Source organism: Triticum aestivum, chromosome 2D (genome assembly GCF_018294505.1).
Source record: "Triticum aestivum cultivar Chinese Spring chromosome 2D, IWGSC CS RefSeq v2.1, whole genome shotgun sequence".
Classification (NCBI taxonomy): Eukaryota; Viridiplantae; Streptophyta; class Magnoliopsida; order Poales; family Poaceae; genus Triticum; species Triticum aestivum.
Window position 1 is genome coordinate 490823974 of NC_057799.1, and position 144179 is coordinate 490968152.

The window sequence follows — 144179 nt, forward strand, 5'->3', positions numbered from 1 at the left end:
CTCGCCAGTAGCCGCGGTGGCGCCTTGCTCCCTGTTCCTTCCTTCTTATCCCTGCGCCTCACGATCGCCTGGACAGTTGCGGGCGTCGGCGACGAGTTGGCAGAGGTGCGCCTCCCCGTGAGTGGCAGCAGCAGCGCCCATTGCGGCTGCCAGAGAGGCGCAGCGTTGGACGGCGCCGTCCAGCACCGGCCAAGCCACCAGAGGCCACCGCGTGGCCGTCCACTCACCTGTGCACGCTACAGGTCCGTCGTCGTGAACTGGAAGGCACGGAGCGCGCTCCCTGCCGCCGTCGTGCCCGTACGGCCGTTCCGTCGAGGGCCAGCGGATTACGCAAGCCCGACCGAGGTTTGAGCAGAGAAATGGTGCCAGTGATCCACCACGATGATGCCTAGCCACCTAAAACCCCTGCCCAACCTCTGCCTCGCCGTAATTTCTTGCCGGCGTTATCCCGTTCACGGCCACCTCCTCGGATCGCCTATAAAAGGAGGTCCCGAGCTCAAACTCGAACCCGCACCATCTCTACACACCACTAGTACCACGCCAAGCCACTGGGCAGCCCCGAGGGAGTCTTCTTCCCCAACTCCGGCAGCCTCGACCCGCTTCGGGATACAGCACGATTCACTCCCGTGCGTGCACCCCTACCTCTCAGCTCATGCCAGTAGTCTTCTAGTGCATCCACCTCTCTGACCCGCGCATCACTTTGGAGTTTGCAGCACCCACCGGAGTATTCCACCATTGCCCGAACCACCGTCCGCCGGAGATAGGGCCGCCGTCGACGTGGTGCTCTCCGACGGTCAAGTCCACCACCCACTGACGCGGAAGAACACCCTGAACCCGTAGGTACCCTCCGATCACACTACCTCGCCGTGGATCGACGCCGGCGACCACCGCAGCCTTCGGGCGCCGGCGAGCTCTGTTGGAAGTTTGAACCTGACGGGTGGGACCCCCCCGTCAGCCTCTCTTCTTTTCCCCTTCGAACCGTTTTCTGAAAGTGCCTTCGGGCAGAATGTGGTTTCTCTCTGGGCTAACGTATTTCTTACCGAAGGGTTTTCTGCTTTTTCAAACCAGTCCCTGGATCCTTTCTGTTTCATCACAGATCAGTCCTTGGACTAAAACCCTTATATCTTTTAAATAAAAGATGCTTTTTGATTGATTCTTTTTCTGTCAGTCTTGTATTTTTGTTTAGTTTTTATAGTATTTATTTGGAAATTTTTTGGAACAATCTTTATACGCGCAACGGTATTCACGTTAGTATACGGTCTCGTTATACCGTAGGTTCCGGAGGAGGTGACGGAGCCGCGAACTTCGCCGAGCTAGACTCCGACTTCTCCGAACCAGGCAAGCATGTTTGAACCTTTGATATGATGAGTGTTTTGCATGTTTGCTTGAATGGTTTGCGCATGGCATATGAGCATCGGTGAGTGTTACTTTGCATGCAAGGCAACTAACCGTGTGCTTCGAAGTTTACTGTGATCTTTGATGAGAGATGACCTATCATGTGGTGACATGAGAGGTAGTAAGATGGTATTGTTGTAGCATGCCAGTCTTATGTCATCCAATAAACTCCGACGCTAACGTGGACTGAGCCACGTTACCGTTCTTCCCCTTTCGTGCTGCCACATGTTTTCTGCAAAGAATACGGTTTAGTAAGTTGCTAACCTCTTTCCTTGTACACACCAAATAGAGGGGCCATGATGAGGGTTCCATGGCCCTGGATTAAAGCCAGTCATGCGGTCAGGGGGCGTGGGTGTTTCCGGTTGGGACCGAGAGGGGGGCACCCCTTAGAGCGCGCGGTATAAATTTGATCCCATGCTACGCGAGGTTGTAGCCTCCCCGTCTCAAAGTTTTTCTTGAACGTTGCCTAGGGTGATTCCTGGCATCGGAATGTGGAATGGGTGTGTAGTGGATAGGTGTGTTTCTCCCAAAATACCGTAAACGGAACTAGTCCCCTGTGACTACTGAAATCCGTTGGCTGTGGTTAAGAGTACAAACTCCGCAGAGTCAAATCCTTCCGAGTCATCGCGTTCATGGTCAAGGACCATGGCCAGCATATCCCTATTCATGTCAGTCCCCGTGTCAGTCTCCATGGGAAACCCCCGGTGAACAAGCTTGAGTGGTAAACCCGGTTGAACGTTATTCCTGTGGATGGACTACCCTTTTATTATTTCGTACCTGAATATTCCCTCGAAATGATTTAACTTCATGAGCTACTGGAATATTAAGTTATGAAATATAAGCCCTTTATGTGATGTCGCTCAGACGTCCGACTGTGGCACTCTTGTGGTTTACTTTCGATATAAGCCCTTTATGTGATGTCGCTCAGACGTCCGACTGTGGCACTCTTGTATTTACTTTCGATATAAGCCCTTTATGTGATGTCGCGCAGACGTCTGACTGTGGCACTCTTGCTGTTTACTTTCGATATAAGCCCTTTATGTGATGTCGCTCAGACGTCCGACTGTGGCACTCTTGCTTTTTTACTTCTGATATAAGCCCTTTACGTGATGTCGCTCAGACGTCCGACTGTGGCATGCACTGTTATTTATATTCCATTATAAGCCCTTTATGTGGTGTCGCCTTGACGCCCGACTGCGGCATAGTTAATTTATTTGTATCCTTTCGAGGAGTCATTCAGACACTCGATTGGCCTTCAGTATTACTTTGGGATTTCGGGAGGACTACCGCCCGACTTCCTTTTTATTTCCCATGCATAGCTATTTTATTATCTGAGTGTGCATTATTAATCTGTTTATATGCATCATGTTTGCATTTGTTATATCTTATGTCCAAACTGTCTTGCGAGTACTTTCATAGTACTCACCTGGCTTGTTGATTTGGCCAGATGTTGACGAAGGCGATCTCATGGATGAAGAGTTTGATAGTGAGTCCGACGCCTAGAGGAGTCCCAGTCAGTCCCGTGCGATCCTGGATTTTGGTCACTTGTATTATATACGCTTCCGCCACCCACAATAAGAATCCTCGAGCCTCACTCCGACGCTCGATGAGCTGTTAGATTCAGGAGTTATGTCACCCACTTCACTGTGACATATCCACCACCGCTTTTTTTGCGAGTCAGTAGTTATGCCACCGTATCCGCCTTTATGTTTAATATCGGCGAGCTTGTAATAAATTGTTCAGCAGCCTCCGTTCAACCTTGTATTATATTTAGTACTCCTGGATTTTTCTGAAATCAAGAAATTGTCTACCAGTGAGAAGGATTCTTCTCTACTGGTCCGTTATAGGGATCGGTTTCTCAATAAATGTTTTATTGGAAAACCGGTCATGACAAGCTTGGTATCAGCGCCAGGCTGACTATAGGAAGCCACTAGGTGCGATCGCTAATCGGTTGTTAGCGTTTTTAGTGCTTTTTCAGCATTTTGCAAATGTAGCTATTTTCTGTTAGTCATCATAAATTTATGATTTGACTACTCAGAATTTTTGCCTACTTTTGTAGATGGATGGCAGCGACTGCGAGACTTGGGTGTTCACTAATGTGCCCGAGGGGTTTGTCAAACTCCTCGTCTCCCTCACCAAGCTCACGATCGGGCCAGCGACTCGTCCGGAGTTCACGCTTTACCAGCACTAGCTCAGCGACGACGTGTCTATGCACCAGGCCGTGGTGCAATTCAAGGGAGGACGTTCTGCGTCTCGCCACTTTCGTTTTGTGGCAAGGGCCATGCCTACGGAGAGGCATGCCATGCAGATGGCCGCCCGTGAGGCGATAGCTCGTCTTCGGGATGTTCTTCCTACGATGAAGACTCGTCGCTACCGCTACCTCCCATGCCATGTGCCATATTCTTGTCACTATGCATTCGCCTGCCATAGGGGAGAGAGGGATGAAGCTATCGAGATGCTTGTTGAGTATCTCAAAGCTCTGGAGGCATCTTTCGACAACCTCGTGGACGATCTTGTGGCTGCCCGCATGGACTTAGTTCGGGGCTGTTCTGCCAACAGGAGGGAGCTTCTCCACATGGCACCGCCACTGACTTTCGTCTCGTCCTCAGCATCCTATTCACCTGCCATTTTGGCCACCGCTTGCCGTCTGCCTACCACTGAGGAGTTCGACCAGGTCATTGCTCCTACTCCAGTCAGAGCTGCACCGCCTGTCGCACCCGCGCCATCTCCTCAGCGTAGTGCTACGCGCCTGGAGCCTATTAGGGAGGAGGTGGAGGTTGAGTCTCCTGCACCGCTGGGTCTTACCCTCGGCAGGCAGAAGGACATCTTCACCATCTCCGACTGAGTACGCCTAGTAGCCGCGCGATGTGCCTGCTTGTATGATATGTTTCTTATGTACATAGGTTTGTAGTAGTTTGCGTGCGCATCATGTAGGACCCGGAGAAGTGCACTAGCCTAAATAACATGTCAGGAATGTGTACGCACATCCTGAGTGTTGTATTGTATATTTACGTATCGCGTGTAAGATTTGTACTGAGCAGTCCTTCTCCGTGCGCAATCAAATATTTTTCTTGAAAAATCTTGAGGTCTTTTAAATTTTTGTCTTTGCAAAATTTTCCTTGTGCCACACAGTTCTTCTCATGAGTTTTGCAAAATAATACCCCAGAGTGGAAAATGTCTCGTCCGTGGACTCGTTCCATGCCAAATCCACTGGAAGAAGTTTATGGAACACAGACAAGCAACAACTTCACACAGGGGCAGTCTAGTCAACAGGACAGCGAGGCAGCCTTATCTCAAGTATGCCGCCTTTTCGAACAAAGCCAACAGCAACACCAAGAAATGATGAATCACGTCATCAGTATGGGAAATCACCGTGAGCCATACCAACCGCACTCCAAGTTGTCTGAACTACAGAAGACACGACCTCCAACGTTCGCTCACACTGATAGGCCGCTTGAAGCCGATGATTGGCTTCGAGACATCGAAAGAAAGTTGATTATTGCTCAATGTTCAGATCATGAGAAGGTGCTTTATGCACCTCACTACCTCACTGGAGCAGCTGCCGCATGGTGGGAAAATTTCCTACACATGCACCCCAGTGAACATAACATCACCTGGGAAGAGTTTAAGGAAGGCTTTCGTGGGGCACACATCCCCAGGAGCATCATAAAAATCAAGAAAAGGGAGTTTGATGACCTCAAGCAGAGAGGCATGATAGTGACTGAGTACAATAGTCAGTTTACTCAACTATCTCGTTATGCCTACGATGAGCATATGACTGAGAACAAAAGGATGGAAAAAAATTTGGACGGCCTGGTGCCAGCACTAAAATGCCAACTGGTCGTACACACTTTTCCCGATTTCAAAACTCTGGTTGACAAGGCCATTACATTGGAGAATGAGCCCCGCAGCCTGGAGGATATTCGCAAGCGAAAAAGGGACAAGACGGCTCATGCCCGCAGCAACTGGAGCAAGACTGATATTCAGAGGAATGAAGCGAGAAAGTCCAAGACCACTGCTCTAAGGCCAACCAAACATTTCCATTCAAGGGACAAGGACTTTACATACCGTCCAGGTGTCACTTGCTATGCTTGTGGAGAGGAAGGGCACTATGCCAAACAGTGCCCAAAACCAAGGAACTCGGCCCCCAAGCCGAACAATAGTGGAAATAATCCAGCCCCCAGGCGTAACAATTTCAATCCCAACAACAATCACAAGAAGGGTCACCTAAACCATGTGACCAAGGAAGAAGCACAGAATGCCCCAGATATCGTGCTTGGTACATTCCCTGTCAACACAATACCTGCCACGGTTTTGTTTGATTCTGGAGCTTCTCACTCGTTCATTTCGAAGAGTTTTGTTTTACAACATGGTTTTCTGATACTTTCTTTGGAAAAGTCTATGATCATCAAGTCCCCCGGGAATAAGCAGATCACTCAGAGTTACTGTCAAGGAGTGATTATTGAGTTTGAAGGACTAAAGTTTCAGGCAAATCTCATCGTGTTGGAAAATAAAGGACTGGATGTTATCCTAGGAATGGACTGGTTAACCACCAACAAGGGATTTATTGACTGCTTCAATCGGACTGTAATCCTCACTCACCATCATGGCAAGACAATAAAAGTTACAGCTCAAGAGAGACCACGGTCACGGCAACCAAAGTTGAACAAGGTGGACATTTCAGAATTGAGAAAAGTTCCAGTGGTTTGTGAGTTCCCCGACGTATTTCCCGAAGAACTACCAGGCATGCCACCGGACCGAGAGATAGAATTCAGCATTGAACTAGCACCTGGCACCACCCCCATTTACAAGAAACCTTATAGAATTGCACCCTCCGAGTTGGTAGAATTGAAGAAGCAAATAAAAGAATTACTGGACAAAGGATTTATACGAGCCAGCTCCTCACCTTGGGGTTCACCAGTATTATTCGCCAAGAAAAAGGATGGGACACTAAGATTGTGTATAGACTATCGAGCTCTCAATATGGTCACCATCAAAAACAAATATCCGATGCCACGGATAAATGATTTGTTTGACCAGCTCGCACAAGCCAAGGTGTTCTCAAAAATTGATTGAAGATCGGGATATCATCAATTAAAAGTACAGACAGAAGATATCCCTAAGACAGCATTCACCTCCAGATACGGATTATATGAGTTCACAGTAATGCCGTTTGGACTGACGAACGCCCCCGCATATTTCGTCCACCTCATGAACAAAGTGTTTATGAGATTTATGGACAAATTTGTTGTGGTGTTCATTGATGATATTCTGGTATACTCAAGGACACCAGAAGAACATGCTGAACATCTCATAATTGTATTGGGAGAATTAAGGAAACATCAATTGTACGCCAAATTTAGCAAATGTGAATTTTGGCTAAGACAAGTTGGTTTTCTAGGCCATATATTGACCCAAGAAGGCGTGGCCGTAGACCCAGAAAAGGTCAAAGCCATACTTGACTGGAAACCACCAGCCAACGTAACAGATGTACGGAGTTTCCTAGGAATGGCTGGATACTACCGAAGGTTTATTAAGGATTCTCCACTGTGGCAAAGCCAATGCCACAGTTACTCAAGAAAGACAAGAAATTTGTATGGACTGAAGCGTGCGAGAAAAGCTTCCAAGAACTCAAAAAGAAACTAACAACAACACCGCTTTTGGTTGTGCCGGACATACACAAGAGTTTTGAAGTGTATTGTGATGCAACCCGGAAGGGCCTCGGGTGCGTATTGATGCAGGACGGCAAAGTTGTCGCGTATGCTTCCACGCAACTACGGAAGCATGAGGAAAATTATCCTACTCATGACTTGGAGCTAGCAGCAGTCATCCATGCACTCAAAGAGTGGAGGCACTTTCTGTTGGGAAATCGTTGTGAAATATATACGGACCATAAGAGCCTTAAATATATTTTCACGCAACCAGAGCTAAATTTACGACAACGACGCTGGTTGGAATTGGTCAAGGACCATGATGTCGGCATTCACTACCATCCAGGGAAAGCAAATGTAGTGGCAGATGCTCTTAGTCAGAACCCCAGCTCGGGCAACGACAGTCCACCGGACTTGAGGCCTGAGTTTCAGCAGGAGTTCGCTAAACTCAACATGGTGATAGTCTCTGAGGGCAACGTATCAAATCTGGAGATACAGCCCACCCTAATGGAACAAATTAAGAAGGCTCAGCATGGACATCCCAGCATCGAAGGTATAAAGAGAAAAATGAGACTTGGCAAGGCTTCAGAGTTTGTCACAGACAATGAGGGAATATTATGGTACGGGGACAGACTTTGCGTACCAAACATTGAGGAACTCAAGCAACAAATCCTAACCGAAAGCCACACCGCCCCATATTCGATCCACCCTGGAGGAACCAAAATGTACAAAGACATTCAGGAAAGATTTTGGTGGCACGGTATGAAAAGGGATATAGCCACATTCATTGCTTGTTGTGATTCGTGTCAGCGCATTAAAGCTGAGCACCAAAAACCAGCAGGGCTGCTACAGCCAAACAGGATACCTGAGTGGAAATGGGATGAAATTGGAATGGATTTTATCATCGGACTACCTCGATCACAACGCGGAAATGATGCCATATGGGTCATCAGAGATAAGCTAACCAAGGTGGCACATTTCATTCCCGTGAAGACGACCTACTCCACTCAAAGGCTTGCTAAGCTTTATCTCTCCCGTATAGTTTGTCTGCATGGAGTCCCAAAGACTATAATATCCGACCGAGGCACTCAATTTGTCTCAAAATTTTGGGATCACTTACAACAAGCTCTGGGCACGCAACTAGCATTCAGTACAACGTACCATCCCCAGACTGATGGACAAACGGAACGCGTGACCCAAATCCTAGAAGACATGCTGAGAGCCTGTGTTCTCACCTATGGATCCAGTTGGGAAGAAAGTTTGCCGTATGCCGAGTTCGCATACAACAACAGTTACCAAGCCAGCTTACAAATGGCACCTTTTGAAGCATTGTACGGATGGAGATGTCGTACCCCATTAAACTGGTCAGAAACAGGTGACAGTCGTATCTTCGGCCCAGGCATGCTCAAGGAAGCCGAGGAGAAAGTTAAACAAATCAGGGACCGACTCAAGACAGCTCAAAGCCGACAAAAGAGCTATTACGATCGAAAACATCGTGAGGTCAGCTTTGAACCCGGTGAATATGTGTACCTACGAGTGTCTCCTATGAGGGGCCTATAATGGTTCAAAATCAAAGGGAAGCTAGCCCCAAGATTTATTGGACCCTTCTGTGTAATTGCACGAAGAGGCACAGTAGCCTACCAGCTGGACCTACCCAAAGAGCTGTCAGACGTCCACGACGTGTTCCACGTCTCACAGTTGAGGAAATGCGTGAGCAACCCGGAAAAGCATGTATCTCATGAGAGCATTGATGTGCAACCAGACCTCACGTACAGAGAGCGACCAGTAAAAATATTGGAAGAGTCTGAAAGGAGAACCCATCAGAAAACAACAAAAATTTTCAAGGTTCAGTGGAGCAATCACACCGAGGATGAGGCAACATGGGAGAGAGAGGATTTTCTTCAGGCAGAGTACCCACATCTATTTGAGGATCAGCTGAAATCTCGGGGACGAGATTTTTCCTAAGGGGGTAGGTGTTGTGACACCCAAAAATTTTATTTTAGTTTTATCAAAATCTTTATTTGTTTTGAAGGAGGGTATTTAAAATTTTCTTCTAAAGAACTCTCCCTCTCAAAAAATTTCTTTTATGACAAGTATTTTGTTTGGTTTCACCCAAGACTTGATCTTTGGCCTTGGAGGTTTTTCATCTTATGTTGGCTCAACACAAGTGTTTTTCCTTGGGAAAGTTAAAAAAAATCTTTTCTTTTTAAAATAGCCCTATGGCATTTGGAGTGATCCTTTCCCCTTTCAAATCTCCTCTTGCCATGACCTAAGTGGAAATCCCCTCCCAAAGGCCATCTCCCCTCTGGGTGTCAAGATAAACTTCAAATCCAGCAAGTTGAACTCCCCCGATGACTTTGTTTCCATTTATTTCTAATCAAAAACTTCTTCTGTCCTCTACTTTGGCTCTTGGAGATTTACAAAGGAACTACCATTTCTCCTTTGAGTTTTGCCTCCAAACAAATTTCCCTGGCTAGTCCTTGGAAACCTCAACCAGGTTCCATGAAGATCCACTGGTCTCCAGTTCAAGAATTTCAAATTGTGCTTGCTGCGAGTTTGGACCATATTTGTCAAATTTGATGAAATTCATTTGTTTTCTCCTCCTACAAATCTGAGAAAATTCAGGCAGCCTCTGGATGCATCGAGAGGTCACCTCACCAAGTCCCAGCTCCAGAATTTTTTTCCACATGCCAAGTCATATCATCAAACACCTGGCGTGCACTGTTACTGTCAAGTTCAGAAAGTTCAGAGATACAGTTTCAGTGGCTAATGTCGTTTTCTTCAGAAACCTACCTCGATCTCGCAGGTAGCCGCGGTGGCGCCTTGCTCCCTGTTCCTTCCTTCTTATCCCTGCGACGCACGATCGCCTGGACACTTGCGGGCGTCGGCGACGAGCTGGCAGAGGTGCGCCTCCCCGTGAGTGGCAGCAGCAGCGCCCATTGCGGCTGCCAGAGAGGCGCCGCGTTGGACGGTGCCGTCCAGCACCGCCCAAGCCACCAGAGGCCACCGCGTGGCCGTCCACTCACCTGTGCACGCTGCAGGTCCGACGTCGTGAACTGGAAGGCGCGGAGCTCGCTCCCTACCGCCGTCGTGCCCGTACGGCCGTTCCGTCGAGGGCCAGCGGATTACGCAAGCCCGACCGAGGTTTGAGCAGAGAAACGGTGCCAGTGATCCACCACGATGATGCCTAGCCACCTAAAACCCCTTCACAACCTCTGCCTCGCCGTAATTTCTCGCCGGCGTTATCCCGTTCACGGCCACCTCCTCGGATCGCCTATAAAAGGAGGTCCCGAGCTCGAACTCGAACCCGCACCATCTCTACACACCACTAGTACCACGCCAAGCCAGTGGGCAGCCCCCGAGGGAGTCTTCTTCCCCAACTCCGGCCGCCTCGACCCGCTTCGGGATCCAGCACGTTTCACTCCCGTGCATGCACCCCTACCTCTCAGCTCATGCCAGTAGTCTTCTAGTGCATCCACCTCTCTGACCCGCGCATCAATTTGGAGTTTGCAGCACCCACTGGAGTATTCCACCATCGCCCGAACCACCGTCCGCCGGAGATAGGGTCGCCGTCGACGTGGTGCTCTCCGACGGTCAAGTCCACCACCCACTGACGCGGAAGAACACCCTGAACCCGTAGGTACCCTCCGATCACACTACCTCGCCGTCGATCGACACCGGCGACCACCGCAGCCTTCGGGCGCCGGCGAGCTCTGTTGGAGGTTTGAACCTGACGGGTGGGACCCCCCCGTCAGCCTCTCTTCTTTTCCCCTTCGAACCGTTTTCTGAAAGCGCCTTCGGGCAAAATGTGTTTTCTCTCTGGGCTAACGTATTTCTTACCGAAGGGTTTTCTGCTTTTTCAAACAGGTCCCTGGATCTTTTCTGTTTCATCACAGATCAGTCCTTGGACTAAAACCCTTATATCTTTTAAATAAAAGATGCTTTTTAATTGATTCTTTTTTTGTCAGTCTTGTATTTTTGTCTAGTTTTTTATAGTATTTATTTGGAAATTTTTTGGAACAATCTTTATACGTGCAACGGTATTCACGTTAGTATACGGTCTCGCTATACCGTAGGTTCCGGAGGAGGTGACGGAGCCGCGAACATCGCCGAGCTAGACTCCGACTTCTCCGAACCAGGCAAGCATGTTTGAACCTTTGATATGATGAGTGTTTTGCATGTTTTCTTGAATGGTTTGTGCATGGCATATGAGCATCGGTGAGTGTTACGTTGCATGCAAGGCAACTAACCGTGTGCTTCGAAGTTTACTGTGATCTTTGATGAGAGATGACCTATCTTGTGGTGACATGAGAGGTAGTAAGATGGTATTGTTGTAGCATGCCAGTCTTGTGTCATCCAATAAACTCCGATGCTAACGTGGACTGAGCCACGTTACCGTTCTTCCCCTTTCGTGCTGCCACACGTTTTCTGCAAAGAATACGGTTTAGTAAGTTGCTAACCTCTTTCCTTGTACACACCAAATAGAGGGGCCGGGATGAGGGTTCCATGGCCCTGGATTAAAGCCAGTCATCCGGTCAGGGGGCATGGGTGTTTCCGGTTGGGACCGAGAGGGGGGCACCCCTTAGAGCGCGTGGTATAAATTTGATCCCATGCTACGCGAGGTTGTAGCCTCCCCGTCTCAAAGTTTTTCTTGAACGTTGCCTAGGGTGATTCCTGGCATTGTAATGTGGAATGGGTGTGTACTGGATAGATGTGTTTCTCCCAAAATACCGTAAACGGAACTAGTCCCCTGTGACTACTGAAATCCGTTGGCTGTGGTTAAGAGTACAAACTCTGCAGAGTCAAATCCTTCCGAGTCATCGCGTTCATGGTCAAGGACCGTGGCCAGCATATCCCTATTCATGTCAGTCCCCGTGTCAGTCTCCATGGGAAACCCCCGGTGAACAAGCTTGAGTGGTAAACCCGGTCGAACGTTATTCCTGTGGATGGACTAACCCTTTTATTATTTCGTACCTGAATATTCCCTCGAAATGATTTAACTCCATGAGCTACTGGAATATTAAGTTATGAAATATAAGCCCTTTATGTGATGTCGCTCAGACGTCCGACTGTGGCACTCTTGTTGTTTACTTTCGATATAAGCCCTTTATGTGATGTCGCTCAGACGTCCGACTGTGGCACTCTTGTATTTACTTTCGATATAAGCCCTTTATGTGATGTCGCGCAGACGTCCGACTGTGGCACTCTTGCTGTTTACTTTCGATATAAGCCCTTTATGTGATGTCGCTCAAACGTCCGACTGTGGCACTCTTGCTTTTTACTTTTGATATAAGCCCTTTACGTGATGTCGCTCAGACGTCCGACTGTGGCACGCACTGTTATTTATATTCCATTATAAGCCCTTTATGTGGTGTCGCCTTGACGCCCGACTGCGGCATGGTTAATTTATTTGTATCCTTTCGAGGAGTCATTCAGACACTCGATTGGCCTTCAGTATTACTTTGGGATTTCGGGAGGACTACCGCCCGACTTCCTTTTTATTTCCCATGCATAGCTATTTTATTATCTGAGTGCGCATTATTAATCTGTTTATATGCATCATCTGTTTATATGCATCATGTTTGCATTTGTTATATCTTATGTCCAAACTGTCTTGCGAGTACTTTCATAGTACTCACCTGGCTTGTTGATTTGGCCAGATGTTGACGAAGGCGATCTCATGGATGAAGAGTTTGATAGTGAGTCCGACGCCTAGAGGAGTCCCAGTCAATCCCGTGCGATCCTGGATTTTGGTCACTTGTATTATATACGCTTCCGCCACCCACAATAAGAATCCTCGAGCCTCACTCCGACGCTCGATGAGCTGTTAGATTCAGGAGTTATGTCACCCACTTCACTGTGACATATCCACCACCGCTTTTTTGTGAGTCAGTAGTTATGCCACCGTATCCGCCTTTATGTTTAATATCGGCGAGCTTGTAATAAATTGTTGAGCAGCCTCCGTTCAACCTTGTATTATATTTAGTACTCCTGGATTTTTCTGAAATCAAGAAATTGTCTACCAGTGAGAAGGATTCTTCTCTACTGGTCCGTTAAAGGAATCGGTTTCTCAATAAATGTTTTATTGGAAAACCGGTCGTGACAGTTCATGGGCGGAACCCGCAAGTTGATCACCAAAACATACATCAAGTGGATCACGTGAATATCCCATTGTCACCACAGATAAGCACGGCAAGACATACATAAAGTGTTCTCAAATCCGATAAGATAACTTCAAAGGGAAAACTCAATCCATTACAAGAGAGTAGAGGAGGAGAAACATCATAAGATCCAACTATAATAGCAAAGCTCGCGATACATCAAGATCGTATCACCTCAAGAACACGAGAGAGAGAGAGATCAAACACATAGCTACTGGTACATACCCTCAGCCCCGAGGGTGAACTACTCCCTCCTCGTCATGGAGAGCGCCGGGATGATGAAGATGGCCACCGGTGAGGGTTCCCCCCCTCCGGCAGGGTGCCGAAACAGGGTCCCAATTGGTTTTTGGTGGCTACAGAGGCTTGCGGCGGTGGAACTCCCGATCTATTCTGTTCCCCGATGGTTTTAGGGTATATTGGTATATATAGGAGGATGAAATACGTCAGGGGAGCCACGAGGGGCCCACGAGGGTGGAGGGCGCACCCAGGGGAGGTGGGCGCGCCCCCCTGCCTCATGCCTTCCTCGTTGCTTCCCTTACGTACACCCCAAGTCTTCTGGATTGCTTCCGTTCCAAAAATAACTCTCCCGAAGGTTTCATTCCGTTTGGACTCCGTTTGATATTCCTTTTCTGCGAAACACTGAAACGAGGGAAAAACAGAAACTGGCACTGGGCTCTGGGTTAATAGGTTAGTCCCAAAAATAATATAAAAGTGTATAATAAAGCCCAATAATGTCCAAAACAGAATATAATATAGCATGGAGCAATCAAAAATTATAGATACGTTGGAGACGTATCAAGCATCCCCAAGCTTAATTCCTGCTCGTCTTCGAGTAGGTAAATGATAAAAACAGAATTTTTGATGTGGAATGCTACTTTGCATAATTTCAATGTAACTCTCTTAACTGTGGTATGAATATTCAGATCCGAAAGATTCAAGATAAAGGTTTAATATTGACATAAAAGTATTAATACTTCAAGCATACTAACTAAGCAATTATGTCCTCTTAAAATAACATGGTCAAAGAAGCTTCATCCCTAAAAAATCATATAGTTTAGTCATGCTCCATTTTTGTCACACAAGAATGCTCTCATCATGCACAACCCCTATGACAAGCCAAGCAATTGTTTCATACTTTAGTAATCTCAAACTTTTTCAACCTTCACGCAATACATGAGCATGAGCCATGGATATAGCACTATGGGTGGAATAGAATATAATGATGGGGGTTATGTGGAGAAGACAAAAAAAGAGAAATTCTCGCATCAACGTGGCTAATCAATGAGCTATGGAGATGCCCACCGATTGATGTTAATGCAACGAGTAGGGATTGCCATGCAACGGATGCACTAGAGCTATAAATGCATGAAAGCTCAACAAAAGAAACTAAGTGGGTGTGCATCCAACTAGCTTGCTCATGAAGACCTAGGGCATTTGAGGAAGCCCATTGTTGGAATATACAAGCCAAGTTCTATAATGAAAAATTCCCACTAGTATATAAAAGTGACAAAACAACAGACTCTCTATCATGAAGATCATGGTGCTACTTTGAAGCACAAGTGTGGAAAAAGGATAGTAGCATTGCCCTTTTTTGGGCCTTCTCTTTTTTTTGCCTTTCTCTTTTTTTATTAGGGCAATGCTCTATGAAAGATGATCATCACACTTCTATGATTACAACTCGATACTAGAACAGAGTATGACTCTATATGAATGCCTCCGGCGGTATACCGGGATAGCGATGAATCAAGAGTGACATGTATGAAGAATTATGAACGGTGGCTTTGCCAAAAATACAATGCCAACTACATGATCATGCAAAGCAATATGACAATGATGAACGTGTCATGATGAATGAAACGGTGGAAAGTTGCATGGCAATATATCTCAGAATGGCTATGGAAATGCCATAATAGGTAGGTATGGTGGCTGTTTTGAGGAGGATATAAGGAGGTTTATGTGTGAAAGAGCGTATCATATCACGGGGTTTGGATGCACCGGCGAAGTTTGCACCAACTCTCAATGTGAGAAAAGGCAACGCACGGTACCGAAGAGGCTAGCAATGATGGAAAGATAAGAGTGCGTATAATCCATGGACTCAACATTAGTCATAAAGAACTCACATACTTATTGCAAAAATCTACAAGTCATCAAAAAGCAAGCACTATGCGCATGCTCCTAGGGGGATAGATTGGTAGGAAAAGACCATCGCTCGTCCCCGACCGCCACTCATAAGGAGGACAATCAAAGAACACCTCATGCTTTAAATTTGTTACATAACGTTTACCATACGTGCATGCTACGGGACTTGCAAACTTCAACACAAGTATTTCTCAAATTCACAACTACTCAACTAGCACAACTTTAATATCACTACCTGCATATCTCAAAACAATCATCAAGCATCAAACTTCTCTTAGTATTCAGCACACTCATAAGAAAGTTTTTTACTAGTCTTGAATACTTAGCATATTAGGATTAATTTCCCAATTTAAGCAAATTACCATGCTGTTTAAGACTCTCAAAATAATATAAGTGAAGCATGAAAGAATAATAGTTTCTATAAAACAAAACCACCGCCGTGCTCTAAAAGATATAAGTAAAGCACTAGAGCAAAAACTATATAGCTCAAAAGATATAAGTGAAGCGCATAGAGTATTCTAATAAATTCCGAATCATGTGTGTCTCTCATCAAAAGGTGTGTACAGCAAAGATAATTGTGGTAAACTAAAAAGCAAAGAATCAAATCATACAAGACGCTCCAAGCAAAACCCATATCATGTGGTGAATAAAAATATAGCTCCAAGTATAGTTACCGATGGAAGTAGACGAAAGAGGGGATGCCTTCCGGGGCATCCCCAAGCTTTGGCTTTTAGGTGTCCTTAGATTATCTTGGGGTGCCATGGGAATTCCCAAGCTTAGGTTCTTGCCACTCCTTGTTCCATAATCCATCAAATCTTTTACCCAAAACTTGAAAACTTCACAACACAAAACTTAACAGAAAATCTCGTGAGCTCCGTTAGCGAAAGAAAACAAAACACCACTTCAAGGTACTGTAATGAACTCATTCTTTATTTATATTGGTGTTAAACCTAATATATTACAACTTATCTATGGTTTATAAACTATTTTATTAGCCATAGGTTCATCAAAATAAGCAAACAACACACCAAAAACAGAATCTGTAAAAAACAGAACAGTCTGTAGTAATCTGTAACTAACGCAGACTTTTGGAACTCTAAAACTTCAGCAAAAATAGGAAGACCTAAATAATTTATTTATTGATCTTCTGAAATTGGAATCAATATTATATCACGTTCTGGTAATTTTTAACAATTGTTTTCGTGAACAGAAAGTTTCTGGAATTTTCAGCAAGATCAATTAACTATCATCCAAGAAGATCCTATAGGTTTAACTTGGCACAAACACTAATTAAAACACAAAACCACATCTAAACAGAAGCTAGATGGATTATTTATTACTAAACAGAACCAAAAAGCAAGAAACTAAAATAAAATTGGGTTGCCTCCCAACAAGCGCTATCGTTTAACGCCCCTAGCCAGGCATGATGATTTCAATGATGCTCACAAAAAGATAAGAATTGAAACATAAAGAGAGCATCATGAAGAATATGACTAGCACATTTAAGTCTAACCCACTTCCTATGCATAGGGATTTTGTGAGAAAACAACTTATGGGAACAATAATCAAAACTTTAAGCACAACTTATAGGAAGGCAAAACAACTTATAGGAAGGCAAAACAAGCATAACTTCAAAACTTTAAGCACATACAGAGGAAACTTGATATTATTGCAATTCCTACAAGCATATGTTCCTCCCTCATAATAATTTTCAGTAGCATCATAAATGAGTTCAACAATATAACCAGCACCTAAAGCATTCTTTTCATGATCTACTTGCATAGAAAATTTACTACTCTCCACATAAGCAAAATTCTTCTCATTCTGAATAGTGAGGGTATCATAAGAGACTCGAATACTATAAATTGTTTCCACATTAAATGAGTAATGTTCAGAAAAAGGGTAATCATAATCATGACAAGTTTTATAAATATAATCATCACTACTCTTTATAGCATAAGTTTCATCACAATAATCATCATAAGTAGCAACTTTGTTCTCATCATAATCAATTGAAACCTCTTCCGAAATAGTGGATTCATCACTAAATAAAGTCATGACCTCTCCAAATCCACTTTCATAATTATCACAATAAGATTCAACATCCTCCAAAATAGTGGGATCACTACTTCCTAAAGTTGACACTGTTCCAAACCCACTTTCATCAATATAATCATCATAAGTAGGAGGCATGCTATCATCATTATAAATTTGCATATCAAAACTTGGGAGACTAAAAATATCATCTTCATTAAACGTAGCATCCCCAAGCTTGGGACAAACATTAATTGCAGCAAATATATTCTCAAAAACATCATCTTCATCAAACATAGCATCCCCAAGCTTGGGCCTTTTCATATCATAAGCATAATCACTCTCATCATTAATAGTATGGATAGCACCAATAGTATAGCAATTATCATCATCACGATGAGTAATAGGAGCAACATCATTTGGGGGAGATACCTTTCTACCTTTGCTTCTCCATCTTTTATTTTTCTTCTTCACATCATGTGTGGGTTCAATCCTCTTTTTGGAGCTCCTTATTAATGAGATTGGTTGAATAGAAAGCTCCTCCTCGTTACCTGATTCATCATTAGAAATAATAGGAGGATATTGGGAAGTCTCTTCCCTTTCATTAGTATTCTCTTCATCTTCTATTTCTTTTCTTTTCTTTATGTAATTGGCAGTATAAGGATTTTCAATGCAATTCACCGCACAATACATATAAATTTCTTGTAGATCAATATCGAGGAATTTCTCGAGGTTATATTCTGGAATAAACTTAGTTTGACGTTTCAATTCTTCATAACCCAAAAGCAGAATAAGTTCATTATGATGTGCAAGGGAAATCAAGTCATCACAATTTTTGGACACGATTCGATCATGAAACAATTTTCATTTGATATTTAAATGACCATGTTCATTGCAAAGTTCACAAGTATGGCTAAGATATTTTAAATTGCAGCACTAACATTTAGCCTCTCTTGCAACCATTTAGTTTCTAAGTACTTGTGGCTCTTACAAAATCTATCTTCCCTTTTTGGTATGTATTTGCAAACTCTATGCACCCCACAAAAATCGACATGCTTACAAGAGATATTTTCATCATGACTAGTGCAATCATCATTAGTACCATGGATATTCTAAGAGTTCATACTAACAACATTGCAAGCATGCTCATCATTCAAAGATTTATTGCCAAACATTTTAATGCATTCTTCTTCTAACACTTTGGCACAATTTTCCTTCCCATCATTTTCACGAAAGACATTAAAAAGATGAAGCGTATGAGACAAACTTAATTCCATTTTTTTAGTTCTTTTATAGACTAAACTAGTGATAAAACAAGAAACAAAAAGATTCAATTGCAAGATCTAAAGATATACCTTCAAGCACTCACCTCCCCGGCAACGGCGCCATTAAAGAGCTTAGTTGACGGGGTGTGAGTGTCGCTTACCTAGCCTCCCCGGCAACGGCGCCAGAAAAGAACTTGATGTCTACTACACAACCTTCTTCTTGTATACGTTGTTGGGCCTCCAAGCGCAGATGTTTGTAGGACAGTAGCAAATTTCCCTCAAGTGGATGACCTAAGGTTTATCAATCCGTGGGAGGCGTAGGATGAAGATGGTTTCTCTCAAGCAACCCTGCAACCAAATAACAAAGAGTCTCTTGTGTCCCCAACACACCCAATACAATGGTAAATTGTATAGGTGCACTAGTTCGGCGAAGAGATGGTGATACAAGTGCGATATGGATGGTAGATATAGGTTTTTGTAATCTGAAAATATAAAAACAGCAAGGTAACTAATGATAAAAGTGAGCGTAAACGGTATTGCAATGCTAGGAAACAAGGCCTAGGGTTCATACTTTCACTAGTGCAAGTTCTCTCAACAATAATAACATAATTGGATCATATAACTATCCCTCAACATGCAACAAAGAGTCACTCCAAAGTCACTAATAGCAGAGAACAAACGAAGAGATTATGGTAGGGTACGAAACCACCTCAAAGTTATTCTTTCGGATCGATCTATTCAAGAGTTCATACTAGAATAAAACCATAAGACACATATCAACCAAAACCCTAATGTCACCTAGATACTCCAATGTCACCTCAAGTATCCGTGGGTATGATTATACGATATGCATCACACAATCTCGGATTTATCTATTCAAACCAACACAAAGTACTTCAAAGAGTGCCCCAAAGTTTCTACCGGAGAGTCAAGACGAAAACGTGTGCCAACCCCTATGCATAGGTTCATGGGCGGAACCCGCAAGTTGATCACCAAAACATACATCAAGTGGATCACGTGAATGTCCCATTGTCACCATAGATAAGCACGACAAGACATACATCAAGTGTTCTCAAATCCTTAAAGATTCAATCCAATAAGATAACTTCAAAGGGAAAACTCACTCCATTACGAGAGAGTAGAGGGGGAGAAACATCATAAGATCCAACTAGAATAGCAAAGCTCGCGATACATCAAGATCGTATCACCTCAAGAACACGAGAGAGAGATCAAACACATAGCTACTGGTACATACCCTCAGCCCCGAGGGTGAACTACTCCCTCCTCGTCATGGAGAGCACCGGGATGATGAAGATGGCCACCGGTGAGGGTTCCCCCCGCCGACAGGGCGCCGGAACAGGGTCCCGATTGGTTTTTGGTGGCTACCGAGGCTTGCGGCGGTGGAACTCCCGAGCTATTATGTTCCCAAATGGTTTTAGGGTATATTGGTATATATAGGAGGAAGAAATACGTCAGGGGAGCCACGAGGGGCCCACGAGGGTGGAGGGCGCGCCCCCCTGCCTCGTGCCTTCCTCGTTGCTTCCCTTACGTACACCCCAAGTCTTCTGGATTGCTTCCATTCCAAAAATAACTCTCCCGAAGGTTTCATTCCGTTTGGACTCCGTTTGATATTCCTTTTCTGCGAAACACTGAAACAAGGGAAAAACAGAAACTGGCACTGGGCTCTTGGTTAATAGGTTAGTTCCAAAAATAATATAAAAGTGTATAATAAAGCCCAATAATGTCCAAAACAGAATATAATATGGCATGGAGCAATAAAAAATTATAGATACGTTGGAGACGTATCAGCTGCCATCGAGGCCCTCCCGCAGGCGGAACCGGACGTCCTAGACTTGAATCGGGCGGTGCTCTCGTCCGTGCAGAGCGCCCGCACGCTCCGCATGAACGAGTAGCTGGAGGTCGAGGACAACCACGGTACGGAGACACACGTCGGCAGCTATGGCTGGTTCACGCCGGCAACCAAAGATGATGAGGCCATCTCGTTCCGCGAGCAGTGATAGTTTTTCTTTATGTTTTTGTTTTTAGGGATCTTTTGCTGTCTAAAAACATATATTGTTATGCAAGTCGCCTGACTTTCATCATTTGGGTCAGTCTACCATTTCAAGCGGTTGGATGAATATCCTACGTCTCGTAACCCTTCTTCCTCACCTCTTCTTCTTCCCCAACAGACCACCGCACAGGCCGTACGGATCCTCCCCAACATGCGGTTGGATAAACATACTGTATGAAAATTATGTGTCAACGGTAGGATGGCTGAGTTTGGTTTGATCACATGCGGTAGCACGTGTCAGTGAGGGTGCGTTCCCCTAATTGGGTTTGCAGCATGCAGGAGCGACTGTGTGAGGGTGCGGTGCGACCGCGACAGCAGTGCGCAAGTGTACCTCCTTTTCATTTTAAAAACTTTAGGCAAGCTTGGTAAAAATGTGTGGCGAAGTATGGCAATGCAAGGCCTAGACCCAAATAGGATACAAGTACATACGTACTAGGAGTATTCGTGTTAAAAAAGAAAGCCAGGGTTTTCCTTCGCGGGATTAATCGATACAAATCCTTGTTTGACATGTCAATTAATGCGTATTTTTTTCTCCATAGCCCAAAGAGCTAACCATCTCACTCCTCATCGCTTGATTAATGCAGCGCCATGCAAACCAACCTTCTCACTTCCGCATGCATGCAAGGGTATATTAATGTCCTTGGTTGCTAGTACGAGACAAACCCCATCAATTTTGCCTCGATTAGTGTTAGTGGCCTTTTGCAAATTATAATTTTGATATACTGGCCTTGTGTACAAAAATGGAGGTAGTAACTATTTGACTTCCTTCCCCATTGCAGTGACGTCGACGATATCTCAAACGTTGTGGTTTGGCGAAGTGCGTTCGACGAAGAACACCATTGAGGGAGACCACGGTAAGTCGTTCGCAAGTGCCGCCTGCAAGCCGAGACAACCGCCTTATTTTCATATAGGAAGTCCGTTGAACCAAAGGACGCGTAAATGTACTAGTACTACTAGTACACAATAGCGTCGTCCGTCCAGCTTAGTGTGGTGAGGTGGTTTCTCGAAGAAGACGATGGAGAAGCGGAGTCAGCGAAGAGTGACATGATGGTTTCTTCGTCTGTGCTTTGTGATTGGACGCCTCACTGCTTTGTGATTTGTGATAGATGGGACAGGGGAGTAGACTCTGTGCTCTATACTGTACATGCTTCCAACCACGGGAGAAAGAGGGTGAGAAAGAGGAGAGACGTTGCATTTTTCTATTCCTTCAATCAATCAATCAATCAATCAGGGAGCTTCAGTTCCATCTTTTTGGCTTTGGCAGCACCATCCACAATGGTTCCCATCGATGCCAAAAGCTATTTTCACATTTGGCTACACATTGTGGATGCCCTTAACCGTACCACTTGGTTTTGCTCCCGTGTGCTATCTATACAAATCTCAATTATATTGATCTAAAAAATTATAGAATCAAGATTAGTAAAAAGGAGGTGATTTTGCCGCGCGGATGGCGGGGGAGGTTTCTTATTTTTAGAGGACGTTGGCCTGGCGGTTTTCTAACATGCGGTCCCACGTGTCAGTGCTTTACCAAGCCGATCCACGTCCCACATGAGGCAAAACAACGGCAGAAGCAACACATGGTTAACTTGAAGAAGATGAGGGAGAAGCGGATTCAGCAACGAGTGAAATGATGGTTGCTTCGTCCCTCCAACTTCTTTTTTTTGCATTATTACTTCGTCCCTCCAACTTAACTGCGGGAAAGGTGCAGCTTTGTGATTTGACGCCTCATTGCTCATTACTATGCCGGCGCCATGACTAGGGGTGCTTCACCCTTGCTGCTCTGCACTGTATTTCAGTATGGCACGTGGACTCGGTAGCTTGATGTCCCACATGTCGGCGAAAGGGACTAGAACATTTATGAAAGCGAGCGCTCCACTCTTACGACGGAGGAGTACACGACATGGTGGCCCAGTCAACTTTTACTTGTATTGTATAGTACTATAGTACTACAGTTTTGTTGTTTCGCACGATCCATCGATACAAACCTGATTAAACAGGAAAGGGCGGGATTTTTCCCGAGCGGTAGATGATACTGGCCAAACAATTCAAAGGCAATTTTAATGTATGCAAACTGAATAATTAAGTAACAATATGATATCTAGTAAAACTAAAAACACATATGATTTATTGTGTTAGAGTGTAGTAGTAGTGCTGTATTGCATAGTTGTTAGATGTAACATGTGAGAACGTGTAGAGATGTAGTTTTGGAGGGCCTACAGAGAGAAAAGCGTAATACGGTCACATGACTTCAGAATACGCTCATTACGGTCACTATATATGTTTTGCGGTGATTATACGGTCACTTGTTCACCGTTCAGCATCGGATTGCATTCTGTTAACCGACCAAATATTCTGAGTGGCACCATGTTGACTAGTTAAATTGACCTTGTTCCTTGTGGGTCCCACCTGTTAGTTCGCATAGGAAAAAGATCAGATAAACACAAATTTACGCAGGCGCGACAAGACTCCAACCCGTGCGCGGGAACCACCTGGTTGTGTATGTGTCTGTCAGGGCCTGATGTGTGCGCATGCACGTGTAGGTTGAGCACTTGAGTGTGAGAGTGTGTGTTGGTCGTGTGGTGTGTGCATGCATGCGTGCGTGTGTGCGTGTGAGTGTTGCATGCGTGCGTGGCTGCTTGTGTACATGTGAGTGTTGCATGCGTGCATGGCTGCATGTGTTCGTGTGAGTGTTGCGTGCATGCATTTCGTGTGCATGCGTGCGTGTGTGTATAATCACCACACCAGCTCCTATGTGTTAAAACAGACAGCAACATACCAATACAAGTCCACCTTGTCCGCTGTGCCCACGGTCATGACTTCGAACCACCGTCCAATATTGTTTTGTCGTTTGTTTTCATTCTTACTAGCAAGATGCCCGTGCGTTGCATGTAACATCAAGATGCATTTGTATGACTAGTTTATCTTGTGAGAGAAAAGGATGAACGAGGGAAGGCCTTATTTGCAAATGTGGAGAGGTGTGTGGGTACCATTTTGCAAAATTGTCATAGTTTCCTTCCTATCCGTCAGATATAAATCGGATGGCTTATATTGCAGGATGGCAGGCACACCATCATCACCAACTCTATTTTTTATAAGAGTGTAGAGTAGATACAAGCCGACAGGTGGGCCCAATGGTAGTGAGATAATGTGATGCAACACTAGAGGTGCCACGTGGAGCGTTTAACTGGTCAACTAGTCGTGTCTTGAGCAAATACAGAGCTGTACAGTGAGCCCGTGACTGTATAATAACCACAAAACGTAAATGGTAACCGTAATGAGTGGGTTCTGAAGTCCAATATACGTATCGTGCTTTCGCTTCAAATACAATGATCGTCACTGTATATATCGTGAGAGAAAGATGAAACATGCGTGAATGTGTTGGGGGCGTACTTTTAGAGGACCTAGAGATAGTTTGTGTGCATACATGAAAGGGGCGTAGAGGGGGTGTATGCGATGGAGAGAGAGATGCTCTTCGTTTCTCTTTATTATGACTAACTTTATATATAGTATAAAAATATAAAAATTCAAAGTGCGGAATAAATATCATTGTGGGCACCATGCAATGCAAATTAACGTTCATACTCCTCCATATAACTTTGTAATGTTGTATATATGTAGAAATTCTAAAATAATTTTTTGGCCACGCTTTATTCAAAAGGAAGGTTGTATGCGAAATAAACGTGAAGAGAGGGCTTTTTAGATCAATGGGGTACGTGATGTAACATGTGTGAATGTGTAGTTGATGTATTTGGCAGGGCCTAGAGAGGTATGTGTGTGTATTACGTATTTGAGAGAGGCATGGATAGAGGGGCCGGCAGGGGGAGGGGCGCGTGGGAGAGATAGCACGAGAAATGAGAGAGGTCTAGAGAGAGAGACGAAAATGATGTCACGGCGAGAGATCCCCTTGAGTGTGTATATGCGAGAATTTTTTTGTGTGGTGTCTGTGTTGGTATGTGTGGGTGTGAGAAGATAACGAGACCTAGGGGAAGAGGGTGTGTCACTGCGTGAGGTCCGGTGGGCCGAGGTGAGGCCCTTGGTTCGGTTCCATCCTGCGCCACATTGGTCGGCCCGTGACGCATTTAGGGAGACCCATGGATGACTAGTCGTACAAGACAAAGATAGCAGAATTGTGAAGGACTCTGTGTCCACTGACAAAGCCGGCTAGGATTTGTAACCCTAGGTCCTCGGACTAAGGTAACCCCTTATCTCTGATATTACTATTCATCCAACCTAACTTTAAGGGGCATCCTACAGATTGCTCTGCTAGAATCATACTCTTCGATTAGGAAGAGAGGTGTGAGACAATGCGTGAGAGACAGGCCTAAAGATAATGTGCGTATAGGAGACACGTAGGCAGGTCTATGTATATAGAAAGGGTTGATGGGGATTGTGCGTGTGTATGCTTGTGAGAGGAAGAGTGCTTGTGATAAAGGTTAGTGAAAACAGTCATAAATGGTTACGAGAGGGAGGGAGGGTTATATCGAGAGCATGTCTACGAGAAAGACACCTCGGGAGAGAGTGTGTGAGCATGTGTGAGAGACCACCGATGGAGAGTGAAACTACACGTAAAAGACTGATGTACACATTGATTAAAGATATAAATTGTATCCAAATATTAGGATGGGATCATGATATTTGCAATTCGCATAAGGAACGATCATTAATCCATCAGACATCTAGATTCTATCGAATTTGAGCATGTCTATGTTATTATTCGACATAATTGGTCCACATAGTTAGTATTTTGAACTGCAGACAATGCATCGCTTTAGCAATCGAATATAAACGTCAGTATAGTTCATGCTGTGTGTGTAAAGCACATTATACATACGAAAGTTACACAATGAACATTATAAATAGCTAGCTATGAACTAGCATACATTTGAATTCAACTTAAGGTGGTTTAAAAAATTCGAATTCAACATGAACTCCATTCAATTATTTGAATTTGATATCATGGCATTTGTAAATCATACCTAAATTATAGGGGCACCAATCTTTGCTTTGCTTTTGTACATAATAGCATATATAGTCGTGTACAAAATATATTCTAATTTAGCTCCTCCCATTCCAAAATAATCGTAGTTATAGGATTTTCAAGTGTCAAAATTTTGAGAAGAAGTGGATAATTTAATGAGGTTTTCAAACATACAAGGTCAAATTTAACGTTGTCTATTTAGGTCAATCCTGAAAGTTCAATAGTACTCTAAACGTGAATGCTTCTGTTTCAAAATTTCGAATGAAGCGCCAAAGAGCCTCTACTCACCCGAAACCGCGTGAGACCAATGTTTGGTAGTAGAAGGAAATTACTTTTCTAACTCCAACCCTTGAAACCTACCGGCCCTATGTCCAAAGGTCTAAACCGGGGTAGGTTCGTAGCTTCATCGAGACGCCACGCAACCGCCTCCAAAAACATTCATACACAATGGCCGCCTAAGCACACATGCGCACGGCCGAAATCGCTCCCGCCCACTATTTGGGACACCTGGGATTACCATCCTACCCCCGACCCACACTAGGTCCAAAATTTAAGAGGGGGGCAAAGTTTGTACTTTCCCAAAATTTCAAACAAGCGCGTCCCATATGTTCAAAAAAGCCAAAAACAAGCGCGTCCCAGACCGAAACATGGTTCTCCCTTAGCTCCCCCCGCCCCCCGTCCGATTCCCCATTCGTACTCCGTGGGCGCCAAAACTACCTCTCCACCAGCCGCGAAACACCGGCGTCCTTCGTCCGCCACCCCATCCCACCCATGAACCGCCGCCCTCCTCCATCACGCCGGAGCCGATACCCCGACGTCGTCATCCACCGCAACCTCAACCACAACGCCCTCCACGGCTAGTAGTTGAAGCCGAGGCCGAGGCATCCGTACCCGACCCAGTTCAACCACGCTGTATTGCGCCTCACCGCTGCCGCTCCAACTTCGCCACCGTCCACCGCACCAGAGCTGTTCCTGCTACGCCATCCTTCGCCGCCTCGGATCTGCTTCCCCTCCGCCGACATACAGCCACGGCAACACAATCAAGAATTTGGTCATGGGTTCGTCCAAGGCTGCACCCTCCTCCAAAACATCGGTTCCCCCGGCAAAAAGAAGAAAATCGCCGCGACATATGGGGGACACAACACTGGCAACTGGAAATGGTACTCCTCTTCCCTTATTCGTGCAAATCTTACGTGTCTGCTTGCATGGTATTCATCCCACAGAAGACACTAGTTGACCGCTTCTTATTGATACTAGATGTTCCTAGTAACTCGTGATGCACAAGGTTTCTCCTCATATACTATTTCACCTTAGCTAGAGGTCCGTTGCCCCCTGTATTTCAATTCCTAGTCAGTTGATTCCCAATTAATGGAAGCATTCCCTGGCGTAACAGGCACTAGTCCGCCTATTACACCGGGGAAGCAGTGCCTTGGTGTTTATCTTAGGGGCGTGTGGGGCCTAGAGCTGCTGGCGCCCGATCTGGAGGTCGTCCGGGATTAAAGGGATGGCCTGGGGGCGCTGCCAAGCACGGCGGTGGTGTGAGGTCGAGGGGAGGGCGGGGTGGCGGAGGCAGGGGTCTGGGCCGGTGGTCGCTGGCGGTTCGAGAAAGATCGTTAACAGTGACTGGCAGGAGGTAGAGGAAGGCCATCTGCCCGTTCCTTATAGATCAGACGGTTCATAAAAAAATCAACTGACCTATTTATTTTCAGTCGACAGTTATTTTGATAGGACCACATGTGGTGGTTGAAAGGATCGATATAGTTGACTAGAGGGGGGTGTATAGGCAACTAACAATTTTTAGCTTTTCTTTACCAAATTAAAGTTTGCATCAAAGTAGGTTGTCTAGATATGCAACTAGGTGGGCAACCTATATGATGCAACAACAACAACCACACAAGCAAGCAAGGGATATAACACAAATAAGCTTGCACAAATAAAGGCACGAGATAACCAAGAGTGCAGCCGGTGAAGACAAGGATGTCTTACCGAAGTTCCTTCCTTTTGAGGGGAAGTACGTCTCCGTTGGAGTGGTGTGGAGGCACAATGCTCCCCAAGAAGCCACTAGGGCCACCGTATTCTCCTCACGCCCTCACACAATGCGAGATACCGTGATTCTACTATTGGTGCCCTTGGAGGCGGCGACCGGACCTTTACAAACAAGGTTGGGGCAATCTCCACAACTTAATTGGAGGCTCCCAATGACACCACGAAGCTTCACCATGATGGACTATGGCTCCGCGGTGACCTCAACCGTCTAGGGTGCTCAAACACCCAAGAGTAACAAGATCTGCAAGGGATTAGTGGGGGAATCAAATTTCTCTTGGTGGAAGTGTAGATCGGAGCCTTCTCAACCAATCCCTAGAAAATCAACAAGTTTGATTGGCTAGGGAGAGAGATAGGGCGAAAATGGAGCTTGGAGCAACAATGGAGCTTAGGGTTGGAAGAGGTGGTCGACTAGAGGAAGAAGACACCCTTATATAGTGCAGAGACAAATCCAACCGTTATCCACTTAAGCACCCCGCGACCTGCGGCACTACCGCACCAAACAAGCGGTACTACCGCAAGGGCACACGGTACTACTGCGGTGGACGGCGGTACTACCGCTACCACGGCAGGAGCTATCCCAGAACTATAGCACAAAGGCTGAGAGCGATACTGCCGCCGGCGCGGTACTACCGCTCCCCCTTGCGGTACTACCGCAAGGCAAGATTGGACTAGCCCGGGAAGGGCGCGGATAAATAAGAATACATCCGTGCCAACTTCCGCTGAATATCAAGCAATGCAAAAATCTGACACGGTACTACCGCACATGGCATGCGGTACTACCGTGCAGGGAGCGGATGTAAAAAATTACATCCGCCCCTACTTCCGCTCATATTGCTGTGCCGGGCCAGGACTCACGGTACTACCGCACGCATGGGGCGGTACTACCGCGCAGGGCGTGGATGTAAAGAAATTACATCCGCCCCTACAGCTGCACGAGCAGCTGAGCCTGGCCTGAGGCCACGGTACTACTGCCCCTTAAGGGCAGTACTACCGTGGGCACCTGCGGTACTACCGCAAAGACCTGTGTTACTACCGCAGGGGCCTACGGTACTAGCGCTCTGAAGAGCAGTACTACCGCATGCCCCAGAACAGCAACACTAGGAATCCTTCTCTTTGAATAAACGTGGAGAAAACGGAGGATGTTCCATAGTGCTAAGGGAAAGGCGATGAAAAGGAAGTAAATGTGTACGTGATGATTCCACCCAAACCTTTCCAAAGCGGGCCCCCCTCTTAATAGTACGGCTTTCCTACGACTCAAATCCACCGAAAAGGAATGAGGAAAAATGCCGTCTTCAATAGTCTTCGAGGGGCACCAAACCGTCTTGTGCCTAGTGATGAAACGTCTGAAATACCCAAGGCACACGATTAGTCCGCAAAAGCATTGTCATCAATCACCATAACACCTTAGGGATAAATATGCCCTTACAATCTCCCCCCTTTTGGTGGATTGATGAAAATACGGGATTTGCACAAAGGGGAAAAAATAGACCATGAGCACACCCCATATCTCTAAAATATAGACGAGCTCCCCCTAGATGTGTGCTATCTAGATAAGTGCTTTGGACTGCACGGCACACATACTAGGATCGACACTCCCCCTATATTTTATAGACAATGCAAATCTTGCAACAATAAGGCTAACACTAAGAAAGATAGTAAATAAGAGCAAAATATAAATAGCACAAGATATCATAAGCTCAATACGGTACGATAGAGTGCATATGTCTTACACCATATGATAGATAAGTCTCACAAACCAAACCAAAGCAAGCAAGGTTCAACGGAACAAACGCAAGCAAAGCAAACACAAACACGACGCAAGACTCGCAAATCCCTACACTCTCTCCCCCTTTGGCATCGAGACGCCAAAAAGGCAGAGAGGACACCTACAACACAAGGGGTGGCTCAAGCGGAGTAGTCACTCGCACGCTCGTCGTCGGACTCGGCAGCGGGGATGGTCTCCTCCTCAGAATCAGTCCACTTGTAGCCTTGTTTTTCCATCCACTCGGTCTCTGGAGTGATGTGCTCCTCGGAGCCGCCGGAAACTTCCTCTCCAAAGACCCTCATGATCTTCTTGTCGCGGCAGCGATTCTCCTTGGAGGCAATGTGAGTCCGGTACTGCCCCTTTGCCTACATGCAGAACAAAGTCTTCATCTTCTTCTTCAGCTTCTTAGCCCATGAGTACTCAATGGAGCGAGGGGCATACCCAGCAGAGCGGTCCTCATGTGCACCCTCCTCCTCAATCTCCTCCTCATCAACAGCCATCTTAGAGACCTCAGCCTGAGCACGAGTAGTAGTGTTAGCCCACTGGGCTTGATGCGGAGTCTAATGGGGTCGTGGCAGATCCAGTCAGGGGCCAAAAACTCCTCAGTGGGATAGATCTTATCCCAAGTCTTCGAGATCAGCAGGAACATATATGGTCCATAGATAGGAACCTTACGGTGGAAGACCGCAAACCGAAGCTCGCACCACATGATGTGAGAGACGTCAAGTGGTTGAGTCTGAGAGATCCGCGCCTCCTCACAGATGAGCAACATGTCCACAAGATAGGCATGCACCTTGTGCTTGTCCCCGTTGCGTGGAAAGAGTGAGTTGTGGAATATCCGATGCATCATGTCAAGGAAGGGGTTGAGCACCCACGTCGTCTTGTCATTGGCAAGTTTCTTCTCAACATAGTACCACTGAAGCTTGTCCTTGTTAGCTGACTCGACATTGGCATGAGGGCGAACACCAACATGCGTGTTGAGTCCCTCGTCGGGCACTCCAAGCAAACCCATGAACTCCTTCCAATTAGCAGTCATTTGATGTCCATTGGTCATCCAGGTCATGTTGCGTTCCTCATCAGGATGGAAGTGGACCAAAGCAAAGAACTGAGCCATGATCTCAGGATCAAAATCCATATGGAAAGAGATCACATCCTCAATGCCAAACTGCTCCACTAGGTCCAGAGCCTCACCAAAGTACTCACGGTGCTTATCTTCCCTCACATGAACCATATCAATCCAGTGCACGTTCACATAGATGTTCTGCTTGCCCTTGATCACATCCAGATAGATGAGATTCTGCTGCTTGGTCCAGAACAAGCCATTGCCTCTGATGTTGGCACGAGGATTCACATAGGGATTGATCTTCCTTCGAGAAATAAACTCGGCAAGAGGTATCTCATCCATGCCCCTGGTGGGCTCCTTGGTCTTGGTGGCGGTGGTCTTGGTCCTGCGTTGGGGGGCATTGGAGCCCTCTGGAGCTTTGTCTTGGTTGCGCAAACGCTTGGAGCCCGTGTCATGACCGGGATTGGAACGGCGAGCAGGAGCACCAGAGCCACCACCTAAGACACAAAACACAAGAACACGAACGAGAAGCAAGAAGGATCAATGCAAAGACCATAGCAAAGCAAGGGAAACAAGTAGAATTAGCACATGGTAATTGCCACAAGGGGGATTTGACACAACGGTAGTACCGCAGTGTCGCGCGGTACTAAAATGGTAGTGCTGCTCGTAGCCGCGGTAGTACTGCGCCAGGAAGGCACGGTAGTACCGCGTCTTGGAGCGGTAGTAAAATTCTAGTGCCATGCCACGCGCGGTAGTACCGCTCCTGAGGAGCGGTAGTACCACACCGGAGATGCGGTAGTACCGCACGGTTGCAAATCCGAAACTCCAACTTAGATATGAGCACAACTGTGACACTATGCGGTACTACGGTCGATCAAATCCATCATGGGACAACATAGCAAGTACCCTCTCTACGCATTACTACTCTCCCACATCCTACTCTTGCAAAGATTTGGCCTAAAATTTCAAGAACAACATGCATCTCCCCAAAAACCTAGAACCGAAAGAACAAACCACAAAGAGAGGGACTTGGGGAGAAACCTTCTTCCATGGCAAGAAGGAGTGGTGGGGAATGATACGTCTCCATCGTATCTATAATTTTTGATTGTTCCATGCCAATATTATACAACTTTCATATACTTTTGGCAACTTTTTATACTACTTTTGGGACTACCATATTGATCCAGTGCCCAGTGCCAATTCCTGTTTGTTGCATGTTTTTTGTTTCGCAGAAAATCCATATCATACGGAGTCCAAACGGAATAAAAACTGACGGAATTTTTTTTAGAATATATGTGATTTTTGGGAAGAAGAATCAACGCGATACGATGCCCGAGGGGGCCACGAGGCAGGGGGGCGCGCCCCATAGGGTCAGGCGCGCCCTGGACCCTCGTGGCCACCCCGTAAGGCGGTTGGAGCCCTTCTTTCGCCGCAAGAAAGATAATTTCCGGATAGAGATCGTGTCCAAAATTCAAACCAATCGGAGTTACGGATCTCCGGTTATAAAAGAAACGGTGAAAGGGCAGATCTGAGAACGCAGAAACAGAGAGAGACAGAGAGACAGATCCAATCTCGGAGGGGCTCTCGCCCCTACCATGCCATGGAGGCCAAGGACCAGAGGGGAAACCCTTCTCCCATCTAGGGAGGAGGTCAAGGAAGAATAAGAAGGGGGCCCCTCTCCCCCTCTCTTCCGGTGGCGCCGGAACGCTGTCATGGCCACCATCATCATCACCGCGATCTTCACCAACACCTCCGCCATCTTCACCCACATCTCCATCACCTTCCCCCCTCTATCTACAGCGGTCCACTCTCCCGCAACCCGCTGTATCCTCTACTTGAACACGGTGCTTTATGCTTCATATTATTATCCAATGATGTGTTGCTATCCTATGATGTCTGAGTAGATTTTTGTTGTCCTATCGGTGGTTGATGAATTGCTATGATTGATTTAATTTGCTTGTGGTTAAGTTGCTGTCCTTTGGTGCCCATCATATGAGCGCGCGCGTGGATCACACCATAGGGTTAGTTGTATGTTGATAGGACTATGTATTGGAGGGCAAGAGTGACAGAAGCTTCAACCTAGCATAGAAATTGATGCATACGGGATTGACGGGGGACCAATATATCTTAATGCTATGGTTGGGTTTTAACTTAATGAATGTTAGTAGTTGCGGATGCTTGCTAATAGTTCCAATCATAAGTGCATAGAATTCCTAGTTAGGGATGACATGCTAGCAGTGGCCTCTGCCACATAAAACTTGCTATCGGTCTAGTAAAGTAGTCAATTGCTTAGGGACAATTTCGCAACTCCTACCACCACATTTCCACACTCACTATACTAACTTTATTGTGTCTTTATTTAAACAGCCCCTACTTTTTATTTACGTCCTCTTTATATTCTTGCAAACCTATCCAACAACACCTACAAAGTACTTCTAGTTTCATACTTGTTCTAGGTAAAGCGAACGTTAAGCGTGCGTAGAGCTGTATCGATGGACGATAGAACTTGAGGGAATATTTGTTCTACATTTAGCTCTTTGGGTTCGACACTCTTACTTATCGAAAGAGGCTACAATTGACCCCCTATACTTGTGGGTTATCATGACCTTTTTCTGGCGCCGTTGCCGGGGAGCCATAGCGTGGGGTGAATATTCTCGTGTGTGCTTGTTTGCTTTATCACTAAGTAATTTTATTTGCTGTTCTTAGTTGTTCTCTATCTTTAGTTATGGATATGGAACACGAAATAACAAAAAAATTAGGTGTACTTGCTACTCATGGAGATGGGGAACCTCCTAAAACCCGCGATGATCATTATGTGAAAAATATTATGTACCACTTTGATAATCCTGAGAAAACCTCATTTAATTATGTAATGGGAGACACGTTGGACCAACATGAATACTTTAGGGATTATCGCTTGACTCAAAAAGGGAAACTATTATGGGATCAAATTTATATGTTGAAGTGGTATGCTCGGCAAGTATGCTTGAGATATGATTATACTTGTTGCTCTAGGATGAAGGCTCCACACCTTCCCTTTTCATGCCAATTTAATGATAATGAAACCTTGGCTTCTTATGCTAGAGGTATATATGATTACTATGATGTGGAACAAATAGAAGAATTTTTTGCTTTTATGGGTGCTTATGAAATTGAATCTATGTTCAAAGAGTTTGAAAATCTTTATGATGCTGTTTATAGACCTAAAAATTTAGCTATCCTTAAATACTGCTATGCCAATTATGAATTCAATTCCGATATTGATGCATTTATTGAGAAAGTCTCCGCTGTCCAAGAAGAGACTAATATTTTGCAGGAATCTATGGAAGAAGAAATTGATGAAACTGTGAGCTCATTGGATGAAAAAGATGAGGAGGAGAGCGAAGAACAAAAGGAGGAAGAGCGAATTAGCTACACGTGCCCACTTTCTGATGAGAGTAACTCTTCAACTCATACATTGTTTAATTTCCCTTCGTGCTTACCGAAGGATGATTGCTATGATGACTGTTATGATCCCGTTGATTCTCTTGAAATATCCCTTTTTGATGATGCTTGCTATGCTTATGGCGAAGATGCCAATATGAATTATGCTTATGGAGATGAACTTGTGACAGTTCCTTATGTTAAACATGAAATTGTTGCTATTGCACCCACACATGATAGTCCTATTATCTTTTTGAATTCTCTCGACTACACTATATCAAAAAAGTTTGCACTTATTAAGGATTATATTGATGGGTTGCGTTTTACTATTACACATGATGATTTTGATAGATCTAATATGCATGTGCTTGCTGCTCCTACTTGCAATTATTATGAGAGAGGAACTATATCTCCACCTCTCTATGTTTCCCACACGATAAAATTGCAAGAAACTGCTTATGCTATGTATTGGCCTTTACTTTGTGTGCATGAATTGTTATTTTATGACATGCCGATGCATAGGAAGAGAGTTAGACTTTGTCATTGCTTGATATATGTTCCTTTGTGCTCACTACTAAATGCCAAATCATTGCTAATTAAAATTGGCTTTGATATACCTTGGGATCCGGGTGGATTCACTACTTGAGCACTATATGCCTAGCTTAATGGCTTTAAAGAAAGCGCTGTCAGGGCTCTCCCGGAAGTTTTAGAGAGTCATTTATTTCTGTTATGTGCTTTTATATAGTTTAAAAAAATAAAATAAAGAGGGGAACCCAAAACTTTTCAAAAAGAAAAGTGAAAGTGAGATAGACGAGCATTGTGAAAGTGGGGGACGTCCTTGAACTTTGTTCATGCCCATGGAAACTTTGTGAATCTTAATTACAGAAAATTTTCAACAAAAATAATTATCCCCTTGTACAATTCCATTGTATTATAAAAATAATGTGCCAAGGTTTGCCTTTAGGATGTTTACAATGCTTGTTGGTTTGTGCGGTGCAGGACAGAAACTTTGGCTGTAGTGCGTGATTTTACATTCTTTACTGGAACGTCAAACGGTTCTGATTCTTCTTGCAATGTCTTTATATACAAATTGTTTATTTTTATTAATTTTGGAAGAATAATTTGATTGTCAGAAGTATGGTGAATGTTCAGATTATTACAGGCTGTTCTGTTTTAGACAGATTCTGTTTTTGATGCATAGTTTGCTTGTTCTGATGAAACTATGAATTTATATCAGTGGATTAAGCCATGAAAAGTTATATTAAAGTAGATAAAATGCAAAAAAAAATATGAATTGGTTTGCAACAGTACTTAGAGTTGTGATTTTCTTTATTATACTAACGGATCTTACCGAGTTTTCTGTTGAAGTTTTGTGTGGATGAAGTGTTCGAGGATCGAGGAGGTCTCGATGTGAGAAGAAGGAAGAGAGGCAAGAGCTCAAGCTTGGGGATTCCCAAGGAACCCCAAGTAAATATTCAAGGAGACTCAAGCGTCTAAGCTTGGGGATGCCCCGGAAGGCATCCCCTCTTTCTTCAACAAGTATCGATATGTTTTCGGATTTGTTTCATTCATGCGATATGTGCAAATCTTGGAGCGTCTTTTGCATTTAGTTTTAACTTTTCTTTTTATGAACCATGCTGGTATGAGATAGTACTTGGTTTATTTATATAATGATCTTTTCACTTCACTTATATTCTTTGAGTATGGCTTTATAGAATGCTTCATGTGCTTCACTTATATCATTTGAAGTTTGGATTGCATGTTTCTCTTCACATAAAAAACCGCCATTTGTAGAATGCTCTTTTGCTTCACTTATATTTGTAAGAGCATGGGCATATCTTTTGTAGAAAGAATTAAACTCTCTTGCTTCACTTATATCTATTTAGAGAGATGACAGGAATTGGTCATTCACATGGTTAGTCATAAAATCCTACATAAAACTTGTAGATCACTGAATATGACATGTTTGATTCCTTGCAATAGTTTTGCGATATAAAGATGGTGATATTAGAGTCATGCTAGTGGGTAGTTGTGGATCATAGAAATACTTGTGTTGAGGATTGTGATTCCCGTAGCATGCACGTATGGTGAACCGTTATGTAACGAAGTCGGAGCATGAGGTATTTATTGATTGTCTTCCTTATGAGTGGCGGTCGGGGACGAGCGATGGTCTTTTCCTACCAATCTATCCCCCTAGGGGCATGCGTAGTAGTACTTTGCCTCGAGGGCTAATAAACTTTTGCAATAAGTATATGAGTCCTTTATGACTAATGTGAGTCCATGCATTATACGCACTCTCACCCTTCCATCATTGCTAGCCTCTTTGGTACCTTGCATTGCCCTTTCTCACCTCGAGAGTTGGTGCAAACTTCACCAGTGCATCCAAACCCCGTGATATGATATGCTCTGTCACACATAAGCCTCATTATATCTTCCTCAAAACAGCCACCATACCTACCTATCATGGCATTTCCATAGCCATTCCAAGATATATTGCCATGCAACTTCCATCATCATCATATACATGACTTGAGCATTTTTTGTCATAAGATAGCTAGCATGATGTTTTCATGGCTTGTCCGTTTTTTGATGTCATTGCTACGCTAGATCATTGCACATCACGGTACACTGCCGGAGGCATTCATATAGAGTCATATCTTTGTTCTAGTATCGAGTTGTAATATTGAGCTGTAAGTAAATAAAAGTGTGATGATCATCATTATTAGAGCATTGCCCCAGTGAGGAAAGGATGATGGAGACTATGATTCCCCCACAAGTCGGGATGAGACTCCGGACATTAAAAATAAATAAAAGAGGCCAAAGAAGCCCAAATAAAAAATAAAAAAGAGGCCAAAGAAGCCCACCAAAAAAAAGAATAAAAAGAGAAAATAAAAAAATCGAGAGAAAAAGAGAGAAGGGGCAATGTTACTATCCTTTTACCACACTTGTGCTTCAGAGTAGCACCATGTTCTTCATATAGAGAGTCTCTTGAGTTATCACTCTCTTATACTAGTGGGAATTTTCATTATAGAACTTGGCTTGTATATTCCGATGATGGGCTTCCTCAAATGCCCGAGGTCTTCATGAGCAAGCAAGTTGGATGCACACCCACTTAGTTTCCGTTTGAGCTTTCATATACTTATATCTCTAGTGCATCCGTTGCATGGCAATCCCTACTCCTCACATTGACATCAATTGATGGGCATCTCCATAGCCCGTTGATTAGCCGCGTCGATGTGAGACTTTCTCCTTTTTTGTCTTCTCCACACAACCTCCACCATCATATTCTATTCCACCTATAGTGCTATGTCCATGGCTCACGCTCATGTATTGCGTGAGGGTTGAAAAGGCTGAAGCGCGTTAAAAATTATGAATCAATTGCTCGGCTTGTCATCGGGGTTGTGCATGATTTGAATATTTTGTGTGGTGAAGATGGAGCATAGCCAGACTATATGATTTTGTAGGGATAACTTTCTTTGGCCATGTTATTTTGAAAAGACATGATTGATTTATTAGTATGCTTGAAGTATTATTGTTTTTATGTCAAATGATAGACTATTGCTTTGAATCACTCGTGTCTTAATATTCATGCCATGATTAGATACATGATCAAGATTATGCTAGGTAGCATTCCACATCAAAAATTATCATTTTTATCATTTACCTACTCGAGGATGAGTAGGAATTAATCTTGGGGATGCTGATATGTCTCCGTCGTATCTATAATTTTTGATTGTTCCATGCCAATATTATACAACTTTCATATACTTTTGGCAACTTTTTATACTATTTTTGGGACTAACATATTGATCCAGTGCCCAGTGCCAGTTCCTGTTTGTTGCATGTTTTTTGTTCCGCAGAAAATCCATAAAAAACGGAGTCCAAACGGAATAAAAACTAACGGAGATTTTTTTGGAATATATGTGATTTTTGGGAAGAAGAATCAATGCGATACGATGCCCGAGGGGGCAACAAGGCAGGGGGGTGCCCCAGGGGGTGAGGCGCGCCCTGGACCCTCGTAGTCACCCCGTAAGGCGGTTGGATCCCTTCTTTTGCCGCAAGAAAGCTAATTTCCGGATAGAGATCGTGTCCAAAATTCAGCCCAATCGGAGTTACGGATCTCCGGCTGTAAAAGAAACAGTGAAAGGCCAGATCTTAGAACGCAGAAATAGAGAGAGACAGAGACAGATCCAATCTCGGAGGGGCTCTCGCCCCTCCCGTTCCATGGAGGCCAAGTACCAGAGGGGAAACCCTTCTCCCATCTAGGGAGGAGGTCAAGGAAGAAGAAGAAGGGGGCCCCTCTCCCCCTCTCTTCCGGTGGCGCCAGAACGCTGCCGTGGCCACCATCATCATCATCGCGATCTTCACCAACACCTCCGCCATCTTCACCAACATATCCATCACCTTCCCCCCTCTATCTACAGCGGTCCACTCTCCCGCAACCCTCTGTACCCTCTACTTGAACATGGTGCTTTATGCTTCATATTATTATCCAATGATGTGTTGCTATCCTATGATGTCTGAGTAGATTTTTGTTGTCCTATCGGTGGTTGATGAATTGCTATGATTGATTTAATTTGCTTGTGGTTATGTTGCTGTCCTTTGGTGCCCATCATATGAGCGCGCGCGTGGATCACACCATAGGGTTAGTTGTATGTTGATAGGACTATTTATTGGAGGGCACGAGTGACAGAAGCTTCAACCTAGCATAGAAATTGATGCATACGGGATTGAAGGGGGACCAATATATCTTAATGCTATGGTTGGGTTTTACCTTAATGAACGTTAGTAGTTGCGGATGCTTGCTAATAGTTCCAATCATAAGTGCATAGAATTCCAAGTCAGGGATGACATGCTAGCAGTGGCCTCTCCCACATAAAACTTGCTATCGGTCTAGTAAAGTAGTCAATTGCTTAGGGACAATTTCGCAACTCCTACCACCACTTTTCCACACTCGCTATACTAACTTTATTGTGTCTTTATTTAAACAGCCCCTACTTTTCATTTACGTCCTCTTTATATTCTTGAAAACCTATCCAACAACACCTACAAAGTACTTCTAGTTTCATACTTGTTCTAGGTAAAGCGAACGTTAAGCGTGCGTAGAGTTGTATCGGTGGTCAATAGAACTTGAGGGAATATTTGTTCTACCTTTAGCTCCTCATTGGGTTCGACACCCTTACTTATCTAAAGAGGCTACAATTGATCCCCTATACTTGTGGGTTATCAGGGAACGATCCCATCGGTCGGAATCCAAGGAGAGCGGCCGGAGATGAAGATCCGGCGAGGGTCTCCGGCGCCGTTCTTGAGCGAGAGAGAGAGAGATAGACGGCGTGGGGAAGACAGACGAATGGGTATGGGGGATTTAGAACTCCCCCTGCCCGTTCTTAACCCCCACGCGCCCTCGACAACGCGGTAGTACCGCACGTCATTGCGGTAGTACCGCCCGGGCGGAAGTACCACTCTCCCAGGCGGCAGTAAAAAATTACTGCCGCGCTGGGTGCGGAAGTACCGCGCGCTCTTCACGCGATAGTACCGTAGCGTGCCGCGGTAGTACCATGAGCTCAAGAAGATGCACGTTTCCAAAAACAAGGAAAAACAAAGCCTTTGCAAGGCAACCTTCACAAGAATGGACAAACTAAAACGCTGAAACACAAGACAACACACACAAGGTCGACACGGCGAAGGAAGAAAAGAGACAACAAGAACTAAGACACTCAACAAAACCTCTCTAAAGAGAGGGCGGTGGCCGGAGCCACCTATGTTTGAGTCACTTGGTATGGCACCGCGAAGAATTATCCTTGGGCCCATGACCAAAACTCGTCTTTGAAGCACAAGTACCATAAAAAATGGCTAATGTGAAAGAGTTGATCAATTTATGCATAATGGGGGGAGGGATAGTTCATTGAGAGAACAACACTCCCCCTATGTCCATGCCTACACCTAAACAAGATAAAAAGTTGAGTAAGGTGGGATGTGCAAGGGTTCAAGCAACATTGCTCGAATGAATGATATTTAGCTCATGCCTTAACTCGCGAAATCTTGCTTCATCCAAGGGCTTCGTGAAAATATCTGCAAGGTTATCATGAGTGTTGACGTAGTTGAGCTCGATCTCCCCTCTCCTAATGTGATCCCGGATGAAGTGATACCGAATCTCAATATGCCTTGTCTTGAAGTGTTGCACCGGGTTGAGAGAAATCTTGATGGCACTTTCATTGTCACACCAAAGAGGCACTTTGTCACAAATGACACTGTAATCCTTTAAAGTTTTCCTCATCCATAGGAGTTGTGCACAACAACTACCGGCCGCCACATACTCCGCTTCGGTGGACGAGAGAGACACACAACTTTGCTTCTTAGAAGACCAACTTACCAAAGAGCAACCAAGGAATTGGAACCCTCCAGAAGTGGACTTCCTATCCACTTTGCCTCCCGCCCAATCTGAGTCCAAATAACCTACAAGCTTGAAGTTTGCTCCTCTTGGGTACCATAGGCCAAAGTTTGGGGTATGAGCCAAATATCGAAAGATTTGCTTGACCGCCACAAAGTGGCTTTCCTTAGGTGCGGCTTGAAATCGTGCACAAATTCCCACACTCAACATGATATCCGGTCTAGATGCACAAAGGTAAAGCAAGGAGACAATCATGGAGGGATATACCTTTTGATCCACCGCTTTACCATTGGGATCAATGTCAAGTTGGCACTTGGTGGGCATTGGAGTGGAAGCCGGCTTGACATCACTTAGCTTGAATCTCTTTAGCATGTCTTTAGTGTATTTGGCTTGGTTGATGAAGGTTCCTTCTCTTCTTTGCTTAACTTCAAACCCTAGAAAGAACTTCAACTCTCCCATGGAAGACATCTTGAACTTTGAGGTCATGAGTGCGGCAAATTACTCATTGAAAGCTTTGTTAGTGGAATCAAAGATAATATCATCAACATATAGTTGGCACACAAACAACTCCCCTTTGACCTTCTTAGTAAAAAGAGTGGGGTCGATTTGCCCAACTTCAAATCCACGATCTTGCAACAACTCGGTAATGTGGTCATACCACGCACGCGGGGCTTGTTTAAGGCCATAGAGTGCCTTATCGAGTTGATACACATGATCGGGGAAGTAGGGATCCTCGAACCCGGGGGGTTGCTTGACATATACCAACTCATTAATGGGAACATTAAGAAAAGCACTCTTCACATCCATTTGTGGAAGCATAAACAATCAACAAACGAATGGATTCAAGGCGAGCAACGGGAGCAAAGGTTTCACCGTAGTCGATACCCTCAACATGGGAGTAGCCATGTGCTACCAATCTTGCCTTGTTGCGAACGATGGTCCCATGAGCATCTTGCTTGTTCTTGAATATCCACTTGGTTCCAATGACACTGTGGTTCCCCGTTGGCCTTGGCACCAAACTCCACACCTTGTTGTACTCGAAGTTGTTGAGTTCTTCATGCATGGCATTGAGCCAATCCGGATCTTCGAGCGCCTCATAGACCTTTTGGGGTTCAAACAAGAGACAAACGTGTGATGTTCACAATAGTTTGCCAATTGTCTACGAGTGCTTACTGTTGGGGAACGTAGTAATTTCAAAAAAATTCCTACGCACACGCAAGATCATGGTGATGCATAGCAACGAGAGGGGAGAGTGTTGTCCACGTACCCTCGTAGACCGAAAGCGGAAGCGTTATCACAACGCGGTTGATGTAGTCGTACGTCTTCATGATCCGACCGATAGAGTACCGAACGCACGGCACCTCCGAGTTCAGCACACGTTCAGCTCGATGGCGTCCCTCGAACTCCGATCCAGCCGAGTGTTGAGGGAGAGTTTCGTCAGCACGACGGCGTGGTGACGATGATGATGTTCTACTGACGCAGGGCTTCGCCTAAGCTCCGCAACGATATTATCGAGGTGTAATATGGTGGAGGAGGCACCGCACACGGCTAAAAGATCGTAGATCAATTGTGTGTCTATGGGGTGCCCCCTGCCCCCGTATATAAATGAGCAAGGGGGAGGCCGCCGGCCAAGGAGGAGGGCGCGCCAAGGGGGGAGTCCTACTCCCACCGGGAGTAGGACTCCTCCTTTCCTTGTTGGAATAGGAGAAGGGAAGGGAGAAGGAGAAAGAGGGAAGGGAGCGCCCCCCTCCCTTGTCCAATTCGGACTAGTCTATGGGGAGGGGTGCGGCCACCCTTTGGGGTCTTTCTCTCCTTTCCCGTATGGCCCATTAAGGCCCAATACGAATTCCCGTAACTCTCCGGTACTCCGAAAAATAACTGAATCACTCGGAACCTTTCCGAAGTCCGAATATAGTCGTCCAATATATCGATCTTTATGTCTCGGACATTTCGAGACTCCTCGTCATGTCCACGATCTCATCCGGGACTCCGAACTCCTTCGGTACATCAAAACTCATAAACTCATAATATAACTGTCATCGATACCGTAAGCGTGCGGACCCTACGGGTTCGAGAACTATGTAGACATGACCGAGACACCTCTCCGGTCAATAACCAATAGCGGAACCTGGATGCTCATATTGGTTCCCACATATTCTATGAAGATCTTTATCGGTCAGACCGCATAACAACATACGTTGTTCCCTTTGTCATCGGTATGTTACTTGCCCGAGATTCGATCGTCGGTATCTCGATACCTAGTTCAATCTCGTTACCGGCAAGTCTCTTTACTCGTTCCGTAATACATCATCCCGCAACTAACTCATTAGTTACAATGCTTGCAAGGCTTTATAGTGATGTGCATTACCGAGTGGGCCCAGAGATACCTCTCCGACAATCGGAGTGACAAATCCTAATCTCGAAATACGCCAACCCAACAAGTACCTTTGGAGACACCTGTAGAGCACCTTTATAATCACCCAGTTACTTTGTGATGTTTGGTAGCACACAAAGTATTCCTCCGGTAAACGGGAATTGCATAATCTCATAGTCATAGGAACATGTATAAGTCATGAAGAAAGCAATAGAAACATACTAAACGATCGAGTGCTAAGCTAACGGAATGGGTCAAGTCAATCACGTCATTCTCCTAATGAGGTGATCCCGTTAATCAAATGACAACTCATGTCTATGGCTAGGAAACATAACCATCTTTGATTAACGAGCTAGTCAAGTAGAGGCATACTAGTGACACTCTGTTTGTCTATGTATTCACACATGTATTATGTTTCCAGTTAATACAATTCTAGCATGAATAACAAACATTTATCTTGATATAAGGAAATAAATAATAACTTTATTATTGCCTCTAGGGCATATTTCCTTCAGTCTCCCACTTGCACTAGAGTCAATAATCTAGTTCACATCGCCATGTGATTTAACATCAATAGTTCACATCACCATGTGATTAACACTCATAGTTCACATCATCATGTGACCAACACCCAAAGGGTTTACTAGAGTCAATAATCTAGTTCACATCGCTATGTGATTACACCCAAAGAGTACTAAGGTGTGATCATGTTTTGATTGTGAGATAATTTTAGTCAACGGGTCTGTCACATTTAGATCCGTAAGTATTTTGCAAATTTCTATGTCTACAATGCTCTGCACGGAGCTACTCTAGCTAATTGCTCCCACTTTCAATATGTATCTAGACCGAGACTTAGTGTCATCTAGATTAGTGTCAAACCTTGCATCGACGTAACCCTTTACGACGAACCTTTTGTCACTTCCATAATCGAGAAACATATCCTTATTCCAGTAAGGATAATTTTGACCGCTGTCCAGTGATCTACTCCTAGATTACTATTGTACTCCCTTGCCAAAATCAGTGTAGGGTATACAATAGATCTGGTACACAGCATGGCATACTTTATAGAACCTATGGCCTAGGTATAGGGAATGACTTTCATTCTCTTTCTATCTTCTGTCGTGGTCGGGCTTTGAGTCTTACTCAATTTCACACCTTGTAACACAGGCAAGAACTCTTTCTTTGACTGTTCCATTTTGAACTACTTCAAAATCTTGTTAAGGTATGTACTCATTGGAAAAACTTTATCAAGTGTCTTGATCTATCTCTATAGATCTTGATGCTCAATATGTAAGCAACTTCACCGAGGTCTTTCTTTGAAACACTCCTTTCAAACACTCCTTTATGCTTTGCAGAATAATTCTACATTATTTCCAATCAACAATATGTCAATCACATATACTTATCAGAAATGATGTAGTGCTCCCACTCACTTTCATGTAAATACAGGCTTCACCGCAAGTCTGTATAAAGCTATATGCTTTGATCAACTTATCAAAGCGTATATTCCAACTCCGAGATGCTTGCACCAGTCCATAGATGGATCGCTGGAGCTTGCATATTTTGATAGCACCTTTAGGATTGACAAACCTTCTGGTTGCATCATATACAACTCTTCTTTAATAAATTCATTAAGGAATGCAGTTTTGTTGATCCATTTGCCAGATTTCATAAAATGCGGCAATTGCTAACATGATTCGGACATACTTAAGCATAGATACAAGTGAGAAACTCTCATCGTAGTCAACACCTTGAACTTGTCGAAAACCTTTTTGCGACAATTCTAGCTTTGTAGATAGTAACACTACTATCAGCGCCCGTCTTCCTCTTGAAGATCCATTTAATCTCAATGGCTCGCCGATCATTCGGGAAGTCAATCAAAGTCCATACTTTGTTCTCATACATGGATCTCATCTCAGATTTCATGGCCTCAAGCCATTTCGCGGAATCTGGGCTCATCATCGCTTCCTCAAAGTTCGTAGGTTCGTCATGGTCAAGTAACATGACCTCCAGACCAGGATTACTGTACCACTCTGGTGCAGATTTCATTCTGGTTGACCTACAAGGTTCGCTAGTAACTTGATCTGAAGTGACATGATCATCATCATTAGCTTCCTCACTAATTGGTGTAGGAGTCACAGGAACAGATTTCTGTGATGAATTACTTTTCAATAAGGGAGCAGGTACAGTTACCTCATCAAGTTCTACTTTCCTCCCACTCACTTCTTTCGAGAGAAACTCCTTCTCTAGAAAGGATCCATTCTTCGCAACGAATGTCTTGCCTTCGGATCTGTGATAGAAGGTGTACCCAACAGTCTCCTTTGGGTATGATATGAAGACATATTTCTCCGATTTGGGTTTGAGCTTATCAGGATGAAACCTTTTCACATAAGCATCGCAACCCCAAACTTTAAGAAACGACAACTTTGATTTCTTGCCAAACCACAGTTCATAAGGCGTCGTCTCAACGGATTTAGATGGTTCCCTATTTAACGTGAATGCAGCTGTCTTTAATGCATAACCCCAAAACGATAGTGGTAAATCGGTAAGAAACATCATAGATTGCACTATATCCAATAAAGTACGGTTATGACGTTCGGACACGCCATTATGATGTGGTGTTCCAGGTGGCACGAATTTGTGAAACTATTCCACATTGTTTTAATTGAAGGCCAAACTCGTAACTCAAATATTTTACCTCTGCGATCATATCGTAGAAACTTTTATTTTCTTGTTACGATGATTCTCCACTTCACTCTGAAATTCTTTGAACTTTTCAAATGTTTCAGACTTGTGTTTCATCAAGTAGATATACCCATATCTGCTCAAATCATCTGTGAAGGTCAGAAAATAATGATACCTGCTACGAGCCTCAATATTCATCGGACCACATACATCTGTATGTATGATTTTCAACAAATCTGTTGCTCTCTCCATAGTTCCGGAGAACGGCATTTTAGTCATCTTGCCCATGAGGCACGGTTCACAAGCATCAAGTGATTCATAATCAAGTGATTCCAAAATCCCATCAGTATGGAGTTTCTTCATGCGCTTTACACCAATATGACCTAAACGGCAGTGCCACAAATAAGTTGCACTATCATTATTAACTTTGCATCTTTTGGCTTCATTATTATGAATATGTGTATCACTACGATCGAGATCCAACATACCATTTTATTGGGTGTATGACCATAGAAGGTTTTATTCATGTAAACAGAACAACAATTATTCTCTAATTTAAATGAATAACCGTATTGCAACAAACATGATCAAATCATATTCATGCTCAACGCAAACACCAAATAACACTTATTTAGTTTCAACACTAATCCCGAAAGTATAGGGAGTGTGCGATGATGATCATATCAATCTTGGAATTACTTCCAACACACATCGTCACCTCGCCTTTTACTACTCTCTGTTTATTCTGCAACTTCCGTTTCGAGTTACTACTCTTTAGCAACTGAACCAGTATCAAATACTGAGGGGTTGCTATAAACACTAGTAAGTACACATCAATAACATGTATATCCAATATACCTTTGTTCACTTTGCCATCCTTCTTATCCACCAAATACTTGGGTAGTTCCGCTTCTAGTGACCAGTCCCTTTGCAGTAGAAGCACTTAGTCTCAGGCTTAGGACCAGACTTGGGCTTCTTCATTTGAGCAGCAACTTGCTTGCCGTTCTTCTTGAAGTTCCCCTTCTTCCCTTTGCCCTTTTCTTGAAACTAGTGGTCTCATCAACCATCAACACTTGATGTTTTTCTTGATTTCTACCTTCGTTGATTTCAGCATCACGAAGAGCTCGGGAATTACTTTCGTCATCCCTTGCATACTATAGTTCATCACGAAGTTCTACTAACTTGGTGATGGTGACTAGAGAATTCTGTCAATCACTATTTTATCTGGAAGATTAACTCCCACTTGATTCAAGTGATTGTAGTACCTAGACAATCTGAGCACATGCTCACTGCTTGAGCGATTCTCTTCCATCTTTTAGCTATAGAACTTGTTGGAGACTTATCTCTCAACTCGGTATTTGCTTTCAACACCTAGAACATCTCATATGGTCCATGACGTTCAAAACGTCTTTGAAATCCCGATTCTAAGCCGTTAAGCATGGTGCACTAAACTATCAAGTAGTCATCATATTGAGCTAGCCAAACGTTCATAACGTCTGCATCTGCTCCTGCAATAGGTCTGTCACCTAGTGGTGCATCAAGGACATAATTCTTCTGTGCAGCAATGAGGATAATCCTTAGATCACGGATCCAATCCGCATCTTTGCTACTAACATCTTTCAACATGATTTTTCTCTAGGAACATATCAAAAAATAAACACAGGGAAGCAACAACGCGAGCTATTGATCTACAACATAATTTGCAAAATACTATCAGGACTAAGTTCATGATAAATTCAAGTTCAATTAATCATATTACTTAAGAACTCCCACTTAGATAGACATCCCTCTAATCCTCTAAGTGATCACGTGATCCATATCAACTAAACCATGTCCGATCATCACGTGAGATGGAGTAGTTTCAACGGTGAACATCACTATGTTAATCATATCTACTATATGATTCACGCTCGACCTTTCGGTCTCCGTGTTCCGAGGCCATATCTGCATATGCTAGGCTCGTCAAGTTTAACCTGAGTATTCCGTGTGTGTAACTGTTTTGCACCCATTGTATTTGAACGTAGAGCCTATCACACCCGATCATCACGTGGTGTCTCAGCACGAAGAACTTTCGCAACGGTGCATACCCAGGGAGAACACTTTTATCTTGAAATTTTAGTGAGAGATCATCTTATAATGCTACCGTCAATCAAAGCAAGATAAGATGCATAAAAGATAAACATCACATGCAATCAATATAAGTGATATGATATGGCCATCATCATCTTGTGCTTCTGATCTCCATCTCCGAAGCACCGTCATGATCACCATCATCACCAGCGCGACACCTTGATCTCCATCGTAGCATCGTTGTCGTCTCGCCAACTATTGCTTTTACGACTATCGCTACCGCTTAGTGATAAAGTAAAACAATTACATGGCGATTGCATTGCATACAATAAAGCGACAACCATATGGCTCCTGCCAGTTGCCGATAACTCGGTTACAAAACATGATCATCTCATACAATTAAATATAGCATCATGTCTTGACCATATCACATCACAACATGCCCTGCAAAAACAAGTTAGACGTCCTCTACTTTGTTGTTGCAAGTTTTATTTGGCTGCTACGGGTTTAGCAAGAACCGTTCTTATCTACGCATCAAAACCACAACAATAGTTTGTCAAGTTGGTGCTGTTTTAACCTTCGCAAGGACCGGGCGTAGCCACACTCGGTTCAACTAAATTGAGAGAGACAGACACCCGCCAGTCACCTTTAAGCAACGAGTGCTCGCAACAATGAAACCAGTCTTGCGTAAGCGTACGCGTAATGTCGGTCTGGGCCGCTTCATCTCACAATACCGCCGAACCAAAGTATGACATGCTGGTAAGCAGTATGACTTATATCGCCCACAACTCATTTGTGCTCTACTCGTGCATAACATCAACGCATAAAACCAGGCTCGGATGCCACTGTTGGGGAACGTAGTAATTTCAAAAAAATTCCTACGCACACGCAAGATCATGGTGATGCATAGCAACGAGAGGGGAGAGTGTTGTCCACGTACCCTCGTAGACCGAAAGCGGAAGCGTTATCACAACGCGGTTGATGTAGTCGTACGTCTTCACGATCCGACCGATCAAGTACCGAACGCACGGCACCTCCGAGTTCAGCACACGTTCAGCTCGATGACGTCCCTCGAACTCCGATCCAGCCGAGTGTTGAGGGAGAGTTTCGTCAGCACGACGGCGTGGTGACGATGATGATGTTCTACCGACGCAGGGCTTCTCCTAAGCTCCGCAACGATATTATCGAGGTGTAATATGGTGGAGGGGGGCACCGTACACAGCTAAAAGATCGTACATCAATTGTGTGTCTATGGGGTGCCCCTGCCCCCGTATATAAAGGAGCAAGGGGGAGGCCGCCGGCCAAGGAGGAGGGCGCGCCAAGGGGGGAGTCCTACTCCCACCGGGAGTAGGACTCCTCCTTTCCTTGTTGGAATAGGAGAAGGGAAGGGAGAAGGAGAAAGAGGGAAGGGAGCCCCCCTCCCCAGTCCAATTCGGACTAGTCTATGGGGAGGGGTGCGGCCACCCTTTGGGGTCTTTCTCTCCTTTCCCGTATGGCCCATTAAGGCCTAATACGAATTCCCGTAACTCTCCAGTACTCCGAAAAATAACCGAATCACTCGGAACCTTTTTGAAGTCCGAATATAGTCGTCCAATATATCGATCTTTATGTCTCGGCCATTTCGAGACTCCTCGTCATGTCCCCGATCTCATCTGGGACTCCGAACTCCTTCGGTACATCAAAACTCATAAACTCATAATATAACTGTCATCGAAACCTTAAGCGTGCGGACCCTACGGGTTTGAGAACTATGTAGACATGACCGAGACACCCCTCCGGTCAATAACCAATAGCGGAACCTGGATGCTCATATTGGTTCCCACATATTCTACGAAGATCTTTATCGGTCAGACCGCATAACAACATACGTTGTTCCCTGTGTCATCGGTATGTTACTTGCCCGAGATTCGATCGTCGGTATCTCGATACCTAGTTCAATCTCGTTACCGACAAGTCTCTTTACTCGTTCCGTAATACATCATCCCGCAACTAACTCATTAGTTACAATGCTTGCAAGGCTTTATAGTGATGTGCATTACCGAGTGGGCCCAGAGATACCTCTCCGACAATCGGAGTGACAAATCCTAATCTCGAAATACGCCAACCCAACAAGTACCTTTGGAGACACCTGTAGAGCACCTTTATAATCACCCAGTTACGTTGTGACATTTGGTAGCACACAAAGTATTCCTCTGGTAAACGGGAGTTGCATAATCTCACAGTCATAGGAACATGTATAAGTCATGAAGAAAGCAATAGCAACATACTAAACAAAATGGGTCAAGTCAATCACGTCATTCTCCTAATGAGGTGATCCCGTTAATCAAATGACAACTCATGTCTATGGCTAGGAAACATAACCATCTTTGATTAACGAGCTAGTCAAGTAGAGGCATACTAGGGACACTCTGTTTGTCTATGTATTCACACATGTATTATGTTTCCGGTTAATACAATTCTAGCATGAATAATAAACATTTATCATGATATAAGGAAATAAATAATAACTTTATTATTGCCTCTAGGGCATATTTCCTTCACTTACCCCCTTTTGGATGCTTCCAAGCACATTCTTCATGAGATGACCCTTGGTGGAGTGCTTGGAAGCAATCTTGGCGGCCCGACGCTCCAATTCCTCCTCGGGGGTGAGTCGAGGAGCGGTCACTTGATCATCTTGAGCGCCGTCTTGAGCTTGTTCTTGATCTTGAACTTGCTCGGAGGAGAGAACTTGGCCTTGGGCATCACTTGGTGTTTCAACACCGTCTTGACCTTGATCTTCCCCTTGGTCTTGTTCATGAGGTTGAGGGCCTTCACTTTGTTCTTCGGAAGCGTGTGGGCCTTGGGTTGGTCATGGCTCCACTTGAGTGGAGCATTGTCCTTCTCCTTCATCCACAAGGGGTTCCTCAATGGGTAGGATAAAACCCACTCCCTTTCTTCTTATGGCTTGAGGAGGAATTTCATCACCTACATCGCAAGTGGCACTTTGCTCCACTTGGGAGCCATTATTCTCATCAAACTCTATGTTACACGTCTCCTCAATAAGTCCCGTGGACTTACTGAGGACACGGTAAGCATGAGAGTTTGTAGCATAGCCAACAAATATGCCCTCATAAGCTCTAGCTTCAAATTTATACAAACGAACACCTTTCTTGAGAATGAAATACTTACACCCGAACACCCGGAAGTACTTGAGGTTGGGCTTGTTACCGGTGAGTATCTCATATGGAGTCTTATTCAAGCCTTTGCGGAGATAGAGCCGATTTGATGCATGACACGTGGTGTTGATGGCTTCAGCCCAAAAGTTGTATGGAGACTTGAACTCCGCCATCATGGTCCTTGCCGCATCCATCAACGTCCGGTTCTTCCTCTCCGCAGCACCATTTTGTTGAGGGGTGTAAGGTGCGGAATATTGATGCTTGATCCCCTCATTGCTAAGAAACTCATCCAAGGTGTAGTTCTTGAACTCGGTGCCGTTGTCACTTCTTATTGTCAAGATCTTTGCATTGTGTTGATGTTGGGCTTCATTTGCAAAGTCAATGACAGTTTGTTGGGTCTCGCTCTTCCTATTGAAGAAATATACCCAAGTGTATCTTGAATAGTCATCCACAATCACCAAGCAATACTTTGTACCCCCAAGACTATCAAAGGATGGAGGCCCAAAGAGATCCAAATGAAGGAGCTCCAAAGGCCTCTTCGAGTAAATGATAGTCGTGGGAGGGTGAACCTTTTCATGTAGCTTTCCTTCGATACAAGCACTGCAAGCACGATTTTTAGCAAAACTAAAATTTGTTAGTCCACGGACATGGTCCCCCTTGAGAAGACTTTGCAAAGATCTCATATTGACATGGGCTAAACGACGATGCCAAAGCCATCCCACGTCAACTTTAGCCATTAGGCATGTCGCGGTCTTAGTGGGTCGCTCCGAAAAGTTAATCACATAGAGATCGTTCTTGAGATGCCCAACAAAGGCTACTTTAAGAGTCTTGCTCCACAAGAGGGCCACGGTATCAACATCAAATAAAGTGGCAAAGCCCATGAGTGCAAGTTGTCGAACAGAAAGTAAATTGTATGCAAGGGACTCAACAAGCATGACCTTCTCGATTGTGAGATCATGAGAAATGACAACCTTGCCAAGTCCCAATACTTTTGAGGACGAGGCATCACCCCACTCGACATTGGTGGGCACAGATGGAATCTTGTGAACATCCACCACCAAGTCCTTGCTTCCGGTTATATGATTAGTTGCTCCAATATCGAGCAACCATGATCCCCCACCGGAAGCAAACACCTACAAGAAATCAATGCTTGGTTTTAGGTACCCATTTGTAATGGGTCCTTTGATGTTAGTAACAAGGGTCTTAGGAATCCAAATAGACCATTCAATGTACTCATAATAAGAACCAACAAATTTGGCATAAACATGTCCATCACTAGCACGGCATAACACATAAGAAGGGTTAAAGTCGCCGGCTTTGTTGGGAAGGGAGGTGTTGCCCTTCTTGGCATCACCACCCTTCACGGTGTTCTTCTTCTTCTCCTTAGTAGTACCCTCTCCCTCCTTCACAAAGGTTTGCTTGAGAGGAGGAGGTCATTTGGCCTTGTCATTGTGCTTCTTGATCTTGGACTTGGGTGCGTACCCAATCCCTTCCTTGGCCACAACTTCCTTTTGATTGCTCAAAAGGTCGTTGATGTTCTTCTTGCCTTGTATGCAAGACACAAGGCCTTTCTCAAGTTGCTCATTCAACTTAGCATTCTCCTCAACAAGATGCACATGCTCACAACATGGGTTAGTGGCATTTGCATTATCAATTAAGACCATATGAGGAAATGTGGCTTTCTCCTTGGTTAGCTTTACTTGGAGTTGATCATGAGACTCCTTGAGGCTAGCATGAGCACCCTTCAAGACCTTGTGAGCCTTGTCAAGTAAATCAAACTCCTCTTTGAGTCTAGCAAGATCAACCCCAAGCTTGGCCTTCTCGGAGGTTAGCACACGAGAGACAACAAGAGCATGATCAAGATCTTTCTTTAATTTAGCATGATCATCGTTGTGTGACTCCTCAAGAGCCAAACGAAGACCACACTCTTCCTCAAGAGCATTGGAAAGATCCGAAATCTCATCGGCATAGTCACGACTATGACCCTCCATCTTAGAGATGGTATCTTCGTGAGCCTCGATCATGTCATTGGCTCCACCAAATTGTTCCAAGAGAGCAACGAAGTGCTTCTTGGATTTACCCTTGAGTTTACTCATGAAATACTCAAACTCATTCTTCTCCACATTAGAACCCTCATGTTCATCAATGCAATCCGTCAAAGAAGGATTATTAATGATGGTAGTTTTGATGTTGGGGGTTACCTTGTTGGTGGCTTTAGACATGAGGCATTTGGCGGTGATGCTCTCATTGGGTGAGTCGAAGAGAGACACCCGTGGAGTTGTCGCAATGGCAACGGAGGCCATGGCAACCGACTCACCATATTCATCATCATCATCATCCTCATTGTACTCTTCTTGGACCACCAACGCCTTGGGAGGAGTCTTCTTGATGAAGTTGCTCTTGTTTGGGATAGACTTGGCCTTGTCCTTTCGGATGAGCTTGCCACCATTGTCCTCCCTCTTCTCGTAAGGACATTCTGCAACAAAATGGCTCACATTGCCACAATTATAGCACGTCCTCACTCGTTGCTTTACCATCGCGCCACTTGAGTTGCTCTTGTTGAAGTTGGGCCTTGTGTTCTTCTTGCTCCAAATTTGCCTTGAAGCAAGAGCCATGTGTTCATGATAGGCATACTTTGTATCTTCGGGGTTGCTTTCCTCTTCTTCCTCTTCTTCTTCTTCTTCTTCTTCTTCTTCCACACTAACCTTGGCCTTCAATGCAAGGTTGGGCTTCTTTGCTCTTTGAGAACGTAGCATCGCATTGTCGGCGGTCTTGTACAAGATGCTCATTGCCACAAACTCGTCCAACACTTCACTCAAGGACAAGGTGTGGGAGTCCGGCCTTTGACGAATGATAGAGGACATGGCCTTATGGTAAGGCATCATTGCCTTGAGAAATTTGCGCTTGATCCAATTTTCATCCGTGTCCTTGCTCCCATGATCTCGGAGTGAGACCGCGAGTTTGGTTACTCTCCGATAAAGCTCACAAGGTTCTTCATCTTCTTTCATTACAAACTCATCGGCTTCATCTTGCACCACTTCATAGTTGGAGCGTTGAATGCTTGCGCTTCCCCGGTAGAGGGAAACAACACAATGCCATGCATGTTTGGCCATGGCGAAATGCCGAAGATGAGGGAGATCTTCGGGTGGAATAGCATCTTGGATGATGAAGAGAGCATTCTCATTGAAGTGATTATCCGTGGCTGTCGGTGTCAAAACCGGCGGATCTCGGGTAGGGGGTCCCGAACTGTGTGTCTAGGGTCGATGGTTATAGGAGACAGGGGACACGATGTTTACCCAGGTTCGGGCCCTCTCTATGGAGGTAATACCCTACTTCCTGCTTGATTGATCTTGGTGAATACGAGTATTGCAAGAGTTGATCTACCACAAGATCGTAGTGGCTAAACCCTAGAAGCCTAGCCTGTATGACTATGGTAATGAGTATATCCTTTCCGGACTATCCCCTCCGGTTTATATAGACACCGGGGGGATCTAGGGTTACATAGAGTCGGTTACATAAGAAGGAATCTTCCTAGTTAGTCGCCAAGCTTGCCTTCCACGCCAAGGAGAGTCCAATCCGGACACGGGTATAGTCTTCGATCTTCGTGTCTTCACAGCCCATCAGTCCGGCCCATGGATAACAGGCCGGACGCCCGAGGACCCCTTAGTCCAGGACTCCCTCAGTAGCCCCCGAACCAGTTTTCAATAGCGAGGTGTTCAGCACACAAATAGTCTTCGGCATTGCAAGGCGGGTTCCTCCTTTAATGATTTCCAAGTAGTGTATTCGGCCATAGATTCAATGTCTCCCCTCGGCTTCTGCGCGTTTAACAGCCTCGTCTTGGACGTGTCGAGCGAATGCGGGGGGTCAGGGTATTTTTGCAAATAACACCCCGTTTAGCCCAGGAAGAGCGTCTATTTAAAGAGATCGGATCTTAGATCCATTCAATATCTCGCGGAGAAAAATTCCCAAAAATTACTAGGAGAAGCCATTCCAACATGGCTAGCATTCCCAGTTCGTCCTTCGACTCAGAGAGAGGCGAGTGGGAGAGGTGCTCAGTGGCCTACAGCCAATTAAAGAAGCTGCAAACACAGGGATTCCTCCCCCCTGCGGATCTAGTCCCTGTTCGAGCAGGGCAAGCTTCTCTTAACGGTGAGACACAGGCGGAGGATTTTCCCAATCCATCCGGGGGGAGCGAGTTTGTTTTGTCCCTTATCTGTTAAGGGGCGTTTGGTTTCCAATCCATCCGTTCCTCCGGGGGCTTCTGGAATACTATGGCCTTCAGCTGCATAACTTTACTCCCGCCTCCATTCTTCATATCGCAGGCTACGCCGCTTTGTGCGAACTGTTCATGGGCATTGAGGCCCATTTCAAACTGTGGAGAAAGTTGTTCTGTCTTGTCCCGCGCAACCACCAGGGGTCAATATTTGAAGTGGGCGGAGCCGAAGTATGGCGCGCCGCCGATACCGGATACCTGTTCGGCACACCAAGGAAGGCATCTGAAGAATGGCCTTCCGAATGGTTCTATATAGAAGACGTCGCTCTTCCCGACCCAGTTCGCAGGGGTCTCCCGGAATTTGCAAGCATTCCGCTAAAGAAACGTCATAGCTGGCGTCCCCGAAGTCTTGAAGAGGAGGACAGTGCGGAAGTTCGTCAGCTCCTAGGCAAGATAAGGATGCTTGCCCAGTCCGATTTTACAACAGTAGAGGTAATGACGACCTCCATAGTGCGGGGGGTTCAGCCACTTCAATACAGAGGGCTCCCAATGTGGCACTACAACGAGGAGGATGACGCCTCCCGTTCTGGTCGGAAAGGTCCGGACACCCCCGCCGCTCTAGCGAAGATACTGGTCGAGCTGTTCAAAGGGGAAGAAGAAGAATTTCTCCGCATCAATCGGAGAGATGGGTACTCCATGTACAACCCTCCCAGCTGGGTAAGTCTTAACCCCTTTGCTTTTATTCGCTCCGCTCTCGTAGCCATCTTTAACGAATTCCCATCCGTTTATTTTGAAACAACACTGGCGGAAGGTAACCGAGGGGCTTAATAGCACTGCCCCATAGCCGAAGAACCACAACCGGGAGCTTGATCCTGGGTTCGAAGAGGATCCGGATATATTCGTGGTACTCGCGGAAGGGGTGTTTTACCAGGCGAGCTATGACGGCATAGAAGTGGCCATCATTGCCGATTATCCTAGTCTTCTTCTAGCTTCCCACGTAAGTAATCATGAGAAATCCCCCTCGAAAGAGTTCCCTCGCCCTGCCTCACCCACCGCACTGTCTCATGCTTCAAAGGGGAGGCGTTCGGCACGTCATGCTACGCCGGGAATGACTCCAAGAAGAGCGGCTCCCGCGCCGAGCAAGGCCTCGAAAAGGAAGGTCGATGAAGACAAGGCCGGTCCTTCGTCGAAGAGGTATGGGTTTGAAGGTATGCTTAGGCAGTCATACCCAACCATGATTGTTATGTTGGTCCTGTATCAGGAAAAAGGTTCGCCGGACTCTGTCCGAGGATTCGGCCGGTCGCACTCCCAACAACCGGGATTTAGATCCCACCGAAGAGGTGGGGGCCGCTATGGGGACAACGCCGGACTGTCCTTCGGTCGAGGGTTCGGAAGACATGTCCGTTACCAACTCGGAAGTAGAGAGCGCCATGAATCATCGGCGCTGCAGGCCTGTCTTACGAGACCCCAAGTTCTCGGGAGAGGCATTCAATGCCTTCAGCTCTGCTGACGCATACATCCGAGCTGCTCGAGATGGGCTTAGAAAAGCCACAAAGCAACATTTGACAAATGTGCAGGTAAATTTTTCTTTGTCCTAAAAGGATCACCGTATGCCCGTAGCCCCCGAGACTGAAAGCAGTTGGTACAGCTGATTTAAGGATCGTTGTATAACCAGGTCCTTACAGAGAAGAATGGCCTGCTAGCCCAAGAGCTGGAGCAGTGTCGGGAGCAGTTGAATGCTGCTACCGCCGAACTGGAAAACTTCAAGAAGCGTCTTCTGGTAACATTACCCTCCATCGAGGAACAATAATTGTATACCAACTGTACTAATACTGTTGCTGATCGCATAATAGGATCGCCCAATCAACATGAAGAGAAGTTGAAGATCGCCCAAGAGGGAGAAAAAGAGGCGAAAAGGCTACACGCCGCAGGCGAGCGTGTGTTGACCCGAGTCAAAGGGGAGAAAAACAAGCTACAGGATTCCAACACTACCTTGGGTGAAGAATTGAAAGATGTGCGAGCCCAGCTAGCCGGCTCCGTGAAGGAGAACAAGAAGCTGCGAGGCGGCATATTCAGTATGTGTCTGAACTATTTTTAGAGTAGTTCGGAGATAAATGGAACTGATATAGTTATGGTTGCAGGTATATTGACGGGCCTTCCTGAAGAGGAGGTGTCCGGATCATCAAGTGATCTGCTGCAAGGGCTGTCGCAAGTGCACGAACATGCTCGGCTGGCGATGCGGAGTGTTGCCAAGGCCCTATGGCCATCCGCCTCCCCTCCAGGAAGTATGGAGGAGCTTGTAGAGCTGTTCAAAGGAGCGCGGCGACGTATCCGACTATGGAAGATATCGGCCTGCCGAGAGGGTGCACGAGAGGCCTGGGCCATGGTGAAGACGCAATATACCAAGCTGGATCCTAATCACATGGCCCGTGTCGGACCGCTAGGGTCGAATGGGGAAGAAATTCCCATTAGTTTAGTATATGACCAAGTAGAGGTGGCCGCCAAATATTCCCAACAGGATTGTAAGTTAGACCGCCTTTTGGACGGTGTAGAGGAGGAAGTGTTTGAGTCCAAGTGACTATGTACTATCATTGATATATGTAACTCTAGCTGAATTGTATAGCATTTGTCATGGCAGACCTTTTCACTTCAACCTCCAGACCCGAAGGTGCGGAGTGTTTCCGGATACCCGCATGGCCGAATAGACCGGGGTATGCGCCGAAACTAGGCGTAGGGGTCATAGTTGCTTGAACAGACAAGTTGTATCCGGCTAGCTATGTTATATTACATTGAGATTGTAAGAAACATCTTCCAGAGAGAATAGTTCCGTTAAGGGTTCCTTTCCCTGGGTGTAAATGCATTAGTGTACATGTCCGAATTGTGATGTGAGAACCACAGTGTGTATAGCTTCTGGGGTTTCACAATGGAGTGAGTGCAAAAAACATCTTTAATTCACCGACAAAATATTCCCTTAAGGACGCTAGCTTTCGGCTTCACCCAGTCTGAGGTACACATCCGGATGACCCGGCAGTAACAATCGCAGAGGTGCTCCCTTTATGCCCTAGCCGAACTAACGGGAACGTAGGGCATAAGCATAGGAGCCAGGCAACCCAGCTTGGCCAAAACTTAAGTCATATCGATGCATATAGTGGCGAAGAAAAGGCACATACAGAAAAACTCATATGTGAAGAGCTTGATGCTCGAGGAATAATAATAAAAAGCTTCTATCCAAGAAGCCCCCAGGTATAGTGGACGTACATATTTAAAGATGTATGCGTCAGGGGTGTGCGGTCTAGCCGTACGAAAGTTTTAAAGCGAGAAAGAAAAGAGTAATCGGAAAAGAGAGAAAATAATAATGGAAACTATAGGGGAGAAAGAGACGAACAAGGGGTTCGGCGCTAGGCATAGAATCTTTGGAGTCTGGCCGCGTTCCACAGGTTCGGCTCGAGGCGATTGTCTGATGCATCGCAAAGACGGTACGCCCCTCCGGTGAGAACTTCGTCAATTATGAAGTTACCCTCCCATTTGGGCTTGAATTTGTCCTTTTTCTTCTCCGGCAGGCGTAGAACGAGTTCGCCAATGTTGTAGGTCTTGGCCCGTACTTCTCTGCTTTGATATCTTCGATCCTGCTATTGGTAAAATGATGAACGGGCTTTTGCGACATCGCGCTCCTCTTCCAGGGCATCTAGGTTGTCCTGCCGATCAAGCTCGGCTTCTCTCTCTTCGTACATACGCACTCTAGGTGAGTTGTGGATAATATTGTAGGGCAATACAGCCTCCGCGCCATACACTGTGAAAAAAGGTGTGTATCCGGTAGTACGGTTGGGCGTGGTCCGCAGGACCCAGAGTACGGAGTCGAGCTCCTCAACCCAGTGCTTGTCTGATTCTCTCAAAGACCGCACTAGTCTGGGCTTGATGCCGCTCATAATAAGACCATTGGCTCGTTTGACTTGACCGTTGGTTTGCGGGTGGTAGACGGAGGCGTAATCGAGTTTAATGCCAAGATTAGTACACCAGGTTTTTACCTCGTCGGCTGTGAAATTAGAGCCGTTGTTGGTGATGATGCTGTGTGGGACACCATAACGGTGCATGACACCGGATATGAATTCTATCACCGGTCCGGACTCAGCCGTTTTGACCGGTTTAGCCTCTATGCACTTAGTGAATTTGTCCACCACGACTAGCAGATATTTTTTCTTATGGCTTCCCCCTTTAAGGGGTCCAACCATATCCAGTCCCCAGACCGCGAAAGGCCAAGTAATGGGGATAGATTGTAAGGCAGTTGGGGGCATGTGGCTTTGGTTGGCGAAGAGTTGGCATCCGACGCAGCGTTGGACAAGGTCCTGTGCGTCTGCTCGGGATGTCGGCCAATAAAACCCAGTACGAAAGGCCTTGCTAACAAGGGCCCGAGCTACGGCGTGGTGTCCGCCAAGACCAGCGTGAATTTCCGCTAAGAGCTGCCGCCCCTCTTCTTCGGAGATACATCTTTGCAGTACTCCGGTAGTACTTTTCTTGTAGAGCTCTCCGTCTTGAACCTTGTAGGCCTTCGAACGCCGGACAATGCAGCGAGCCTCATTCTGGTCTTCGGGAAGTTCCTTCCTATTAATGTAGGCCAAGAAGGGTTCGGTCCATGGGGCAATGACTGCCATAATGATATGGGCCGATGGTGTTTTTTCGGTGGCTGAGCCCCCGACACTATCGGTGTGTTCGGGATTTGGGGTTGTATTCGAATCTGGCCTGTTGTTGCCGCCCTCCCCTTGTCACACCACGGATGGCTTGAAAAGCCTTTCCAGGAAAATGTTGGGTGGGATGTGGTCGCGCTTGGCGCCAATGCGAGCGAGGACGTCCGCTGCCTGATTACTCTCCCGAGCGACGTGATGAAATTCGAGCCCCTCTAACCGAGCCGATATTTTTAAGACGGCATTACGATAAGCTGCCATCTTTGGATCTTTGGCATCAAAGTCTCTGTTTATTTGAGATATTGCGAGGTTTGAATCCCCGCGCACCTCTAGGCGTTGTATTCCCATGGATACGGCCATCCGAAGACCATGCAATAGGGCCTCGTATTCAGCTGTGTTGTTGGAGTCTGTGTATAGTATTTGGAGTACATACTGGACAACATATCCAGTGGGGGATGTTAACACGACTCCCGCTCCTAGCCCCGCCAGCATTTTGGAGCTGTCAAAATACATAACCCAATTGGAATATGCGCCGTACTCTTTAGGGAGTTCGGCCTCTGTCCATTCGCCGACGAAGTCAGCCAATACTTGGGATTTGATGGCTCGACGTGGCTTGTATGTTATGTCAAATGGAACTAGCTCTATGGCCCATTTGGCGATCCGTCCCATGGCGTCGCGGTTGTTTATTATGTCATTGAGTGGGACTTCAGAAGTCACCGTGATTGAACACTCCTGGAAGTAGTGTTGTAGCTTTCAGGATGCCATGAAGACCGCGTATGCTATCTTTTGGTAATGGGGGTTACGGGATTTGCATGGTGTGAGAACAGTAGATATGTAGTATACTTGTTTTTGAAGTGGGAATTTGTGTCTGTCCTATTCTCGTTCGACGACGAGCACGGCGCTCACCACCTGATGTGTTGCCGATATGTATAGCAACATGGGTTCGCCAGCGTTTGGTGCGGCCAGGATTGGGTTGCTTGCTAGGAGGGCCTTTATTTCCTCCAGTCCGGCAGTCGCCGCATCTGTCCATTCGAAATTATCGGTAAGCCATAAGAGGCGATAGAGTGGTAGTGCCTTTTCTCCTAATCTGGAGATAAAGCAACTTAACGCTGCCACGCAACCAGCTAGTTTTTGGACTTGTTTGAGATCTGTTAGCGTAGCCAACTGTGACAGAGCTCGGATTTTAGCTGGATTTGCTTCTACTCCTCTATTTGAAACGATGAAGCCCAGCAGTTTTCCAGTGGGGACTCCGAAGACACACTTTTTCGGGTTGAGTTTAATGTCATACGCATGCAGGTTGTCGAATGTAAGACGCAAGTCGTCTATTAGTGTTTCGACGTGCCTGGTTTTGATGATGACGTCATCGACGTAAGCTTCTACTGTCTTGCCGATCTACTTCTCCAGGCATGTTTGAATCATGTGTTGGTATGTGGCGCCGGCGTTCTTGAGCCCGAAGGGCATGGTGTTGAAGCAGAATGGCCCATATGGGGTATTAAATGCTGTTGCAGCTTGATCAGACTCCTTCATTTTGATTTGATGGTATCCGGAATATGCATCGAGGAAACACAGTGAGTCATGTCCTGCGGTGGCGTCAATGATTTGATCAATGCGGGGGAGGGGGAAGGGATCCTTAGATCAAGCCTTGTTGAGGTCTTTGAAATTGACACACAGGCACCAGGATTTGTCATTCTTTGGTACCATCACCAGGTTTGCCAGCCAGTCCGGATGTTTGATTTCTCTAATGAATCCGGCTTCGATAAGCTTGGCCAGCTCCTCCCCCATGGCTTGTCGCTTGGGTTCGGAAAAGCGCCGCAGTGTTTGCTTGACCGGTTTAAATCCCTTTAATATATTGAGGCTATGTTCGGCCAGCTTGCGTGGGATCCCTGGCATATCTTATGGGTGCAAGGCAAATATGTCCCAGTTTTCGTGCAAGAATTCTTGTAGTGCGGCGTCAACTGTTGGGTTCAGTTGCGCTCCGATAGATGCTGTCTTCTTGGGGTCTGTTGGGTGGACCTGGAATTTGACTATTTCTTCTGCTGGTTTGAAGGAGGTGGATTTGGGGCGTTTGTCGAGGATCACATCGTCCCTATCCGCCGTTGAGTGGAGTGCGGTTAATTCCTCCGCCGCGAGGGCTTCGGATAGCACCTCAAGGGCGAGGGATGCGGTTTTGTTTTCAGCGTAGAGTGCTATGTCCGGATCACTGACGAGAGTGATTATACCGTTTGGTCTGGGCATTTTGAGCTTAATATACCCGTAATGAGGTATAGCTTGGAAGCGTGTAAAAGCATCCTGCCCCAACAGTGTGTGGTATCCGCTGCTGAAAGGGGCCACTTGGAAAGTGATTTCTTCGGACAGATAATTCTCCGGCGTGCCGAATACCACGTCAAGTGTGATTTTTCTCGCGCTTCGCGCCTCTCGACTGGGAATGATTCCTCGGAAGGTTGTGCTACTTTGTTTGATACGGCTCCTGTTTATTTCCATTTTGTGGAGTGTGTCCTCATAAATGAGGTTTAGTCCGCCGCCGCCGTCCATGAGGACCTTGGTAAGTCGAAACCCATCCACGATGGGACTGAGGACTAATGCGGCTGGCACTCGGACTGTCCTGTACTTCGGTTCGTCACTGGCATTAAATGTTATAGCCGTGTTGTTCCAAGAGTTTATTACAGCGATTTGGCAGACTTCGGCGAGGTCGCGAAGTGCCCTTTTGCGCTTGTTGTTTGAAGCGAATGTCTCGAAGACCGTCAATACTCTTGTGTCATCGTTTTCTGGAGGGTGCTGTTCTGGGGCGTCCTTGATAAGGATGTCCTCGCCGCTGTTGGCTACCTGCCGGAGTATCCAACAAGCTCTAAGGCTGTGGGTTGCCATGGTATCTGGTGTCATGTGTATTTTGCATGGGCCATCAAGCAATCCCTCCAGAACGGTTCCGTGCCGCGTAATGGGTTTATGTTTCTTGATTGTTGGACTGGGCGTACCACGGGGGTGCGCCCTCTTCACCTGTAGGAGGAGTTGAGTTGGGACCGACGGTTCCCAGCAAGCTGCCTAAGTTTTCCAGGTGCTTTCCACTGTGCTGTACTTCTGTATGATAGTTGCTAAGTCAGTGAACTTCAGTATGCGCCGGCGATTGATGGCGTTGAGGATTCTTTCGTCCGCGCAATTGTTGCAGAACAATGATATCGCGTCCTCGTCGCGGCAATCTTTTACCTTGTCTTTGACAAGGAGGAATCTGGCCCAGAAGTGGTGGACCGTTTCCTGAGGCTGTTGTTTTATGCTCATGAGGGCGTCTATGTCCGGGTGGGTGGGTGGAATTAAATCCGAACCCTGACCTGACTGATTATTCGGAGTCTGAAGACCTTCCAGACTCAACAATCCGTGCTCCGGAGTATCTTCTGATTGTTTAGGACCGCCGCCCGATTCTATGTTCGGAGGGCTGATCGCATCCTTTTGCTGGTGGGTATCCGGCTCTTCCTGACCGGCGATCTGAACATAGTCCGTCTTCGATATAGAGGAAGACTCGCTGTCCTGCTCCTCGACTACCGCTATCTGGTGGGTGACCGGTGGAGTTTTGATTTCTCCTTGATCGGTTTTAGGCCCGATCCGATCGTAACCTGTGGCAATTCCCAAAGCGGCGATGTAATCTCGGAGTTCGTTCAAGGACGAAAACTCTGCCGGATCCATCTGCTTGGAGTGTTCGGAGTTGATGCGAAGGGGGTTTTCGATGGCCCGAGAGGTCATCGTCGGCTCAACGGCCGGACGGGCGATCATGGTAAAGCTGCCCAGTCAGAGGGTTTGGCCTGGGGCCAGGACTCCCCCAGAGGTGATGTTGTCTTGAAGGACAAGGCAAGCCATCGAACCTTTCGTCGACGTCACAGTGGAACTCTCAATGAAAGCACCAATGTCAGTGTCAAAACCGGCGGATCTCGGGTAGGGGGTCCCGAACTGTGCATCTAGGGTCGATGGTCAGGAGACAGGGGACACGATGTTTACCCAGGTTTGGGCCCTCTCTATGGAGGTAATAGCCTACTTCTTGCGTGATTGATCTTGATGAATATGAGTATTACAAGAGTTGATCTACCACGAGATCGTAGTGGCTAAACCCTAGAAGCCTAGCCTGTATGACTATGGTAATGAGTATATCCTTTCCGGACTAACCCCTCCGGTTTATATAGACACCGGGGGGATCTAGGGTTACATAGAGTCGGTTACATAAGAAGGAATCTTCCTAGTTAGTCGCTAAGCCTGCCTTCCACACCGAGGAGAGTCCGATCCGGACACGGGTACAGTCTTCGTGTCTTCACAGCCCATCAGTCCAGCCCATGGATAACGGGCGGGACGCCCGAGGACCCCTTAGTCCAGGACTCCCTCAGCGGCTTCTCTAAGGGTGAAGTTGCTTCGGTCATGCGGATAGAAACCTTCTTCAGTGATTCTCCAAAGATTAGTATTCACATGATTTAAATGACGCTTAAAGCGATAAACCCAAGAATCAAAGTCCTCATTTTTCACAACCTTAGGGGGAGGACCGGCATGATTCAAATGAGTGGAAGGAATCGGTGCACCATAAACAAGTGGAGGTTCCACATGGGCAAAGATGCCGGTGCCATTTTTACCACTAGAAGAAGGAGTCGTTTCACTAGTAGCTTGCCCCTTGTCGGAGTTAGCATCCGTCACCTTGTTGGTGGGATCACCCACTTTCAACGGTGCGGTGGATAATTTAAGCCCTTCAATGAATTTATTAAACATGCTTTCAACCTCGGTCGTCATGGGGGTTTTCAATGTGTCCAAAGCCACATTGTATTCCTCACGAGAGACCGAGGTTCCCCCATCGCCCGTAGACGAGACCGGATTAGCACTAGAGTGCTCCTCCACACCGTCTACGGTGTCAACCATACTCTTCGGACGGCAAAGTCCTTAATAAAGAGACGAGGCTCTGATACCAATTGAAAGGATCGATATAGTTGACGAGAGGGGGGGTGAATAGGCAACTAACAATTTTTAGCTTTTCTTTACCAAATTAAAGTTTGCATCAAAGTATGTTGTCTAGATATGCAACTAGGTGGGCAACCTATATGATGCAACAACAACAAGCACACAAGCAAGCAAGGGATATAACCCAAATAAGCTTGCACAAATAAAGGCACGAGATAACCAAGAGTGGAGCCAGTGAAGAAGAGGATGTGTTACCGAAGTTCCTTCCTTTTGAAGGGAAGTACGTCTCCGTTGGAGCGGTGTGGAGGCACAATGCTCCCCAATGGGCCACCGTATTGTCCTCATGCCCTCATGATACGTCTCCAACGTATCTATAATTTTTGATTGTTCCATGCTATATATTCTGTTTTGGACATTATTGGGCTTTATTATAACTTTTATATTATTTTTGGGACTAACCTATTAACCGGAGGCCCAGCCCAGAATTGCTGTTTTTTGCCTATTTCAGAGTTTCACAGAAAAAGAATATCAAACGGAGTCCAAACGGAATGAAACCTTCGGGAACGTGATTTTCCGAACGAACATGATCCAGAGGACTTGGACCCTACGTTAAGACATCAACCAGGAGGGCCCGAGGTAGGGGGCGCGCCTACCCCCCTGGGCGCGCCCTCCACCCTCGTGGGCCCCATGTTTCTCAACCAACGTACTTCTTCCTCCTATATATACCTACGTACCCCCAAACTACCAGATACGGAGCCAAAAACCTAATTCCACCGCCGCAACCTTCTGTACCCGTGAGATCCCATCTTGGGGCCTTTTCCGGAGCTCCGCCGGAGGGGGCATTGATCACGGAGGGCTTCTACATCAACACCATAGCCTCTCCGATGATGTGTGAGTAGTTTACCTCAGACCTTCGGGTCCATAGTTATTAGCAAGATGGCTTCTTCTCTCTTTTTGGATCTCAACACAATGTTCTCCCCCTCTCTGGTGGAGATCTATTCGATGTAATCTTCTTTTGCGGTGTGTTGGTTGAGACCGATGAATTGTGGGTTTATGATCAAGTTTATCTAGAACAATATTTGAATCTTCTCTGAATTATTTTATGTATGATTGGTTATCTTTGCAAGTCTCTTCGAATTATCAGTTTGGTTTGGCCTACTAGATTGATCTTTCTTGCAATGGGAGAAGTGCTTAGCTTTGGGTTCAATCTTGTGGTGTCCTTTCCTAGTGACAGTAGGGGCAGCAAGGCACATATTGTATTGTTGCCATTGAGGATAACAAGATGGGTTTATATCATATTGCATGAGTTTATCCTCTACATCATGTCATCTTGCTTAAAGCGTTACTCTGTTCTTATGAACTTAATACTCTAGATGCATGATGGATAGCGGTCGATGTGTGGAGTAATAGTAGTAGATGTAGGCAGGAGTCGGTCTACTTGTCTCGGACGTGATGCCTATATACATGATCATAACTACATATTCTCATAACTATGCTCAATTCTATCAATTGCTCAATAGTAATTTGTTCACCCACCGTAATACTTATGCTCTTGAGAGAAGCCACTAGTGAAACCTATGGCCCCCGGGTCTATTTTCCATCATATTAATTTCCCGTCAACAAGCTATTTTTGGCACCATTTTTATTTTGCTTTCTTTACTTTGCATCTTTATCATAAAAATACCAAAAATATTATCTTATCATATCTATCAGATCTCACTCTCGTAAGTGACCGTGAAGGGATTGACAACCCCTTTATTGCGTTGGTTGCGAGGATTTATTTGTTTGTGTAGGTGCGAGGGACTTGTGCGTGGCCTCCTACTGGATTGATACCTTGGTTCTCAAAAACTGAGGGAAATACTTAGGCTACTTTGCTGCATCACCCTTTCCTCCTCAAGGGAAAACCAACGCAGTGCTCAAGAGGTAGCAAGAAGGATTGCTGGCGCCGTTGCCGGGGAGTCTACGCAAAAGTCAACATACCTAGTACCCATCACAAACCCTTATCTCCCGCATTACATTATTTGCCATTTGCCTCTCGTTTTCCTCTCCCCCACTTCACCCTTGCCGTTTTATTCGCCCTCTCTTTTCTGTTCGGCTCTTTTTCGCTTGCTTCTTTGCTCGTGTGTTGGATTGCTTGCTTGTCACGATGGCTCAAGATAATACCAAATTGTGTGATTTCACCAATACCAACAACAATGATTTTCTTAGCACTCCGATTGCTCCTCTTACCGATACTGAATCTTGTGAAATCAATGCTGCTTTGTTGAACCTTGTCATGAAAGATCAATTCGCCGGCCTTCCTAGTGAAGATGCCGCTACCCATCTAAATAGCTTCGTTGATTTGTGTGATATGCAAAAGAAGAAAGATGTGGACAATGATATTGTTAAATTGAAGCCATTTCCTTTTTCGCTTAGAGATCGTGCTAAAGCTTGGTTTTCGTCTTTGCCTAAAAATAGTATTGATTCTTGGAATAAGTGCAAAGATGCTTTTATCTCTAAGTATTTTCCTCCCGCTAAGATCATCTCTCTTAGAAACGATATTATGAATTTTAAGCAACTTGATCATGAACATGTTGCTCAAGCTTGGGAGAGGATGAAATTTTTATGCCGGATTGAATTTTGCTTCTAGAAATCTTTTAGATTCGGCCACGGGAGGCACTTTTATGGAAATCACTTTAGGAGAAGCCACTAAACTCCTAGATAATATTATGGTTAATTATTTTCAATGGCACACTAAAAGATCTACTAGTAAAAAGGTGCATGCGATAGAAGAAATTAATGTTTTGAGTGGAAAGATGGATGAACTTATGAAATTATTTGCTACTAAGAGTGTTTCTTCTGACCTAATGATATGCCTTTGTCTACTTTGATTGAGAATAATAATGAATCTATGGATGTGAATTTTGTTGGTAGGAATAATTTTGGTAACAACGCGTATAGAGGAAACTTTAATCCAAGGCCTTATCCTAGTAATTCCTCTAATAATTATGGTAATTCCTACAACAATTCTAATGGGAACTTTAATAAGATGCCTTCTGAATTTGAGACTAGTGTTAAGGAATTTATGAATTCGCAAAAGAATTTCAATGCTTTGCTTGAAGAAAAATTGCTTAAAGTCGATGAATTGGCTAGGAACGTTGATAGAATTTCTGTTGATGTTGATTCTTTGAAACTTAGATCTATTCCTCCTAAGCATGATATCAATGAGTCTCTCAAAGCCATGAGAATTTCCATTGACGATTGCAAAGAAAGAACCGCTAGGATGCGTGCTAAGAAAGATTGCTTTGTGAAAGCGTGTTCTTCTAATTTCTATGAAAATAAAGATGAAGATCTAAAAGTTATTGGTGTGTCCCCTATTAAATCTTTGTTTTGCAATATGAATCTTGATAATGATGGGACTGAATATGATCCACCTTTACCTAGAAGGCGTTCCAAGAATTCTGAGTTTTTAGATCTTGATGCTAAAATTGATAAAAGTGAGATTGAAGAAGTTAAAACTTTAGATCTCAATGCACCCACTATTTTGGATTTCAAGGAATTTAATTATGATAATTGCTCTTTGATAGATTGTATTTCCTTGTTGCAACCCGTGCTAAATTCTCCTCATGCTTATAGTCAACATAAGGCTTTTACAAAACATATCGTTGATGCTTTGATGCAATCTTATGAAGAAAAACTTGAGTTGGAAGTTTCTATCCCTAGAAAACTTTATGATGAGTGGGAACCTACTATTAAAATAAAAATTAGAGATCATGAATGCTATGCGTTGTGTGATTTGGGTGCTAGTGTTTCCACGATTCCAAAGACTTTGTGTGATTTGCTAGGTTTCCGTGATTTTGATGATTGTTCCTTAAACTTGCACCTTGCGGAATCCACCATTAAGAAACCTATGGGGAGAATTAATGATGTTCTTATTGTTGCAAATAGGAATTATGTGCCCGTAGATTTTATTGTTCTTGACATAGATTGCAATCCTTCATGTCCTATTATTCCTCGTAGACCTTTCCTTAGAACGATCGGTGCAATTATTGATATGAAGGAAGGAAATATTAGATTCCAATTTCCGTTAAGGAAAGGCATGGAACATTTTCGTAGAAAGAAAATAAAATTACCATATGAATCTATCATGAGAGCCACTTATGGATTGCCTACCGAAGATGGCAATACCTAGATCTATCCTTGCTTTTATGCCTAGCTAGGGGCGTTAAACGATAGCGCTTGTTGGGAGGCAACCCAATTTTATTTTTAGTTTTTTTTGCTTTTGCTTCTGTTTAGGAATAAATATTTTATCTAGCCTCTGGTTAGATGTGTTTTTATGTTTTAATTAGTGTTTGTGCCAAGTTAAAACTATAGGATCTTTTTGGATGATAGTTATTTGATCTTGCTGAAATTCCAGAAACTTTCTGTTCACGAAAATAATCGTTAAAAATCACCAGAACGTGATAAAATATTGATTCCAATTGCTTCTGATCAATAAACAAATTGTCTAGGTCTTCCTATTTTGTCTGAATTTTTGGAGTTCCAGAAGTTTGCGTTAGTTACAGATTACTACAGACTGTTCTGTTTTTGACAGATTCTGTTTTTCGTGTGTTGTTTGCTTATTTTGATGAATCTATGGCTAGTAAAATAGTTTATAAACCATAGATAAGTAGGAATACAGTATGTCTAATACCAATATAAATAAATAATAAGTTCATTACAGTACCTTGAAGTGGTGTTTTGTTTTCTTTCGCTAACGGAGCTCACGAGATTTTTCTGTTATGTTTTGTGTTGTGAAGTTTTCAAGTTTTGGGTAAAAGATTTGATGGATTATGGAACAAGGAGTGGCATGTGCCTAAGCTTGGGGATGCCCATGGCACCCCAAGATAATCTAAGGACACCAAAAATCCAAAGCTTGGGGATGCCCCGGAAGGCATCCCCTCTTTCTTCTACTTCCATCGGTAACTTACTTGGAGCTATATTTTTATTCACCACATGATATGTGTTTTGCTTGGAGCGTCTTGTATGATTTGAGTCTTTGCTTTTTAGTTTACCACAATCATCTTTGCTGGAAACACCTTTTGAGAGAGACACACATGATTCAGAAATTATTAGAATACTCTATGTGCTTCACTTATATCTTTTGAGTTATATAGTTTTTGCTCTAGTACTTCACTTATATCTTTTAGAGCACGGTGGTGGTATTGTTTTATAGAAACTATTATTCTCTCATACTTCACTTATATTATTTTGAGAGTCTTAAACAACATCGTAATTTGCTTAATCCTAATATGCTAGGTATTCAAGACTAGTAAAAACTTTCTTATGAGTGTGTTGAATACTAAGAGAAGTTTGATGCTTGATGATTGTTTTGAGATATGGAGGTAGTGATATTAAGGTTGTGCTAGTTGAGTAGTTGTGAATTTGAGAAATACTTGTGTTGAAGTTTGCAAGTCCCGTAGCATGCACGTATGGTAAACGTTATGTAACAAATTTGAAATATGAGGTGTTCTTTGATTGTCCTCCTTATGAGTGGCGGTCGGGGACGAGCGATGGTCTTTTCCTACCAATCTATCCCCTAGGAGCATGCGCGTAGTGCTTGGTTTTTGATGACTTGTAGATTTTTGCAATAAGTATGTGAGTTCTTTATGACTAATGTTGAGTCCATGGATTATACGCACTCTCACCTTTCCATCATTGCTAGCCTCTTCGGTACCGTGCATTGCCCTTTCTCACATTGAGAGTTGGTGCAAACTTCGCCGGTGCATCCAAACCCCGTGATATGATACGCTCTTTCACACATAAACCTCCTTATATCTTCCTCAAAACAGCCACCATACCTACCTATTATGGCATTTCCATAGCCATTCCGAGATATATTGCCATGCAACTTTCCACCGTTCCGTTTATTATGACACGTTCATCATTGTCATATTGCTTTGCATGATCATGAAGTTGACATAGTATTTGTGGCAAAGCCACCATTCATAATTCTTTCATACATGTCACTCTTGATTCATTGCATATCCCGATACACCGTCGGAGGCATTCATATAGAGTCTTACTTGTGCTTCAAAGTAGCACCATAATCTTCATGATAGAGAGTCTCTTGTTTTGTCATTTTAATATACTAGTGGGAACTTTTCATTATAGAACTTAGCTTGTATATTCCAACAATGGGCTTCCCCAAATGCCCTAGGTCTTCGTGAGCAAGCAAGTTGGATGCACACCCACTTAGTTTCTTTTGTTGAGCTTTCATATATTTATAGCTCTAGTGCATCCGTTGCATGGCAATCCCTACTCCTTGCATTAACATGAATCGATGGGCATCTCCATAGCTCATTGATTAGCGTTGATGTGAGACTTTCTCCCTTTTTGTCTTCTCCACATAACCCCCATCATTGTATTCTATTCCACCCATAGTGCTATATCCATGGCTCACGCTCATGTATTGCGTGAAGGTTGAAAAAGTTTGAGATTACTAAAGTATGAAACAATTGCTTGGCTGGTCATCGGGGTTGTGCATGATGAGAGCATTCTTGTGTGACGAAAATGGAGCATGACTAAACTGTATGATTTTGTAGGGATGAACTATCTTTGGCCATGTTATTTTGAGAGGACATAATTGCTTAGTTAGTATGCTTGAAGTATTATTATTTTTATGTCAATATTGAACTTTTATCTTGAATCTTTCGGATATGAATATTCATACCACAATTAAGAAGAATTACATTGAAATTATGCCAAGTAGCATTCCACATCAAATATTCTGTTTTTATCATTTACCTACTCTAGGATGAGCAGTAATTAAGCTTGGGTTGCTTGATACGTCTCCAACGTATCTATAATTTTTTTTTGTTCCATGCTATATTATATTCTGTTTTGGACATTATTGGGCTTTATTATACACTTTTATATTATTTTTGGGACTAACCTATTAACCGAAGGCCCAGCCTAGAATTCCTGTTTTTGCCTATTTCAGAGTTTTGCAGAAAAAGAATATCAAATGGAGTCCAAACGGAACGAAACCTTCGGGAACGTGATTTTCCGAACAAACGTGATCCAGAGGACTTGGACCCTACGTCAAGACATCAACCAGGAGGGCACGAGGTAGGGGGCGCGCCTACCCCCCTGGGCATGCCCTCCAACCTCGTGGGCCCCACGTTGCTCCACCGACGTACTTCTTCCTCCTATATATACCTACGTACCCCCAAACTACCAGATATGGAGCCAAAAACCTAATTCCACCGCCGCAACCTTCTGTACCCGTGAGATCCCATCTTGGGGCCTTTTCCGGAGCTCCGCCAGAGGGGGCATCGATCACAGAGGGCTTCTACATCAACACCATAGCCTCTCCCATGATGTGTGAGTAGTTTACCTCAGACCTTCGGGTCCATAGTTATTAGCTAGATGGCTTCTTCTCTCTTTTTGGATCTCAATACAATGTTCTCCCCCTCTCTTGTGGAGATCTATTCGATGTAATCTTCTTTTGCGGTGTGTTTGTTGAGACTGATGAATTGTGGGTCTATGATCAAGTTTATCTATGAACAATATTTGAATCTTCTCTGAATTCTTTTATGTATGATTGGTTATCTTTGCAAGTCTCTTCGAATTATCAGTTTGGTTTGGCCTACTAGATTGATCGTTCTTGCAATGGGAGAAGTGCTTAGCTTTGGGTTCAATCTTGCGGTGTCCTTTCCCAGTGACAGTAGGGCCAGCAAGGCACATATTGTATTGTTGCCACCGAGGATAACAAGATGGGGTTTATATCGTATTGCATGAGTTTATCGCTCTACATCACGTCATCTTGGTTAAAGCGTTACTCTGTTCTTATGAACTTAACACTCTAGATGCATGCTGGATAGCGGTCGATGTGTGGAGTAATAGTAGTAGATGTAGGAAGGAGTCGGTCTACTTGTCTCGGACGTGATGCCTATATACATGATCATACCTAGATATTCTCATAACTATGCTCAATTCTATCAATTGCTCAACAGTAATTTGTTCACCCACCGTAATACTTATGCTCTTGAGAGAAGCCACTAGTGAAACCTATGGCCCCCGGGTCTATTTTCCATCATATTGATTTCCCGTCAACAAGCTATTTCTGGCGCCGTTTTTATTTTGCTTTCTTTACTTTGCATCTTTATCATAAAAATACCAAAAATATTATCTTATCATATCTATCAGATCTCACTCTCGTAAGTGACCGTGAAGGGATTGACAACCCCTTTATTGCGTTGGTTGCGAGGATTTATTTGTTTGTGTAGGTGTGAGGGACTTGTGCGGGGCCTCCTACTGGATTGATACCTTGGTTCTCAAAAACTGAGGGAAATACTTACGCTACTTTGTTGCATCACCCTTTCCTCTTCAAGGGAAAACCAACGCAGTGCTCAAGAGGTAGCACCTCACACCATGCGAGATGCCGTGATTCCACTATTGGTGCCCTTGGAGGCGGCGACCGGACCTTTACAAACAAGGTTGGGGCAATCTCCACAACTTAATTGGAGGCTCCCAACGACACCACGAAGCTTCACCACGATGGACTATGGCTCCGCGGTGACCTCAACCATCTAGGGTGCTCAAACACCCAAGAGTAACAAGGTCCGCAAGGGATTAGTGGGGTGAATCAAATTTCTCTTGGTGGAAGTGTAGATCGGAGCCTTCTCAACCAATCCCTAGAAAATCAACAAGTTTGATTGGCTAGGGAGAGAGATCGGGTGAAAATGGAGCTTGGAGCAAGAATGGAGCTTAGGGTTGGAAGAGGTGGTCGACTAGAGGAAGAAGACACCCCTTATATAGTGCAGAGACAAATCCAACCGTTATCCACTTAAGCAGCCCGCGACCTGCGGTACTATTGCACCAAACAAGCGGTACTACCGCAGGGGCACACGGTACTACCGCGGCAGACCGCGGTACTACCGCTGCCACGGTAGGAGCTAGCCCAGACCTGTAGCACAAAGGTAGAGAGTAGTACTGCCGCCGGCGCGGTACTACTACTCCCCCTTGCGGTACTACCGCAAGGCAAGATTGGACTAGCCTGGGAAGGGCGCGGATAAATAAGAATACATCCGTGCCAACTTCCGCTGAATATCAAACAATGCAAAAATCCGACACGGTACTACCGCGCATGGCATGCGGTACTACCGTGCAGGGAGCGGATGTAAAAAATTACATCCGCCCTACTTCTGCTCATATTGCTGTGCCGGGCCAGGACTCACGGTACTACCGCGCGCATGGGGCGGTACTGCCGCGTAGGGCGTGGATGTAAAGAAATTACATCCGCCCTACATCTGCACGAGCAGCTGAGCCTGGCCCGAGGCCACAGTACTACTGCCCCTTAAGGACGGTACTACCGTGGGCACCTGCGATACTACCGCAAAGACCTACGGTACTACCGCTCCGAAGAGCAGTACTACTGCATGCCCCAGAACAGCAACACTAGGAATCCTTCTCTTTGCATAAACGAGAAGAAAACGGAGGATGCTCCATAGTGCTAAGGGAAAGGCGATGAAAAGGAAGTAAACGTGTATGTGATGATTCCACCCAAACCTTTCCAAAGCGGACCCCCTCTTAATAGTACGGCTTTCCTACGACTCAAATCCACCGAAAAGGAACGAGGAAAAATGCCGTCTTCAATAGTCTTCGAGGGGCACCAAACCGTCTTGTGCCTAGTGATGAAACGTCTGAAATACCCAAGGCACACGATTAGTCCGCAAAAGCATTGTCATCAATCACCAAAACACCTTAGGGATAAATATGCCCTTACAGTGGTGTGCTGGAGGAGTAGCTGCATTTCCAGCCATCCATGTGCTCATATATTACAAAATCATACGGAGTAGAATCTAATTTTGTTTGCCATGCAATGTTGTAGAGCTATCATATGTGTCCTGTCATTTATTTTTCAGCCACCTGCTATCTGCTACTTTTACAGTGCGCTAGTTCTGCACACTTCACCCATACTCTCACTATTGTGTTTTTAAGCAAGGGTATTTCAGACACTGCTGCCTTGAGAGAAGCAGAAAAGAAAAGAGAGAAGTCGCTCCAGGTTCGTACGCGGGTAGGCAAGACACGTTTCAGTGCTATAAAGGGTGTAGTGTCAGTAGATGGAGACGGTAAACGTAGCTCTGGAGTTCATGACCTCGTGCTACCTCTTCAGCACTGCGTTGGTTTTCCCTTGAAGAGGAAAGGGTGATGGAGTAAAGTAGTGTAAGTATTTCCCTCAGTTTTTGAGAACCAAGGTATCAATCCAGTAGGAGGTCACGCTCAAGTCCCTTGCACCTACACAAACAAATAAGAACCTCGCAACCAACGTGATAAAGGGGTTGTCAATCCCTTCACGGTCACTTACAAGAGAGAGAACTGATAAGATAATATTTTTGGTATTTTTATGATAAAGAGTAAAAGTAAAGAAAGCAAGTAAACAGTAATGGAAATAATGGGAGATTAATATGATGGAAAATAGACCCAGGGGCCATAGGTTTCACTAGTGGCTTCTCTCAAGAGCATAAGTATTATGGTGGGTGAACGAATTACTGTCGAGCAATTGATAGAATTGAGCATAGTTATGAGAATATCTAGGTATGATCATGTATATAGGCATCACATCCGTGACAAGTAGACCGACTCATGCCTGCATCTACTACTATTACTCCACACATCGACCGCTATCCAGCATGCATCTAGAGTATTAAGTTCATAAGACCGGAGTAACGCTTTAAGCAAGATGACATGATGTAGAGGGATAAACTCATGCAATATGATATAAACCCCATCTTTTTATCCTCGATGGCAACAATACAATACGTGTCATTTCCCCTACTGTCACTGGGGTCGAGCACCGCAAGATTGAACCCAAAGCTAAGCACTTCTCCCATTGCAAGAAAGATCAATCTAGTAGGCCAAACCAAACTGATAATTCGAAGAGACTTGCAAAGATAACCAATCATACATAATAGAATTCAGAGAAGATTCAAATATTGTTCATAGATAGTCTTGGTCATAAACCCACAATTCATCGGATCTCGACAAACACACCGCAAAATAAGATTACATCGAATAGATCTCCAAGAGAATCGAGGAGAACTTTGTATTGAGATCCAAAGAGAGAGAGAAGAAGCCATCTAGCTAATAACTATGGACCCGAAGGTCTGAGGTAAACTACTCACACATCATCGGAGAGGCTATGGTGTTGATGTAGAAGCCCTCCGTGATCAATGCCCCCTCCGGCAGGACGCCAAAAAAGGCCCCAAGATGGGATCTCATGGGTACAGAAGGTTGCGACGATGGAATTAGGTTTTCGTGGGTGCTTCTGATGGTTTGGTGGTACGTATAGGTATATATAGGAGGAAGAAGTAGGTCGGTGGAGCCACGAGGGGCCCACGAGGGTGGAGGGCGCGCCTGGGGGCTAGGCGCGCCCCCTGCCTTGTGGCCGCCTCGTTGGTTGCTTGACGTCCACTCCAAGTCCTCTGGATCACGTTTGTTCCAAAAATCACGTTGCCGAAGGTTTCATTCCGTTTGGACTCTGTTTGATATCCTTTGTGCGAAACACTGAAATAGGCAAAAAACAGCAATTTGGGCTGGGCCTCCGGTTAATAGGTTAGTCCCAAAAATAATATAAAAGTGTATAAATAAGCCCATTAAACATCCAAAACAGAATATATAATAGCATGGAACAATTGAAAATTATAGATACGTTGGAGACGTATCGAGCATCCCCAAGCTTAATTCCTGCTCGTCCTCGAGTAGGTAAATGATAAAAACAGAATTTTTGATGTGGAATGCTTCTTAGCATAATTCTCAATGTAAATCTTTTTTATTGTGGCATGAATATTTAGATCCGAAAGATTCAAGATAAAAGTTTAATGTTGACATAAAAACAATAATACTTCAAACATGCTAACCAAGCAATTATGTCTTATCAAAATAACATAGCCAAAGAAAGCTTATCCCTACAAAATCATATAGTTAGGCCATGTTTCAATATTGTCACACAAACGTTCTCATCATGCATAACCCCGATGACAAGCCGAGCAATTGGTTCGTACTTTTAACGCGCTTCAGCCTTTTCAACTCTTACGCAATACATGAGCGCAAGCCATGGATATAGCACTATGGGTGGAGTAAAGTATAATGATGGGGGTTATGAGAGAAGACAAAAAAGGTAGAAAGTCTCACATTGATGCGGCTAATCAATAGGCTATGGAGATGCCCATCTATTGATGTCAATGAGAGGAGTAGGGATTGCCATGCAACGGATGCACTAGAGCTATAAATATATGAAATCTCAACAAAAGAAACTAAATGGGTGTGCATCCAACTTGCTTGCTCACGAAGACCTAGGGCATTTTGAGGAAGCCCATCATTGGAATATACAAGCCAAGTTCTATAATAAAAAATTCCCACTAGTATATGAAAGTGACAACATAGGAGACTCTCTATCATGAAGATCACGGGGCTACTTTGAAGCACAAGTGTGGAAAAGGATAGTAACATTGTCCCTTCTCTCTTTTTCTCTCAATTTGTTTCTTTTTTTTGGGCCTTCTTTTTTTTCGTTGGCCTTCCTTTCCCCTTTTATTATTTAGTCTGGAATCTCATCCCGACTTGTGGGGGAATCATAGTCTCCATCATCCTTTCCTCACATGGGACAATGCTCTAATAATGATGATCATCAGACTTTTATTATTTACAACTCAATAATTACAACTCAATACTTAGAACAAAATATGACTCTATGTGAATGCCTCCGGCGGTGTACCGGGATATGCGATCAATCAAGAGTGACATGTATGAAAAAATTATGAATGGTGGCTTTGCCACAAAATACGATGTCAACTACATGATCATGCAAAGCAATATGACAATCATGAAGCGTGTCATAATAAACGGAACGATGGAAAGTTGCATGACAATATATCTCAGAATGGCTATGGAAATGCCATGATAGGTAGATATGGTGGCTGTTTTGAGGAAGATATAAGGAGGCTTATGTGTGATAGAGCGTATCATATCACGGGGTTTGGATGCACCGGCGAAGTTTGCACCAACTCTCAAGGTGAGAAAGGGCAATGCGCGGTACCGTAGAGGCTAGAAAAATTGTGGAAGGTTGAGAGTGCGAATAATCCATGGATTCACATTAGTCATAAAGAACTCATATACTTATTGCAAAAGTTTATTAGCCCTCAAGCAAAGTACTACTACGCATGACCCTAGAGGGATAGATTGGTAGGAAAAGACCATCGCTCGTCCCCGACCGCCACTCATAAGGAAAGCAATAAAAGAACACCTATGTGTCAAAATTGTTACACAACTGTTACCATACGTTCATGCTACGGGACTTGCCAACTTTAACACAAGTATTTCTCAATTTAACAATTACTCAACTAGCACACTCTAATATTACCACCTTTATATCTCAAAACACTTATCAAGTATCTAACTTCTCATGATATTCAATGAACTCAATGTGGAAGATTAATTTCACAATTAAAGCAAATTACCATGCTGCTTAAGACTCTCAAAATAATATAAGTGAAGCATGAAAGATCAATAATTTCTATAAAATACGGCCACCGCCGTGCTCTAAAAGATATAAGTGAAGCACTAGAGCAAAAGCTATATAGCTCAAAAGATATAAGTGAAGCACATAGAGTATTCTAACAAATTCCAAATCATGTGTGTCTCTCTCAAAAGGTGTGTACAGCAAGGATTATTGTGGCAAACAAACAAACAAAGACTCAAATCATACAAGACGATCCAAGCAAAACACATATCATGTGGTGAATAAAAATATAGTTCCAAGTAAATTTACCGATGGATGAGGACGAAAGAGGGGATGCCTTCCGGGGCATCCCCAGGCTTTGGATTTTTGGTGCCCTTGGATTTACCTTGGTGTGCCTTGGGCATCCCCAAGCTTAGGCTCTTGCCACTCCTTGTTCCATACTCCAACAAATCTTTACCCAAAACTTGAAAACTTCACAACACAAAACTCAACAGAAAATCTCGTGAGCTCTGTTAGCGAAAGAAAACAAAACACCACTTCAATGTACTTTATTGAACTCATTATTTATTTATATTGGTGTTAAACCTAATTTATTCAAACTTATCTATGGTTTATAAGCTTTTTTACTAGCCATAGATTCATCAAAATAAGCAAACAACACACGAAAAACAGAATCTGTCAAAAACAGAACAGTCTGTAGTAATCTATAACTAACGCAAACTTCTGGAACTCTAAAAATTCTGCCAAAATAGGACGACCTAACTAATTTGTTTATTGAGCTGATGCAGTTGGAATCAGTATTTTATCACGTTCTGGTAATTTTTAACAATTGTTTTAGTGAACAGTAAGTTTCTGGAATTTTCAGCAAGATAAAATAACTATCATCCAAGAAGATCCTATAGGTTTAACTTGGCACAAACACTAATTAAAACACAAAAACAAATCTAAACAGGGGCTATATCGAAGATTTATTCCTAAACATAACCAAAAAGCAAACAACTAAAAATAAAATTGGGTTGCCTCCCAACAAGCGCTATCGTTTAACGCCCCTAGCTAGGCATTGAGATTTCGATGATGCTCACATAAAAGATAGTAATTGAAACACAAAGAGAGCATCATAAAACATGTGAAAATCACATCTAAGTCTAACATGCTTCCTATGCATAGGTATGTTATAGGCAAACAAATTATCAAGGCAAGCAAAAACTAGCATATGCAAGGAAGCGGAAACAAACAATAGCAATCTCAACATAACGAGAGGTAATTTAGTAACATAAAAATTTCTACATCCATATTTTCCTCTCTCATAATAATTACATGTAGGATCATAATAAAATTCCATGATATAGCCATCACATAACATATTCTCAACACGGTCCACATGCATACGAAGTTGACACTCTTCCAAAATAGTGGGATTATCATTAACTAAAGTCATGACCTCTCCAAACCCACTTTTATCAAAAAAATCATAAGATTGAACATTCTCCAAATATGTGGGATCTAAAGTTGACACTCTTCCAAACCCACTTTCAATAATATTGCAAACACTATTATCAATCTCATATTCATCATGGGGTTTAAATAAATTTTCAAGATCGAAAGAAGAATCACCCCAATCATGATCATTGCAATAAATAGTAGACATAGCAAAACTAGCATCCCCAAGCTTAGGGTTTTGCATATTATTAGCACAATTTACATCAATAGAATTTATACTAAAATAATTGCAATCATGCTTTTTATTCAAAGATCTATCGTGAATCGCTTCATAAATTACTTCATCACAATTTTCAGATTCACGAATTTCAAGCAAAACCTCATAAAGATAATCTAGTGCACTCAACTCACTAGCAATAGGTTCATCATAATTGGATCTCTAAAAGAGATTAGCAAGTGGATGAGGATCCATAACAATAGATTTTTAGCAAGCGAAGATGCAAGCACATAGAAGGAACATGGCAACACAAGCAAACGAAAAAGACGAACGGAAGAGGGGCGAATAAAACGGTAAGGGTGAAGTGGGGGAGAGGAAAACGAGAGGCCAATGGCAAATAATGTAATGCGAGGGATTAGAGTTTGTGATGGGTACTTGGTATGTCTTGACTTGACTTGGCGCACACCTCCCTGGAAACGGCGCCAGAAATCCTTCTTGCTAACTTTTAAGCATTGCGTTGGTTTTCCCTTGAAGAGGAAAGGGTGATGTAGTAAAGTAGCGCAAGTATTTCCCTCAGTTTTTGAGAACCAAGGTCTCAATCCAGTAGGAGGTCACACTCAAGTCCCTTGCACCTACACAAACAAATAAGAACCTCACAACAAACGCGATAAAGGGGTTGTCAATCCCTTCACGGTCACTTACGAGAGTGAGATCTGATAGAGATGATAATATAATATTTTTGGTATTTTTATGATAAAGAGTAGAAGTAAAGAAAGCAAGTAAACAATAATGGAAATAATGGGAGATTAATCTGATGGAAAATAGACCCGGGGGCCATAGGTTTCACTAGTGGCTTCTCTCAAGAGCATAAGTATTACGGTGGGTGAACGAATTACTGTCGAGCAATTGATAGAATTGAGCATAGTTATCAGAATATATAGGTATGATCATGTATATAGGCATCACGTCCGAGACTGACTCCTGCCTGCATCTACTACTATTACTCCACACATCGACCGCTATCCAGCATGCATCTAGAGTATTAAGTTCATAAGAACGGAGTAACGCTTTAAGCAAGATGACATGATGTAGAGGGATAAACTCATGCAATATGATATAAACCCCATCTTTTTATCGTCGATGGCAACAATACAATACGTGTCGTTTCCCCTACTGTCACTAGGATCGAGCACCGCAAGATTGAACCCAAAGCTAAGCACTTCTCCCATTGCAAGAAAGATCAATCTAATAGGCCAAACCAAACTGATAATTCGAAGAGACTTGCAAAGATAACCAATCATACATAAAAGAATTCAGAGAAGATTCAAATATTGTTCATAGATAATCTTGATCATAAACTCACAATTCATCGGATCTCGACAAACACACCACAAAAGAAGATTACATTGAATAGATCTCCAAGAGAATCGAGGAGAACTTTGTATTGAGATCCAAAGAGAGAGAAGAAGCCATCTAGCTAATAACTATGGACCCAAAGGTCTGAGGTAAACTACTCACACATCATCGGAGAGGCTATGGTGTTGATGTAGAAGCCCTGCGTGATCAATGCCGCCTCCGGCAGGACGCTGGAAAAGGCCCCAAGATGGGATCTCACGGGTACAGAAGGTTGCGACGGTGGAATTAGGTTTTCATGGGCGCTTCTGATGGTTTGGGGGTACGTAGGAATATATAGGAGGAAGAAGTAGGTTAGTGGAGCCATGAGGGGCCCACGAGGGTGGAGGTCGCCCATGGGGGGGGTAGGCGTGCCCCCTGCCTCGTGGCCTCCTCGTTGGTTGCTTGACGTCCACTCCAAGTCCTCTGGATCATGTTTGTTCCAAAAATCACGTTCCTGAAGGTTTCATTCCATTTGGACTCTGCTTGATATCCTTTTTCTGTGAAACACTAAAATAGGCAAAAAACAGCAATTTGGGCTGGGCCTCCGGTTAATAGGTTAGTCCCAAAAATAATATAAAAGTGTATAAATAAGCCCATTAAACATCCAAAACAGAATATATAGTAGCATGGAACAATCAAAAATTATAGATACATTGGAGACGTATCACCTCGCTAGCCATGAACCACCATCCCAAGTGCTTGCTGTAACTTCGCAGTGTCATATGTGGTTGCATGTTTCATATGGTGTCTAGCTTGTATTCGAAAGGCCGAAGTCGGTCTTTATTAAGATAAGGAAAGATATTTTTTACATGAACCACCATCCCGGGAGCACCAGAAGACAAATAGCTAGTCAGGGCACTGGCCGAGCCAGTGACAAGCCCAGCATAAACAGGCATCACCTGGAAGCCAACTAAAAAGTCATGATGGTGACGAAGTAGCCCGCCTCCCACCAGGCTGTCAGGTCCTCGATGATCATGCTCACCACTCCAGGTGGATGTCTAGCTTGTATTGCTTCCAATTTGGTGAAATTGCATCTGCTTAGCTTACACATTATACCTTTGAATATGACATACCTTCCTGTTTTTGGTACATACTAGTACATCTGTCTATTAACCATGTTCTTACATCAAACTAATGTTCTTGTGTATCCCTCATCAATCACTTATGATGAGACAGTCATGCCAGTGGGTTACTGTGAGAAAATATGCTCTTTTAAAGAATGTTGTGTCAGCCTCCCCACATGATTCTCAAGAAACAGCAAGGCTAGATGAAGATAGTGAATTTAGCTTTGTAGTTCATGACCGCATTTCCGCTACACCAGCATTGCAAGTGCTTGCTCTAACTTGGCAGCGTGATATGTGGTTGCATGTTGCATATGGTGTCTAGATTGTAATTCTTCTGTAACATCCCAAATTTTCAATTTGGAATGTTATACTTAGGTTATTCATGCATATCATATTTTATTGCATTTTCGTTTTGCGATCCTCGAAATTCTAAGCAACTCAAGGACCCTCGGAGAGAGTTGGGGATTTCACGATTTCATATTTGAATTTTATCAAATATTGAAACAAGGGTCATTTCTTTTAATTATTTTTCTCTCCGAAAAATATTTCATATTAAAATATATGAGAGGAGACAATATGACTTCTCCAAAGTAAATGAAATATTGGAGGAAACATATTAAAATCAAATAAAGTTTTTTTATTTTATTGCTATTTTATTTGAATTAGGAAAAATATGCATTTTCAAAACTGCATTAAAGTCCTAAATAAATGTTCACCTTGTCCGGTAGATTTTTAGAGGACGGGGAAAATTTATTTCAGTATTTTTGGAGTCCGCTTAGTATTTCTTTTCTTCATTTTTCTGTGCGTCGGAATATTAACAAAAACGAGCCGACCTTACCGGGCCGTGTCCGCCTGGGACACTGACCCGGCCGGGCCTTTAAAGCCCGAGGCGCCGAGCTGCCCCAGCCCAGCCCCGTGCCCCAAACCCTAGCCCCGGTCCCGAGACGCTGCCTCTGCCGCCACCACGCCGCCCGACCCGCCGCGCCGCCATCGCACCACCGTCCCGCCGCTCCCGTCGACCTCGCCAGAGGTAGCCGCCGCCGCCGGTTTTCGTCGGAAAACCGTTCTGTTTTTTAACCTAGATTCTTTTTTTCATAGATCGGTTCGGTTTTTCTGCGGTTTAGTTATTTTGCGGCTGTTCGTCCGTACGTTCATTTTAACGAACGCCGTTCACCCGTTAATCACAGGCAGTGAACGTTCGTTCGTTAGCCTGTTCGTCGGTTTTTCTTTTTCCAGGGTTTTCGCGATTATTTTCGATCGTGATTTCTGATCCGATTTTCGTTTTAGTTTTTCTTTTCGCTCGTTTATCAGAATCAGGCGATTCAAGCGCCTAGATCTTCGTCGCGAAGCCCTCTTTCTGTTTAACCAACTTGAACAAGATTTTGGTACTGTAAAATTTGACTTTAGTCTAGATTAGTAATCGTATCTTGTTTCTTACGCAGTTTGAGTTTCGTTGCTCCGTTTGATTTGATTCTTTTTGCAAACCGGAGTTTTTAAGTTGAACTTTCTGGTTAGATCTTCCTATTTGAGTTTTAACCGTGCATCTTTGCTTGATTGCTTATGTATGCTATTGTTTGTTTGCGATAGAATTCCCGGAGTGCGAAGCGTGCTACTACGAGTCCCTAGGATTTGCAGATCGTCAGCAAGGCAAGTAACACATTGATCATACTCTTTTCATACCCAGTTTTATGCATTAGTTACAATCCTCCAAACACTGCATGATTAAGATGTGATTAACTTGTGGGTATTTGGGAAGTAGATGATGAGGTAGAACCTAGTACCTGTTTTATTGTCAAACCCTTGGGAGTTACTTCTACGTTATGCTTATGTTGCCATGCTATGCTAGTAGACGTGGATTGGGTGAGTGTATCCATGACAGATGTGAGTTTGTAAATTAATGGTTCAACTTAAGGTGGCAACTTTAATACACATCTGGGTGGATTTCTTGTGGGCACCTGGAGAATCCAGTGCTGTCCTAGGATATCCCGGAGTAACCGTGTGATCATCCTACGGTCCGCCACCCAGGCTCAAAAGGGTCATAAGATTATTCATGCTAGAAACTTCCGTGTGCAGCCACAAGCCATTATGGGCTCTGGCATAGTTGAGTATGTTGTGTAACCCCTTTCAGTGGTGGGCTAGCAGATGTAGAGGGAAAGTAGGTGTAACTGTCCACCCAGGGTAAAGAGTTAATGCTTCTGAAAGACTGTGTCTCGGTCATCTATTTCTCAAACACCGTGTAGTGCGAGAAATCCAACGGACGAGATCGAGTCTTGTGGGGAAAAGTGCGCAAACCTCTACAGAGTGTATAAACTAATCATGGTTAGCCGTGTCCCCGGTTATGGACATCTTGAGTATCTGGTACTTGAATTATTGGTTTGATCTCATCACTCTAAAATTAATTTGTTGGGTTGTAAATGATTATCTTAATTGGGATTGAGTTGGAGGAACCTTCTCAATGATGTTTCAACCACCATGATAGTTAAATAAAATGTATTCCTTTGTTGTAGGAAAAAATTGGCTTTTCGCAAAAACATTATAACCATAGAGCCTCCACCAGCCATATATGCATGTAGTGATAGCATTTATCTGTTCATTACTCTACTGTGTTATACTGCCAGCATATTCCATGTGCTGACCCATTTTCGGGCTGCAACATATTATGTTGCAGACTTTTCAAACGAGGAGTAAGGTTCGCTAGGCCGTTGTCTTGCACTCAGCTATGTCGTTGGAGTTGATGGACTCACTTTATCTTCCAAGTCTTCCACTGTTATCGTGGTAGATGGCCTTAAGCCATATTTATTGTAATAAGTTCTCTTTTGAGACATTCGATGTAACAAGCGTGTGATTGCTACTCAGTTATAAATCCATTCGAGTACTGTGTGTGTCAGCATTACCGATCCAGGGATGACACTGAGGCACAGAGACTTGACCATCTGAGGTCGGGTCACTACAAGATGGTACCAGAGCACACGCTGAATGTAGGACACGACCACTAAGAAAAGCCATAGGTCACTCTTCTCTACTCATTTCTGACTCCTCTCCATTTTCTACTCTTTATGATGGCGGACTCGAGGAACAAGTTTGCACAATCGGATGAAGACTTTTGGACGACACTTGAAGGAAGTCACTAGATACCTGAACATTGGAATACCAAGCTTCACCGGGACCTACAACGTTACTTTACCAGAAGAGGAGCGCTGGATGATTCGAGTTCAAGTTCCAGGAAGGACATTCACACCAGTCACTGAACCTATAGAGTTTTCCTTTGATGCCCCAACCTGGAGTCTAGGAAAGAGCATGGCAGCCCACATCGCCATGGGACGCATTGGTGAAGTTTACCACAAGGATCTCAAGGACACTATCTACCAGATATGTGGGCGCCGAGATGAGCAATGGGAGATAGTCAGCACCAGGAGGGACAGGTCCATTGCAGCATTCATCCAGGAGCTAAACCAACACATTCGACGCCAGGAGAACCAGATGTGCGCAAGCATGATAGATTTGAAGAAGGCGATGACAAGGATCACCGAGCTAGAAGAGGAACTCAAGTCTACACGCGATGGATATGAGGAGGAAATGACGATAATCCTGGAGAAGAATGACGACCTAACAAGGAAGCTAGGAGTTTTCATGGGAGACCCTGCGCCAGGAGGAGAAGACGACGATTCCACTTGTCCGGAGAACTACATCATCATCGACGACACCGACTCCGACCCTCACGATAGTGATGATGATTATGAAGACGAAGCTGGAGCGGACATCATGGAGTCTTCCACCGATCAAAATTTCTAGATGACCACCATATGGCTAGTAGTATTTCCCCTTGTATATAGTAGTAGTCTGAGCACTTTTAATGATAGTTCTAGACCGATTGTATGCCCTTGCTTGATTGATTGAGTGATATGATTGTGTTTCTCTCATGTGCATATGGGTAGTGCTTTCTCACTAGACCTTTTTCTATTCTAATCTCTCCCCTATAAACCCATCAGATGCCTCCGAGACATGACACGGGATTTGTCTTTCCACTGGAGATCAGCCAATTGATCCAGCAGCAGAATGCCCTGATGCAGATATTAGTCCAGAACCAAGGCAACAACAACAACAACAACAACAACCCGCCTCCAGTTGACAACTTAGCCCGCTTTCTGAGATTGCAGCCGCCGGTGTTTTCCAGTAGCACCGAGCCAATAGTTGCGGATGACTGGCTACGCAGGATTGGAAGGGAGTTGACCACCACAGGTTGCACAGATACAGAGAAGGTGCGTTTTGCCGCACATCAGTTGGATGGACCAGCAGCCTCATGGTAGGAGAATTACACAACCACTTTCCCTATAGCCAATATCACTTGGGGTCAGTTTCAGCAAGCATTCCGCACAGCCCATGTCTCAACTGGAGCTATGAGCATGAAGAAGTGTGAGTTTTGCAACTTGCGCCAGGGAAATCGTACTGTGGCTCAGTACGTAGATGAGTTTAGTAAGCTATCTTGCTATGCCTCTGATGATGTGGCCACAGATGCCGCAAAGCAGGAGAAGTTTATGGAAGGGCTTAATGATGAGATAAGCATGCAATTGATGGTGGCAACATTTAACAACTACCAGGAGTTGGTAGACAAGGCTCTTATGATTGAAGGGAAGCAGCAGCAGATTGAGAGCCACAAGAGGAAGTGTGGGCAAGGAAGGTACAACTCGGGAGCTCAGCAGAAGCCTCGTTTAACCCCGAACTCGGGAGGATTTACCCATAACCATGGAGGCCACACCCACAATGGAGGGAGTTCTCACAACCACAATGGCCCCAAGAATGGGAATGGGAATGGAGCAAGCCGCAATCAGAATCGCTCTAATCCAGCCACACCCGCCAAGAAGGACCTAAGTCACATTACTTGTTTCAAGTGCGGGAAGACTGGACACTATGCCACTGAGTGCCCTGAAGCGAAGAATGGGAATGGCAATGGAAGCGCTAGGAAGAAGCCCAACCCTTTCAACAAGGGACAAGTGAACCACGTGAACGTGGAGGAGGTTGAGGAGCAACCTGCTGCAGTTATCGGTAAGTTTTTGATAAGTCATTTACTGCAATTGTTCTTTTTGATACTAGTGCATCGCATTCATACATATCAAGGGGATTTGTGGATAAGTATAAGTTGCCCACTAATGTACCTAGGACACCTATGTTAGTCAGCTCACCAGGAGCAGAGTATATGGCAAGTCAAGGATGTTTTCAGATGCCATTGCCCATTGGAAGCCATGTTTTCCCCTCAGACCTGATAATTTTGGAGTCACAAGGATTGGATGTGATACTAGGAATGGACTGGCTATCGATGTATGGGGGAAACATTGATTGCGCCAGTAAGTCAATTTTGCTCACTACCCCGGAGGGAAAAAGGATCAAGTATGTGTCCAGGCATGTGTCGAGGAGGACTCAAGTAAATTCTCACACGGGAGTTGTTCAAGAGGAAGTGCCGGTAGTGAAGGATTACCCAGATGTATTTCCAGAAGAGTTACCAGGCATGCCGCCAGATCAAGACATTGAATTTTTTATAGAGCTATTGCCAGGCACCGGACCAATATCGAAGAGACCGTACCGGATGACCGCAAATGATTTGGAGGAGATTAAGAAGCAGATTAAGAAGTTGTTGGAAAAAGGTTACATTCGACGAAGTTCATCACCATGGGGAGCCCTGGTGCTCTTGGTCGAGAAGAAGGATGGATCGTTAAGAATGGCTGTTGATTATCGTGCATTGAATGAAGTAACAATCAAGAATAAATACCCACTGCCGATGATTAGTGATTTGTTTGACCAACTGCAAGGAGCTAAAGTGTTTTCGAATATTGATCTACGATCAGGATACCACCAGCTGAAGATCCGAGAGAAGGATATACCCAAAACAGCTTTCACCACAAGGTACGGGTTATATGAGTATACGGTTATGTCATTTGGACTAACTAACTCCCCTGCCTATTTCATGAGTATGATGAATAAGGTGTTCATGGAGTTCTTGGATAAGTTTGTCGTGGTGTTTATAGATGATATCTTGGTATACTCGAAGAATGAAGAGGAACACAGGGAGCATTTGCGTTTAGTTCTCGAGAAGCTCAGGGAACATCAGTTATATGCCAAGTTCAGCAAATGTGAGTTTTGGTTGAAGGAAGTTGGATTTCTTGGACATGTTATATCAGGGGAAGGTATAGCAGTGGATCCCACCAAGGTTCAGTCAGTCACTGAGTGGTTGGCACCCACCTCAGTTGGAGAGATCCGTAGTTTTCTTTGACTCGCGGGATATTATCGAAGATTTATTGAGAACTTTTCTAAGATTGCGAAGCCTATGACGACATTGTTGAAGAAGGACACCAAGTTCCATTGGACTGAAGAATGTGAAGCAAGTTTCCAGGAGTTGAAGAAACGTTTGACTACAGCCCCAGTGTTGATTCTGCCGGATATACGCAAGGATTTCCAACTGTACTGCGACGCCTCTCGCTTAGGACTTGGAGGAGTACTTATGCAAGACGGAAGAGTTGTTTCGTACGCCTCACGAAAACTTCGACCGCACGAATTGAATTATGCCACACACGACTTGGAGTTAGCAGTTGTGGTACATGCGCTCAAAACCTGGAGACATTTCTCATTGGAAACCGTTGCGATGTGTACACGGATCACAAGAGTTTGAAGTATATTTTTACTCAAAAGGAGCTTAACCTCAGGCAAAGGAGATGGTTGGAGCTTATAAAAGATTATGATATGAAGTTGCACTATCATCCAGGTAAGGCCAATGTCGTAGCAGACGCTTTGAGCCGGAAGAGTTATGTCAATACCCTCGTAAGCGGAGGAATGCCAAAGGAGTTGGTAGAAGATCTCAGGGAGCTACGTTTGGAGATAGTCCCTAGAGGTTTTTTTGCAGCGTTGGAGGTCCAGTCAACATTGTTGGAAAAGGTTCGAGAAGCTCAGAAGGATGACATAGAAATTGCCGAAATAAAGGAGAAGATGAGTGAAGGGAAAGCCAAAGGTTTTCGTGAGGATGAGCATGACACCTTGTGGTTTGAGGACCGTATATATGTGCCCAATAATGCGGAGCTCGGGAAGTTGATACTACAGGAAGCTCATGACTCACCATACTTGATACACCCCGGAAACACCAAGATGTATTTGCATCTGAAGGAGCATTTCTGGTGGATTGGTGTGCCAAAGGATATTGCCGAGTATGTAGCCATATGTGATGTATGTTAGAGAGTGAAGGCAGAACATCATAAGCCAGCAGGATTACTGCAGCCTATGCCGATACCCGAATGGAAGTGGGATAAGCTTGGCATGGATTTTATCACCGGATTACCCAGGACCCGATCGGGATATGATTCTATCTGGGTAGTAGTGGATCGCTTGACCAAAGTAGCTCACTTTATCCCAGTGAAAACCACCTATACCAGTGCAAAGTTGGCCAAGATATACATGACCAGGATCGTATGTCTGCACAGAGTTCCGAGGACCATCGTATCAGATAGAGGAACGTAGTTTACTTCAAAGTTTTGGCACCAGCTGCACCAGACTTTGGGAACCAGGCTAGAGTTCAGCACCGCTTTTCACTCGCAGACAGATGGACAGACCGAGAGAGTCAATCAGATTCTGGAGGACATGTTAAGAGCTTGTGCGTTGGATTATGGATCTAGTTGGGATGACAACTTGCCCTACGGAGAGTTCTCTTACAACAACAGCTACCAGGCCAGTTTGAAGATGGCACCGTTCGAAGCACTGTATGGAAGAAGATGCCGAACACCGTTGATGTGGGTTGAGGTTGGAGATCGCCAGTTGTTTGGACCAGATTTGATTAAGGAGTCTGAAGAGAAGTTTAAGCAGATTCGAGATAGACTGAAGGTAGCTCAGTCCAGATAGAACAGTTATGCAGATTCAAAATGCAAGGAGGTAGTCTATGAAATCGGAGACCGAGCATATCTGCGAGTGTCTCCTCTTCGGGGAGTTAAGCATTTTGGAGTTAAGGGAAAGTTAGCCCCGAGATTTGTGGGACCGTACCATGTTTTGGAACGCATGGGAGAGGTAGCCTGATACGTCTCCAACGTATCTATAATTTTTTATTGTTCCATGCTATTATATTATCTATTTTGGATGTTTATGGGCTTTATTAAACACTTTTATATTACTTTTGGGACTAACCTATTAACCCAGAGCCCAGTGCCAGTTCCTGTTTTTTTCCCTTGTTTTAGTGTTTCGAAGAAAAGGAATATCAAACGGAGTCGAAACAAAATGAAACCTTCTGGAGAAATTATTTTTGGAAACAAAGCAATCCGGGGGACTTGGAGTGCACGTCAGGAAAGCAACGAGGGACGCACGAGGCAGGGGGCGCCCACCCCCCTGGGCGCGCCCTCCACCCTCGTGGGCCCCTCGTGGCTCCCCTGACGTATTTCTTCCGCCTATATATATCCATATACCCTAAAACCTTCGGGAAACAGAATAGATGGGGAGTTCCGCCGCCGCAAGCCTCTGTAGCCACCAAAAACCATTCGGGACCCTGTTCCGGCACCTTGCCGGAGGGGGGGAACCCTCACCGGTGGCCATCTTCATCATCCCGGCGATCTCCATGACGAGGAGGGAGTAGTTCACCCTCGGGGCTGAGGGTATGTACCAGCAGCTATGTGTTTGATCTCTCTCTCTCTCTCTCTCTCGTGTTCTTGATTTGGCACGATCTTGATGTATTGCGAGCTTTGCTATTATATTTGGATCTTATGATGTTTCTCCCCCTCTACTATCTTGTAATGGATTTAGTTTCCCCTTTGAATTTATCTTATCAGATTGAGTCTTTTAATGATTTGAGAACACTTGATGTATGTCTTGCCGTGCGTATCTGTGGTGACAATGGGATATCACGTGATTCACTTGATGTATGTTTTGGTGATCAACTTGCGGGTTTCGCCCATGAACCTATGCATAGGGGTTGGCACACGTTTTCGTCTTGATTCTCCGGTAGAAACTTTGGGGCAATCTTTGAGGTTCTATGTGTTGGTTGAATAGATGAATCTGAGATTGTGTGATGCATATCATTCCCACGGATACTTGAGGTGACATTGGAGTATCTAGGTGACATTAGGGTTTTGGTTGATGTGTGTCTGAAGGTGTTATTTTACTACGAACTTTAGGGCTGTTTGTGACACTTATAGGAATAGCCCAATGGATTGATCGGAAAGAATAACTTTGAGGTGGTTTCGTACCCTACCATAATCTCTTCGTTTGTTCTCCGCTATTAGTGTCTTTGGAGTGACTCTTTGTTGCATATTAAGGGATAGTTATATGATCCAATTATGTTATTATTGTTGAGAGAACTTGCACTAGTGAAAGTACGAACCCTAGGCCTTGTTTCCTAGCATTGCAATACTGTTTACTCTCACTTTTATCATTAGTTGCCTTGCTGTTTTTATATTTTCAGATTACAAAAGCCTATATCTACTATCCATATTGCACTTGTATCACCATCTCTTCGCCGAACTAGTGCACCTATACAATTTACCATTGTATTGGGTGTGTTGGGGACACAAGAGACTCTTTGTTATTTGGTTGCAGGGTTGCTTAAGAGAGACCATCTTCATCCTACGCCTCCCACGGATTGATAAACCTTAGGTCATCCACTTGAGGGAAATTTGCTACTGTCCTACAAACCTCTGCACTTGGTGGCCCAACAACGTCTACAAGAAGAAGGTTGCGTAGTAGACATCAAGCAGTTTCTGGCGCCATTGCCGGGGAGGTGAGTGTTTGAAGGTATATCTTTAGATCTTGCAATCGAATCTTTTTGTTTCTTGTTTTATCACTAGTTTATATTATAAAATAAAACTACAAAAAATGGAATTAAGGGTGCCTCATATGCTTCATCTTTTTAATATTTCGTCAAAATGATGGGAAGGAAAATTGTGCTCAAGTACTAGAAGAAGAATTACATAGAATGCTTGGCATAAAATATGTGAATAATGAGCATGATTGCAATGTTGTTAGTATGAATTCCTTGAATACCCATGATGCTAATTATATGCAAAGCCACAAGCTTGGGGATGCTATGTTTGATGAAGATGATATGTTTAGTCCCCCAAGTTTTGATGAGCAAATTTATTATGATGAAAGCATGCCTCCTATCTATGATGATCATTGTGATGACACTTATGCTATAAAGAATAATGATAACCATGAAACTTGTCATCTTGATCTTAATTTTCAATCACATGATAGTTATTTTGTTGAGTTTGCTCCCACTACTATTGATGAGAATAAATTTGCTTACGTGGAGAGTAGGAAGATTTCTATGCTTGTATATCATGAAAAGAATGTTTTAGGTGCTGGTTATATTGTTGAATTCATTCAAGATGCTACTGAAAATTATTTTAGAATTTTTGTAGTTCCAGAAGTTTGCGTTAGTTACAGATTACTACGCACTGTTCTGTTTTTGACAGATTCTGTTTTCCGTGTGTTGTTTGCTTATTTTGATGACTCTATGGCTAGTAAAATAGTTTATAAACCATAGAGAAGTTGGAATAAAGTAGGTTTAACACCAATATAAATAAAGAATGAGTTCATTACAGTACCTTGAAGTGGTTTTTTGTTTTCTTCCGCTAACGGAGCTTACGAGTTTTCTGTTAAGTTTTGTGTTGTGAAGTTTTCATGTTTTGGGTAAGATTTGATGGACTACGGAATAAGGAGTGGCAAGAGCCTAAGCTTGGGGATGCCCAAGGCACCCCAAGGTAATATTCAAGGATAACCAAGAGTCTAAGCTTGGAGATGCCCCGGAGGGCATCCCCTCTTTCGTCTTCCTTTATCGGTAACTTTACTTGGAGCTATATTTTTTTTCACCACATGATATGTGTTTTGCTTGGAGTGTCATTTTATTTTCTTTAGCTTTGCTTGATGTTTGAATAAAATACCAAGATATGAAGTGATTAAAAGGGAGAGTCTTCACATAGTTACATATTTATTCAACTACTCATTGATCTTCACTTATATCTTTCGGAGTAGTTTGTTGTTTGCTCTACTGCTTCACTTATATCTTTTAGAGTATGGTGGTAGTTTTATTTTGAAGAAATAGATGAACTGTCATGATTCACTTATATTATTTTGAGAGTCTTAAACAACATGGTAATTTGCTTGGGTTATGAAACTAGTTCCAATATGATCGGCATCCAAGATGGGTACAATAAAGACTTTCATATAAATTGCATTGAATACTAAGAGAAGTTTCATACTTGATGATTGTTTTGAGATATGGAGATAGTGATATTAAAGTTGTGCTAGTTGAGTAGTTGTGAATTTGAGAAATACTTGTGTTGAAGTTTGCAAGTCCCGTAGCATGCACGTATGGTAAACATTATGTAACAAATTTGAAACATGAGGTGCTCTTTGATTGTCTTCCTTATGAGTGGCGGTCGGCGACGAGCGATGGTCTTTTCCAACCAATCTATCCCCCTAGGAGCATGCATGTAGTGCTTGGTTTTTGATGACTTGTAGATTTTGGCAATAAGTATGTGAGTTCTTTATGACTAATGTTGAGTCCATGGATTATACGCACTCTCACCTTTCCATCGTTGCTAGCCTCTTCGGTACCGTGCATTGCCCTTTCTCACATTGAGAGTTGGTGCAAACTTCGCCGGCGCATCCAAACCCCGTGATATTATACGCTCTTTCACACATAAACCTCCTTATATCTTTCTCAAAACAGCCACCATACCTACCTATTATGGCATTTCCATAGCCATTTCGAGATATATTGCCATGCAACTTTCCATCATTCCGTTTATTATGACACACTTCATCATTGTCATATTGCCTTGCATGATCATGTAGTTGACATCGTATTTGTGGCAAAGCCACCGTTCATAATTTTTCATACATGTCACTCTTGATTCATTGCCCATCCCGGTACACCGCCGGAGGCATTCATTTAGAGTCATATCTTGTTCTAGTATCGAGTTGTAACCATTGAGTTGTAAATAAATAGAAGTGTGATGATCATCATTTTCTAGAGCACTGTCCCAAGTGAGGAATAAAAAAAGAGAGAAAGGCCATAAAAAAAGAGAAGGCCCAAAAAAATGAGAGAAAAAGAGAGAAGGGACAATGTTACTATCCTTTACCACACTTGTGCTTCAAAGTAGCACCATAATATTCATGATAAGGAGTCTCTTGTTTTGTCACTTTCATATACTAGTGGGAATTTTACATTATAGAACTTGGCTTGTATATTCCAACAATGGGCCTCCTCAAGTGCCCTAGGTCTTCGTGAGCAAGCAAGTTGGATGCACACCCACTTAGTTTCTTTTGTTGAGCTTTCATATATTTATAGCTCTAGTGCATCCGTTGCATGGCAATCCCTACTCCTCGCATTAACATCAATCGATGGGCATCTCCATAGCTCATTGATTAGCCTCATTGATGTGAGACTTTCTCCTTTTTTGTCTTCTCCACATAACCCCCATCATCATATTCTATTCCACCCATAGTGCTATATCCATGGCTTATGCTCATGGATTGCGTGAAGGTTGAAAAAGTATGAGATTACTAAAGTATGAAACAATTGCTTGGCTTGTCATCGGGGTTGTGCATGATGAGAGCATTCTTGTGTGACGAAAATGGAGCATGGCTAAACTATATGATTTTGTAGGGATGAACTTTCTTTGGCCATGTTATTTTGAGAAGACATGATTGCTTAGTTAGTATGCTTGAAGTATTATTATTTTTATGTCAATATTAAACTTTTGTCTTGAATCTTATGGATCTGAATATTCTTGCCATAGTAAAGAGAATTACATGGATACATATGTTAGGTAGCATTCCACATCAAAAATTCTGTTTTTATCATTTACCTACTCGAGGACGAGCAGGAATTAAGCTTGGGGATGCTGATACGTCTCCAACGTATCTATAATTTTTGATTGTTCCATGCTATTATATTATCTGTTTTGGATGTTTATGGGCTTTATTAAACACTTTTATATTACTTTTGGGACTAACCTATTAACCCAGAGCCCAGTGCCAGTTCCTGTTTTTCCCTTGTTTCAGTGTTTCGAAGAAAAGGAATATCAAACGGAGTCGAAATGGAATGAAACCTTCTGGAGAAGTTACTTTTGGAAAGAAAGCAATCTGGGGACTTGGAGTGCACGTCAGAAAAGCAACGTGGGAGGCACGAGGTAGGGGGGCGCGCCCTCCACCCTCGTGGCTCCCCTAACGTATTTCTTCCGCCTATATATATCCATATACCCTAAAACCTTCGGGAAACAGAATAGATCGGGAGTTCCTCCGCCGCAAGCCTCTGTAGCCACCAAAAACCAATCGGGACCCTGTTCCGGCACCTTGCCGGAGGGGGGGAACCCTCACCGGTGGCCATCTTCATCATCCCGGCGCTCTCCATGACGAGGAGGGAGTAGTTCACCCTCGAGGCTGAGGGTATGTACCAGTAGCTATGTGTTTGACCTCTCTCTCTCTCTCTCTCTCTCGTGTTCTTGATTTGGCACGATCTTGATGTATCGCGAGCTTTGCTATTATAGTTGGATCTTATGATGTTTCTCCCCCTCTACTCTCTTGTAATGGATTGAGTTTCCCCTTTGAAGTTATCTTATCGGATTGAGTCTTTTAATGATTTGAGAACACTTGATGTATGTCTTGCCGTGCGTATCTGTGGTGACAATGGGATATCACGTGATTCACTTGATGTATGTTTTGGTGATCAACTTGCGGGTTCCGCCCATGAACCTATGCATAGGGGTTGGCACACGTTTTCGTCTTGATTCTCTGGTAGAAACTTTGGGGCACTCTTTGAGGTTCTATGTGTTGGTTGAATAGATGAATCTGAGATTGTGTGATGCATATCGTATAATCATTCCCACGGATACTTGAGGTGACATTGGAGTATCTAGGTGACATTAGGGTTTTGGTTGATGTGTGTCTTAAGGTGTTATTTTACTATGAACTCTAGGGCTGTTTGTGACACTTATAGGAATAGCCCAATGGATTGATCGGAAAGAATAACTTTGAGGTGGTTTCGTACCCTACCATAATCTCTTCATTTGTTCTCCGCTATTAGTGTCTTTGGAGTGACTCTTTGTTGCATGTTGAGGGATAGTTATATGATCAAATTATGTTATTATTGTTGAGAGAACTTGCACTAGTGAAAGTATGAACCCTAGGCCTTGTTTCCTAGCATTGCAATACCGTTTACGCTCACTTTTATCATTAGTTGCCTTGCTGTTTTTATATTTTCAGATTACAAAAACCTATAACTACTATCCATGTTGCACTTGTATCACCATCTCTTCGCCGAACTAGTGCACCTATACAATTTACCATTGTATTGGGTGTGTTGGGGACACAAGAGACTCTTTGTTATTTGGTTGCAGGGTTGCTTGAGAGAGACCATCTTCATCCTACGCCTCCCACGGATTGATAAACCTTAGGTCATCCACTTGAGGGAAATTTGCTACTGTCCTACAAACCTCTGCACTTGGAGGCCCAACAACGTCTACAAGAAGAAGGTTGCGTAGTAGACATCATAGCCTACAAGTTGGAGTTAGCCGAAGAATTGTCAGGAGTTCATGATGTGTTTCACGTTTCCTAGTTGAAGAAGTGTCATGCTGAGATGGCTGACATACCTCTGAGAGATACAGTGCCCCTTGAAGCAATACAGTTGGATAGTGATATGACCTACGAGGAGAAACCAGTTAAGATTCTCGAATTTGCTAGCCGAGTTACTCGTAGCAAGGTTATCAAGTTTTGCAAAGTTCAGTGGAGCCACCATACCGAGGATGAAGCCACCTGGGAACGAGAGGATGATCTACGCAAAGACCACCCACACCTATTTTCTAGCCAACCCGAATCTCGAGGACGAGATTCATTTTAAGGGGGGTAGGTTTGTAACATCCCAAATTTTCAATTTGGAATGTTATACTTAGGTCATTCATGCATATCATATTTTATTGCATTTTCGTTTTGCGATCCTCAAAATTCTAAGCAACTCAAGGAACCTCGGAGAGAGTTGGGAATTTCACGATTTCATATTTGAATTTTATCAAATATTGAAACAAGCGTCATTTGTTTTAATTATTTTTCTCTCCGAAAAATATTTCATATTAAAACATATGAGAGGAGATAATATGACTTCTCCAAAATAAATGAAATATTGGAGGAAAAATATTAAAATCAAATAAAGTTTTTTTTGGATTTTATTGCTATTTTATTTGAATTTGGAAAAACATGCGTTTTTCGAAACAGCATTAGAGTCCTAAATAAATGTTCAGCTTGTCCGGCAGATTTTTAGACGATGGGGAAAATTTATTTCAGGATTTTTGGAGTCCGTTTAGTATTTCTTTTCTTTGTTTTTCTGCGCGTCGGAATATTACAAAAAACGAACCGACCTTACCGGGCCGTGTCCGCCTGGGACACTGACCCGGCCGGGCCTTTAAAGCCCGAGGCGCCGAGCCGCCCCAGACCAGCCCCGTGCCCCAAACCCTAGCCCCGCTCCCGAGCCGCCGCCCCTCGCGCCGCCCGACCGCGCCACACCGCCACCCGACCCGCCGCGCCGCCCCATCGTCCCGCGCCGCCGTCGCACCGCCGTCCCGCCGCTGCCGTCGACGTCGACGGAGGTAGCCGCCGCTGCCGGTTTTTGTCCGAAAACCGTTCGTTTTAAAAAAAAAACCTAGATTCGTTTTTTTGATAGATCGGTTCGGTTTTTCTACGGTTTAGTTATTTTGCGGACGTTCGTCGTGCGTTCATTTTAACGAACGCCGTTCACCCGTTAGTCACAGACAGCGAATGTTTCGTTAGCCTATTCGTCGGTTTTTCTTTTTCTAGGGTTTTTCGTGATTATTTTCGATCGCGATTTCTGACCCGATTTTCGTTTTAGTTTATCTTTTCGCTTGTTTATCTGAATGAGGCGATTCTAGCGCCTAGATCTTCGTCGCGACGCCCTCTTTCTGTTTAACCAACTTGAACAAGATTTTGGTACTGTAAAATTCGACTTTAGTCTAGATTAGTAATCGGATCGTGTTTCTTTCGCAGTTTGAGTTTCGTTGCTCCGTTTGATTTGATTCTTTTTGCAAACCGGAGTTCTTAAGTTGAACTTTCTGGTTAGATCTTCCTATTTGAGTTTTACCCGTGCATCTTTGCTTGATTGCTTATGTATGCTATTGTTTGTTTGCGATAGAGTTCCCGGAGTGCGAAGCGTGCTACTACGAGTCCCTAGGTTTTGCGGATCGTCAGCAAGACAAGTAACACATTGATCATACTCTTTTCATCCCCAGTTTTTATGCATTAGTTACAATCCTTCAAACACTGCATGATTAGGATGTGATGAACTTGTGGGTATTTGGGAAGTAGATGATGAGGTAGAACATATTACCTGTTTTATTATCAAACCCTTGGGAGTTACTTCTACGTTATGCTTATGTTGCCATGCTATGCTAGTAGATGTGGATTGGGTGAGTGTATCCATGACAGATGTGAGTTTGTTAATTAATGGTTCAACTTAAGGTGGCAACTTTAATACACATCTGGGTGGATTGCTTGTGGGCACCTGGAGAATCCAGTGTTGTCCTAGGATATCCCGGAGTACCCATGTGATCATCCTACGGTCCGCCACCCAGGCTCAAAGGGATCATAAGATTATTCATGCTAGAAACTTCCGTGTGCAGCCACAAGCCATTATGGGCTCTGGCATAGTTGAGTATGTTGTGTGACCTCTTTGAGTGGTGGGCTAGCAGATGTAGAGGGAAAGTAGGTGTAACTGTCCACCCAGGGTAAAGAGTTAATGCTTCTGAAAGATTGTGTCTCGGTCATCCGTTTCTCAAACACATGTAGTGCGAGAAATCCAACGGAGGAGATCGAGTCTTGTGGGGAAAAGTGCGCAAACCTCTGCAGAGTGTATAAACTAATCATGGTTAGCCGTGTCCCCGGTTATGGAAATCTTGAGTATCTGGTACTCGAATTATTGGTTTGATCTCATCACTCTAAAATTAATTTGTTGGGTTGTAAATGATTATCTTAATTGGGATTGAGTTGGAGGAACCTTCTCAATGATGTTTCAACCACCATGATAGTTAAATAAAATTTATTCCTTTGTTGTAGGAAAAAATTGGCTTTTCGCAAAAACATTATAACCATAGAGCCTCCACCAGCCATATATGCATGTAGTGATAGCATGTATCTGTTCATTGCTCTACTGTATTATATTGCCAGCATATTCCATGTGCTGACCCGTTTTTGGGCTGCAACATATTATGTTGCAGACTTTTCAGACGAGGAGTATGGTTCGCTAGGCCGTTGTCTTGCACTCAGCTATGCCGTTGGAGTTGATGGACTCACTTTATCTTCCAACTCTTCCGCTGTTATCGTGTTAGATGGCCTTAAGCCATATTTATTGTAATAAGTTCTCTTTTGAGACATTCGATGTAATAAGTGTGTGATTGCTACTCAGTTATAAATCCATTCGAGTACTGTGTGTGTCAGCATTACCGATCCAGGGATGACACTGAAGCACAGAGACTTGACCATCTGAGGTCGGGTCGCTACATCTTCCAATCTGGTTAAATTGCATGTGCTATTCTTCTTAGTTTATACATTATACCTGTTAATGTGACATGCCTTCCTGTTTTTAGTACATAGTACATCTGTCTATTAAGCATGTACTTACATAAAACTATTGTTTTTTTTGTATCCCGCATGAATCAATATGACGAGACACCTTTAGTATATGCAGTGTGATATTAGTTGCATCTTTCATATGATTTATAGCATGAGCTGCTTCTAATTTGTTGAAACGCCATTTATGATGTGACACTTTTAACTTGGCAGAGTCATATTGGTTGCATCTTTCATGTGGTGTCTAGCTTGCATTGCTTCTTATTTGTTGAATTGGCTTGTGCTTAGTTTACACAAACAGTTGTGAATATGCCATGCCGTCTTGTTTTTCATACATATTCCATCCTGGTCTCATGTCTTTGCCTTACATCAAAGTAGTGATTGTCAGTACCATGCACAAATGAGTTCTGAAGAGTGAATTTTATTGCTTTTTCTTGTCGATTTTACTTGACAATTCAAAATCAATAAAGCGGAAGGAAAGTAGCAAGGCAGCAGATATAGGTGCTCCTTCCAAACTGAGGGCCTCTACAGATCCTACTCCGCCACCCCCAAGAAGATTTGCAAGACAACACATGCATAGACACTCAACGTAGTTGTGTTGATGATGAGCACGTCTCCCCTAGTGCACCATCACAGGTGCTCCTTCTAACTTGGCACTGTTATATGTGGTTGCATGTTATGTGTGATGTCTAGCTTGTATTGCTTCTAATTTTGTTGAATTCCATCTGCTTACTTTACACATTATACTTGTGAATAAGACATGTGTTCCTGTTTCTAGAACATACAATATCTATCTATCACACCGTGTTCTTACATCAAAGTACTACTGTTGTGTAACCTGCAACAATCACTTATCATAAGCCACATTTGACTTGGGAGTGTGATATAGGTTGCATCTCGCATTCTTTTCTAGCTTGTACTACATCTAATCTGTTGAAATGACACTTATGACGAGACAGTTTTAACTTGGTAGAGTGATATTCGTTGCATCTTTCATATGGTGTGTAGCTTTCATTGCTTCTAATTTGTTGAAATGCCTTCTCCTTAGTTTACACATCATAAGCTATGAATATGCAATGCTGTGAATATGCAATGGCACTAATGACGAGAGACCTTTAACTTGGTAGTGTGATGTTGTTTGCATCTTGCATATGATTTATTTCTTGTACTGCTTCACATTTGTTTAAACGCCATTTATGACGAGACACTGTTAACTTGGCAGAGCGATATTTGTAGCATCTTTCATATGGTGTCTACCTTCCATTGCATTGCTTCTAATTTAGTGAAATGTCTTCTGCTTAGTTTACACATCATAGTTCTGGTTATCTCATGTCGTCCTGTTTTTCGTACATATTACATCCTCCTTTCATGTGGTTGTCTAACATCAAAGTTCAGTCCGTCTGTATCACGCATCAATTTGTTCTGAAGAACTAAATTGTTATTTGTTTTTCTTGTCGGTTTGACTTAACATGGCACAGAGAAAGAGGAAGGAACACAGAATGACAGGGAAAGCGAAGCGGAAGAATCCTGCAGATTCTGCTGGTACTGATGGTGCACTAGACGGTCAAAGTCCAGCGGAAAATTGTACAAACAGGGTATCCCATGCTAGACGAGCTGCAGAACAAGCCAAATAGAAACCAGTAGCTGCCACCAAACAAGCAGAGACAGCCCTAGTTGTTGCAACACCTTCCACAGTACCACCAGCTGCACGAGTTACTCATTGGTCAACTCAGCTAGCAGCACGTTCCCAAGCTCCCTTGCCACTTGACACTACTTCTGAAGCACTCTTGACACAAGACCAGTTGGCAAGATCTGATGAACTTTGTGAGCTTCAACAGCAAGAAGGTAGTTGCTGGAGTCAAGTTACAGTTGCATGCTTCTTTATATGTAGTCTCACAGTTTGATGTACACTAACACTTCCTATGTTTGTTGTTGTACTAGCACCTAGGCGCAAGAGGAAACAAACATCAGGGATAATGCTCGATAGGTTAACTAAATCTAGAGGAGGGAGAATGGAGATCCGTTTTGAGGCAAGTTTAAAAAGGCCACGTGATGCTACAGAGTCAGCCAAGTTAGTATCAGAGGCAGCGGTTGCTGTTAGGTGTCATGTACGTATTCTCCCAACATGGATTCAGTATAGGAATGACAAAGACGAAACCCAGTTCAACACCTTCCTCGACCATTTATCTGTAAGTATGGTTATGTATGGAAACTAGTAATATCATCTTGCTCTGTCCCATACTTTCTAGGTTGCTGATAAGAGACTCCCATAATTTTCAACAGATGAGGTTCAAGTTGGATAGCCAAGATGATGCAACCAGACAAGCTTGCACCCATGTTTTCAAGTCTGCTCTGCGACAGTATCGGTATAACTTGAGGAAAACTCACTTTGAAGGCAAGGCTAACAATGAACTTTCCCAAACATCTCAAGTGGAAAATATATCGGATGAAGACTGGAGAGGCCTCGTTAAACACTGGTCTGATCCAAAGTATTAGGTACATTATATATATGTGATCAGATCACATGTTGAAGTCCTATTTGCGCATGTGCCTCACAAATCTATCTTCTTGTAGGTGAACTGTTCAAAGAACAAGGCCAACCGTGCGAATGTGAAATTCCAACGAACGACAGGATCTTGTAGCTATATTGCACACTGTGAGGCTCTTGTAATTAGCTGTTGTTTCACTCTTTTCGCTGTACCATATTATCAGATCTATATTGACTTGTTCCAAATGCAGAGGAAAGCCCGCAAGGACCAAAAAGTACCTGAACCAAATGCTGTGGAAATCTTCAAGGACTTTCACACCAGCAAGACGAAGGGCATGACTACACCAGTCAAAGCCGCTGTTGTGAGTCCTTAATCCTCATGCCTTTTAATTACTACTTACTCTGACTTGCCTTGAGCTGCATGGTTTGCAGCCAATGTCTATTACTCTTTTCAATTTTATACACAATTGTCTTAGCGTATCATTGCACCTTACAAGGTGTAAAAGAGAGGAGTGATGTTCCTTTGATCTTGATCTGTAATCTAGTTACGTACTAGACTTGCCCACACAACGTAACAATTGCCTGTTTGTCTGTTCTCAGTTGTTTTGTGATATGAATGATGTCATACTATGCTTACCGTATTATAAACGTTGTCTCTTTATCCTTAGCTGTCAATATAATGTGAAGAAATAGGCAATACATTAGCCATGGTACATGGTCATATGTTTGCAACCTGGTTTTATTATGTACTTTGCAGTAAAATACAACTAATATTTTACTTGGGTTCACCAGAATAAGTTATGTATATAGACCAAAGCTATTTTGTTTGGTTTTGTTGCCTCCTTAATATCTTCTGTTCTGGTACTACTAATTTAAAAACTCAACTTTTTAGCAAGCTATGGAAAAAATGGTGGAACCGCCACCTTCTGAAGGTGGCGAGGCAACTATAACCGCAATGTCAGCTCTTGCTGCAGTGGGTCAGTGCCTGTCCACTAACAGTGCCAAAAGCATGTTCCTGCGTAATACTGGGTTGGTTGTTAAGGCAATCTCGTCCAAACTACCTCATGATCAAGATATGCAAGCTCAAAACAATGTTATATCTGTGCTCCAGACACAAGTCCATTCCCTAACAGAGACCCTTTATGAAACAAGGACAGACATTGTCCGATGTCATCAAGATATGCATGGTTTTGAAACCAGACTATCAGACATTTGCTATGTTGTTCAGGAGCCTATGAAAATGAAGGCGAAGGTTATGGTGCTCCATCACACAATACATCATGAAAACGTAATAGTCCTGTCAAATGAACTTAGCTTCTGAACTTCTGGTGGTGCATTTATCTACCAGACTGTTAACTTTTAAGCCAACCTTCCTTTTGTTTTATAGTTGTAATTTGTTTTGTTGCGATACAAAATTTGTTCTTAACATGCAGCCACCGGCTGAAGAAAATAGCAAGCCATTTTTGTATAGTGTAGGGTGTTCCCTATATTTGCACTGGTGGCGATCTTTGATGCCAAGTGGATGTAATCTGTGCAATCACCTTAATAGCCTAGCGTTAGTTTCGGGCTTATTTATTTCCTAGTCTTCTTTTTCCCTGGTTTGCTAGTGGCCGCAACAACCATGGGCCATATATGGACTGTCGTAACCTTGACCCTGCTACAGGCCATAGGATCCATGGGCCTCCTACAGGCCGTCGATAAATGGGCCTCCAACAGGGCCGTAGAATCGTTGGGCCTCGGGCTGTCGGATAAATGGGCCTACATGGGCCGTAAATGGGCATAGTTGGTATCAGCTCAGCATGGTAATAGGCCGTTAACAGGCCGGAGGACAGCAAAGGCTTAATTCTGTCACAGGCATAATGGGTCGTTAATGGGCCAGAGTATGGGACGGGCTGGAAACGGCGCAACGGGTTAACAGGCCACAAACGGGCCGACTCTTGCCATGGGCCGAATTTGGCCCATTAAGGGAACATGCCAGTAATGGACCAGAAGTAATCGAGGGCCGGAAAGGAGCCCAAGAACATATGGGCCGTCAGTAGGCCGAAAGCTAACATGGGCTAGAAACAACCCATGTGAATCATGCGCCATTAATGGGTACAAAGAAATTTACTGTTCATTATGGGCTAGAGTCACCGTGGGCCTCTAAAGGGCCTAAAGATGCGAAAGGCCTCATATGGGCCGAAAGACGTCGTGGGCCATACATGGGCCGAAAGTGAAACGGACTGGTGTTATATTCGACGGCCCACATGACGTTGTTGGGCCGATTTCGGGTAGGCCCTAACGGGCCATGAGTTACCGGGTCATAAAATGGGCTATTTGCGAAGATACTGTTAACATGCTTTTCATGGGCCAGCCCGCTAACTTTTGACCAAGTCAAATGGGCCGGCCTTTGTAAGCTAAATGGGCCAGTAGTGGGCCGTCACACGTGTCGACATATCATAGGCGACTATCTGACCCACTGACGAGCTGACACGTGTTTCCTACGGCCAATGAGAATTTTACACATGGAAAATCCCCATTGGTCCGCACTATTAACGGGTTATCGGATCCAAAACCGGACCCGATAGCTTGACGGCGACCTGTTATGGTGGATGCCACGTGTCGGTCACCCTTGACGAAAGCACTTCTATGACGTGCGATTTATCATCATGGAAATGGACACTTCCGTGATGATAATTTTGGTTATGTCATGGAACACTTCTACGACAACACAGGTATGACTATCTTGATTCTGTCATAAAATCGTCATGGATGTACATGCATGACAGAAAATGTGACCTACTGTGACAAACACGTATCAAAACGGAAGTGTATTTTTTTGTAGTGCTAGCTCCGGCGAGGACGTTTCCAGAGAGGGCGGAGGGCGACGGGTGAGGGCAGTTGAGTCAGGTCGGCATGCCCAGACGCACGAACGCCGCCGGGGCTGGGCTGCCCGATGAGCTCCAACACGCAGAGCACACTCGATTCAGCCAGAGCGCGTGCATTGCCATGCCAGTGGTGCCATCACCACTGTGCCCGGTATGGAGAGGACAAGAGGGTCTGCCCTGAGCTGTCTAGTGATGAGTCCCTGCATCATAGAGGCTGTGGGAGTTGATGGATCAAGAGAAGGAGCCAAGGAGAGATGTGAGGCTTCACTGAAACTTTGCTGTATCAGACTGAATCATGTTACAGTGATCAACAAAGAAGAACTAAGGGCCAAATGAGATGTCTGTGTTGGGGAATGTAGCATGCAATTTCAAAAAAATTCCTACGATCACGCAAGATCTATCTAGGAGATGCATAGCAACGAGAAGGGGAGAGTGTGTCCATGTACCCTCGTAGACCGAAAGCAGAAGCGTTAGGTTAACGCGGTTGATGTAGTCGAACGTCTTCACAATCCAACCGATCTTAGTACCGGATGTACTGCACCTCCGTGTTCAGCACACGTTCAGCTTGATGACGTCCCTCGAACTCTTGATCCAGCAGAGGGTCGAGGGAGAGTTCCGTCAGCACGACGGCGTGGTGACGTTGATGGTAATGTGATCCGCGCAGGGCTTCGCCTAAGCACTACGATGCTATAATCGGAGGCGTAAACTGTGGAGGGGGGCACCGCACACGGCTAAGAGAACAATTGATGTGCCTTTGGGGTGCCCCCCGCCCCCGTATACAAAGGAGGAGAGGGGAGGCCGGCCGGCCCTAGGGGGCGTGCAAGTGGGGGGAGTCTCACTAGGACTCCTAGTCCTAGTCGGCTCTCCCTTCCTTCCAACAGAGAGGAGGAAAGGGGAAAGAGGGGGAGAGGGAGAAGGAAACGGGGGCCGCACCCCCTACCCCTTGTCCAATTCGGATTGGCTGGGCGGGCGTGCCACCTCCCATGGCCTGCCTCCTCCTCTCCACTATGGCCCATGAGGCCCATTAGCTTTCCCGGGGGGGGGGGGGGGTGTTCCGGTAACCTCCCGGTACTCCGAAAAATCCCCGAACCTCTGCGGAACCATTCCGGTGTTCGTATATAACCTTCCAATATATCAATCTTTACCTCTTGACTATTTCGAGACTCCTCATCATGTCCATGATCTCATCCGGGACTCCGAACAAACTTCGGTCTCCAAAACACATAACTCACAATACAAATCGTCATCGAACGTTAAGCGTGCGGACCCTACGAGTTCAAGAACTATATAGACGTGACCGAGACACATCTCCGGTCAATAACCAATAGCGGAACCTAGATGCTCATATTGGTTCCTACATATTATACGAAGATCTTTATCGGTCAAACCGCATAACAACATATGTCATTCCCTTTGTCATCGGTATGTTACTTGCCCGAGATTCGATCGTCGGTATCCTCATACCTAGTTTAATCTCGTTACCGATAAGTCTCTTTACTCGTTCCATAATGCATCATCCCGTAACTAACTCGTTAGTCACATTGCTTGCAAGGCTTATAGTGATGTGCATTACCGAGAGGGCCCAGAGATACCTCTCCGATACACGGAGTGACAAATCCTAATCTCGATCTATGCCAACCCAACAAACACCTTCGGAGACACCTGTAGAGCATATTTATAATCACCCAGTTACGTTGTGACGTTTGATAGAACAGAAGGTGTTCCTACGGTATTTGGGAGTTGCATAATCTCATAGTCAGAGGAATATTTATAAGTCATGAAGAAGCAATAGTAATAAAAGTTAACGATCATTATGCTAAGCTAACGGATGGGTCTTGTCCATCACATCATTCTCTAATGATGTGATCCCGTTCATCAAATGACAACACATGTCTATGGTTTGGAAACTTAACCATCTTTGATTAACGAGCTAGTCAAGTAGAGGCATACTAGGGACACTCTGTTTTGTCTATGTATTCACACATGTACTAAGTTTCCGGTTAATACAATTCTAGCATGAATAATAAACATTTATCATGATATAAGGAAATATAAATAACAACTTTATTATTTCCTCTAGGGCATATTTCCTTCAGTCTGGGATGATTAGGTTAGGAAGGACTATAATCCTGGAGGTTTTGAGGAGAATTGGAGCACAAAAGAACAGGGTTGCTTTGTAACTGCAAAATTGGTCCAGAAAATGGATTATGATGATGTGCTCAAATGGAGAAGCCACTTGAGCTGAAATTTGGCAAGGCAGGGTTATTTGGCCATATGAAGATGCTGTAAAAAAATTGTACCAAATGGACTTGCCAAAATGGTACTTGCTTCGCAAACACCCTCACTGTCCAGAAACTTGCAATAATTTTGGTTATAAAATGGCTTGCAGAAATGGTCTCAAATTTGGTGGAGGGATGTTATTAGGGTAGGAGCATGATCTAGTAATTTCTCAGAGTTAATGAAGCAATATAAATTATACTTGCTTCACAACCTGAAAATATTAACAGAATCAAAGATTTGAAGTTGTGCTCACATTGTTGATTGGATTGAGCTGACAATTGGAGGAGGGTAATGATATGAGCACATGAAGAGGCATGCAAAGTTTCCACTCATTTAGATTCTCCTAGCTGGTACTTCCTTCACAATGGCTTCTGTTTGACAGAAACTTTGAAAAATCACTGAGGAAGTTTGGCTAGGCAAATGAAGTTGACTTTTGGCATGAGCCATGATCTGAACATAAAAGAATGCCCAAAAAGTTTGGGAGCAAAAAAGATAAGATACATGGCACTTCCTTCACAAAATGCCATTTAGGGCAGAATAGAAGAATGAATATTGGAGGAATATCTTTGAACTGGCAAAGGAAATGTTTGGGCATATTTGAGCAACATATGACCCAAAGAAATTATGATAATTATTTGGGAGTTTTTGGAGAGGCAGAGATATAGGTTGTTTCACAACCTAGGTCAGAAAGGGTTATTCCTTTGATAGAAAAAAGGAATATTCCCAAAAAAGATTTAGTGAGATGTGCTAGAATGAAAATGACATGACCTTGGAAGGAGTTTGAGGATGATGAGCCAACTGGGAGAAGAAGAAATGAACATCTCCCAGGTTTCAAGTCCATAGAACTGATCCAAAAAGAAAATCAGAGCAAAAACCAAATAAATAAAAAGATAAAAAAGGAAGGGCCAAAAACCAGGGTCTTACAAACCTCCCCCCCTTAATAAAATCTCGTCCTTGAGATTTGGTTGCCCAAGGAACAAGTATGAGTTGAGGACACCGTTTCCAACTCGGGTATCCATTTCCTTTATATGTTGTTCCCTCAAGAATTTCATAAAATCTGCTTACCTTGCTCTGGGGTGGTTTGCTTCACCTTTCCCAAATTTTGACAGGTCTTTGCTCATATACCAGATCCTTAGACTGATGTTGATACCTTCATACCTGTCGGTGATATCCAAAGGGTTTGAGCATACATTTTCGTTTGGACATGAAAACCGCTTTACTTAGGTCATTGGGTTGTCCAAACAAATGCATGTCTTCTGGGTGCAAACAGTACTGAGAATCACGCCCATTCTTCTGAAGAGATCTGATTGCCTAACAGTGATAGTGACTCCTTTTGATTCGCCACTTTGGCTTGAGCAGGAGATATTTACCAAAGATCCGACTGCCTTCAGTCACGGGCAATATAATTAACGGTGTATGGGCTTGTAGATGTAACATACCTCAGGCTTTGGGACTAGCCTGACAGAGATGCTAATGGGAAAATGCTTTTCCTGACAGATTGTCCCTGCACTCCAGTTTGCACGTGAGTATACCTGATTTGAGAAGCTTTTGCTTTTTGGATCACCCATGTCGTCGGTATACCCATCTGTGGCAATAGACTGTGGGATGTTTTAACACGGTTGTCGACATCAAACTGCGGAGGAAATATTGGATCTCTGAGGGTATTCCGTTGTTGATCCATATGGAATATTGGCATCCAACTGTCTTGGGTATCTGGTTCCTGCTGGCCGCAAAACCATCATACCTTTGCTTTCCCTCTCTTGTTCTGCCGATGATTTTCTTTGTCAGGGTATCTTACTGAAATATATTGTCCACATATGTGTTTGATTCTTCGTGCCTCCATAAATGTGGGTAGTGCAATCTTTATGGGATCATTACATGTGCTTGCTTTCTGACCTGGGTCCGTGCTACCTCTTGAGCACTGCGTTGGTTTCCCCTTGAAGAGGAAAGGGTGATGCAGCAAAGTAGCGTAAGTATTTCCCTCAATTTTTGAGAACGAAGGTATCAATCCATTAGGAGGCTATGCACGAGTCCCTCGCACCTACACAAAACAAATAAATCCTCGCAACCAACGCGATAAGGGGTTGTCAATCCCTTCGGTCGCTTATGAGAGTCAGATCTGATAGATATGATAGGATAATATTTTTGGTATTTTTGTGATAAAGATGCAAAGTAAAATAAAAGCAAAGTAAAAAATAAAAGGAAATAACTAAGTGTTGGAAGATTAATATGATGAAGATAGACCCGGGGGCCATAGGTTTCACTAGTGGCTTCTCTCAAGAGCATAAGTATTTTACGGTGGGTGAACAAATTACTGTTGAGCAATTGACAGAATTGAGCATAGTTATGAGAATATCTAGGTATGATCATGTATATAGGCATCACGTCCGAGACAAGTAGACCGACTCCTGCCTGCATCTACCACTATTACTCCACACATCGACCGCTATCCAGCATGCATCTAGAGTATTAAGTTCATAAGAACAGAGTAACACCTTAAGCAAGATGACATGATGTAGAGGGATAAATTCATGCAATATGATAAAAAAACCCATCTTGTTATCCTCGATGGCAACAATACAATACGTGCCTTGCTGCCCCTACTATCACTGGGAAAGGACACCGCAAGATTGAACCCAAAGCTAAGCACTTCTCCCATTGCAAGAAAGATCAATCTAGTAGGCCAAACCAAACTGATAATTCGAAGAGACTTGCAAAGATAACCAATCATACATAAAAGAATTCAGAAGATTCAAATATTGCTCATAGATAAACTTGATCATAAACCCACAATTCATCGGTCTCAAGAAACACACCGCAAAAGAAGATTACATCGAATAGATCTCCACGAGAGAGGGGGAGAACATTGTATTGAGATCCAAAAGGAGAGGAGAAGCCATCTGGCTACTATCTATGGACCCGAAGGTTTGAGGTAAACTACTCACACTTCATCGGAGGGGCTATGGTGTTGATGTAGAGGCCCTCCGTGATCGATGCCCCCTCCGGCGGAGCTCCGGAACAGGCCCCAAGATGGGATCTCGTGGGTACAGAAGGTTGCGGCGGTGGAAATAGGTTTTTGGCTCCGTATCTGATCGTTTGGGGGTACGTAGGTATATATAGGAGGAAGCAGTACCTCGGTCGAGCAACAGGGGGCCCATGAGGGTGGAGGGCGCGCCTGGGGGGGGGGGGGGAGGGTAGGCGCGCCCCCCTACCTCGTGGCCTCCTCCTTTATTTCTTGACGTAGGGTCCAAGTCTCCTGGATCATATTCTTCCAGAAAATCACGTTCCCGAAGGTTTCATTCCGTTTGGACTCTGTTTGATATTCTTTTTCTGCGAAACTCTGAAATAGGCAAAAAACAGCAATTCTGGGCTGGGCCTCCGGTTAATAGGTTAGTCCCAAAAATAATACAAAAGTGAATAATAAAGCCCAGTAATGTCCAAAACAGTAGATAATATAGGATGGAGCAATAAAAAATTATAGATACGTTGGAGACGTATCAGTCCGCGCACATATGCCATATACTCGGGGCTTGTAGCTGTACAAAGCTCGTTGTTGAGGCCAACCATACAAGAGGGTGACAAGGTTTCATGAGATTTCCTTGTTAGGTGCGGGGATAATGTCCTTGGAAGTCGTTGCCCAGACTATTGATGCTGCATTATTGGCGTTGGCTGTCGTCGATTCTTGCACCACATGAGATGTAGATCTCTGCTTATGTTTATTGGGCATGACTCATGAGGTTTTGTTGAATCCTTACATTCCTTATGTAAATTCCGCTTGATCATAGTTGTATTCTTGAATGAGTGACTTGCATGTCCGAGGATATATTCTCACCATATAGATGGAAAGATATGTTGCCGAACACTTGATTTCTGAAGCAGACATATGCCTTGAATGATTTGTACTTCTGACAAAAATGTTGCTGATCTGGTTCTTGAGATGTGCTGCCATATACTGCCAACTCACCGTATAATCTCTGAGGGTGGTGCAATAGTGTGGTACCGACGTGGACTGATTGGCTTTACGAGAGAAGCCATCCAAGTAGCTTGCTGAGGAAGACTCGTTAGCTTGTGCTCGAAGCTTTAACCTGGGTAGCATGGAGAAGAAGTCTCGATAGCCTACAGACGAACCTTGACCTGAGTATTGTGCTGTAGAAGCCTGGGTTCCGTATCTGAGAATCTTCCCGTCTGATTGCCTGTTGAGAAAGATTCAGCCCCTTACATCAGAAGTCTGTACCAAGGTATCTTGCATTGGAAGACTGGGTATCTTGAACCAGAATATGTCCATATATCGCACTGAGGAAAATTTAGGAGTCTTGCATCATAAGCTTCTTCCGATAGCGTGTGGAAGAGGACTGAGTTTCTCATATCCAACTTTTCATACTGTGATATGCAGACTAAAAAACCATACACTCACCCATAATATTTTGTGTCTGGTTACTTGCATGATTAAAAATTATTTGATCATAGCACATTTTGGCTTTCCTCCCAGAATCTAGCCTAGTTCCAATTTTTGTTCATAGGTGAAGTAGACATTGTATACGAATCATACCATCTACCGGAAATGTACCAATGATTTTGATAATGGAGCTTGGAGCAACAATGGAGCTTAGGGTTGGAAGAGGTGGTCGACTAGAGGAAGAAGACACCCCTTATATAGTGGAGAGACAAATCCAACCGTTATCCACTTAAGCAGCCCCCGACTTGCAGTACTACCGCACCAAACAAGCAGTACTACCGCAAGGGCACACGGTACTACCACGGCGGACCGCGGTACTACCGCTGCCACGGCAGGAGCTAGCCCAGACCTGTAGCACGAAGGCTGAGAGCAGTACTGCCGCCGGCGCGTACTACCGCTCCCCCTTGCGGTACTACCGCAAGACAAGATTGGACTAGCCCGTAAAGGGCGTAGATAAATAAGAATACATCCGTGCCAACTTCCGCTGAATATCAAACAATGCAAAAATCTGACACGGTACTACCGCACATGGCATGCGGTACTACCATGCAGGGAGCGGATGTAAAAAATTACATCCGCCCCTACTTCCGCTCATATTGCTGTGCCGGGCCAAGACTCACGGTACTACCGCGCGCATGGGCAGTACTACCGTGCAGGGCGTGGATGTAAAGAAATTACATCCGCCCTACAGCTGCATGAGCAGCTGAGCCTGGCCTGAGGCGACGGTACTACTGCCCCTTAAGGACGGTACTACCATGGATGTCGGTGTCAAAACCGGCGGATCTCGTGTAGGGGGTCCCGAACCGTGTGTCTAGGATCGATGGTAACAGGAGACGGGAAACACGATGTTTACCCAGGTTCGGGCCCTCTCTATGGAGGTAATACCCTACTTCCTGCTTGATTGATCTTGATGAATATGAGTATTACAAGAGTTGATCTACCACGAGATCGTAATGGCTAAACCCTAGAAGCCTAGCATGTATGACTATGGTAATGTGTACGTTTCCTTTCCGGACTAACCCCTCCGGTTTATATAGACACTGGGGGGTCTAGGGTTTACATGGAGTCGGTTACATAAGAAGGAATCTTCGTAGTTGGTCGCCCAGCTTGCCTTCCACGCCAAGTAGAGTCCAATCCGGACACGGGTGCAGTCTTCGGCCTTCATGTCTTCACAGCCCATCAGTCTGGCCCATGGATAACAGGCCGGACGCCCGAGGACCCCTTAGTCCAGGACTCCCTCAGTAGCCCCCGAACCAGTCTTCAGTAGCGAGGTGTTCGGCACACATATTGTCTTCGGCATTGCAAGGCAGGTTCCTCCTTCAATGATCTCCAAGTAATGTATTCGGCCATTGATCCAATGTCGCCTCCTTGGCTTCTGCACATTAAATAATCTTCGTCCTCCACGTGTCGAGCGAATGTGGAAAGTCAGGGTATTTTTGCGAATAACACCCCGTCCACGCAAGGAAGAGTGCCTATTTAAAGAGATTGGATCCTAGATCCATTTAGAGCTATGCAGAAGAAATCCCCAGAGACTGCTTAGGAGAAACCATTCCAGCATGGCTAGTGTTCCCAGCTCCTCCGCTCGTCCCAGCCCAGAGAAAGGCGAGTGGGAGAGGTGTTATGTGTCTCATAGCCAATTGAGGAAGTTGCAAACGCAGGGATTCCTTCCCCTTGCAGATCTAGTCCCTGTTCGAACGGGGCTAGCTTCCTTAAATGAGGGGACTCAGGCAGAGGATTTCCCCAATCCATCCGGGGGAGAGCGAGTGTGTTTTGTCCCCTACCTACTAAGAGGCGTTGGATTTCCAATCCATCCGTTCCTCCGAGGGCTTCTGGAGTACTACGGCCTCCAGCTGCACAACTTCACTCCGGCCTCTATTCTGCACATTGCGGGTTATGTCGCTTTATGCGAACTATTCCGGGGCGTCGAGGCTCATTTTGAGTTGTGGAGGAAGTTGTTCTGTCTCGTCCCGCACAATCACGAAGGGTCAATATTTGAAGTGGGCGGAGCCGAAGTATGGTGCATCGCCGATACCGGATATCCATCCGGCACACCAAGGAAGGCACCTGATGAATGGCCCTCCGAATGGTTCTATATTGAGGACGTCGCGCTTCCCTACCCGGTTCGAAAGGGTCTTCCTGAATTTGCGAGCGTCCCGCTGAAGAAACGCCACAGTTGGCATCCCCAGAGCCTTGAAGAGGAAGACGGTGCGGAGGTTCGTCAACTGATGAGCAAGATAAAAGAGCTCGCTCAGTCTGGACTCACAATAATTGAGGTTATGGCGATCTCCATAGCACGGGGGGTTCAGCCGCTCCAATACAGAGGGCTTCTAATGTGGCACTACAATGGGGAGGATGACGGCTCTCGCTGCGGTCGGAAAGGTCCGGATACCCCTGCCGCTTTGGCTAAGATATTAGCCGAACTGTTCAAAGGGGAGGAAAAGGAATTTCTTCGCATCAAACTCAGAGACGGGTACTCTATGTATAACCCTCCCAGTTGGGTAAGGCCCAACCCCTCTGTTTTTACTCCTTCCATCTCCGAATTACCGTTGATAAATTTCTAGTTTGTTTGCTTATGACAGCATTGGTGAAAGGTCACCGAGGAATTTTATAGTCCCACCCCACAGCCGGAGAACCACAAATGGGAGCTTGATCTCGGGTTTGAAGAGGATCCGGATATATTTGTGGTGCTCGCGGAGGGGGTGTTTTACCAGACAAGCTATGATGGCACAGTAGTGGCCATCATCGCCGACTACCCTGGTCTTCTTCCTGCTTCACAGGTAAGTAATCAAGAAACACCTTCTCTGAAAGGGTGCTCTTACTCTGCCTCACCCACCGCATTGTCGCGCGTTCTACAGGGGAGGCGTTTGACGATACCGAGGAAATCGGTTCCTGCGCCGGGCAAGCCTTCGAAGAGGAGGTACGGATAAATATATTTTTTAGTGGCCGTATCCAACTGTGACCTATGCGTCTGTTTGATTACAGGAAAAAGGTTCGCCGAACTGTGTCCGGGGGTCCGGCCGGCTGCGCTCCCAACAACCAAGATTTAGATCCAGTCGGGGAGACGGGGGCCGATGTAGGAACAAAGCCGGCCTGCCCTTCGGCCGAGGGTTCGGACAATATGTCTGTTACCAACTCGGAAGTAGAGAGCGCCATGAATCATCGACGCTGCAGGGCTGTTTTACGAGACCCAAAGTTCTCGTACGAGGCATTTAATGCCTTTAGCTCGGGTGACGCATACAGCCGAGCTGCTCGAGACGGGCTTAGAAAAGCCACGAGGCAATATCTGACAGATGTGCAGGTAAGTTTTCATTGTCAAAAAAGGATAGCCATATACCCGTAGCCCCCAAGACTGAAAGTAGTTGGCACGACTGATTTAAGGATTGTTGAACAACCAGGTCCTCGCAGAGAAGAATGGTCTGCTAGCCCAAGAGATGGAGCAGCGTCGGGCACAGCTAAAAGCTGCTACTGCCGAACTAGGAGACTTCAAGAAGTCGCCCTCTCGTATTGTTCCCTTCCACCAAGGAACAATAATTGTGTACCCACTGCGCTAATGTTGCTGCTGATTTCGCATAACAGGGCCGTCTGATCAACTTGAAGAGAAGCTGAGGGTCACCCAAGAGGGAGAAAAACAGGCGAAAAGGCAACACGCCACAGGCGAGCGTGTGCTGACCCGTGTCAGAGATGAGAAAAACAAGCTACAGGATTCCAACACTGCATTGGGTGAAGAGTTGAAAGATGTTCGAGCCCAGCTAGCCGCTTCCGTGAAGGAGAACAAAAAACTGCGTGGCGGTATATTCAGTATGTGTCCAAACTATTTGTGAATTAGCTCAGAGATAATTGGGACTGATATAGTCATGTTTGCAGGTGTATTGACGGGCCGTCCTGAAGAGGAGGTGTCCGGATCATCGAGTGATCTGCTGCAGAGGCTGTCACAAGTGCACGAGCATGCTTGGCTAGCCATGCGGAGCATGGCTAAGGCCTTATGTCCGTCCAACTCCCCTCCAGGAAGTATGGAGGAGCTTATAGAGCTGTTCAAGGGAGCACGGCGGCGTATCCGACTATGGAAGATATCGGCCTGCCGAGAGGGTGCGCGGGAAGCCTGGGCCATGGTGAAAACGTGATATACCAAGCTGGACCCGAATCACATGGCCAGGGTTGGACCACTAGGGTCAAATGGGGAGGAAATTCCCGTTAGTTTAGTATATGACCAAGTAGAGGTGGTCGCCAAATATTCCCAACAGGATTGTAAGTTAGACCACCTGTTGGACGGTATAGAGAGGGAAGTGTTTGAGTCCAAGTGACTATGTATTTTTCCTTGCCCTCTGTAATTCTAGCTAAATTGTATAGCATTTGTCATGGCAGACCTTTTCGCTTCAACCTCCGGACTCAAGGGTCCAGAGTGTTTCCGGATACCCTCACGGCCGAATAGGCCGGGGCATGCCTGGAAAACTAGGCGTAGGGGTCATAATTGCTTAAACAGACAAGTTGTATTCTGCTAGTTATGTTATATTACATTTGAGTCGTAAGAAACATCTTCTAGAGAGAATAGTTCCTTAAGGGTTCCTTTCCCTGGGTGTGCATATATTAACGTACATGTCCGAGTTGTGATGGAAAAAATCACCGTGTATGTAACTTCTGTGGGGTTACCAATTTAGTAATTGAAAAAACGTCTTTAATTCACCGACCAAATATTCCCTTAAGAACGCTAGCTTTCGGCTTCACCCAGTCTGAGGTACACATCCGGATGACCCGGCAGTAACAATCGCAGAGGTGCTCCCTTTATGCCCTAGCCGAACTAATGGGAACTTGGGCATAAGCACAGGAGCCAGGCAACCCGGCTTTGCCAAAACTTAAGTCATATCGATGCATATAGTGGCGAAAAAAGGTACATATGGAAGAACTCATATGTCAAGAGCTTGATGCTCGGAGAATAATGATAAAAAGCTTCTATCCAAGAAGCCCCCAGGTATAATGAACATACATATTTGAAATATGTATGTGTTAGCGGTGTGCGGTCTAGCCGCACCGAAACTTTAAAGTGAAGAGGAAAAAGGGAATCGGAAAAGAGAGAAAAATATTGGAAACTACAGGGGAGAAGGAGACGAACAAGTTGTTCGGCGCTAGGCATAGAATCTTCTGAGTCTGGCCGCGTTCCAGGGGTTCGGCTCGAGGCGATTGTCTGATGCATCACGAAGATGGTACGCTCCTCCGGTGAGAACTTCGTAAATTATGAAGGGACCCTCCCATTTGGGCTTGAGCTGGTCCTTTTTCTTCTTCGGCAGGCGTAGAACGAGTTCGCCAACATTGTAAATCTTGGCCCGTACTTCTCTGCTTTGGTATCTTCAAGCCTGCTGTTGATAGAATGTTGAACGGGCTTTTGCGACATCACGTTCCTCCTCCAAGGCATCTAGGCTGTCCTGCCAATGGAGCTCGGCTACTCTCTCTTCGTACATATGCACTCGAGGTGAGTCGTGAATAATATCGCAGGGCAATATGGCCTCTGCGCCATACACCATGAAGAAAGGTGTGTATCCGGTAGTACGGTTGGGCGTGGTCCGCAACCCCCAGAGTACAGAGTCGAGCTCCTCAACCCAGTGCTTGTCTGATTCTTTCAAGGACCGCACTAGTCTGGGCTTGATGCCGCTCATAATGAGACCATTGGCTCGCTCTACTTGACCGTTGGTTTGTGGGTGATAGACGGAGGCGTAATCGAGTTTAATACCCATATTAGTGCACCAGGTTCTTACCTCGTCAGCTGTGAAATTGGAGCCGTTGTCGGTGATGATGCTGTGTGGGACACCATAACGGTGCACAACACCGGATATGAAGTCAATCACCGGGCCGGACTCAGCCGTTTTGACCGGTTTAGCCTCTATCCACTTAGTGAATTTGTCCACCATAACCAGCAGATATTTTTTCTTATGGCTTCCCCCTTTAAGGGGTCCGACCATGTCCAGGCCCCAAACTGCGAAAGTCCAGGTAATGGGGATAGTTTGCAAGGCAGTTGGGGGCATGTGGCTTTGGTCGGCGAAGAGCTGGCATCCGACGCAGCGTTGGACAAGGTCCTGCGCGTGCGCTCGGGCTGTCGGCCAATAAAACCCAGTGCGGAAGGCTTTGCTAACGAGGGCCCGAGCTGCGGCGTGGTGTCCGCCGAGGCCAGCGTGAATTTCCGCTAACAGCTGCCGCCCTTCTTCTTCGGAGATTCATCTTTGAAGTACTCCGGTAGTGCTTTTCTTGTAGAGCTCTCCATCGTGGACCTTGTAGGCCTTCGAGCGTCTGACAATGCGGCGAACCTCATTCTGGTCGTCGGGAAGCTCCTTCCTATCAATGTAGGCCAACAAGGGTTCGGTCCATGGGGCAATGACTGCCATAATGAGATGGGCTGATGGTGCTATTTCGGTGGTTGAGCCCCCAGCACTGTCTGTATGTTCGGGATTTGAGGTTGTGTTCGGGTCTGAACTGTGGTTGCCGCCTTCCCCTTGCCACACTACGAATGGCTTGAAGAGCCTTTCCAAGAAGATGTTAGGTGGGACGGGGTCGCGCTTAGCGCCGATGCGAGCCAGGACGTCTGTTGCTTGATTGCTTTCTCGGGCAACGTGGTGAAATTCAAGTCCTTCGAACTGAGCCAACATTTTTAATACGACATTGTGATAAGCTGCCATCTTTGGATCTTTGGCATCAAAGTCGCCGTTTATCTGAGATATCGCGAGTTTCGAGTCCCCGCGCACCTCTAGGCGTTGTATGCCCATGGATGTGGCCATGCGAAGACCATGCAGTAGGGCCTCGTATTCGGCTGCGTTGTTGGAGTCTGTGTATAATATCTGGAGTACATACTGGACGATGTCTCCAGTAGGGGATGTTAATACGACTCCCGCTCCTAGTCCTGCCAACATTTTGGAGCCATCAAAATACATGACCCAATTTGAGTATGCGCCGTACTCTTTAGGGAGTTCGGCCTCTGTCCATTCGGCGACAAAGTCAGCTAGCACTGGAGATTTGATGGCTCGATGCGGCTTGTATGTTATTTCGAATGGAAGTAGCTCTATGGCCCATTTGGCGATACGTCCCGTGGCATCGCGGTTGTTTATTATGTCATTGAGTGGGACCTCGGAAGCCACCGTGATTGAACACTCCTGGAAGTAGTGTCGTAGCTTGCGGGATGCCATGAAAACCGCGTATGCTATCTTTTGGTAGTGGGGGTACCGAGATTTGCATGGTGTGAGGACAGTGGATACATAGTATACTGGCTTTTGTAGTGGGAATTTGTGTCCTTCCTGTTCTCGTTCGACGACGAGCACGGCGCTCACCACTTGATGTGTTGCCGATATGTATAGCAACGTGGGTTCACCTGCGCTTGGTGCAGCCAGGATTGGATTGCTTGCTAGGAGGGTCTTTATTTCCTCCAGTCCGGCAGTCCCCGCGTCTATCCATTCGAAGTTATCCGTGTGCCGTAAGAGGCGATAGAGTGGTAGTGCCTTTTCTCCTAGTCTGGAGATAAAGCGGCTTAGTGCTGCCACGCATCCTGCAAGTTTTTGCACCTATTTGAGGTCTATTGGTGTAGCCAACTGTGACAGAGCTCGGATTTTAGCCGGATTTGCTTCGATTCCTCTATTGGAAACTATGAAGCCCAGCAGTTTTCCAGCGGGGACACTGAAGACACACTTCTCCCGGTTGAGCTTAATGTCATATGCCCGGAGATTGTCAAACATAAGACGTAAGTTGTTTATTAGTGTTTCGATATGCCTAGTCTTGATGACGACGTCGTCAATGTAAGATTCTACCGTTTTGCCGATCTGTTTCTCCAGGCATGTTTGAATCATGCGTTGGTATGTCGCGCCAGCGTTCTTGAGCCCAAAGGGCATAGTATTGAAGCAGAATGGCCCGTATGGGGTAATAAATGCTGTTGCAGCTTGATCGGATTCCTTCATTTTAATTTGATGGTATCCGGAATATGCATCGAGGAAACACAGTGAGTCGTGTCCTGCGGTGGCGTCAATGATTTGATCAATGCGGGGGAGGGGAAAAGGATCCTTAGGGCAAGCCTTGTTGAGATCCTTGAAATCGACACATAGGCGCCATGATTTATCTTTCTTTGGTACCATCACCAGGTTTGCTAGCCAGTCCGGATGCTTGATTTCTCTAATGAATCCGGCCTCGATGAGCTTGGCCAGCTCCTCCCCCATGGCTTGTCGCTTGGGTTCGGAAAAGCGCCGCAGTGTTTGCTTGACTGGTTTAAATCCCTTTAATATGTTGAGGCTATGTTCGGCCAACTTGCGTGGGATCCCTGGCATATCGGAAGGGTGCCAGGCAAATATGTTCCAGTTTTCGTGCAGGAATTCTCGTAGTGCAGCGTCAACTGTTGGGTTCAGTTGGGCTCCGATAGATGCTGTCTTCTTGGGGTCCGTTGGGTGGACCTGGAATTTGACTATTTCTTCTGCTGGTTTGGATGAGGTGGATTTGGGGCATTTGTCGAGGATCACATCATCCCTGTCCACTGTGGAGCGTAGTGCAGTTAATTCTTCGGCCGCGAGGGCTTCGGATAGCGCTTCCAGGGCCGGGGATGCGGTTTTGTTTTTAGCGCGGAGTGCTATGTCCGGGTCACTTACGGGAGTGATTATACCGTTTGGTCCGGGCATTTTGAGCTTCATATATCCATAGTGAGGTATAGCTTGGAAGCGTGTAAAAGCATCCCGCCCCAACAGGGCGTGATATCCGCTGCTGAAAGGGGCCACTTGGAAGGTTATTTCTTCGGACCGATAGTTCTCCGGCGTGCCGAATACCACGTCAAGTGTGATTTTGCCCGTCCACCACGCCTCCCGACTAGGAATAATTCCCCGGAAGGTTGTGTTACTTTGTTTGATGCGGCTCCTATCTATTTCCATTTTATGGAGTGTGTCCTCATAAATGAGATTTAGTCCGTTGCCGCCGTCCATGAGGACCTTGGTGAGTCGAAACCCATCCACGATGGGGCTGAGGACTAACGCGGCTGCTGCTCGTACTGTTATGTACTTTGGTTCGTCACCAGCGTTGAATGTTATAGCCGTGTCGTTCCATGGGTTTATTACAGCAATTTGGCAGACTACGTCGAGCTCGCGAAGTGCACTTTTGCGCTTGTTATTTGAAGCGAATGTCTCGAAGACTGTCAATACTCTTGGGTCGTTGTCTTCTGGGGGTGCTGTTCCAAGGCGTCCTTGATAAGGATGCCCTCGCCGCTCTTGGCTACCTATCGTAGAATCCAACATGCTCTAAGGCTGTGGGTTGCCATAGTATCTGTTGTTGTATGTATTTTGCATGGACCATCGAGCCACCCTTCCAGAACGGTGCCATGCCGTATAGCGGCTTTGTGCTTTTTGACTGTTGGACCGGGCGTGCTACGAGGGTACGCCCTTTTCGCCTGTAGGGGGAGTTGGGTTGGGACTGATGGTTCCCAGTGAGCTGCCCGAGTTTCCCAGGCGCTCTCTATCATGTAGTACTTTTGTACGATGATTGCTAAGTCAGCAAATTTCAGTATGCGGCGGCGATTGACGGCGTTGAGGATTCCTTCGTCCGTGCAATTTTTGCAGAACGCTGATATTGCGTCCTCATCACGGCAATCTTTTACCTTGTCCTTGACAAGGAGGAATATGGCCCAGAAGTGGTGGACCTTTTCCTAAGACTGTCGTTTTATGCTCATGAGAGCCTCTATATCCGGGTGGGTGGGTGGAATTAAATCCGAACCCCGACCTAACCGATTGTCCGGAGTCTGACGACCTTCTGGACTTGACAGTCCGGATTCCGGAATATCTTCTGATTGTTTGGGACCGTCGTCCGATGTTATGTTCGGAGGGCTGGCTGCATCCTTTCGCGGGTGAGTATCCGGCTCTTCGTGAATGGCGATCCGGACATAGTATGTCTTCGATATAGAATAAGACTCACCGTCCTGCTCCACGACTACCGCAATCTAGTGGGTGACCGGTGGAGTTTCGGTTTCTCCCTGATCGGTTTTAGGCCCGATCTGATCGTAATCGGTGGCAATTCCCAAAGTGGCGATGCGATCTAGGAGCTCGTTTAAGGACGAAAACTCAACCGGATCCATCTGCTTGGAGTGCTCGGAGTTGATGTGAAGGGTATTTTTGATGGCCCGAGAGGTCATCGTCGGCTCCGTGGCCGAACGGGCGATCATAGTAAAGTCGCCTAGCCGGAGGGTTTGGCCCGGGCCCAGAACTACCCCGGCGGTAATATTGTCTTTAATGACAAGGCGAGCCATCGAGCCTTTCGTCGACGGCACAGTGGAACTCTCAATGAAAGCACCAATGTCGGTGTCAAAACCGGCGGATCTCGGGTAGGGGGTCCCGAACTGTGTGTCTAGGATCGATAGTAACAGGAGATGGGAGACACGATGTTTACCCAGGTTCGGGCCCTCTATATGGAGGTAATACCCTACATCCCGCTTGATTGATATTGATGAATATGAGTATTACAAGAGTTGATCTACCATGAGATTGTAATGGCTAAACCCTAGAAGCCTAGCCTGTATGACTATGGTAATGTGTACGTATCCTTTCCGGACTAACCCCTCCAGTTTATATAGACACCGGGGGGATCTAGGGTTTACGTGGAGTCGGTTACATAAGAAGGAATCTTCATAGTCGGTCGCCCAGCTTGCCTTCCACGCCAAGTAGAGTCCAATCCGGACACGGGTGCAGTCTTCGGCCTTCATGTCTTCACAGGCCATCAGTCCGGCCCATGGATAACAGGCCGGACGCCCGAGGATCCCTTAGTCCAGGACTCCCTCAATGGCACCTGCGGTACTACCGCAAAGACCTGCGGTACTACCGCAGGGGTCTGCGGTACTACCGCTCCAAAGATCAGTACTACCGCATGCCCTAGAACAGCAACACTAGGAATCCTTCTCTTTGCATAAACGTGTAGAAAATGGAGGATGCTCCATAGTGCTAAGGGAAAGGCGATGAAAAGGAAGTAAACGTGTACGTGATGATTCCACCCAAACCTTTCCAAGGCGGACCCCCTCTTAATAGTACGGCTTTCCTACGACTGAAATCCACCAAAAAGGAACAAGGAAAACGCCGTCTTCAATAGTCTTCGAGGGGCACCAAACCGTCTTGTGCCTAGTGATGAAACGTCTGAAATACCCAAGGCACACGATTAGTCCGCAAAAGCATTATCATCAATCACCAAAACACCTTAGGGATAAATATGCCCTTACAGTGGTGTGCTGGAGGAGTAGCTGCATTTCCAGCCATCCCTGTGCTCATATATTACAAAATCATACGGAGTAGAATCTAATTTTGTTTGCCATGCAATGTTGTAGAGCTATCATATGTGTCCTGTCATTTATTTTTCAGCCACCTGGTATCTGCTACGTTTACAGTGCACTAGTCCTGCACACTTCACCCATACTCTCACTATTCTGTTTTTAAGCAAGGGTATTTCAGACACTGCTGCCTTGAGAGAAGCAGAGAAGAAAAGAGAGAAGTCTCTCCAGCTTCGTACACGGGTAGGCAAGACATGTTTCAGCGCTATAAAGGGTGCAGTGTCAGTAGATGGAGACGGTAAACGTAGCTCTGGAGTTGATGACCTCGTGCTACCTCTTGAGCACTGCGTTGGTTTTCCCTTGAAGAGGAAAGGGTGATGCAGTAAAGTAGCGTAAGTATTTCCCTCAGTTTTTGAGAACCAAGGTATCAATCCAGTAGGAGGTCACGCTCAAGTCCCTTGCACCTACACAAACAAATAAGAACCTCGCAACCAAGGCGATAAAGGGGTTGTCAATCCCTTCACGGCCACTTACGAGAGTGAGATCTGATAAGATAATATTTTTGGTATTTTTATGATAAAGAGTAAAAGTAAAGAAAGCAAGTAAACAGTAATGGAAATAATGGGAGATTAATATGATGGAAAATAGACCCGGGGGCCATAGGTTTCACTAGTGGCTTCTCTCAAGAGCATAAGTATTACGGTGGGTGAACGAATTACTGTCGAGCAATTGATAGAATTGAGCATAGTTATCAGAATATCTAGGTATGATCATGTATATAGGCATCACGTCCGTGACAACTAGACCGACTCAAGCCTGCATGTACTACTATTACTCCACACATCGACCGCTATCCAGCATGCATCTAGAGTATTAATTTCATAAGAACGGAGTAACGCTTTAAGCAAGATGACATGATGTAGAGGGATAAACTCATGCAATATGATATAAACCCCATCTTTTTATCCTCGATGGCAACAATACAACACGTGTCGTTTCCCCTACTGTCACTGGGATCGAGCACCGCAAGATTGAACCCAAAGCTAAGCACTTCTCCCATTGCAAGAAAGATCAATCTAGTAGGCCAAACCAAACTGATAATTCGAAGAGACTTGCAAAGATAACCAATCATACATAAAAGAATTCAGAGAATATTCAAATATTGTTCATAGATAATCTTGATCATAAACCCACAATTCATCGGATCTCGACAAACACACTGCAAAAGAAGATTACATCGAATATATCTCTGAGAGAATCGAGGAGAACTTTGTATTGAGATCCAAAGAGAGAGAAGAAGCCATCTAGCTAATAAATATGGACCCGAAGGTCCGAGGTAAACTACTCACACATCATCAGAGAGGCTATGGTGTTGATGTAGAAGCCCTTCGTTATCAATGCCCCCTCCGGCAGGACGCCGGAAAAGGCCCCAAGATGGGATCTCACAGGTACAGAAGGTTGCTACTGTGGAATTAGGTTTTTGTGGGTGCTTCTAATGGTTTGGGGGTACGTAGGTATATAGGAGGAAGAACTAGGTCGGTGGAGCCACGAGGGGCCCACGAGGGTGGAGGGCGCGCCTGGGGGGTAGGCGCGCCCCCTGCCTCGTGGCCGCCTCGTTGGTTGCTTGACGTCCACTCCAAGTCCTCTGGATCACGTTTGTTCCAAAAATCACGTTCCCGAAGGTTTCATTCCGTTTGGACTCTGTTTGATATCCTTTTTCTGCGAAACACTGAAATAGGCAAAAAAACAGCAGTTTGGGCTGGGCCTCCGGTTAATAGGTTAGTCCTAAAAATAATATAAAAGTGTATAAATAAGCCCATTAAACATCCAAAACAGAATATATATAATATCATGGAACAATAAAAAAATTATAGATACGTTTGAGACGTATCAAGCATCCCCAAGCTTAATTCCTGCTCGTCCTCAAGTAGGTAAATGATAAAAACAGAATTTTTGATGTGGAATGCTTCTTAGCATAATTCTCAATGTAAAACTTTTTATTGTGGCATGAATATTTAGATCAAAAAGATTCAAGATAAAAGTTTAATGTTGACATCAAAACAATAATACTTCAAACAAGCTAACCAAGCAATTATGTCTTACCAAAATAACATAGCCAAAGAAAGCTTATCCCTACAAAATCATATAGTTAGGACATGTTTCAATATTGTCACACAAACGTCCTCATCATGCATAACCCCGATGACAAGCCGAGCAATTGGTTCATACTTTTAACGTGCTTCAGCCTTTTCAACTCTTACGCAATTCATGAGCGCAAGCCATGGATATAGCACTATGGGTGGAGCAAAGTATAATGATGGGGGTTATGAGAGAAGACAAAAAGGTAGAAAATCTCACATTGACGCGGCTAATCAATAGGCTATGGAGATGCCCATCGATTGATGTCAATGAGAGGAGTAGGGATTGCCATGCAACGGATGCACTAGAGCTATAAATATATGAAAGCTCAACAAAAGAAACTAAGTGGGTGTGCATCCAACTTGCTTGCTCACGAAGACCTAGGGCATTTTGAGGAAGCCCATCATTGGAATATACAAGCCAAGTTCTATAATGAAAAATTCCCACTAGTATATGAAAGTGACAACATAGGAGACTCTCTATCATGAAGATCACGGGGCTACTTTGAAGCACAAGTGTGGAAAAGGATAGTAACATTGTCCCTTCTCTCTTTTTCTCTCAATTTTTTTGGGCCTTCTTTTGTTTTCTTTGGCCTTCCTTTCCCCTTTTTTATTTAGTCCGGAATCTCATCCCGACTTGTGGGGGAATCATAGTCTCCATCATCCTTTCCTCACATGGGACAATGCTCTAATAATGATGATCATCACACTTTTATTATTTACAACTCAATACTTAGAACAAAATATGACTCTATGTGAATGCCTCCGGCGGTGTACCGGGATATGCGATGAATCAAGAGTGACATGTATGAAAAAAATTATAAATGGTGGCTTTGCCACAAAATATGATGTCAACTACATGATCATGCAAAGCAATATGACAATGATGAAGCGTGTCATAATAAACGGAACGATGGAAAGTTGCATGGCAATATATCTCGGAATGGCTATGGAAATGCCATGATAGGTAGATATGGTGGCTGTTTTGAGGAAGATATAAGGAGGCTTATGTGTGATAGAGCGTATCATATCACGGGGTTTGGATGCACCAGCGAAGTTTGCACCAACTCTCAAGGTGAGAAAGGGCAATGCGCGGTACCGTAGAGGCTAGAAAAATTGTGGAAGGTTGAAAGTGCGTATAATCCATGGATTCACATTAGTCATAAAGAACTCATATACTTATTGCAAAAGTTTATTAGCCCTCGAAGCAAAGTACTACTACGCATGCCCCTAGAGGGATAGATTGGTAGGAAAAGACCATCGCTCGTCCCCGACCGCCACTCATAAGGAAAGCAATAAAAGAACACCTATGTGTCAAAATTGTTACACAACTTTTACCATACGTGCATGCTACGGGACTTTCCAGCATTAACACAAGTATTTCTCAATTTCACAATTACTCAACTAGCACACTCTAATATTATTACCTTTATATCTCAAAACACTTATCAAGTATCTAACCTCTCATCATATTCAATGAACTCAATATGGAAGATTAATTTCACAATTAAAGCAAATTACCATGATGTTTAAGACTCTCAAAATAATATAAGTGAAGCATGAAAGATCAATAATTTCTATAAAATACGACCACCTCCGTGCTCTAAAAGATATAAGTGAAGCACTAGAGCAAAAGCTATATAGCTCAAAAGATATAATTGAAGCACATAGAGTATTCTAACAAATTCTGAATCATGTGTGTCTCTCTCAAAAGGTGTGTACAGCAAGGATGATTGTGGCAGACTAACAAACAAAGACTCAAATCATACAAGATGCTCCAAGCAAACCACATATCATGTGGTGAATAAAAATATAGCTCCAAGTAAATTTACCGATGGATGAGGACGAAATAGGGGATGCCTTCCGGGGCATCCCCAAGCTTTGGCTTTTTGGTGTCCTTGGATTTACCTAGGGGTGCCTTGGGCATCCCCAAGCTTAGGCTCTTTCCACTCCTTGTTCCATACTCCATCAAATCTTTACCCAAAACATGAAAACTTCACAACACAAAACTTAACAGAAAATCTTGTGAGCTCCGTTAGCAAAAGAAAACAAAACACCACTTCAAGGTACTGTATTGAAATCATTCTTTATTTATATTGGTGTTAAACCTACTGTATTCCAACTTATCTATGGTTTATAAGCTCTTTTACTAGCTATAGATTCATCAAAATAAGCAAACAACACACGAAAAAAATAATCTGTCAAAAACAGAACAATCTGTAGTAATCTGTAACTAACGCAAACTTCTAGAACTCTAAAAATTCTGCCAAAATAGGAAGACCTAATTATTTGTTTATTGATATGATGCAATTGGAATCAGTATTTTATCGTGTTCTGGTAATTTTTAACAATTGTTTCAGTGAACAGTAAGTTGCTGGAATTTTCAGCAAGATAAAATAACTATCATCCAAGAAGATCCTATAGGTTTAACTTGGCAGAAGCACTAATTAAAACACAAAAACAAATCTAACCAGAGGCTAGATCAAAGATTTATTCCTAAACAGAACCAAAAAGCAAAAAACTAAAAATAAAATTGGGTTGCCTCCCAACAAGCGCTATCGTTTAACGCCCCTAGCTAGGCATTGAGATTTCGACGATGCTCACATAAAAGATAGTAATTGAAACACAAAGAGAGCATCATAAAACATGTGAAAATCACATCTAAGTCTAACATACTTCCTATGCATAGGCATCTTATAGGCAAACAAATTATCAAGGCAAGCAAAAACTAGCATATGCAAGGAAGCGGAAAGAAACAATAGCAATCTTAACATAACGAGAGGTAATTTAATAACGTAAAAATTTCTACATCCATATTTTCCTCTCTCATAATAATTACATGTAGGATCATAAGAAAATTCAACAATATAGCCATCACATAACATATTCTCAACACGATCGACATGCATACGAAGTTGACACTCTTCCAAAATAGTGGGATTATCATTAACTAAAGTCATGACCTCATCAAACCCACTTTTATCAAAAAAATCATAAGATTGAACATTCTCCAAATATGTGGGATCTAAAGTTGACACTCTTCCAAACCCACTTTCAATAATATTGCAAACACTATTATCAATGTCATATTCATCATGGGGTTTAAATAAATTTTCAAGATCGAAAGAAGAATCACCCCAATCATGATCATTGCAACAAATAGTAGACATAGCAAAACTAGCATCCCCAAGCTTAGGGTTTTGAATATTATTAGCACAATTTACATCAATAGAATTTATACTAAAATCATTGCAATCATGCTTTTTATTCAAAGATCTATCATGAATCACTTCATAAATTACTTCATCACAATTTCCAGATTCACGAATTTCAAGCAAAACCTCATAAAGATAATCTAGTGCACTCAACTCACTAGCAATAGGTTCATCATAATTTGATCTCCTAAAGAGATTAGAAAGTGGATGAGGATCCATAACAATAGATTTTTAGCAAGCGAAGATGCAAGCACATAGAAGGCACGTGGCAACACAAGCAAATGAAAAAGACGAACGGAAGAGGGGCGAATAAAAAGGCAAGGGTGAAGTGGGGGAGAGGAAAACGAGAGGCCAATGGCAAATAATGTAATGCGAGGGATAAGAGTTTGTGATGGGTACTTGGTATGTCTTGACCTGACTTGGTGCACACCTCCCCGGCAACGGCGCCAGAAATCCTTCTTGCTACCTCTTGAGCACTGCGTTGGTTTTCCCTTGAAGATGAAAGGGTGATGCAGTAAAGTAGCGTAAGTATTTCCCTCAGTTTTTGAGAACCAAGGTATCAATCCAGTAGGAGGTCACGCTCAAGTCCCTTGCACCTACACAAACAAATAAGAACCTCACAACCAACGCGATAAAGGGGTTGTCAATCCCTTCACGGTCACTTACGAGAGTGAGATCTGATAAGATAATATTTTTGGTATTTTTATGATAAAGAGTAAATGTAAAGAAAGCAAGTAAACAGTAATGGAAATAATGGGAGAGTAATATGATGGAAAATAGACCCGGGGGCCATAGGTTTCACTAGTGGCTTCTCTCAAGAGCATAAGTATTACGATGGGTGAACGAATTACTGTCGAGCAATTGATAGAATTGAGCATAGTTATGAGAATATTTAGGTATGATCATGTATATAGGCATCACGTCCGTGAAAAGTAGACCGACTCCTGCCTGCATCTACTACTATTACTCGACACATCGACCGCTATCCAGCATGCATCTACAGTATTAAATTCATAAGAACGGAGTAATGCTTTAACCAAGATGACATGATGTAGAGGGATAAACTCATGCAATATAATATAAACCCCATCTTTTTATCCTCGATGGCAACAATACAATACGTGTCGTTTCCCCTACTATCACTGGGATCGAGCACCGCAAGATTGAACCCAAAGCTAAGCACTTCTCCCATTGCAAGAAAGATCAATCTAGTAGGCCAAACCAAACTGATAATTCGAAGAGACTTGCAAAGATAACAATTCATACATAAAAGAATTCACAGAAGATTCAACTATTGTTCATAGATAATCTTGATCATAAACCCACAATTCATCAGATCTCGACAAACACACCGCAAAAGAAGATTACATCGAATAGATCTCCAAGAGAATCAAGGAGAACTTTGTATTGAGATCCAAAGAGAGAGAAGAAGCCATCTAGCTAATAACTATGGACCCGAAGGTCTGAGATAAACTACTCACACATCATCGGAGAGGCTATGGTGTTGATGTAGAAGCCCTCCGTGATCAATGCCCCCTCCGGCAGGACGTCGGAAAAGGCCCCAAGATGGGATCTCACGGGTACAGAAGGTTGCGGCGGTGGAATTAGGTTTTCGTGGGCACTTCTGATGGTTTGGGGGTACGTAGGTGTATATAGGAGGAAGAAGTAGGTCGGTGGAGCCACGTGGGGCCCACGAGGGTGGAGGGCGCGTCTGGGGCGTAGGCGCGCCCCTGCCTCGTGGCCACCTCGTTGGTTGCTTGACGTCCACTCCAAGTCCTCTAGATCACGTTTGTTCCAAAAATCACGTTCCCGAAGGTTTCATTCCGTTTGGACTCCGTTTGATATCCTTTTTCTGCGAAACACTGAAATAGGCAAAAAACAACAATTTGGGCTGGGCCTCTGGTTAATAGGTTAGTCCCAAAAATAATATAAAAGTGTATAAATAAGCCCATTAAACATCCAAAACAGAATATATAATAGCATGGAACAATCAAAAATTATAGATACGTTGGAGATGTATCACCTCGCTAGCCATGAACCACCATCCCAGGTGCTTGCTGTAACTTCGCAATGTCATATGTGGTTGCATGTTGCATATGGTGTCTAGCTTGTATTCGAAAGGCTGAAGTCGGTCTTTATTAAGATAAGGAAAGATATTTTTTACATGAACCACCATCCTGGGAGCACCAGAAGACAAATAGCTAGTCAGGGCACTGGCCGAGCCAGTGACAAGCCCAGCATAAACAGGCATCACCTGGAAGCCAACTAAAAAGTCACGATGGTGGCGAAGTAGCCCGCCTCCCACCAGGCTCTCAGGTCCTCGATGATCATGCTCACCACTCCAACCGGATGTCTAGCTTGTATTGCTTCCAATTTGGTTAAATTGCATCTGCTTAGCTTACACATTATACCTTTGAATATGACATGCCTTCCTGTTTTTGGTACATACTAGTACATCTGTCTATTAACCATGTTCTTACATCAAACTAATGTTCTTGTGTATCCCTCATCAATCACTTATGATGAGACAGTCATGCCAGTGGGTTACTGTGAGAAAATATGCTCTTTTAAAGAATGTTGTGTCAGCCTCCCCACATGATTCTCAAGAAACAGCAAGGCTAGATGAAGATAGTGAATGTAGCTCTGTAGTTGATGACCGCATTTCCGCTACACCAGCATTGCAAGTGCTTGCTCTAACTTGGCAGCGTGATATGTGGTTGCATGTTGCATATGGTGTCTAGATTGTAATTCTTCTGTAACATCCCAAATTTTCAATTTGGAATGTTATACTTAGGTCATTCATGCATATCATATTTTATTGCATTTTCGTTTTGCGATCCTCGAAATTCTAAGCAACTCGAGGACCCTCGGAGAGAGTTGGGGATTTCAGGATTTCATATTTGAATTTTATCAAATATTGAAACAAGGGTCATTTGTTTTAATTATTTTTCTCCCCAAAAAATATTTCATATTAAAATATATGAGAGGAGATAATATGACTTCTCCAAAATAAATGAAATATTGGAGGAAAAATATTAAAATGAAATAAACGTTTATTTTATTTTATTGCTATTTTATTTGAATTAGGAAAAATATGCGTTTCTCAAAACTGCATTAGAGTCTTAAATAAATGTTCACCTTGTCCGGTAGATTTTTAGAGGAGGGGGAAAATTTATTTCAGGATTTTTGGAGTCCGTTTAGTATTTCTTTTTTTCGTTTTTCTGCGCATTAGAATATTTTAAAAAAACGAACCGACCGTACTGGGCCGTGTCCGCCTGGGACACTGACCCGGCCGTGCCTTTAAAGCCAGAGGCGCCGAGCCGCGCCAGCCCAGCCTCGCACCCCAAACCCTAGCCCCGCTCCCGAGCCGTCGCCGCCGCCGCTGCCGCTGCCGCCCGACCCGCTGCGCCGCCGTCCCGCCGCTGTCGTCGACCTCGCCGGAGGTAGCGGCCGCCGCCGCCGGTTTCGTCGGAAAACCGTTCGGTTTTTTAAAAAACCTAGATTCGTTTTTTATAGACCGGTTCGGTTTTTCTGCGGTTTAGTTATTTTGCGGACGTTTGTCCGTACGTTCGTTTTAACGAATGTCATTCACCCGTTAGTCACAGACAGCGAACGTTCGTTTGTTAGCCTGTTCATCGGTTTTTCTTTTTCCAGGGTTTTTCGCGATTATTTTCGATCGCGATTTCTGACCCGATTTTCGTTTTAGTTTATCTTTTCGCTCGTTTATCGGAATCAGGCGATTGAAGCGCCTAGATCTTCATCGCGAAGCCCAGTTTCTGTTTAACCAACTTGAACAAGATTGTGGTACTGTAAAATTTGACTTTAGTCAGATTAGTAATCGGATCTTGTTTCTTTTGCAGTTTGAGTTTCGTTGCTCCGTTTGATTTGATTCCTTTTGCAAACCGGAGTTCTTAAGTTGAACTTTCTGGTTAGATCTTCCTATTTGAGTTTTACCTGTGCATCTTTGCTTGATTGCTTATGTATGCTATTGTTTGTTTGCGATAGAGTTCCCGGAGTGCGAAGCGTGCTACTACGAGTCCCTAGGTTTTGCGGATCGTCGGCAAGGCAAGTAATACATTGATCATACTCTTTTCATACCCAGTTTTATGCATTAGTTACAATCCTCCAAACACTACATGATTAGGATGTGATTAACTTGTGGGTATTTGGGAAGTAGATGATGAGGTAGAACCTATTACCTGTTTTATTATCAAACCATTGGGAGTTACTTCTACGTTATGCTTATGTTGCCATGCTATGCTAGTAGACGTGGATTGGGTGACTGTATCCATGATAGATGTGAGTTTTTTAATTAATGGTTCAACTTAAGGTGGCAACTTTAATACACATCTGGGTGGATTGCTTGTGGGCACCTGGAGAATCCAGTGTTGTCCTAGGATATCCCGGAGTACCCGTGTGATCATCCTACGGTCCGCCACCCAGGCTCAAAGGGATCATAAGATTATTCATGCTAGAAACTTCCGTGTGCAACCACAAGCCATTATGGGCTCTAGCATAATTGAGTATGTTGTGTGACCTCTTTCAGTGGTGGGCTAGCAGATGTAGAGGGAAAGTAGGTGTAACTGTCCACCCAGGGTAAAGAGTTAATGCTTCTGAAAGACTGTGTCTCGGTCATCCGTTTCTCAAACACCGTGTATTGCGAGAAATCCAACGGAGGAGATCGAGTCTTGTGGGGAAAGTGCGCAAACCTCTGCAGAGTGTATAAACTAATCATGGTTAGCCGTGTCCCCGGTTATGGACATCTTGAGTATCTGGTACTTGAATTATTGGTTTGATCTCATCACTCTAAAATTAATTTGTTGGGTTGTAAATGATTATCTTAATTGGAATTGAGTTGGAGGATCCTTCTCAATGATGTTTCAACCACCATGATAGTTAAATAAAATTTATTCCTTTGTTGTAGGAAAAAATTGGCTTTTCGCAAAACATTATAACCATAGAGCCTCCACCAGCCATATATGCATGTAGTGATAGCATTTATCTGTTCATTGCTCTACTGTGTTATATTGCCAGCATATTCCATGTGCTGACCCGTTTTCGGGCTGCAACATATTATGTTGCAGACTTTTCAGACGAGGAGTAAGGTTCGCTAGGCCGTTGTCTTTCACTCAGCTCTGCCGTTGGAGTTGATGGACTCACTTTATCTTCCAAGTCTTACACTGTTATCGTGTTAGATGGCCTTAAGCCATATTTATTGTAATAAGTTCTCTTTTGAGACATTCGATGTAATAAGTGTGTGATCGCTACTCTATTATAAATCCATTCGAGTACTGTCTGTGTCAACATTACCGATCCAGAGATGACACTGAAGCACAGAGACTTGACCATCTGAGGTCGGGTCTCTACAAGATGGTACCAGAGCACACGCTGAATGTAGGACACGACCACTAAGAAAAGATATAGGTCACTGATAACCCACAAGTATAGGGGATCAATTGTAGCCTCTTTCGATAAGTAAGAGTGTCGAACCCAACGAGGAGCTAAAGGTAGAACAAATATTCCCTCAAGTTCTATCGATCACCGATACAACTCTACGCACGCTTGACGTTCGCTTTACCTAGAACAAGTATGAAACTAGAAGTACTTTTTAGGTGTTGTTGGATAGGTTTGCAAGATAATAAAGAGTGCGTAAATAAAATCTAGGGGCTGTTTAGGTAAAGAAGCAATAAAGTAAATATAGCGAGTGTGGAAAAGTGGTGGTAGGAGTTCCGAAATTGTCCCTAAGCAATTGACTACTTTACTAGACCGATAGCTAGTTTTATGTAGGAGAGGCCACTGCTAGCATGTCATCCCTAACTTGGAATTCTATGCACTTATGATTGGAACTATTAGCAAGCGTCCGCAACTACTAACGTTCATTCAGGTAAAACCCAACCATAGCATTAAGATATATTGGTCCCCCTTCAATCTCGTATGCATCAATTTCTATGCTAGGTAGAAGCTTCTGTCACTCTTGCCCTCCAATACATAGTCCTATCAACATACAACTAACCCTATGGTGTGATCCACGCGCGCGCTCATATGATGGGCACCAAAGGACAGCAACATAACCACAAGCAAATTAGATCAATCATAGCAATTCATCAACCACCGATAGGACAATGAAAATCTACTCAGACATCATAGGATGGCAACACATCATTGGATAATAATATGAAGCATAAAGCACCATGTTCAAGTAGAGCGTACAGCGGGTTGCGGGAGAGTGGACCGCTGTAGATAGAGGGGGAAGGTGATGGAGATATTGGTGAAGATGGCGGAGGTGTTGGTGAAGATCGCGGTGATGATGATGGTGGCCACGGCAGCGTTCCGGCGCCACCGGAAGAGAAGGGGAGAGGGGGCCCCTTCTTCTTCTTCTTCCTTGACCTCCTCCCTTGATGGGAGAAGGGTTTCCCCTCTGGTCCTTGGCCTCCATGGCATGGCAGGGGCGAGAGCACCTCCGAGATTGGATCTGTCTCTCTGTCTCTCTTTGTTTCTGCGTTCTCAGATCTAGCCTTTCACCGTTTCTTTTATAACCGAAGATCCGTAACTCCAATTGGGCTGAATTTTGGACACGATCTCTATCCGGAAATTAGCTTTTTGCGGCGAAAGAAGGGCTCCAACTGCCTTACGGGGTGGCCATGAGGGTCCAGGGCACGCCTGACCCCCTGGGGCGCGCCCCCCTGCCTCGTGGCCCCCTCGGGCATTGTATCGCGTTGATTCTTCTTCCCAAAAATCACAAATATTCCAGAAAAATTCTCCGTCAGTTTTTATCCCGTTTGGACTCCGTTGATATGGATTTTCTGCGAAACAAAAAACATGCAACAAACAGGAACTAGCACTGGGCACTGGATCAATATGTTAGTCCCAAAAATAGTATAAAAAGTTGCCAAAAGTATATGAAAGTTGTAGAATATTGGCATGGAACAATCAAAAATTATAGATACGACGGAGACGTATCAGCATCCCCAAGCTTAATTCCTGCTCGTCCTCGAGTAGGTAAATGATAAAAAGATCATTTTTGATGTGGAATGCTACCTAGCATAATCTTGATCACATAATCTAATCATGGCATGAATATTAAGACACGAGTGATTCAAAGCAATAGTCTATCATTTGACATTAAGACAATAATAATTCAAGCATACTAATAAAGCAATCATGTCTTTTCAAAATAACATGGCCAAAGAAAGTTATCCCTAAAAAATCATATAGTGTGGCTATGCTCCATCTTCACCACACAAAATATTCACATCATGCACAACCCCGATGACAAGCCAAGAAATTGTTTCATACTTTTGACGTTCTCAAACCTTTTCAACTTTCACGCAGTACATGAGCGTGAGCCATGGACATAGCACTATAGGTGGAATAGAATATGATGGTGGAGGTTGTGTGGAGAAGACAAAAAGGAGAAAGTCTCACATCGACGCGGCTAATCAACGGGCTATGGAGATGCCCATCAATTGATGTCAATGTGAGGAGTAGGGATTGCCATGCAACGGATGCACTAAGAGCTATAAGTGTATGAAAGCTCAAACAGGAAACTAAGTGGGTGTACATCCAACTTGCTTGCTCAAGAAGACCTCGGGCATTTGAGGAAGCCCATCATCGGAATATACAAGCCAAGTTCTATAATGAAAATTCCCACTAGTACATGAAAGTGATAACTCAAGAGACTCTCTAATGAAGAACATGGTGCTACTCTAAAGCACAAGTGTGGTAAAAGTATAGTAACATTGCCCCTTCTCTCTTTTTCTCTTATTTTTTTATTTTTTTTATTTTTTTATTTATTTTTTTGGTGGGCTTCTTTGGCCTCCCTTTTTTATTTGGGCTTCTTTGGCCTCTTTTATTTTTTGTAAAGTCCGGAGTCTCATCCCGACTTGTTGGGGAATCATAGTCTCCATCATCCTTTCCTCACTGGGGCAATGCTCTAATAATGATGATCATCACATTTTTATTTACTTACAACTCAATATTACAACTTGATATCTAGAACAAAGATATGACTCTATATGAATGCCTCCAGCGGTGTACCGGGATGTGCAATGATCTAGTGTAGCAATGACATCAAAAAATGGACAAGCCATGAAAACATCATGCTAGCTATCTTACGATCATGCAATGCAATATAACAATAAATGTTCAAGTCATGTATATGATGATGATGGAAGTTGCATGGCAATATATCTCGGAATGGCTATGGAAATGCCACGATAGGTAGGTATGGTGGCTGTTTTGAGGAATATATAAGGAGGCTTATGTGTGACAGAGCATATCATATCACGGGGTTTGGATGCACCGGCGAAGTTTGCACCAACTCTCGAGGTGAGAAAGGGCAATGCACGGTACCGAAGAGGCTAGCAATGATGGAAGGGTGAGAGTGCGTATAATCCATGGACTCACCATTAGTCATAAAGAACTCACATACTTATTGCAAAAATCTATTAGTCATCGAAACAAAGTACTACGCGCATGCTCCTAGGGGGATAGATTGGTAGGAAAAGACCATCGCTCGTCCCCGACCGCTCATAAGGAAGACAATCAATAAATAAATCATGCTCTGACTTCATCACATAACGGTTCACCATACGTGCATGCTACGGGAATCACAAACCTCAACACAAGTATTTCTACTAATCCACAACTACCCACTAGCACGACTCTAATATCACCATCTTTATATCGCAAAACTATTGCAAGTAATCAAACACATATCATATTCAGTGATCTACAAGTTTTTATGTAGGATTTTATGACTAACCATGTGAATGACCAGTTCCTGTCATCTCTCTAAATAGATATAAGTGAAGCAAGATAGTTTCATTCTTTCTACAAAATATATGCCCACGCTCTAACAAATATAAGTGAAGCAAAAGAGCATTCTACAAGTGGCGGGTTTCTATGTGAAGAGAAATAGGCAATCCAAACTTCAAATGATATAAGTGAAGCACATGAAGCATTCTATAAAGCCATACACAAAGAATATAAGTGAAGTGCAAAGAGCATTCTATAAATCAACCAAGGACTATCTCATACCAGCATGCATAAAAGAAAAATGAAAACTAAAGCAAAATACGCTCCAAGATTTGCACATATCGCATGAACGAAACGAATCCGAAAACATACCGATACTTGTTGAAGAAAGAGGGGATGCCTTCCGGGGCATCCCCAGGCTTAGACGCTTGAGTATCCTTGAATATTTACTTGGGGTTCCTTGGGCATCCCCAAGCTTGAGCTCTTGCCTCTTTTCCTTCTTCTCACATTGAGACCTTCTCGATCATCGAACACTTCATCCACACAAAACTTCAACAAAAAACTCGGTAAGATCCGTTAGTATAATAAAGCAAATCACTACTCTAAGTACTGTTGCAAACCAATTCATATTTTGTTTTTGCATTGTAGCTACTGTAATATAACTTTTCCATGGCTTAATCCACTGATATAAATCGATAGTTTCACCAAAACAAGCAAACTATGCATCAAAAACAGAATCTGTCTAAAACAGAACAGTCTGTAATAATATGAACATTCACCATACTTATGATACTTGAAACATTCTTCCAAAATAAGGAAAAATAAAACATTTGTATAGAAAGACAGTGCAAAAAGTTTCAGAACCATTTGACGTTCCAGTAAAAAATGTAAAATCGCGCACTACAACCAAAGTTTCTGTCCTGCACCGCACAAACCAACAAGCATTGTAAACATCCTAAAGGCAAACCTTGGCACATTCTTTTTATAATACAATAGAATTGTACAAGGGGATAATTATTTTTGTTGAAAAGTTTCTGTGATTAAGATTCACAAAGTTTCCATGGGCATGAACAAAGTTCAAGGACGTCCCCCACTTTCACAATGCTCTTCTATCTCACTTTCACTTTTCTTTTTGAAAATTTTGGGTTCCCCTCTTTATTTTTTTGTTTTTATACTATATAAAAGCACACAACAGAAATAAATGACTCTCTAAAACTTCCGGGTTGTCTCCCTGGCAGCGCTTTCTTTAAAGCCATTAAGCTAGGCATATAGTGCTCAAGTAATGGATCCACCCGGATCCCAAGGTATATCGAAGCCAATTTTAATTAGCAATGATTTGTAATTTAGTAGTGAGAACAAAGTAACATATATCATGTAATGACGAAGTCTAACTCTCTTCCTATGCATCAGCATGTCATAAAAGAACAATTCATGCACACATAGTAAAGGCCAATGCATAGTATAACCAATTTCTTGCAATTTTATCATGTTGGAAACATAGAGAGGTGGAGATATAGTTCCTCTCTCATAATAATTGCAAGTAGGAGCAGCAAGCACATGCATATTGTATTCATCAAAATCATCATGTGCAACCGTAAAAGGCAACCCATCGATATAATCCTTAACAATAGCAAACTTCTCCGATATAGTGTAGTCGGGAGAATTCAAAAAGATAATAGGACTATCATGCGTGGGTGCAATAGCAACAATTTCATGTTTAACATAAGGAACTATAGCAAGTTCATCTCCATAAGCATAATTCATATTGGCATCTTGGCCACAAGCATAGCAAGCATCATCAAAAAGGGATATTTCAAAAGAATCAACAAGATCATAACAATCCTCATAGCAATCATCCTTGGTAAGAACGAAGGGAAATTAAACAATGTATGAGTTGAAGAGTTACTCTCATTAGAAGGTGGGCATGGGTAGCTAATCCGCTCTTCCTCCTTTTGTTCTTCGCTCTCCTCATCATCTTTTTCATCCAATGAGCTGACAGTTTCATCAATTTCTTCTTCCATAGATTCCTGCAAAATATTAGTCTCTTCTTGGACAGCGGAGACTTTCTCAATAAATGCATCAATATCGGAATTGAATTCATAATGGGCATAGCAATATTTAAGGATAGCTAAATTTTCGGGTCTATAAACAGCATCATAAAATATTTTCAAACTCTTTGAACATAGATTCAATCTCATAAGCACCCATAAAAGCAACAAATTCTTTTATTTGTTCCACATCATAGTAATCATATATACCTCTAGTATAAGAAGCCAAGGTTTCATTATCATTAAATTTGCATGAAAAGGGAAGATGTGGAGACTTCATCCTAGAGCAACAAGTATAATCATATCTCAAGCATAGTTTCCTAGCATACCACTTCAATATATGAATTTGATCCCATAATAGTTTCCCTTTCTGAGTCAAGCGATAATCCCTAAAGTATTCACATTGATCCAACGTGTCTCCTATTACATAGTTGAATGGGGTTTTCTCAGGATTATCAAAGTAATACATAATATCTTTCACATAACCAGCATCGAGGGTTTTAGGAGGTTCCCCATCTCCATGAGTAGCAAGTACACCTAATTTTTTTGGTATTTCGTGTTCCATATCCATAACTAAAGATAAAGAACAACTAAGAACAGCAAATAAAAATTACTTAGCGATAAAGCATACAAGCACACACGAGAATATTCACCCTACGCTATGACTCCCCGGCAACGGCGCCAGAAAAAGATCTTGATAACCCACAAGTATAGGGGATCAATTGTAGCCTCTTTCGATAAGTAGGAGTGTCGAACCCAACGAGAAGCTAAAGGTAGAACAAATATTCCCTCAAGTTCTATCGACCACGGATACAACTCTACGCATACTTGATGTTCGCTTTACCTAGAACAAGTATGAAACTAGAAGTACTTTCTAGGTGTTGTTGGATAGGATTGCAAGATAATAAAGAGCGTGTAAATAAAATCTAGGGGTTGTTTAGGTAAAGAAGCAATAAAGTAAATATAGCGAGTGTGGAAAAGTGGTGGTAGGAGTTGTGAAATTGTCCCTAAGCAATTGACTACTTTACTAGACCGATAGCAGGTTTTATGTGGGAGAGACCACTGCTAGCATGTCATCCCTGACTTGGAATTCTATGCACTTATGATTGGAACTATTAGCAAACGCCCGCAACTACAAACGTTCATTAAGGTAAAACCGAACCATAGCATTAAGATATATTGGTCCCCCTTCAATCCCGTATGCATCAATTTCTATGCTAGGTAGAAGCTTCTGTCACTCTTGCCCTCCAATACATAGTCCTATCAACATACAACTAACCCTATGGTGTGATCCACGCGCGCGCTCATATGATGGGCACCAAAGGACAACAACATAACGACAAGCAAATTAAATCAATCATAGCAATTCATCAACCACCGATAGGACAACGAAAATCTACTCAGACATCATAGGATGGCAACACATCATTGGATAATAATATGAAGCATAAAGCACCATGTGCAAGTAGAGGGTACAGCGGGTTGAGGGAGAGTGGACCGCTGTAGATAGAGGGGGGGAAGGTGATGGAGATGTTGGTGAAGATGGCGGAGGTGTTGGTGAAGATCGTGGTGATGATGATGGTGGCCACGACAGCGTTCCGGCGCCACCGGAAGAGAAGGGGAGAGGGGGCCCCTTCTTCTTCTTCTTCTTCCTTGACCTCCTCCCTAGATGGGAGAAGCGTTTCCCCTCTGGTCCTTGGCCTCCATGGCATGGGAGGGGCGAGAGCCCCTCTGAGATTGGATCTGTCTCTCTCTGTTTCTAAGTTCTCAGATCTGGCCTTTCACCGTTTCTTTTATAACCGAAGATCCGTAACTCCGATTGGGCTGAATTTTGGACACGATCTCTATCCGGAAATTAGCTTTCTTGCGGCGAAAGAAGGGCTCCAACTGCCTTACGGGGTGGCCACGACGGTCCAGGGCGCACTGATGTCTATTACGCAACCTTCTTCTTGTAGACGTTGTTGGGCCTCCAAGTGCAGAGGTTTGTAGGACAGTAGCAAATTTCCCTCAAGTGGATGACCTAAGGTTTATCAATCCGTGGGAGGCGTAGGATGAAGATGGTCTCTCTCAGGCAACCCTGCAACCAAATAACAAAGAGTCTCCTGTGTCCCCAACACACCCAATACAATGGTAAATTGTATAGGTGCACTAGTTCGGCGAAGAGATGATGATACAAGTGCAATCTGGATGGTAGATATAGGTTATTGTAATCTGGAAATATAAAAACAACAAGGTAGCCAAAAGCGATAAAAGTGAGTGTAAACGGTATTGCAACGCGTTGAAACAAGGCCTAGGGTTCATACTTTCACTAGTGCAAGTTCTCTCAACAATAATAACATAATTGGATCATATAACTATCCCTCAACATGCAAAAAAGAGTCACCCCAAAGTCACTAATAGCGGAGAACAAACGAAGAGATTATGGTAGGGTACGAAACCACCTCAAAGTTATTCTTTCCAATCAATCCGTTGGGCTATTCCTATAAGTGTCACAAACAGCCCTAGAGTTCGTACTAGAATAACACCTTAAGACACAAATCAACCAAAACCATAATGTCACCTAGATACTCCAATGTCACCTCAAGTATCCGTGGGTATGATTATACGATATGCATCACACAATCTCAGATTCATCTATTCAACCAACACATAGAACCTCAAAGAGTGCCCCAAAGTTTCTACCGGAAAGTCAAGACGAAAACGTGTGCCAACCCCTATGCATAGGTTCATGGGCGGAACCCGCAAGTTGATCACCAAAACATAAATCAAGTGAATCAATAGAATAACCCATTGTCACCACGGTTATCCCACGCAAGACATACATCAAGTGTTCTCAAATCATTAAAGACTCAATCCGATAAGATAACTTCAAAGGGAAAACTCAATCCATTACAAGAGAGTAGAGGGGGAGAAGAAACATAAGATCCAACTAAAATAGCAAAGCTCGCGATACATCAAGATCGTGCCAAATCAAGAACACGAGAGAGAGAGAGAGATCAAACACATAGCTACTGGTACATACCCTCGGCCCCGAGGGTGAACTACTCCCTCCTCGTCATGGAGAGAGCCGGGATGATGAAGATGGCCACCGGTGATGGATCCCCCCTCCGGCAGGGTGCCGGAACAGGATCCCAATTGGTTTTTGGAGGCTACAGAGGCTTGCGGCGGCGGAACTCCCGATCTATTCTGTTCCCCGATCGTTCAGGGTATATGGATATATATAGGTGGAAGAAATATGTCAGGGGACCATGAGGGGCCCACGAGGGTGGAGGGCGCTCCCAGGGGGTGGGCGCGCCTCCCTGCCTCGTGCCTCCCTCGTTGCTTTCTTGACGTGGACTCCAAGTCTCCCGTTTGCTTTCCTTCCAAAAATAACTTCTCTAGAAGGTTTCATTCCGTTTCGATTCCATTTGATATTCCTTTTCTTCGAAACACTGAAACAAGGGAAAAAACAGGAACTGGCACTGGGCACTGGGTTAATAGGTTCGTCCCAAAAATAATATAGAAGTGTTTAATAAATCCCATAAAACATCAAAGATGGATAATATAATAGCATGAATACTTCATAAATTATAGATACGTTGGAGACGTATCAGCATCCCCAACCTTAATTCCTGCTCGTCCTCGAGTAGGTAAATGATAAAAGAAAGAATTTATGAAGTGTGAATGCTAGCAGGTGCATAAGTTTGATCAATGATAATTTCAATCACCTTTTCTAGCATCATTATATGTCATAACTGTAGCGCATATCATAAAAGTATAGATCGTAAACTTTCTTGAAAACTAACAAACTGTGTTATTAGTCATCAAACAATTACAATTCATCTTATTTTCAGGAAGAGTCTATGTCAGAGCTTTGATTCAGCAAACTTCACATACTCAACTATCATTTAGTCTTCCATGATTGCTACCACTCAAAGCATATTTTTAGAACAAATAGTATTCATCGAACACAGAGAAAGATAGGGGCTTAATGTTTCGCCTCCCAACTTTTTACCTCAAGGGTAATGTCAACAGTAATAATTCATGATCAAATATATTTTAATGGCCATATATGCTTAGATCTTTCCATCATATGATGCTTGCCAACTAAAGAGTAGGTTGGAATGAGAAGGAATACTACTGACTCTTGCATAAAAGTAAAAGATAGGCCCTTCGCAGAGGGAAGCAGGGATTTGCAGAGGTGCCGGAGCTCGAAGCAAAAATAGAGAAGAAAATAATTTTGAGAGGTATGCTTTCATTGTCAACATAACGACCAAGAGTTCCCAATATCTTCCATACTACATACATTATAGGCGGTTCCCAAATAGAAAGGTAAATATTTTTACTCCCCCTCCACCAACAATCATCCATCCATGGCTTACCCGAAACAACGGGTGCCTCCAACTAACATCAAACCTGGGGGAGTTTTGTTTGCAATTATTTTTGATTTGATTTCGATCTTTTGATCATGGGACTGGGCATCCCAGTTACCAGCCATTTTCTCGTGAATGATGAGCAGAGTCCACTCATCGTGAGAATAACCCACCTAGCATGGAAGATACTGCTAACCCGTAGTCGCTACATGAGAGATTCGGGCATACAAAACAGATTATTATTTGAAGGTTTAGAGTTTGGCACATGCAAATTTACTTGGAACGGCAGGTAAATACCGCATATAGGTAGATATGGTGGACACTCATGGAAGAAACTTGGTTCAAGGAGTTTGGATGCATAAGCAGTATTCCTGCTTAGTACAGATATTTTGGCTAGCAAAGGTTTCTAAATAGAAAGCACCACATGTTAGAGGATCCATAACAATATAACTTCTATACAAATATACCCAAGCATAACTCATTATGTTGTCTTCCTTGTCCAACTTCAACTAATTTGCTTAGGTTTGAAAATAATTAATGGGGCTCACAATCATAGAAGATGTCCAAGATAGTATATTTATATGTGAAATCTCTCTTCCTTCAATATTCTTTCATGAATTGTTCAAGTGACCAATACAATGTTTGC